We start from the raw sequence: 129,170 nt of genomic DNA on the forward strand, positions 1-129,170 counted from the left end.
CCCTGGTAAATGCACAGCCATTTGCATAAACAAATAGTTCTCTATCAAAAACATAACTATATAACCAATTATATGTATAATCACGAAAGCCATAATTCAATTCAGAAAGTAATATTTCATGATCAAGAGTGTATTCATTGTTCTTAAGGGTTACAAAAGAGACATACAGTATACAGTGGGGCAAAAAAGTATTTAGTCAGCCACCAATCGTGCAAGTTCTCCCACTTACAAAGATGAGAGAGGCCTGTATATTTTCATCATAGGTACACTTCAACTATGACGGACAAAATGAGAAAACAAATCCAGAAAATCACATTGTAGGATTTTTAATGCATTTATTTGCAAATTATGGTGTAAAATAAGTATTTGGTCACCAACAAATAAGCAAGATTTATGGCTCTCACAGACCTGTAACTTCTTCTTTAAGAGGCTCCTCTGTCCTCCACTCGTTACCTGTATTAATGACACCTGTTTGAACTTGTTATCAGTATAAAGGACACCTGTCCACAACCTCAAACAGTTACACTCCAAACAGAATACAGAATTGAAAGATGTGAGAAAAGTCTGGTTAGCAGACTCCACATCGACCTGATTAAAAAAATGTTCCCATAAATATCATATATCAACATCTTAAAGCGCTCACAATTACTTTTGTTAAATATTCTACGTGTAATGCTACTAATCAATCCCTCTGTTCATTTCCAGCTTTCAAAGAGAAGTGGAAAATTGGAAAAGGGTCAGAAATGTCAGTTTAAAGTATACCTGTATTAGCCACATTATTCAAATAATTTGTACAAATATTATCAATAAGGGTGACAGATGAACTGGTCACTCTTGTGGTCTTATAGATGAGGGGAAACAGATGGAGTATAAAGTATTCAAAAAGTCAGATATCAGTGAGTGGTTTTCACTTTTAAATACGTTTAAGTAGTAATCACCCAAATAGAAAACAATTGTTATCTTCATTATTCAGCCAATCCAAGGTTGATGCAATGATATCAATTAAACTTCCAATGTCAGAATCGGGTGGCCGAAAGATGCATCCAATTACCACTTTTTTTATCACCCAACACTGAACAGGAGGGAATTCCTATGAAAATAAGTTCAACAACAACGTTATCAGATGTAAGTGCGTGATCTTCCCTTACAAAGAATCAAAAATGTTTATGAACAAAAATCTATAAACCTCCTCTTCCAGCTCTTGATGTTCTACAGTGGTGAACAGGTTCAGAACTTTTGTGAAACATCACAGCCCAGTGGGAAAATATATATCAGCTCGAAATCAGAGATAAATGGGAGGGGTTGAGAATAGCTGAAGGCTGGGATTCAAACATGAAAAAGAAGAAAAAAAACAAAGCTAACGTAAAATGTAAAATATACTGTCCGTCAAATATTATTATTATTATTATTATTATTATGTATGTAGCATGTATTAGCTGGAAGTGGAAGCCTAAGTATTGTTGTCCAAACGTTTACTCCAATTAGTGGGTGGTACGGTTAGGGGAAAATAATAAAGACAGAAAACATTTTTTTTTTAAATGTATATATATTTAAAATAATATACAGTGAATTCGGAAAGTATTCAGACCCCTTGACTTTTTCCACATTTTGTTACGTTACAGCCTTATTCTAAAATGTATTAAACTGTTTTTTACCCTCATTAATCTACACACAATACCCCATAATGACAAAGCAAAAACTGTTTTTTAGACATTTTTGCAAATGTATATATTACATTTACATAAGTATTCAGACCCTTTAATCAGTACTTTGTTGAAGCACCTTTGGCAGTGATTATAGACTCGAGTCTTCTTGGGTATGACGCTACAAGCTTGACACCTGTATTTGGGGAGTTTCTCCCATTCTTCTCTGCAGATCCTCTCAAGCTTTGTCAAGTTGGATGGGGAGCGTTGCTGCGCAGCTATTTTGGTATTTGGTATTTTATTAGGATCCCCATTAGCTGTTGCAAAAGCAGCAGCTACTCTTACTGGGGTCCACACAAAACATGAAACATTACACGTGGTCCTTCTGTAGCTCAGTTGGTAGAGCATGGCGCTTGTAACGCCAGGGTAGTGGGTTCGATTCCCGGGACCACCCATTCGTAGAATGTATGCACACATGACTGTAAGTCGCTTTGGATAAAAGCGTCTGCTAAATGGCATATATATACAGAACTACATTTTTTAAGTGTACATGTAGCATACATCTTTTTTAAAGTGTACATATCAATGCATACACACAAACTATCTAGGTCAAATAGGGGAGAGGCGTTTTGAGAGAGGAGGTGTTGCTTTATCTTTTTTTTAAACCAGGTTTGCTATTTATTTGAGAAATATGCGATGGAAGGAATTTCCATGCATTATGGGCTCTATATAGTACTGTACTTTCTTGAATTTGTTCTGGATTTGGGGACTGTGAAAAGACCCCTGGTGGCATGCCTGGTGGGGTAAGTGTGTGTGTCAGAGCTGTGTGTAAGTTACTTATGCAAACAATTTGGGATTTCCAACATTAATGTTTCTTATAAAAAGAAGTGATTGATTCTCTCCTAAACTCAAGAGAGAATGGCATGCATATTATTTATATCAGCCCTCTGATTACAGTGAAGAGCAAAAAGTGTGGCTCTGTTCTGGGCCAGCTGCGTTGTTATCATTTCCTGCCTAAGTTTGCCCACTTTGCCAATGAAGTAATCATTGAAATAATTGGGCATGTCAAATGGTTTTGTGATGAATAAGCCATCTGATTCGATGAAAGGTGTAGTTAAATTTGTCTTTCTTCCCATCATTTCAAAGTTTAATGTTTTATATAATTGATCTTGGCTTCATAATACAGTTTCTTCTTCTTTTTGTTGAGTTTAGTCACATCATTTCTCAATTTGCAGTAAGTCAGCCAGTCAAATGTGACTTATTAGCCACTCCTTTACCACATCCATTTCAACCATACAGTCTTTCAATTCCTCATCAATCCATGGAGGCTTAACAGTTCTAACAGTCAGTTACTTAACAGGTGCATGTTTATTATTAATTGGAAAAAGCAATTTAACTTTAAGGTCTCTCCAGAGATGTTGGATCGGGTTCAAGTCCGGCCTATGGCTTGGCCACTCAATGACATTCCTAAACTTGTCCCGTAGCCAATCCTGCGTTGTCTTGGCTGTGGGCTTAGGGTCGTTGTCCTGTTGGAAGGTGAACCTTTGTCCCAGTCTGAGGTCCTTAGGGCTCTGGAGCAGGTTTTCACCAAGGATCTCTGTACTTTGCTCTGTTCATCTTTGCCTTGATCCTGACTAGTCTCCCAGTCCCTGCCATTGAAAAACATCCACACAGCATGATGCGGCCACAACCATGCTTCAAAGTAGGGATGGTGCCAGGTTTCCTTCAGACATGACGCTTGGCATTCAGGCCAAAGAGTTCAATGTTGGTTTCATCAGACCAGAGAATCTTGTTTCTCATGGTGTCATGACTGCCCTGTGAGGATTCAAATGGGTGAGATCAGCTTGGCAATGTATGACAATAAGCGAATACTGGAAAAATACTCCTAACAGAGAATGTGGGGAATGGTCAGAAATTAGCTAAATAATAATAATGTCATATGGGTTATTATTTTGTGATGTCATTAAAAGTGTTTTGTATGACAATAACCAGACACGAATTCAGAGATCCTCACTGAACTTCTGGAGAGAGTTTGCTGCACTGAAAGTAAAGGAGCTGAATAATTTTGCACGGCCAATTTTTCAGTTTTTGATTTGTTAAAAAAGTTTGAAATATCCAATAAATGTCGTTCCACTTCATGATTGTGTCCCACTTGTTGTTGATTCTTCACAAAAAAAATACAGTTTTATATCTTTATGTTTGAAGCCTGAAATGTGGCAAAAGGTCGCAAAGTTCAAGGGGGCCGAATACTTTCGCAAGGCACTGTATACTAAGTCTCCATCCTTACCATTTTATGTGAAATATGAAAAATCATGAGAGTAAATTTGTTAAGACAGGAATGTGGTTTTAGGAGTCATAAGAGAGAATCTGTGTCCTATAAATGTTGCACAATAAGTAGCCATGCCCCGAGTGAGGTCAGCCTGATGGAACCGTCCCTTTCGACCTGAGTGCATAAAAGGATTGGTAAAGAAATTAACATTCAGACCAGAACATTACCAGGTTGCAGCTGCGCGTGTAAAGTGGTTTGAATCCTGAATATCAACATGAGTTGTAGGCGAGAAGCTCACCTCCCAGACAGCTGTCCTAAGTCAAATATCTAGAAAAGCTCATTTAAGTTGAACCATTCTACTACTCTTCAAACCATCCTATCCTACCAGTCATTTCAAATCACAGTATTCCACCACCCTCATCACCCAATGGGAACCATTGACACGGCTGGCTAGCCTATCTTCAAATGAGCATTGTCCAGAGTGAACAACAGTTGAAGAGACAGGTCAAAACCCCTTTCCGTCAATCTGAGGCTTACAAGCGTGCCGCTGAAAGGCCCATCACCCTTCCTAAGGAGGGCTGGTTCCAACAGAGATCCACAGCAAACAAAGGCAAATAAATACATTCATGATTTGCTACTCCAAACGCGTGGTGGTTCGTGTGCAAAGTATATGATTACTGTGAGAATAGTTCATAAAGTGTATAAACGATAAGTGTCTCTTTTTCTCTCTCTCTCTCCTTCCCTCTCCATCATATTGTGTCAGTCTGCTAGGGACATTTTCTCATGTATTAAGTGTATGTTTAACCTGTATTATCATTTAGTGAGCTAGTAAATAAATAATTAAACCAATTTGGGTAGTACTGAATTATAAGTAGGGCTGGGGTCGTTGCATATGCAAGAGGTTACAACTGTTCGGAATGAAGATATGATACAAGGTCATGATTAATACATTGACTGTTTTATGGATGTGATGCAATGTCTTGCAAAAGTATTCATCCCCCTTGGCGTTTTTCCTATTTTGTTCAATTACAACCTGTAATTTGAACAGATTTCTATTTGGATTTCATATAATGGACATACACAAAAAGTCAAAATTGGTGAAGTGAAATTCAAAAAATAACTTCTTAAAAAATGTCTGAAAATTTTAAAAAAAATGGAAAAGCCCCTAAATAAGATCTGGTGCAACTAATTACCTTCAGAAGTCACAGCTAAATAATGTCTACCTGTGTGCAATCTAAGTGTCACATGATCTGTCACATGATCTCAGTATATATACACCTGCTCTGAAAGGCCCCAGAGTCTGCAACACCACTAAGCAAGGGGCTCCACCAAGCAAGCGGCACCATGAAGACCAAGGAGCTCTCCAAAACAGGTCATGGACAAAGTTGTGGAGAAGTAGAGATCAGGGTAGGGTTATAAAAAATATCTGAAACTTTGAACATCCCACGAAGCACCATTAAATTCATTATTAAAAAATAGAAAGAATATGGCACCACAACAAAGCTATCAAGAGAGCACCGCCCACCAAAACTCACAGACCAGGCAAGGAGGGCATTAATCAGGGAGGCAACAAAGAGACTAAAGATAACCCTGAAGGAGCTTCAAAGCTCCACAGCAGAGATTGGAGTATCTGTCCATAGGACCACTTAAAGCCGTACACTCCACAGAGCTGGGCTTTACTGAATAATTGCAAGAAACAAAACCATTGCTTAAAGAAAAAAATAAGCAAACACATTTGGTGTTCGCCAAAAGGCATGTGGGAGATTCCCCAAACATATGGAAGAAGGTACTCGGGTCAAATGACACTAAAATTGATATTTTGGGCCATAAAGAAAAATGCTATGTCTGGCACAAATCCAACACCTCCCATCACCCTGAGAACACCATCCCCACAGTAAAGCATGGTGGTGGCAGCATCATGCTGTGGGGATGTTTATCATTGGCAGGGACTGGGAACCTGGACAGAATTTAAGGAATGATGGATGGCGCTAAATACAGGGATATTCTTGAGGGAAACCTGTTTCAGTCATCCAGAGATTTGAGACTGGGACGGAGGTTCACCTTCCAGCAGGACAATGGCCCTAAGCATACTGCTGAAGCAACAATTTAGTGGTTTAAGGGGAAACATTTAAATGTCTTGAAATGGCCTAGTCAAAGCCCAGACCTCAATCCAATTGAGAATCTGTGGTATGACTTAAAGATTGCTGTACACCTGTGGAACCCATCCAAATTGAATGAGCTGGAGCAGTTTTTCCTTGAAGAATGGGCAAAAATCCCAGTGGCTAGATGTACCAATCTTATAGAGACATACCCCAAGAGACTTTCAGCTGTAATTGCTGCAAAAGGTGGCTCAACAAAGTATTAACGTTGGTTGGGTGAATAGTTATGCACACTCAAGTTCTGTTTTTTTTTACATTATTTCTTGTTTGTCTCACAATAGAAAATATTTTGCATCTTCAAAGTGGTAGGCATGTTGTGTAAATCAAATGATTTAATAATCAATAATTCCAGGTTGTAAGGCAACAAAATAGGAAAAATGCCAAGGGGGTGAATACTTTCGCAAGCCCCTGTAGGTAAAGACCTTAAGAGTTTAATTCGGGAGATGGTAACTCTTTAAACAACTGCTCTCGTGGTGCCCCAAATTCCTAATGAGTTAATTGTTACATGATTAATTTAACTGAGTAACAGTTAAACATAGTTAGTTGATTCAATAAATAACAGTCATCAAGTTAATGAAAGCAAAGTCACAACAATGGTCTGAGAGTCTTTAGGTGCCCTTTGGCAAACTCCAAGCAGGCTGTCATGTGCCTTTTACTGAGGAGTGGCTTCCTTCTGGCCACTCTACCATAAAGGCCTTGTTGGTGGAGTGCTGCAGAGATGGTTGTCCTTCTGCAAGGTTCTCCCATCTCTGCAGAGGAACTCTAGAGCTCTGCCAGAGTAACCATCGGGTGCTTGGTCACCTCCCTAAACAAGGCCCTTCTCCCCCAATTGCTCAGTTTGGCCAGTCGGCCAGCTCTAGGAAGAGTCTTGGTGGTTCCAAACTTCTTCCATTTAAGAATGATGGAGGCCACTGTGTTCTTGGGGACCTTCAATGCTGCAGAATGTTTTTGGTACCCTTCCCCAGATCTGTGCCTCGACACAATTCTGTCACGGAGCTCTAGGGACAATTCCTTCGATATCATGGCTTGGTTTTTGCTCTGACATGTGCTGTCAACTGTGGGACCTTATACAGACAGGTGTGCCTTTCCAAATCTTGTCCAATCAATTGAATTTACCACAGGTGGACTCCAATCAAGTTGTAGAAACATCTCAAGGATGATTAATGGGAACAGGATGTACCGGAGCTCAATTTTGAGTCTCGTAGCAAAGGGTCTGATTACTTATGTAAATACTTTTTTTGCAACCATTTCTAAAAACCTGTTTTCATTTTGTCATTATGGGGTATTGTGTGTAGATTGCTGAGGAAAATGTTTTATTTAATCAATTTTAGAATAAGGCTGTAACGTAACAAAATGTGAAAAAAGTCAAGGGGCCTGAATACTTTCTGAAGTTACTGTATATATTTACTAATAAAAAATATATGTGGGATTGGAAATGATGCAGATATTTACATTAATAGAAGCCACAATCTATGCAATATTAGAGCTGATCTATCCCCTAAAACAGAATAAAAAATTAAAAACGTAGAATGCTTGTCAAATTACACCCTATCTACTATTCATTATTTAGGTCTCTGGTCAAAATTAGTGCACTATATAAGGAATAGGGTGTCATATGGGACGTAGAGTGATCTCCTCTGGTGAACACATGTCACTGTCGTGACCAAATTACCACAGAGTCGTGCTGTGACTCAGGAGAGAACACTCATCATAGTCATGCAGTAGCTGACTGTATAAGGTTAGGACTGAAGCACCACAAAAAAAAAATTCTCTGGTCCACTGCACAGCTCTTTTCCTGCGTCACACGTCACACTCTAATTCCAGTGTCTCCTTCATGGTTTCTGTTGGCCAATGGCCAGGGGTGGGTGAGAGAGAGAGAGAGAGAGAGAGAGAGAGAGAGAGAGAGAGAGAGAGAGAGAGAGAGAGAGAGAGAGAGAGAGACAGAGAGACAGAGAGACAGAGAGAGGGTGAGAGGTAGAAAGACAGAGCCAAAGAGACAGAGCCATAGAAAAAGGAAGAGACAGACAGAGATAAAGAAAGAGAGAGCGAGAAAGAGAGAGCACTCCCCCATTCTCAGTAGCAGCAGAGTGAGTGACTGATAAAAGGCTTTTGTGGCTGTGAAGAGTGCAGGCCGCAGCATCAAACCCTGGCCTCCCAAAGGAATAGCATGTCGGCACAGAACCCTTCCTCTATGTCACATTACATTACACTCTAGACCTCAGCTCAACTCATCTTTTCAATGGAACCATTTTGCTGCCTCGCCTGTCCGAGGTTTTGGGGTCATACTCATTATTCCTTAAATTTTTGATGGAGTGTACTGTATAGTGAGGACATGCATGTTCTATGATTCTGAGAATATATAGTATGTAGTGTGAAACGTTTTCATTAATATGGCTTTATGATGTGATTGGAATATTATAGAGAACTTTGCACTTCCCAATACAAAGATCAGAATTATAAATACACTTTCATGTAGAGTAGAATGTATGCTTAATGAAATTCTCTGTGGATTGGCAGCTACCCGCAATATAAAAATGGTCAGGCACATATGGGCCATGCAGCTGCATCTAAATAAGTCTTACTCTTAAAGGGATACTTCAGAATTTTGGCAATGATGCCCTTTATCGACTTCCCCAGAGTCAGATAAACTGGTGGATACAATTTTTTTGTCTCTGTGTCCAGTATGAAGGAAGTTGGAGGTAGTTTCGCGAGCCAATGCTAACTAGCGTTAGCACAATGACTGGAAGTCTATTGGTATCTACTAGCATGCTTTAAATGTTGAAAACCAGTATGGGCCCTTGTGGTTTCCCGTTTATTAGAATACTGATTATAATGTAAGTAATGGCTTTCTGCCAGTTGTCTATTTTGGTGCTCTGAGCCATAGCACAATGCAGCCCGATGCTCCATGGCCTTTCTCAATGCCACAATGTCTAATGGATTGGCTTGATTAATCAATAACATTAGTGATCCATATACGTACATAAAGTAGGCTGGGACAGCACATGCAAGACCTTCCACTTTATAGGAGTATTCAACCTTTCCAGCTGTGTTGTCAGATATGTTTGGTTCAAGAGAAAACATTGGCTTGAAGAGCTGATAGTTCAGAGGAACATCAACTATAAGGATAAATATGACTAGACAGAGACGGCATATAGGAGCTGATAAACGTTACTTTTTTCTCTGCAAGCAAGCACCATCTTAAACATTTCTACGATGGAAAATCATTTATACACTCTTAGAAAAAAAGGTGCTATCTAAAACCTAAAAGGATTCTTCGACTGTCCCATAGGAAAACCCTCTGACGAACCATTTTTGGTTCCATGTAGAACCATTTTGGTTCCAGCTAGGACAATTTTGGGTTCCACAGAGGGTTCTACATGGAACCCAAAAGTGTTCTACCTGGACCCAAAAAGGGTTCTTCCTGGAACCAAGAAGGGTTCTCCTATGGGGACAGCTGAAGAACCCTTTTGGAACAGCTGAAGAACCCTTTTAGTGTAGGCACTTGTCAGGCATCACTAATTAGTAAATTAATCATCATCATACATTTTCCAAACTTAAAATACAGTAAGTGTTGTGCTCGGGTGTGGACAGCATTTGTGTACACAAGTTTGTGTCCCTGGGAAGTTGGGAGCTGTCACTCAACTTCCTATTGTAGTGGTGAAATAAGTGCACCCCTCCTCACCGACTGATTGTGATATTTGACTAAGCAACTATTTTCACAAAAACAGTCAATGTACAACAAAGCATGTCTTCCAAGGCCATCCAGTATGCCATTCAGTTAGCGTCTTATCCAACGTTCATTCATCTTCAGGGACGTGTGTCAACAAACACGTTCTCATCCTTCCGTCTCCTCTAAACATTTAGTATATGATAGAGACATAACCCTGACTGCAGCTCCAGCGTCCTCTGTCCTGTCAATCAGCCACATAGCATTATCCTTTTTCCCTCTTCCCTTGACTCCCCTGCACTTTAATCATTTATTAATTTCCCCCGTGGTCCATTGGAATAGGCATCATGGTCTGCATTTAAAGAGCAGAGATCAGAGGAGTGGAGTGACACTAGCTCATATGAGAAAATAATAGGGGAATGTGCTTTTTCTGGCATCTCCGTTGTAGCAATCAACTGAAAACTAACCCACACCAAAAACCATTAGTGTGTAGAAAGAAGTGTGTTAGTGTAAAGGTATTTACCATACAGTCATAGAAATAGAATCCATGGATTGTAATTCTATGCGTATAACCGTGGGAAGAAAGGTCAGTAGACATATTCAGGAAACACCAAAGAAGCTGACTCCTGAGCCAGCCTTTAAAACCCCTCTCCCACAGCATTACAGCTTTGCCCACTGTGCACTCCTATTATCAACATGACCCGTTGGGGTCTCCAGAAAATGCCATTTTCATTACAAGGGAAGTTGTCAATACATTAAGGATTAAGTGTTGACTGTTACCCTGTCTGACTCTCTCTTCAATTATCGGCTGCTGCATCTCACACATCAACAGCATAGGCAGGAGGCTGCATGTAACAGACCAACAGGCAGGAGGCTGAATATAACCCATCAACAGTAGGCGAAGGATGCACCGAGGGGATATGAGGTCAAATGACATGCACAAATATCCTTCAGGGAAGAGGAATTCTCATATACCTCCATGACCAGAGAAATGGCAGTGGAATTGCATCCTGACACATTAATCATCATTTTTGAGAATGTTTTATTCATGGTTTACTGTCCGTGCTTGAGAATATTAAGCGAAAAGCCTGTGTATGTGCTGTTTTACATGCCGTTTTACATGAGACTCTCAACAGCGCTATTTTTCTGTCTTTCATGGAAAATACTGAACTTTGTGTGGGAAATTCAAAGCAAATTGCCTCTCAGTAACGATTTGCAATACAGGCCAATAATGTGGATATTGTTTGTCTAATACAGTATATTAAATCAGAAAAGCTGAGGTGTATGATTTCAGGCATCTACAATATAACGATACTGTATATTCCACATATCCATTCATACAAAGATATAAAAATGGACTGATTGCAGTGTGCAGCTGTATAACACCTTGAAAATCTATTTGTTATGCTTGACTAACTGCTGCTGTGAACCTTTGTTAAGAATCTGAGTGAAATTTTTATGTAAAAAAATTCATTAAAATAATTGTTGATCTTGTGTATGGGAAATGGCCACTCATAGTGCTGGTGCTGGCCTCCAATTATCCCAATGTAACAGCGAAGTGTTCTAGAGAGGAAGTGAAGCAGAAAGGTTACAGTCTGATGGGCAGGAGAACACTGCCTCTATCTGCTACAAGAGCCCTTTACAACACTCAAAGACACAATTAGCCTCAATGAGCCAAAGAGCCTCATCCCCATCCTCTAATTCAATTTATAACCAGCAAATATGATTGCTATGCTGATTTCAGAGAGAAAGATTCCCTGTTTGATTGTTTTCCTGTTGAAATGGAATCACAGTTGACGACCTGTACTGTCCTCCCCCTAGGCTCTATGGCTATCAACTGAGGTTACTTACTGCCTCTAGCCTGGTTCCAGATCTGTTTGTACTGTGTAGCTAAACATTTTTGGGACCAGGCTATCCTGCCACTGGCTCTGAATGACAAACACATTTTACATTGTCAGGTAAATTTTATCAATTTTGATGGATGTCACATTTCATGAAGTGTTTTCAAATAGTATTTGAACCCAGGACTGGTAGCGAACACTTTCTGAAACAAGGGTTTGTGAGTACAATACCAGTTTGGAAAGAGGGCACAGGGCTGATCAGACAACCCAACTGCGCCCCAAATGACACCCTATTCCCTATGAGCCGTGTTCAAAAGAAGTTCACTATAAAGAGAATAGGGTGCCATTCGGGGCTCAGCCACTATCTCCTACTATCTCTCTCACTGCCCGTGCCTGTAGAAGAAACTCATCAGAATATTTAATCACACAGGAAATTTCCATTTATCGTTTTTTCCGTAAGAGCACATCATATGATCACTACTGTTGAAATATCTTCAGGAGGTGCAGTTAGTTCTTCTACTCCAGGCTTGCATTACTGAATGCTAAATACTGACTCCTACTAGTGATAGAGATGCATGTTCTGTACAGTACATAGAAGTATACAGAAGTGTATTGAAACAAATCAATCTATTGCCAGCTAAAACAAATGGTTAGTTTATAGTTAGAACACTGCTGATAGGATAGAAAGGGCTGGATGTTTCGTTTTGTCTACGTCCCATATGACACCCTAATTCCTAGTGCAATTTAAGGAATAGGGTGCCATTTGGGACTCGCATTTTTCCTGTATTAGGTTGGGGCGTGATTAATTAAGATAAACAGATGTTAGGTGAAGCTGACAGAGTAATGTGTTTATGTTCCATCGTTCTTAACACACAAACACACACACACAAAAACAATGTTGCCTTTCCATTTGTCACTGTGTGACTGCAAGAGTATTTAGATGATTTTAAAGGATGTGTTACGTCAACCTGAGTCTAGGATGGAAACTGTGCTCTGGTCCTGTTCCCACCCCTTGGTAAATTAACTTTTCATGTGGTCGACCGTTATTGATGACTCTAGCACTTCCTCCAGTCTGACTTCATTATAATATATGTGTCCCAAATGGCACCCTCTTCCCTATATAGTGCACTAATTTTGACTAGTGCCCATTGTAGTGCATGTAGGGAATAGGGTGCCATTTTGGGATGCAACAAGTACCTTTTTAAAGCTCATGCCTAGTACTGTATAAGCGTGTCAGGAAGGCCATTTTAGTCATGCAAAAGTAGTCTATTAAGGTTCTAGAGAGGACTGGATATGTTTCTCCTGCCAATGCATTGAATGATACCTGGGCCTGTCGTCAGTCAAAACTGCTAAACTGGTTTTGTATGGGGAAAAAATGGTTCATTAAATTCCTCTTGTGCCGTAAACTGGGCATGTTTAAAACATTATCCAGTTGGGTTTCTTTTTTTTTCTCACAAGGTTGTCATTGTTATATTACATAAAACCACACATACATTCTCAGAGCTCAAGAAAAACATTTTTGTCGTATACAAAAAAAATTGATGTCAGGATAGGCTATTCTTAGTCCGGGACCCATACTCTTGGGAAAAAAGGTGCTACCTAGAACCTAAAGGTGCTCTTCGGCTGTCCTCATAGGAGAACCGTTTGAAGAACCCTTTAGGGTTCCATGTAGAACCCTGTTACATGGAATCCAAAAGGTTTTAACCTGGAACCAAAAAGGGTTCTCCATGGAATCTAAAAAGGTTCTCCTATGGGGACAACCAAAGAACCCTTTTGGAACATTTTTCTAAGACTGCACCCAAGCTATCAAATACTAGCCCATCCTAAAATTCAGAATACAGCTCACACACATCTTGTTATTAAATGAATTATCATAGTCTATTCCTACCAACACCATGTTATTCAGAGTGGCATATCTTTCTAGTGTAATATTCTACAGAATGGTGTTTTCTTCTAAAGTATTATGCTGGTTCCATCCCAAATGGTAACCTATTCCTTGTAGCAACCCCTACTACTAGCCTTTCCAACCTCTCTTTCGTATCGTCTGAGATCCCCAAAGATTGGAAAGCTGCCGCGGTTATCCCCATCTTCAAAGGGGGAGACACTCTAGACCCAAACTGCTACAGACCTAAATCTATCCTACCCTGCCTTCCAAGTAAACAAACAGATCACAGACCATTTCGAATCCCACCGTACCTTCTCCGCTATGCAATCTGGTTTCAGAGCTGGACATGGGTACACCTCAGCCACGCTCAAGGTCCTAAACGATATCATAACTGCCATCGATAAGAGACAATACTGTGCAGCTGTGTTCATCGACCTGGCCAAGGCTTTCGACTGTCAATCACCACATTCTTATCGGCAGACTCAATAGCCTTGGTTTCTCAAATTACTGCCTTGCCTGGTTCACCAACTATTTCTCAGACCGGATTCAGTATGTCAAATCGGAGGGCCTGTTGTCCAGTCCTCTAGCAGTCTCTATGGGGGTGCCACAGGGTTCAATTCTCGGGCCGACTCTTTTCTCTGTGTACATCAATGATGTCGCTCTTGCTGCTGGTGATTCTCTGATCTACCTCTACACAGACGAAACCATTCTGTATACTTCTGGCCCTTTTTTGGAAACTGTGTTAACTAACCTCCAGACGAGCTTCAATTCCATACAACTCTCCTTCCGTGGCCTCCAACTGCTCTTAAATGCAAGTAAAACTAAATACATGCTCTTCAACCAATCGCTGCCCGCACCTGCATACCCATCCAGCATCACCACTCTGGACGGTTCTGACGTGGAATATGTGGACAACTACAAATACCTAGGTGTCTGGTTAGACTGTAAACTCTTCTTCCAGACTCACATTAAGCATCTCCAATCCAAAATTAAATCTAGAATCAGCATCTTATTTCGCAACAAAGCATCCTTCACTCATGCTGCCAAACGTACCCTCGTAAAACTGACTATCCTGCCGATCCTTGACTTCGTTGATGTCATTTACAAAATAGCCTCCAACACTCTACTCAGCAAATTGGATGCAGTCTATCACATTGCCATCCATTTTTGTCACCAAAGCCCCATATACCACCCAACACTGCGATCTGTATGCTCTCGTTGGCTGGCCCTCGCTTCATATTTGTTGCCAAACCCACTGGCTCCAGGTCATCTATAAGTCTTTGCTAGGTTAAGCCCTGCCTTATCTCAGCTCACTGGTCACCATAGCAGCAACCACCCGTAACACGCGTCAATTCTTATTGGCCGCCTTTCCTTCCAGTTCTCTGCTGCAATGACTGAAACTAATTGCAAAAATCACTGAAGCTGGAGACCCATATCTCCCTCACTAACTTTAAACACCAGCTGTCAGAGCAGCTCACAGATCACTGCACCTGTACATAGCCCATCTGTAAATAGCCCATCCAACTACCTCATCCCGATACTGTTATTTATTTGTTTGTCCTTTGCACCCCAGTATCTCTACATGCACATTCATCTTCTGCAAATCTATCACTCCAGTGTTTAATTGCTAAATTGTAATTATTCCACCACTATGGCCTATTTTTTGCCTTACCTCCCTTATCTTACCTCATTTGCACACACTGTATATATACTTTTTTTCTCCATTGTTTTATTTACTGAATGTTTGTTTATTCCATGTGTAACTCTGTGTTGTTGTTTGTGTCCTGACTAGAACCCAAAGAATTGAACATATTACACCAGTGCTAGCCTCCCTACACTGGCTTCCTGTCAAGGCAAGGGCTGATTTCAAGGTGTCACTGCTAACCTACAAAGCATTACATGGGCTTGCTCCTACCTATCTCTTTGATTTGGTCCTGCCGTACATACCTACACGTACGCTACGGTCACAAGACGCAGGCCTCCTAATTGTCCCTAGAATTTCTAAGCAAACAGCTGGAGGCAGGACTTTCTCCTATAGAGCTCAATTTTTATGGAATGGTCTGCCTACCCATGTGAGAGACGCAAACTCGGTCTCAACCTTTAAGTCTTTACTGAAGACTCATCTCTTCAGTGGGTCATATGATTGAGTGTAGTCTGGCCCAGGAGTGTGAAGGTGAACGGAAAGGCTCTGGAGCAACGAACCGCCCTTGCTGTCTCTGCCTGGCCGATTCCCCTCTTTCCACTGGGATTCTCTGCCTCTAACCCTATAACAGGAGCTGAGTCACTGGCTTACAGGGCTCTTTCATACCGTCCCTAGGAGGGGTGCGTCACTTGAGTGGGTTGAGTCAGTGAGGTGATCTTCCTGTCTGGGTTAACGCCCTCCCTTGGGTTGTGCCGTGGCAGAGATCTTTGTGGGCTATACTCGGCCTTGTCTCAGGATGGTAAGTTGGTGGTTGAAGATATCCCTCTAGTGGTGTGGGGGCTGTGCTTTGGCAAAGTGGGTGGGGTTATATCCTTCCTGTTTGGCCCTGTCCGGGGGTGTCATCGGATGGGGCCACAGTGTCTCCTGACCCCTCCTGTCTCAGCCTCCAGTATTTATGCTCCAGTAGTTTATGTGTCGGGGGGCTAGGGTCAGTTTGTTATATCTGGAGTACTTCTCCTGTTCTATCCGGTGTCCTGTGTGAATTTAAGTATGCTCTCTCTAATTCTCTCTTTCTCTCTTTCTTTCTCTCTCTCGGAGGACCTGAGCCCTAGGACCATGCCTCAGGACTACCTGACATGATGACTCCTTGCTGTCCCCAGTCCACCTGGCCGTGCTGCTGCTCCAGTTTCAACTGTTCTGCCTATGATTATTACTATTTCACCATGCTGGTCATTTATGAACATTTGAACATCTTGGCCATGTTCTGTTATAATCTTCACCCGGCACAGCCAGAAGAGGACTGGCCACCCCACATAGCCTGGTTCCTCTCTAGGTTTCTTCCTAGGTTTTGGCCTTTCTAGGGAGTTTTTCCTAGCCACTGTGCTTCTACACCTGCAATGCTTGCTCTTTGGGGTTTTAGGCTGGGTTTCTGTACAGCACTTTGAGATATCAGCTGATGTACAATGGGCTATATAAATACATTTGATTTGATTTGAGTAGGGTGCCATTTGGGATGTAGACTGTTCTCTGTAGGAGTCTACCAGTTTGTTTTTATTCATCCATCCCTTTAAAGACAGGGAACAAAAGGAAACTGCTGCAATGAAAGGTACCCATGAAAAACTGAAAACCAATAAGGGGGAGAAAATATAGCTAGTAGACTATAGAGATTGTATCTCCATTCTCCATTGTCTTTATCTTTATGTTGCTGGAACACTGCTCCCTCAGATGGTCATTATGACAGATACCTAAAACAAATGATCAAATGATAATAAGTACGAAGAAATAGGAGTGAGTATAAAATCAAATCAAATTTTATTGGTCACATACACAGATCTTAATGCAAGTGTAGCGAAATGCTTGTGCTTCTAGTTCCGACCATGCAGTAATATCTAACTGTCACGCCCTGACCTGAGTATTCTTTGTTTTCTTTATATATTTTGGTTAGGTCAGGGTGTGACATGGGTGATGTACTGTATGTGTTTTTGTACTGTCTAGGGGTTTTGTAGGTTTATGGAGTTGTGTACCATCTAGGTGTTTATGTATGTCTATGGTTGCCTAGATTGGTTCTCAATTAGAGGCAGCTGTTTATCGTTGTCTCTGATTGGGAACCATATTTAGGCAACCATCTTCTTTGCGTATTTCATGGGTTATTGTCTATGTGATGTTGCATGTTAGCACTCAGTTTCGATAGCGGTCATTTTGTTTGTTTAGTGTACTTTGTGTTTTTCCGTCATTAAGTATGTATTCACACAACGCTGCGCTTTGGTCTCCTCACTACGACGATCGTGACACTAACAAGTAATCTAACAATGTCACAACAACAAAGGAATTAATAAGAATATGTACATATAAATATATGGATGAGCGATGGCCGAACGGCATAGGCAAGATGCAGTAGATGGTGTAGAGTACAGTATGTACATATGAGATGAGTAATGTAGGGTATGTAAACATTATATAAAGTGGCATTGTTTAAAGTGACTAGTGATACATTTATTACATCCAATTTTTTATTATTAAAGTGACTAGAGATTTGAGTCAGTATGTTGGCAGGAGCCACTCAATGTTAGTCAATGTGTATAGGGGGGTGCTCCCTCTGCTGTTTCCTGAAGTCCATAATAATTTCCTTAATTTTGTTGACCTTGAGTGTGAGGTTATTTTCCGGACACCACACTCCGAGGACTCTCACCTCCTCCCTGTAGGCCGTCTGGTCGTTGTTGGTAATCAAGCCTACCACTGTAGTGTCGTCTGCAAACTTGACGATTGAGTTGGAGGCGTACATGGCCACACAGTCGTGGGTGAACAGGGAGTACAGGAGAGGGCTCAGAATGCACCCTTGTTGGTCCCCAGTGTTGAGGATCAGCATGTTGGAGATGTTGTTTCCTACCCTCACCACCTGGGGGTGGCCCGTCAGGAAGTCCAGGACCCAGTTGCACAAGACTGGGTCGAGACCCAGCTTAATGACGAGTTTGGAGGGTACTATGGTGTTAAATGCTGAGCTGTAGTCGATGAACAGCATTCTTACATAGGTATTCCTCTTGTCCAGATGGGTAAGGGCAGTGTGTATTGTGATTGCGTGGTCTGTGGATCTGTTGGGGCGGTAAGCAAATTGGAGTTGGCCTAGGGTGTCATGTAAGGTGGAGGTGATATGATCCTTGACTAGTCTCTCAAATCACTTCATGATGACGGAGTGAGTGCTACGGGGTGATAGTCATTTAGCTCAGTTACCTTAGCTTTCTTGGGAACAGAAATGGTGGCTATCTTGAAGCATGTGGGAACAGCAGACTGGGATAGGGATTGATTGAATATTTCCGTAAACACACCAGCCAGCTGGTCTTCGCATGCTCTGAGGACACGGCTAGGGATGCCGTCTGGGCCGGCAGCTTTGCGAGGGTTAATGCGTTTAAATGTTTTACTTACATTGGTGAAGGAGAACCCGCAGGTTTTGGTAGCGGGCCGTGTCGGTGGCACTGTATTGGCCTCAAAGCGAGCAAGGAAGATTGTGTGAAAAAGTTGCACTAAATCATAATGGGAAAACTGATTTTCTGTGTAGGAATGAATTACATTTTATTTTTGTGTCAAATCGTCAATTGGGAACCCATCCCTTCTGGGATTAATTGACACAAACCAACATTACAATAATTCACTGCGGTAATTCAATTATAATTCTTCTTCTGGTGTTCTCTGCATTACCCATCGCATAAAGAGTGAAAATTTAAGGTACTGTAAAAATCAGTAAAAAATAGTAAATTAGATTATCCAAACAATAATTATATCCCTAGAGCAGTAAAATAATATACATACTGTACATGATATAACACAACTTATACAGATAAATAAATAAATACATACAGAAAAAAAGAAACAAAGGCATTTGAACGCAATATGGCTCAAAACCAAAGGTATATCCCAAATGGCATCCTATTCCCTATATCATAAACTACTTTAGTAGGGTCAAAAGTAATGCACTATGTTGTGAACAGGGTGCCATTTGGAACACAGTGAAGAGACCAACCAAGCTTTTGAGAAAATTGCTCAACCCCCCTCCCCCTGCTTCCTTCCTGTAATTCAAGGTCAGAGGTGAGGTCTCCCTGGTCCGGCAGTTTGCTTTGTTGCAACAGAGTAATTTATTTCTGTAGTTACAACATACGTTTTTTTTAAACCAGTGAATTCCATTAATTCTTGGACCTCCTTAGTATTCCATTGCATGTGTAGAGGAAGGCATAGAGAACAACAGACATTATGAGGGATGAGGGTATGACACAGTAAGAAATATGGATGTAGATTGGACCAATAAATACTAGTCCAGAGACAGGGAGTGGACAGATGCATTAGTTGAATCCACTTTCAGAAAGGCTGGGAGGCTGGTTGGCTGTGCCAGTAGGCAGAGCCTTCTTTAGGATCCTCCTTGAAAAGAACAGAGGAATATAGAGCAGGATTTAAATGGGGGCTGGTTTATTGTAACAATTACAACTGTCTACAATATGCTACATATTGTCTACAATATGCCTAGGCCCGTATTCATAAAGCATCACAGAGGAGTGCTGACCTAGGATCAGTTGCCACCTATACAGAGAATCTTCAAAGACATTATGATCGAAAAGGCAAAACTGATCCTAGATCAGTACTCCAACTTTAAGACGCTATGGATGTGAATTCTAAATAAAATAGAACAGGAGCATAATGAGTGCAAACTGAGAGTAGCTAACATTCACACATCGTCTATATTCTACTATCTTCTATAATTCTGTGGAATAAGGCTATAGTGTACACTATAGGTGATATGTGATCACTGGCCTGAAAACAACCACTTGACAGAATGATTTAAAACACAAAGCAAGACACAGAATATGGGTTATTCAACACATTACTCACAAAGGTAGGAGAAAAGCAATCAACCATTTTCTTCTGTCAATCAATTTGAGTTTGTCTGTTGGAGAGCAGTTGTCAGAGAGAGAAAGGAAAAATGAAACGTCTTTGGTTCAACATTGAGATTGATGAGTCGGCCATGATAGAAAGTACATTTGTCTTCAGTCTGAGTACCCTGGTCATCTATAAATCTGTTGATGAGGGTTGGATGCATGCAGAGATGGGAGCAATAACATTTACCCATCCACAGAAAAGGCACTGCTACCCTTTCTTCTGATGCAGTGTGCATTGGCAATGCAAAAGGCATCCATCAAACTGGTCTATTCATGGGCATAAAACATTTGTCCTAGGCCAAAGCAATTGCTCTTGGTTTCTGAAGCGATGTTTTTTTTTTTTCATATGGTGAATATTTTTAGTTCACAAAAAACAAACCATTTGCTTGTATTCCTTTTGGAGGTTGCATTGTGTAAATCATATACTTGATCACTTGTTACTGGTATGTGTACTTTATCCTATGGATTTTATATGCCGCTACCTTTTTCCTTTCTATAGCACTGGAGGCTGGTGAGGGGAGTATGCTCATAATAATGTCGGGAATAGAGTGAATGGAATGGCATCTCATCACATGGAAACCATGTGTTTGATACCATTCCATTGATTACTTTCCTGTCATTACTATGAGCCCGTCTTCCCCAATTAAGGTGCAACCAGCCACCTGCGGGTGATAGTAATATTGTCTGCTGTGCTGATTCCCTGGGCAAGCACGTTGAGGGAACGTGACTATAGTGTGTATCAGGACTGGTATGCACAGATAAAGAAGCAGGTAAGAGGGGGTGGGGAGTTTTTTAAAGTTAGATTGGAGTAAAAATATGTTGAACAAATACAGGAGTGTTTTCTATATCAGTTACACCAATAGTAATTTGGCAGTTGTACTTGTGACAAGTTAGTTCGATAAGCCTGCTGATTACCTACCGAGAAGTACAACTTCTAATTACAATTTCCTTTACATTTTAAATGCCATTTAGATGGTACCAGATCCCAGAGGCCATTTTATGTGTGAACATGTGGTCTTTCAGTGTGCATTCCTCCGCTACATTTGGGCACTACTCACTGGGCACAGACATCAAATCAACGTCTATTCCACATTGGTTCAACGTCTATTCCATGTCAGTTCAACGTCTAGTTTTTAACTTTGGTTGAGTTGTCAGGTAATTGTGAATTCAACAACAACTGTCACCAGATTTAGGTTAATACAAGTTCCGTGAGGAAAATACAAAATACCTTTACCTTGATGACTTTTTGAAAATCCAGTTTTACACATTGATTCAACGTCATCACATAGATTTTCTGGTTTGAAATGACGTGGAAACAACATTGATTCAACCAGTGTGTGCCCAGTGGGTAATTGCTTCCCTAAACTTTAAAATGGCTGGATAAATCAAAGGAACAGCTAACAAGACTTGCTTGGCAGATGTGTTATGCAAATCTGTGCACAATCGAGCAGATTGAGGCTTTTTCAATGGCACAGATGGGAAGACATAGAGGGGGAAACAGGAAGCTATACAGTAGCAATGCCAATGCAGGAAACTCTGTCAGTACAAAATCACTGCTCGTTTTGCACAAACATTCTGTTTGAATTCTGCCCCCCCACCCCCGCATGGGCAAAAGTAGTCATTTTATTCAAGGATGGTAGGGATGTTCTCTAAAAAATAAAAAATTCAAAGCAGGAAGGATCACAATACAGGACAGTATGTTGTGATTTTCTATCTTCTCCTATCCCAGTGTCCTGTAATGTATAGCAGTATAGAGGTGCAATAGAGGTGCTCTTCATAAAAAGTTATGAGTAATGAGCAGAGCTACCTTTAGTAGCAACATAAAGAGAGATCAGGTGTATTCTATATGTTGGCATAATATAGTGGTTTTCTGATCATTACAGTTTTAATTACTGTAACACCCCACAATATTCTCCAACAGTCATTTTTTTGAGGTAGCAAGTGTAAGGTTACATTATGGTGAGCCTCCCAAATAGCACCCTATTCCCAATATAGTGCACTAGATTTGACCAGCCCCCCTATGGGCCCTGGAATGGAGTGTATAATGGCACCAGAAGGGATGGCTGCCGTTTTACGGGCTCCTAACCAACTGTGCTATTTGTTTTTTTTGCATTGTTTGTAACTAATTTTGTACATAATGTTGCTGCTACTATCTCTTATGACCGAAAAGAGCTTCTGGACATCAGAACAGCGATTACTTAACTCGAACTGGATGAAGATTTTTTTCTTTAATGATTCCGACACAAAGGATATACTGCTTCGTCAAGTCAAGGCCCAAATCCCCATCAGCGTGAAAAAAAGACGAAGGAAAGGGTGAGAAGGGTGGGATGCCTTCCCTCTCTATTATTGGCCAATGTGCATTCATTGGAAATGGGACATTAAAAAATGTAATATCTCATGTTTTACCAAGATGTGGCTGAACGACTAAACAGATAATATAGAGCTCGCTGGCTTCTCCGTCAACGAGCTCTATAAGGCCATAAGCAAACAAGAAAATGCTCATCCAGTATCAGCGCTCCTAGTGGCCGAGGACATTAATGCAGGCAAACTTAAATCCGTTTTACCTAACTTCTACGAGCATGTCACATGTGAGCCAGAGGTTAAAAAAAACTCTAGGCCACGTTTACTCCACACACAGAGATGCATACAAAGCTCTCCCTCGCCCTCCATTTGGCAAATCTGACCATAATTATATCTTCCTGATTCCTGCTTACAAGCAAAAACTAAAGCAGGAAGTACCAATGACTCGTTCAATACGGAAGTGGTCAGATGACGGGGATGCTAATCTACAGGACTGTTTAGCTAGCACAGACTGGAATATGTTCCGGGATTCATCCAATGAAGGATGAGGAGTTTACCACCTCAGTCATCGGCTTCATCAATAAGTGCATCGACGACGTCGTCCCCACAGTGATGGTACATATATTTCCCAACCCGAAGCCATGGATTACAGGCAACATCCACACCGAGCTAAAGGCTAGAACTACCGCTTTCAAGACGCTTATAAGAAATCCTGCTATGCCCTCAGACGAACCATCAATCAAGCAAAGTGTCAATACAGGACTTAGATTGAATCCTACTACAACGCCTCTGACGCTCGTCGAGCGTGGCAGGGCTTGAAAAATGTTACAGACTACAAAGGGAAACCCAGCCGCGAGCTGCCCAGTGACGTGAGCCTACAGACAAGCAAAATGCCTTTTATGCTCGCTTTGAGGAAAGCAACACTGAGGCATGCATAAGAGTACCAGCTGTTCTGGACGGCTGTGTGATCATGCTCTCGGTAGCCGATGTGAGCAAGACCTTTAAACAGGTCAACATTCACAAAGCCGCAGGGCCAAACGGATTACCAGAACGTGTACTCAAAGCATGCGTGGACCAACTGGCAAGTGTTTTCACTGACATTTTCACTGACATTTTCAACCTCTCCCTGACTGAGTCTGTAACACCTACAAACAACCATAGTCCCTGTGCCCAAGAAATCGAAGGTAACCTCTAAATGATTACCACCCCGTAGCACTCACGTTGGGAGCCATGAAGTGCTTTGAAAGGCTGGTCATGGCTCACCTCAACACCATCATGCCTGGATCCCTAGACACACTCCAATTCGCATACCGGCCCAACAGATCCACAGATGACGTCATCTTAATCGCACTCCACACTGCCCTTTCCCACCTGGAAAAAAGGAACACCCATGTGAGAATGCTGTTCATTGACTACAGCTCAACACCATAGTGCCAACAAAGCTCATCACTAAGCTAAGGACCATGGGACTAAACACCTCTCTCTGCAACTGGATCCTGGACATCCTGACGGGCCGCCCCCAGGTGGTAAGGGTAGGCAACAACACATCTGCCATGGCAATGTGAGCAAGACGAAGGAGCTGATCGTGGACTATAGGAAAAGGAGGGCCGAACAGGCCCCCATTAACATCGACAGGGCTGAAGTAGAGCGTGTCGAGAGTTTCAAGTTCCTTGGTGTCTACATCCCCAACACATTATCATGGTCCAAACACACCAAGACAGTTGTGAAGAGAGCATAACAACACCTTTTCCCCCTCAGGAGACAAATTACATCGCCTAACCTGTACCCCCCGCACACTGACTCGATACCGGTAACCATGTATATAGCCTCGTTATTGTTCTTGTGTTACGTTGAGATTTGTTTTATACATTTTTTGGCTCTAGTTTGTTTAGTAAATATTCTCTTAACTCTATTTCTTGAAGTGCATTGTTGGTTAAGAGCTTGTAAGTAAGCATTTCTGTAATTTACATGCTGGGAGTCAGGAAAAATGTTCAGGGAGTGCATTAATAACAAAATGAACATAGAACAAAACATGAAACACAGATAGCATATAGACATGAACACGAACAGAAATAATAACACCTATGGAAGAACCAAAGGGACTGACATATATAGGGAAGGTAATCAGGCAGGTGATGGGGTCCAGGTGAGTCTGATGAGGTGATGGTGCATGTAACGATGGTGACAGGTATGCGTAATAATGAGCAGCCTGGTGACCTCGAGCGCCGGAGATGGATTATACGTGAGAGTACCTGCTCCAGTCACAAGACGCAGAGCGGCGAGAAGGTCCTGGAGACCAGGAGCGGGCCGGTCACTTCTGCTGAGCCTGTCGAGCTAGTTGAAGCATCCTCGGTAGACTCGGCCACGGACACTTGACGTGCCAACCGGGTCTTGTAAATCTAATGTGCCGGCTGAGGCATGGAAGCCTGATGAGCCAGCTGAGGCCTTTCCGGTTGCTCCAGTAGCGACACCCGCACGTCACATACACTAAAAAAATATATTTAAAAAACACTTCCTGATGCCTCCCTTTGGTGAGGCGTTATTCTGTAACGTGTAGGCTGGGAGTCAGGAAGCAAGTACAAGGAGTGTATTAATAACGAAATGAACATAGAATAAAACCAGAAACACGGATATCATTTAGACATGAACACTGGAGCAGAAACAATAACGCCTAGGAAGGGACTGAAATATATAGGGAAGGTAATCAGGCAGGCGATGGAGTCCAGGTGAGTCTGATGAGGCGCTGGTGTGCGTAACGATTGTGACAGGTGTGCGTAATAATGAGAAGCCTGGTGACCTCGAGCGCCCTAAAGGGATTATTATACGTGACAATTTCACGGTTGTAATACCTGTTGTATTCGGCGAACATGACAAATACAATTTGATTTGATTTGAAAAGTAGTCTAATACGTAGGGAATAGTATGCCATCTTTTGCCCCTCTCCCATCCCTGGAATGATTTATCAGAAGCCCTGGTGTTTGTTGATAAGCCAGAATTGAGTGATATCAGAGCTGGGAAGAGGGAAAGAGGATTTGAATGGCATTTATACTCTTCTGATGGGCATTCCTTAGGGAGCATAGATATAAACTGTTGTTGATTTCAAGGCAACATTTAAAATGCATTTGAATCTGCAGTCGAATGCAGTTTACTCCGTAATTTATGGATGTGGTCCTACTTTAGAGAGTTGGACTAGACTTGCAAGGAGCACAGATTATATCCTTTTACAATCTTACGAGAGTTAGAAGTCAAGCATATCTAAATCACTTAGTTAGAAAGCTGTCCAGTTCCTTTGAAGTAGGCAACATCCCCATAATGTAAACTACTGGATGTACTGCACAAATAAAAATACAAATAAAATACAATTTTTTTTCCTGTGTTTGGTTTTTACACTTGTTTTTGAATAGTCCAAATTACAATTTTATTTGTCTTTGTTTGTTTCACTGGTTTCAAACTTATTAAGGATCGGACCCTTTTTTCAATTTTCGCCTACAATGACATACCCAAATCAAACTGCTTGTAGCTCAGGACCTGAAGCAAGGATATGCATATTCTTGATACCATTTGAAAGGAAATACTTTGACGTTTGTGAAAATGTGAAAGTAATGTAGAAGAATATGGCACATTAGATCTGATAAAAGATAATACAAATAATTATCTGTTCCATGATCTTCAAAATGCAATTGAAAGGTCAGAATGTATTATTGCAGTTTAGGAGCATAGCAGCAGTGTATGTGCAAAATTTTAGACTGATCCAATGACCCATTGCATTTCTGTCCAAAATGTAGTATCAAATCTAGTGTAGTAAATGTAGTATCAAGTCAATAGCATGGTATTATTTTACTGTATAGCTACTCTAAATTGGACAGTGCAGCTAACTTAAATTCTTGTTAATCTTTCTGCCAGATATGTATATGGGCGATCCCAAATATGGGTGATCCCATAGAGGTCCTGTTGCAGTTTGTTTCATTGTCAAGCATAGGTTGCCATGCATTTCCCTGTGACTTTATGAGACTTCATTGCACAAGGTTAGTGTACCTTTTCATATCCAAGGAAAAAAAGCGTGCAGAAAATTGTGACTGTTGAAAAAAAATAGTTCAATAGCTTTTGGTGGCAGGGCACAATTAACATTTATTCAATCTGTTGAATCAACCTTTTAAATCTAAGACAGGGCATTCTGCTCTCCTGTAAGCAGATGATAGTTCAGATGCAACTGCAAAGAATAACGCATAAGGAAAAACTGGTTAATATTCTAATGGTGACTAATCCAAAAACATCTGCCTTTTCTTCTATCATAAATCAACAAGCAAACGAGTGCCACCACACCTGTTGTGTATCTAGACTTGAGCTATGTGATTATGGCAAAAATAATTATGAAATCCGGCAATCTGGACATTTAAATATCAATATTTGCACAATGTTTAACTCTCCGTTGGTCTCAGTAAATGGCCCATGATGCTAACAGTATGCTGCAGATGATATTACCCAGAGGCTTGTATCAGTCCCCACTCTGTTGTTCATAAATCCCAGCTTTAGTGTGATTTATAAAACATCCCCATGGTGTTAGCGGTGCTTATCTCTACGGGAATACAGATGGTAATTAAGCAACAGTGTGCAGATGGCTGCAAATGGCCACAGCCATGGGGGAGACGGATCAGAATGACACTAAGCAAAACAGCTACACAAAATGTGCTTTTATGAGTGGGTGGGAGGATGTCTTAGGCTTGAGTCCCATTGCTGTCTCTAGTAACCCAAAGTCACAATCAACTGAGCATTGGATCTGGCCGTATAGATCTACCAAGTAAGCCAATCAAAATCTACAATGAATCTGTAGAGAAAGCCTCCTAACCTTCTCAGTGGTTTCTCTAGTTTACTGTATCTAGTAGTTGGCAATACACAAGTACGGCTTTCCACTTTGGTTCTTTTTATTTTGTGTCAAATCCGATATAGACTAAGTTGTTTATGAGATAGATATCTTGAACACTTAACTAAATTATTAAGTCACACATTTAGAGGACTATTTAGGGACACAAAAGCTGGGTTAAGTGAAAAAGAAATCTAACATTTCATTCTGAGATTAAAATATGTGTGATGAAAAGGCATGATTAATCATGGTTTATAAATTCTGTGTCAGAAAAAATTTATAACATAACTTTCCCTCAATTATGTTCTGGAACTTTCATCTTCTTCTTCAAAGCTGTTCCATGCCTTACAGCAAGTATTGTACTGTATTTCCCCATCCCTTTTTGCTTGTATTTTTCAACAACATAAAATAACTCGCCCTGAACTGACAACACTGGAGAAAATGAATATGTTTGAGGCCATGTCAGAATAGTCTTTCATAATTCTGACACTTAGGGGATAACAATTCGTTTTCTTTAACGGGTCCAGAGTGAATTTAAAGAGTTTAGCATAAATGGGAACAACCTTAAATTATTTAAATGAAAGGAGATAAATTCAAGGAGAGATTCAAAATTATGTTTTTATATGAATCCTTATCCATTCATTAGCCAAAGGGGGTTGTTGAATTATTTCCAATTGCTGACAGTTAAGTAGTTGATTTTTACGGTTGAGAAAGCATCTCTTTTCATGTTGCACTTCCAAATAAGAGGAGCCCTGGGCTTCGAAAGTCCAGTTCAGATAAAACAGCCTAGACGAGATGGTTTTATGCAGTTTTCGAAAAGAGTTTTCTTGATCTAAACGTTCCAATTCCCTCTCGGTACAACACATCACTATGGGAAGTCACACTCTTGAAACTTTAACTATAGAACTACAATCATGCCTGACAAGGCCAATGAAAATCATGCCTCGCTGGAAGTCCCGCCTTCCACAAGGAATAACATTGAGGCTCTGATTAATTCCTTAAATTTTTCTGCTCTTTTGTTTTCGTAGTTTCCTACCTACAAACCAATTAGTTATTCATCGGGTTGCTTAGCCTGGCTGTAGCAATGTGTAAAATGTCTAACATGACCAAAACAACGAAGGCTATCAATCTAACAAATGTGCTGTCTTGAATGTTTTGGCTTGGTGCATACTCAAGCTGCCCTTACTCAAACTAGTTTGCATGTCCTTTGTCAATGGCTTCTTGGCGTTTACAATAGTGACTATTTTCTCCCGAAGGACTATGTCTCCGCTGAGTCTGAGTTGCAGGACGCGGGATGGATTTGGTCAGATCAAATGTCTCATTTAACCTGGGCTTGGTGCATGCGGAAGCTGCCCTCACCCAACCCAGGTCCTGTGCGTATTGTCGCCGGTCGCGGGAGGCTATTCTCGGTAAAGTAAAGCGTTGCTTGCCTCTCTTCCCAGATGTGGTCAACGTAGGGTCCGGCCTGCCTCGGTGATCTGGTCCTACGAGAGTGTCAAGACCAGGCCAACTAAACACTGCAAAGTATGCTAACCAGGTTAGCTGACTCTCCAAGGTGGGCTAGCTACTGTTACTGGCAACCCCACCCATGTTTCCAACTCCTGGAGTTATAGGAAGTGGATGAAACAAGGCGTGTGTGTGCACCTCCAATAAGGAAACAGCCCCCGGCCATCTAGCTTGAGTAACCCCTGGAGTGAGTGGCTTGTGCCACGGGTCTAGCTCACTGAGTTGCTTGTGTTCCCCTCCACCAAAACATTAACATGACAACAGTGCTCTGTGTTGGTCATGGCCAAATGGAGTACTTCAGCCATTGCGTGAGCCCCCTGCACCCAAAAAGGGGCTGGTTTCAGGAAAGCACAACTTATGTTTGAAGCTTATCCAAGATATTAATGCCCCCTCTGTTCCCCTCTGTTTACAGGTTTCTAGTGGTATTTCTTCCGAGGGGGAATGATAAGACGAGCAATTCTGTCACTGTACACAAGGGGGCTCATTATGGGATTCATTGCTTATGCTGTCTCTGTGGTTCATAAGGAACCCCAAAATGAGCTGTCTGTTTCCAGAAAATGCATTTCATTCCTGGGAATAAGATTGCGTATCGCTAGTCTGTTTTTTGTCAAGGATTTCATAGCCAAGCCTGGCCTGTGGCATGCATGTGCACTAGTCCCTACTGGGTCTGATGATACAAGTTATGGTATTTTAAAGGCAATCGAATTTTGGTAGAAGAGTTAATCTAACTGCACTGTCCATTTTACAGTAGCTATTACAGTGAAAGAATATCATGCTATTGTTTGAGGAGTGCACAATTTTGAACATGAAAAGTTATTAATAAACAAATTAGGCACATTTGGGCAGTCTTGATACAACATTTTGAACAGAAATGTAATGGTTCATTGGATCAGTCTAAAACTTTGCAAATGCACTGCTGCCATCTAGTGGCCAAAATGTAAACTGCACCTGGGCTGGAATAATACATTTTGGCCTTTCTCTTGCATTTCAAATATGATGGTAAAGAAAAATACAAAATAACGGTTGGTTTCTTCTTTGTATTATCTTTTACCAGATCTATTGTGTTATATTCTCCTACATTCCTTTCACATTTCCATAAACTTCAAAGTGATTCCTTTCAAATGGGACCAATAATATGTATATCCTTGCTTCAGGGCATGAGCTAAAGGCAGTTAGATTTGGGTATGTCATTTTAGGCGAAAATTGAAAAAAAGGGGCAGATCCTTAAGCGGTTTTAACAGAACAAGCAGTGCTGAATGCAACCTTGCTGTTTTCCGCACACAGTCTCAGAGGTATGAATTTCCAGATGACACTGCTTCAGTGTCAATGCATTCCCTTCCAGTGGGGTGCGTTGTACGAGGGCGGTTCAGTAGCGGGGTGCGCAGTGCTCACTCCATATCTAATACATGGAACGACGGATGGTGTACTTGGAAATCAGACGACAAGGAGGGACTATTGGAGGGCAGGGCGCGCTCAATGGCCTTGTACTCTATTTTACTCTGACTCAGCCTGCACTGGGGAGGGTATGTCTGGAGAGTTTGTCTTTGTGTCTTGTGGCCCCCCGATGGCTCAAGAAAACGGGACTCACAGTTGCCATTCCCCTGTTGGGCTAAGATCTGTGGTCACTCCCTGGGCACAGGGACTTGTTGTCTCGAGCACAGGGAGTGTGGTAAATGGTGGTGGCAGATCAAGGAAGCAAGCAGTGTTGAACACATGCTGGTGTCCCACACACAGTTCCCTTAAGTTATCTAAACACATTTCATTTCTGGGTGGAATTGTATTCAATGATGAATCACACCTGTCTGTTAGCACAGAGGGTTTCCGTATTACAAAACTGTATGTACCTTTACCAGCTACGTTACAAAGTACATTTTCACCTGTTGTTTTCACACTATGTCTGTTGGGTATGATAATCTTCATGCTAAAAGTGTGCATTCCAGCACTGGTGGCTAGTCAGTCACCTGGACATGGCTTACCACCTAAACCAAATACTATCCCCTTCATGTCCATGACTCCATGGTGAGACTATTTGCTTTGGAGCAGGATGCTCCCAGGGGCCGGATTTATCCCGCGGTATGGGTAAGATGGGGGATGTGCACAGTGACGCAGAACACACTCCATATCTAATAACTGGAAACGCCTGAGGGTGTTTCTAACACACAAAAGACAAGGCTCTCCCTCCTATTGTGGCTCACTCCCTCTTGTTGTGGAGTACGAATCTTTTGGTTGGAGTACAGATCTTTTGGCTAGGGAGGGCCCTCTCCTTCAGGAGTAGTGTCTACATTGTTGTCTGTTCTTCTCAATGGGGGACTTGAGTGCTCCGTTGGGAACGGAGGTGCTGGCCTACAAGTGGCCGCAACATTTTCTTTACGCATTTCCTCCAGTGGGGCTGATTCAGCCCACTCTGGAGGGAGTGCATCTGGAGGGCTTGTCATTGACTCTTGTGGCTGCCTGATGGCTGAAGAAACCATGGTTTGCCATTTCTGTTGCTCAGGGATTTACTGTCTCAGGCAAAATAGTTATTCCTTTTCAAAGTTTTATTGTAAAGAATTCTGATGTTTCTACAGGAGCTTTTGAGCAGGGTCGTTCATTCTCCATTCTGAAAGTGGGCATGGCTGCTATATCTGCATGTCGTGTTGGTGTTGACTGAGTCACGCCGGGAACTCACACCCGGCTCTGGCGCTTCCTAAAGGGTGTCCTCTGGCTTAGATCGGTTTATGAGTTGTAGTTGGAGTTGGTGGATTCGTAAATCCTCTCCTATAAATCTTCCCTGCTCCTGGCTTTAGCTTTGGCTAAGCACGTGGGTGATCTCCGCGCATTATCTTTGCATCCTTCCTGTACTCAGTTGAGGCCTATTTCCTGCAAATCTTTAGCTTTCGAGCTATTCCCCTTTTCGCCTCCTCTGTTTGCATCTAAGGAGCAACGGCGGTTACGTGCCTTGTGTCCAGTACGAGCTTTATGCATGAACATTGAGCGGACCCAAGATTGGGTAACTACGTTTTTGTCTGTTTTGCTAATCTGGCTCAAGGTAGGCTACCTCCCTGGCATGTAGCAGCAAAGGGGCAGGGGTTACCTAATGGTGTACACAGCCACTCCACCAGGGGTCTGGTGGTGTCTTGGGCAATATTTAAAGGGGAGTAGGGGAGTTGGTTGTCACCACACATGTTTGTGAGGTTTTAATGCTTGGATGTCACTGCTCCAAGTGTGGCCCACAGTGTGCTTACAGCTGGGACAGGAGAGGGTCATTAGGCAGTGTGCAGTTTGTACGATACCCAGACTACAAGTTTTTGAGGGCTGGAGGTCTGGGTGGTCTGCCATGGGCCATTTCAATTGGTATCTGTTGGGGGTGGCTTAGGGCTGTATTGCAGTTCCCATAGTGATGTGTTGTACTGAGCGTACAGACTGAATGGGAACGTAAAGTTATGACTATAACTACTGTTCCCTGACAGAGGGAAATGAGGGACAACACCTGTTTGGCCCCACTCCACCAGGTTCTGGGCTCGGTGAAGAGCGTTACTGAATTGAAGGAATGAATCCGAGCGTTAGCATTATCACCTGTGAAATGCAAGGCCTCCGGTGAGGCACGATTTTAATTGGCCTTGTCAGGCGTGATTGTAGTTCTTCAGTTAATGTGGTAAGAATGCAACTCCCCATAGTGATGTGTTGTACCTGGTTTTCCTCCTTCAGGGAGCAGTAGTTATAGTCATAATGTTACGTCACTCTGATAAACACCACTTTTCCCAGCGTATGCTTAAGCATTTTCAACACCTCAAATGGGTCTCCCAGATATTCATCCTTATGGGCTATACTCGGCCTTGTCCCAGGATAGTAAGTTGGTGGTTGAAGATATCCCTCTAGTGGTGTGGGGGCTGTGCTTTGGCAAAGTGGTTGGGGTTATATCCTTCCTGTTTGGCCCTGTCCGGGTATCATCGGATGGGGCCACAGTGTCTCCTGACCCCTCCTGTCTCAGCCTCCAGGATTTTTGCTGCAGTAGTTTATGTGTCGGGGGGGTTGAGGTCAGTTTGTTATATCTGGAGTACTTCTCCTGTTTTATCCGGTGTCCTGTGTGAATTTAAGTATGCTCTCTCTAATTCTCTCTTTCTCTCTTTCGTTCTCTCTCTCGGAGGACCTGAGCCGTAGGACCATACCTCAGGACTACCTGGCATGATGACTCCTTGCTGTCCCCAGTCCACCTGGCCGTGCTGCTGCTCCAGTTTCAACTGTTCTGCCTGCGGCTATGGAATCCTGACCTGTCCCAACCTATTATTTGACCATGCTGGTCATTTATGAACATTTTAACATCTTGGCCATATTCTGTTATAATCTCCACCCGGCACAGCCAGAAGAGGACTGGCCACCCCTCATAGCCTGGTTCCTCTCTAGGTTTCAGCCTTTCTAGGGAGTTTTTCCTAGCCAACGCGCTTCAACACCTGCATTGCTTGCTATTTGGGGTTTTAGGCTGGGTTTCTGTACAGCACTTTGAGATATCAGCTGATGTACGAAGGGCTATATAAATACATTTGATTTGATTTGATTCGACATAAAAACAAATCGTTATATGACATACACGCATCCTCCACTCCATTTTTAGACAATTTCATTTTTGTTCCATTCTTTGACAATACTGTTGTCCATTCATCTCCACCAATTTTGCTTGACGCGCTGCTCGATTAAAATTCGGCATCCACTTCCGCCATCTCTTGCTGATTGGCTAGTTTTATTTGGAGAGGTAATTTAGCATCACATTGACATATATATTTACTGTTGCTTAAAACAAAGGTGCAGCTCATATTCTGCTTTCCTGATGACCGGAACAGCCTAACCCATTCATTTTCGCTATGCTTCTTACAGTACTGGGAGTCACTGGTCATTTATTTTGCTGTAACGGCTTTCTTCATGGGAAGGAGAGGACCAAAGCGCAGCGTGGTGAGTGTTAAATACAGAGAACACTACAAATATACAAAACAATAAATGTGAAAACCGAAACAGTCCTATGTGATGAAACAAACACAGACACGGAAATAACCACCCACAAACCCCAACACAAAACAAGCTACCTAAATATGGTTCCCAATCAGAGACAATGACTAACACCTGCCTCTGATTGAGAACCATATCAGGCCAAAAACACAAACAGACAAACTAGACACACAACATAGAATGCCCACCCAGCTCACGTCCTGACCAACACTAAAACAAGGAAAACACACAAGAACTATGGTCAGAACGTGACATTTGTCTCAGACCTCCTTTGTATTATCGCCGCTGATTCCAGTTATGATGTGATGACTTGAGTCTGTGAGGAATCCTTTCACACATTGGAACTGTGTTAAATCTCCCTCTTCATTATGGATGAAAATTACCTTCTTATTGCCAGTGAATAGGAGAGCCACAGAGTTATAACCCTACTCGGCACTACTACGCTATCATGGTTTGACATGGGGAAAACGTATCACCCATCATCCTATTGCTTTTAATATTTTGACACATAATTATTGAGATTGAGTGAACCATGATTAATTATTTTTTACATGTTGCACTCGGTCGGGAATGCAAAACTCAATAACAATGCACATCTCAACATCACAATATATTGAATTTAAACATGTAAAGACAATGTTGATTATAATGTCATTATCAAACAGTACAGCTGTGCTGCATATGAATTTACATGAATTGGTGAGAAGGCAGAGCAATAAATGGAATATTGGCTGAAAGGAACTAGTTGTGTTGTTTGACGAAGATGTAAGTGAAGAATGCTAAATTAAAGCAAATGTTGAGATGTTGACCATACATATTTGTCAGGGATTTCTAATGTGAGTAGAAATGGATCAACATCACATCATTTCTTTATGGAGAAATTGCCCACGCCATGTAGCTTTTGCTCTTTGCTAAACTGTACAAATCTGCATCCCAACTGTCACTCTATTCCCTACATAGTGCACTACTTTTGACATTAATTAGGCATTCATTCTGAGGGGTTACGTTAAGGGTTAAGGTTTGAGAAAGGCTTGGGGTTTGAAAACGTGACCCCTGGAGCCGGACTCGTTGGCTTAAACAAGATCCCGGAAATGTTCTATTTGCACAAAAAGCTTATTTCTCTCTGTTTACATCCCTGTTAGTGAGCATTTCTCCTTTGCCAAGATGATCCATCCACCAGACAGTTGTGGCATATCAAGAAGCTGATTTAAACCTCTTTGGGATCCCTTAACGCTCCAATCCCATTAGCTGGATAGATTTGACAACTTCCGGTAAAATTGCAGAGCGCCAAATTCAAACTACAGAAATATACCATTTCCTAGCTCGGAGTCTCTAATTTTATCCAATGTAAAAAACACAAATTCAAATTTTGCTACACATTCGGTCACATTGAATCTCATAACCTATTACAAGGTAGGACATAGAAACCCAATAATCTATTAACTATAATCTATAAACTATTGTTTGTCACCATAAAAAGCAAATGGGGGCGTTTTCCAGTGGAGAATTAATGCTTGTTCATGCGCACAGATTTACGACAGGTGGGATTTATAACGGAAACATGCGTATGTACTGTGTGACGTGTGCCAAGGTTATAAATCTCTATATTTTAGTACCCTGAGCAGACTTTTCAGAAATGGCGCTTTAAGAAATGTATACAATGATAATAAATGAGGCCCCTGCTGGGCTATAACTTTTCACATTTCAACACTATGAATTATTAATATATCATCCCAGGCCATTCCATCAGTCTTCTGGTTGTATACAAATGATTACATCTGCCTTCCTGCCAGTAAGTTGAACGTTTGAGACTGACAAAAGTTGCCCTGTTGGACATAGTCAAGTTATTTGCTTTCAACCATGCAAGAACTGTTGACACCTCTGACTAATTTCAACAATCACTGTAGAGTAAATCATACTGTACATTCTGGTCAGGTCTGGTCCTACCCAAAAAGCAACACAAGCGAACCAAAACCTGCTAAGAGCCCCCAAAAGGACAGGGCTAACCCTGATTCTGAATGTATATATAAAATGTCAAATACAAAATAGAAATGTGTAACTTGCAGTTGTGAAAAACAAATGTTCCAGGGTTATGGATATGTTTCTAAAACCTTGAATTTGATGTTAAAAACTCTATAGAAAGAGAAAGTTGGCAGTGGATGTCAGTTCTCTGAATCCCAATGACTAGTTGATCAATGGCTAAATTAGCAGTAGGGTGAAAAAAGGCCAAAATTGTGCTAAAACTGAGGTTAAAACTTCTTAGTGATCCCTTCGCGTGGCAATCCCGTTCACGGGATTGATTTGACAACACCCAGTGAAATAGCATCGTGCCAAATTCAGAAATACTAATAATAATAATTCATAAATCATAGAAGTGTTATACTTCGGTTTAAAGATGAACTTCTTGTTAATCCAGCCACAGTGTCAGATTTTAAAAAGGCTTTACGGCGAAAGCAAACCATGCTATTATCTGAGGATAGCACCCCATCAAACAAACACATGAAAATCATATTTCAAACCGCCAGGCACAACACAAAAGTCAGAAAAAACTATATAATTCATGCCTTACCATTGAATATCTTCTTCTGTTGGCACTCCAATATGTCCATTAAACATCACAAATGGTCCTTTTGTTCGACAAATTCTGTCGTTATATCCCCAAAATGTCAATTTATTTGGCGCGTTTGATTCAGAAAATACACCGGTTCCAACTCGTGCAACATGATTACAAAGTATCTAATAAGTTAGCAAAAACATCAACCAATTTCGAAAGAAATTCTAATGACATCTAGTGGGAGCGATAGGAACTGCAATCAAGTACCTCTACATCCACATAGAAATGTCATTGAAAAGAGAGTGACCTCAAAAAAAACCTGGATGGTTTGTCCTCTGGGTTTCACCTGCCAAATAAGTTCTGTTATACTCACAGACATAATTTAAACAGTTTTAGAAACTTAGAGTGTGTTCTATCCAAATATATATGCATCATCTATATTATATGCATATCCAAGCTTCTGGGCCTGAGTAGCAGGCAGTCTTTGGGCACACTTTTCTTCCGGACGTGAAAATAGTGCCCCCTAGCCTTAAGAAGTTAATTAAGGCTGCCACTTAATAGGCTGAAGGCCCCTGGCCCCACAAAAAAAACTAATTATTTTGGTAAACAGGCTGACTTTGCATGTCTAATACCAGTGCATGCCTTAGCTTATTTTCCTGGAGGATAGCAGCCACTCCAGGGCATCAGCAAACCTCTGCATATTGTTATGATTGCACTCAGAAGTAAAGTCCATCTCCATCCAACACTAGGGCTACGTCCCAAATGGCACCCAATTACCTACATCCCCTATACTCAACTGGCGGGCCGCAGTCCGGATCCGGACCCAAAACCGGGTCAATACGGACCACGGACCTCTGGTATCATATAAACACACATAAGACATGATTTCATTTATTTTTTTTGTAAGAAATCAGCTTTAAAACTGTAAAATAATTCTCTGCCCCATACGAAATATGTACAATTGCGGGAAAAGAGCTTTAAAAATGCCACATAAACAAAATGCCAACAAGGGGTGTGAAAATGCAAAGGCTATCGAACTGCCGTTGATGAAGGTAGTCTTAGCTGAGAGATTTGGCACGCAAGGTTTAAGCTATGCATGAATGAATAAATAAAGTGTTATTTTTACATTTGCTAGATATACGGCAACTACTGTAACAGAGGCCCTCACTACTCTCTTCTGGTGCCAACCTGTCATTCCAAAGTGGCTACCATTAGCATAATATTGCGTAATTCACCCTTGCTAGGGAAAATTTCAATTACAGAGGATAATACACTGCTCAAAAAAATAAAGGGAACACTAAAATAACACATCCTAGATCTGAATGAATGAAATATTCTTATTAAATACTCTTTTCTTTACATAGTTGAATGTGCTCACAACCAAATCGCACACAAAAATTATCAATGGAAATAAAATGTATCAACCCATGGAGGTCTGGATTTGGAGTCACACTCAAATTTAAAGTGGAAAACCACACTATAAGCTGATCCAACTTTGATGTAATGTCCTTAAAACAAGTAAAAATGAGGCTGAGTGGTGTGTGGCCTCCACGTGCCTGTATGACCTCCCTACAATGCCTGGGCATGCTCCTGATAAGGTGGCGGATGGTCTCCTGAGGGATCTCCTCCCAGAACTGGACTAAAGCAGCTAGACATGCTGTCCCAGATGTGCTCAATTGGATTCAGGTCAGGGGTACGGGCGGGCCAGTCCATAGCATCAATGCCTTCCTCTTGCAGGAACTGCTGACACACTCCAGCCACATGAGGTCTAGCATTGTCTTGCATTAGGAGGAACCCAGGGCCAACCACACCAGCATATGGTCTCACAAGGGGTCCGAGGATCTCATCTCGATACCTAATGGCAGTCAGGCTACCTCTGGCGAGCATATGGAGGGCTGTGCGGCCACCAAAGAAATGTCACCCCACACCATGACTGACCCACCGCCAAACCGGTCATGCTGGAGGATGTTGCAGGCAGCAGAACGTTCTCCACGGCGTCTCCAGACTCTGTCACGTCTGTCACATGTGCTCAGTGTGAACCTGCTTTCATCTGTGAAGAGCACATGGCGCCAGTGGCGAATTTGCCAATCTTGGTGTTCTCTGGCAAATGCCAAACGGTGTTGGGCTGTAAGCACAACCCCCACCTGTGGACGTCGGGCCCTCATACCACCCTCATGGAGTCTGTTTCTGACCGTTTGAGCAGACACATTCACATTTGTGGCCTGCTGGAGGTCATTTTGCAGGGCTCTGGCAGTGCACCTCCTGCTCCTCCTTGCACAAAGGCGGAGGTAGTGGTCCTGCTGCTGGGTTGTTGCCCTCCTACGGCCTTCTCCACGTCTCCTGATGTACTGGCCTGTCTCCTGGTAGCGTCTCCATGCTCTGGACACTACGCTGACAGACACAGCAAACCTTCTTGCCACAGCTCGCATTGATGTTCCATTCTGGATGAGCTGCACTACCTGAGCCACTTGTGTGGGTTGTAGACTCCGTCTCATGCTACCACTAGAGTGAAAGCACCGCCAGCATTCAAAAGTGACCAAAACATCTGCCAGGAAGCATAGGAACTGAGAAGTGGTCTGTGGTCACCACCTGCAGAACCACTCCTTTATTGGGGGTGTCTTGCTAAATGCCTATAATTTCCACCTGTTGTCTCTTCCATTTGCACAACAGCATGTGAAATGTATTGTCAATCAGTGTTGCTTCTTAAGTGGACAGTTTGATTTCACAGAAGTGTGATTGACTTGGAGTTACATTGTGTTGTTTAAGTGTTCCCCTTATTTTTTTGAGCAGTTTATATCAGCCTGGAGCATCCCAGCCCTTGACTTCCCAGTTGTGCAGGAAGTTGTGCCAAAAGCTTTTCTGTGGATAAACAGGAGGAATTATTTAACATTTTAGAGTGTGATAAAGCTTTGAAAACCCTCTACAGATCTTTTTCTTTCCTTTGCTTGATCCCTCCCTCTCATTCGCTCTCTCGCTCTCTCTTTCTAATGTCTGATGTCAGGGTAAGGTCTGGAAGTACATTATAATCAGTATAATGTTGCCTTCTTCTTGATTTTCTAGAGCTAGTGTTTCAGCTCTAAAATTGGTACTATGACTGACGTGACTATGACTTGCCTTGCTGTATCCATAGAATATTGCAGCTAATCTGAGGATTACCACGGTTCCTTGCTATTTGCTACTTATTAATACATTGTATTTTAAGCCATAGGGCTTCCATCCACAAGCCCTGCAGTGACAGTATAAGAGAACCTGCTTTTTGATCAAGCCTAAAAGCTAATGACAAACTGAGCCACTGCGTAACTTTGTAGACTTGTTTTGGGTTCTGTATTTATTCATGGTACTGTATTATTATGCAGTACAGCTTTCGCAGTGAGATTCCTATTTGTTGGTTTGGTTCAAGCTGTGAAGCTGAATAGGCACTGTGCTGAATTGCAGCGAGCGACAGAGGCAGAATGGCAGTTGAGTGGAATAAAAAGGATTGTTTTTCCTACATTGCTGATTCTCAAAGACACCGCCTAGAGTTCAACAGCCCCCATGGCTTCCAATTCTCATCACTTCATCATCCAGGGGATAGAGGGGGAGATGGAGGGATGAAAGGCCTCAGGAGAGAGAGAGGTTTGGTTTGATTTGGTTTTCCTTTGTATAAACAGTCCCTGAAGGCGATCTCTCTATCCTCTCTCTCGCTCACTCTCTCTCTTTGTCAGAGTGCAGCGTGGGGAGGCCATGTGCACCACTAACTAACACACTGTAATTGATTATCAGCCAAACCAGGAACAACCAGATGTTCAGCATCCAGTCCACATCATTAGCCTAATATCAAGCATTAGCATGAAGAATGATAACCTGCCACTTACAAACAGAATAACATTAATTACTATTGCTGAGTGATTCTGCTAAACAGATTTTTGATTTTGACAAAGTTTGGTCATTTTCATTTTGACGTAATATATTCCAAGAAAGATTAAACTACACTGGCAATTCCCATCTTAAATTCAGAGTAATGACGATGTACAGTTGTAGATTTCAATTCAGTTTGATAGCAGAGTATGGGTTGTTAAATTAACCTACAGGTTATCTTTTTAACCTTAAGTTATCCTAAAGGGTTCCTTTCGCAACTCTAAATGATCCTGATGGATCTTCAAGGACCATTTATTTTTGGAGTGTGTTGTATGCTAAATGCAAATACAGACTTTCATTAGTGGCTCTAGAAAAAAAATTGTAAAATTGGACCAGTGTCATTAAATGGGGCAGCACAAACGAGAGAAGGGGTATGTAGGGGCTAATGTATTGATTAATAACGTTTTTAATCACATGGAAGTCCAGCCTTCCTGCCAGGGAATCATGTAAACCATTTTGGTTCAATAGACCTAAATAGGATTTACCTGCAGCTGCAGTGACACAATTACACCTTTCTCACTTACACTTTCATAGGAACTCTTTAAGAGTAACTAATATACATTTTTGGACGTTATTTCATTCCATATTTTCATTTTATCCCATTCGCCATTCTGGCATTAATGACAGTGGAAAGAGAAGTCCACTATGTGTCACGCCACAATAATCATTCATTCATATTATACTACCGGTCTGACTGCAGCATCCCCATCGTTACCACAGTAGCATCGTTACAACAGTGACCATCTTCGTGCTGTCTGATATTTTGTCTATGTCCCAAATAGCACCCTATTCCCTATATAGTGACCCATTTTTTTTATACCAGCTCTAGTCACAAATAGTGCACTATATAGAGCATAGGGTGCCTGCCATTTGGGACCTTTCCTCAGTGACATGTTTTAATGAGGTCGTCAGGTCCACCACAGTTTGCTAAACACCATTTCCCTTCAATCCTCCTGCTCACCCATTAATTCCAGTACCAAATCAAATCCGCACTCAGAGCCACATAGATGAACCCCCAGCAAACCCATTAGGGAGCTAGGAGGAGGGATGGAGACGATGGACAGGAGGAGGGAGGGAGGGAGGGGGAGATGGGGGAAGGTGGAAAGGGAGGGGTGGAAATGGAGGGGGCAGAGAGAGACAGAGTTAATGGGGGTCGATGATTACCATGATCATCGACATCCTGATGTATTATGGGAGCCTATGGTTAGATTTGGAATTTTAAATTGTTGACTTCTGACAGACAGCAACACATTGAGGCTTAATCTGTGTCTCAAAAGGCACCCTATTCCCTATATACTGTAGCCACACGATTCCTTATATATTCCCTATAAGGCTCTGACCAAAATTTGTGCACTAAATAGGGAATAATGTGCCATTTGGGATGTAGGCTAAAGCTTAGGATGCATACCCATAAACGGAACTAGTTCTTCCCCTGAATGTTCCCTCGGGGTAGTATGCACAGTGGTGAGAGACAGGCAGAGATATTTTGAATAACACAAAACATGCTTTAAGAAAACAGCTGATTTTGTGACAAATGTCTTGCAATCAAGCACCAGCATCATCTACTTTTCATGGATTTATTGGAGTTATTTGCATGGCCCTTGTCGTAGCTCTCATTAAAGTGAATGGGAGCACAGTAATTGCATTGATTTAACCCACAGCAAGCAGAAACCATGCAGCTGATAGGAAGTTGAAGCCACCATTTCTATTCATTTTGCAAATGTAACAGAAGTTGTTTTGGACCACGCTCATCTGATGAGTAACCATGCCTGAGAGCTGAACAATCGTGTTGCCTCCCCAAGTTAATGACTAATCTAACAGTCTAATGACGTGGGATCTAACCCCAGTCGGACACACAATCCATTTTTATTCAATGATAACCCCACCATTGAAATCCATCATTATGCTATGCAACACTTCCTTGTTTATAACCATAATGACGGGAGCTTTATTTCCCTCTAACCCCCCTCATTATATCCAGTTAGCTTGTTGTGGAAACATCAGGAGCTTGCTGGAGCCTGCTATATTGAAGGCAGGCTATATTGAAGGCTATATCCCTATTCTCAGGGGATGGCATGGTTACATAGAATACATTACACCCATATCCGACACCCTTTGACCCTGCAGGTGGTGATAATCAATCTGATTGGCCCCTGGCAGCCTGTGCAGAGCAGTAGCACAAAGCACACTCTCCCCTCCCACGTGTTGCGATGCTGTTTAAGCTGAGCCTTTGGAGATCTTCTTTCATTCTTTCCTTCTCTTTCTCTTCGCTTCTTTCTCCCTGCTTTCTGCCTTATCAATCAGCTAAAGACGTGAAGCAAATGTCTATGGCGAATCAATCCAAGTCTATCAGATAAGTCGATATCAGATGTTTGAGTCTATACAGTATTGTATTTGCACGACACCAGGATGAGTTCTTTATTATGTACGACAAGGATCAGGTCCCTCCTGTCAATGTAATCTTATTCATTATCATCTAAAAGGCAAAACTAGATCAGTAGTCCTAGATCAACAGTCCTAGATCAGCAGTCCTGCTCTGGGACTTTTTGAATACAGGCTCAGGCCTTTTCTGCAACTTCACCTCTACTGCGGTATTAAAAACAGAGGCTTCATTAAAATCAATGAACGGTGACATGAACTCAACAGCCTTTCTCTGTCTCCTAGCAGCAGTGTGTGGGGTGCTGAATCAGTCTTTGAAGACAGAGCAGCAGACCTGGGTTCAAATACTATTTGAAATCTTTTAGTGTTTGCTTTAACCTAACTGGAGTTTCAGATGGGCGTGGTTTGCACTCCTACAACTATTATATTGGTTCCATTATGGCAGGCAAGCTCAATCAAGTATTAGAAATTATTTCAAGCAGTACCGGTATTTAAACACAGGCCTGATGGAGCACTGCATCAGTCTTCAGAGACCGAGCAGAGCAAAAGGAATACCAGCTCTGCAAAAAGGAGGGATTACAGGGAATAAACAGAACAGAACAGAGGACTACCACAGCTCTTTGGGATAGGAGGCAGAAGGAATAAGAGCTCTTAGCCTAACTCAGTGGAAAATGCCATCACCCACAGGGGAACCGCTACACATAGTCTAGTCGGACTAATAGGTATCAGCGAGAGAGAGACTCTGATCCACTACAGCTGAACACACCCGCACACATACAGATGCACGCATGCACACGCACACACACACACTCTCTGATCCACTACAGCTGAGCTGATACCAGAACATGGATTTCTCCCCAGTCTCTCATTTCTACATTGATGCTGAGTCATCCCAAATCATGTTTACTCTCTGACTGTGTCTGAATTGGCACCATATTCTCTATATGGGGCCTGCTCAAAAGCAGTGCACTATGTAGCAAATAAGTTGGGAAGCAGCCATGCCATGCTGCTTCCCCTCATGCTAGAGAGGAGCTCTTTAAATTCCTGAATCAGTCTCCCATGTAATATGTTAGTAGGGCCATAGGGAAATGGAGAGGGGGAGAGGGGATGAGAGGAGTCAATGTAGCAGGCTATGGGAGACAGGGGCAATGTTGAATTATACAACAGGTGGGTCTAATCCTGAATGCTGATTGGTTAAACCCACATTCCAGCCGGTGTCTATTCCACACTAAATCTATGACATGAAAATGCCTGTTTACTCTATTCCATCTGACTGCTCAATCCAATGTCTCATCAGCCCAGCCAGACAATTTATAAACTTGATCTCCACTATAAAAAGCATCTAGACATTATCTCACATTTCTTTTAGACTAACATTTCATTTTGAAGAGCAGAGATTTGTATAAACCTTGCTGTCTGTTTCTTCAACATTTGCGACATTGTTTCAATATTGAAATTTGATCTCCAGCTGTCCCATAGTAATGATTGTGTCGGGAGTCAGAACGAGACAAACAGGCAGGGATCTTTTCTCAGCAGGTCGAAATCATGAATCAGCTGACGTCATTTTTATGGATATATACAAAGAAATGTCAATAGACAACGGTCAAACTAAAGGAAGTGCAGCTAGTTTGCTGTATTTCCAGCTTCAGTTTGAAGTGATTGTGTTAGCTGTGTTGTTGGCTAGCTCTTCTGAACAACAGTGTATTGATGAGAGAGTACATTATCTATGCCAGGCGAAGTTGTGCCTCATTAGCTCATTGTCATGGATGCATCCAAATAAATGTAATAAGAAAACAGCTTAAACAAATGCAGCTAAATGTTGTTATTCTGGCTGCACTGTTTGACGTGACTGTAAGTTAGCTGTAGTTGGCTAGCTAGCAAGCAAAGGATAAGAAGGTTGCTAGCCAGTATGCCAATGGAACATTTAGAATGAACGACAGGGTCGCGTCCATAGATACAGAGCAAAAAGACTGAACGACTGGGTAGCGTCTCTGGCAACCAAACCGATAGAACAAATGACCAGCCCGGGTAGCAACCCTAGATTTGAGTCGGACTATATATTGTGGAAGGATGAAATAGTATGAATAAATTCATCAAAATAATGTTTTTTTATGAAAATATGTAAATCATTATTTGAATATGTTGGTAACCCGTTGTATAAAAGTGATAACGCCCTCGAAGCCGGTGTTTGGAGGATATATTGGCACAGTTTCCCGGCTATCGACTTCGTCTCAGGCCTAACAACATCCATGCCAATATATCCTCCAAACACTGGCTTCTTGGGCATTATCACTTAACTAATACACTCATTCACAAACATGACTACTGTTAAATCATATTTGAGACGTTTATTAAAATGTAACATATTAACATATTTTATACGTGATCATTAATATCCAGGTCTATGTGTAACGGATGTGAAACGCTAGCCTAGTTAGCGGTGGTGCGCGCTAAATAGTGTTTCAATCGGTGATGCCACTTGCCCTGAGACCTTAAAGTAGTAGTTCCCCTTGCTCTGCAAAAGTTATACTGTTACATATGCTTGCGGTTATATTGAAATGAAAGAAACTGATCACAAAATACACTTGTTATTCACTGAATACAGTATTAATAATATCCATAATAAATGTCCAGGTCTATACACTTTCCGTAATATTGAGATGAAAGACACTGATCACAAAGTACACTTGTCGTTCATTGAATACAATAATGATAATATCCATTTCATTACTATGCAGTATAAAGACATGATAAGATATTGTATGCTCAAGCATTGAATGGTTGAATATACAATATCTAATTGTTGTTCCGCTATTCTTAACAGCGAGGGGATTCCAGCAGCTCTGCCAAGGATTAGATTTGTCACAGTGAAATTATGCTAGGATTAATTTAGGGACAGGGGAAGAATATGACATCGTCAAGAATGACAACCTAGTGGATGGCAAGAATATGACAGAGTCTACTGTACTGGAAAGGAAGAATATAACAGCAAGAAATCTATGTCCCAAATAACACCCTATTCCCTATGTAGTAAAATACTTTTGACCAGGGCCCCTAAGAAATAGGGTCCCATTTTGGACACAACCAGTGTCTACTGGGATGATCATGTCAGCAAGAAGAACAGTCTATTCTACTGGAACTCTACTCTCATGTGAAACTCCCTCCTACAGTACACATCTTTGCAAGAAATACATACTTACAGCCCTGTGACTGTCATGCAAGAGAACAGCTTTTTTCAGTGACTGACATAATAGATACCTCAAGGCTATAGAGCCAGGCCTCACCTAGGTCTTCTGTTGCCACTCTTACTCTGGCATTCAGTTTATTAAGCCAGCGTGAACAACCGTGACTGAATATAAAACTGAGAAAACCTGCTAGCAGTCTATAAATGTAACCCTAATGGCTAAACCATTCTAACATTGTTACAGGCCCTGCCTGGCTGCAGTGTGTGAATGCAGTGCTGGGGAAAAGGAGGAGGAGGAAGCATGCTGCTTCTTCCATTAGCTAATTGAATTGGAATCGTTCCTATTCTGTAGCCTGTGATTTTCTTCCCTTTCGCTTTTTACAGTACGCCAAGCAAGTGCACATATAGGAGCTGCAAATAATTACACTTGTTTTGAAGTAGCTAGAGAAAGAAAAGTTGAGAAATTGGAAAATAAATAAATGTCCACCCAGCAAATGCTAACCTGTGAGATGGAGCTATTTACATGACCTATTTTACTTCTTTCTGCTCGTGTGTACACAACAGTATTTATTATCCGTTGCATGTTTTCCACAAGCCATAGTGAAGGGCTAATAGACCAGTCTTGTTGTAGTGGCGGCAAGTTGTCAAAGGCAACACCCTATATAGCCTACCTTACAATCCAATATGGACCAGTGTGCAGTAGTGTCACTACATCTATAATCCAGTATTCTGGCTTGATGCCCTAATGTCTTCCCAGTTTTCAGACATCTGGAGTCCTGCCTTAAAGGTGGAATCTGGGATCTGGGAATCTCTTTATTGGTCATTTAAAAGGGAAAGTAGCGGGACTACAATTGTACTGAAAAGAAATCCCAGATTGTAGCCTTGAAAACATGGAGAAGGTGAAGAGCAATACAAAACATCAGTGTTTCTAGGTTTCATACAATCATACAACCAGGTCACAGAGAAGTGTATAAGGTTAGAGATGAGAGAGAAGGTAGATGTTGTGATCCAGAACTAAGATGGCACAGCCTGTGACTGTGGCTGTACGCCTGGCGCCATGCCCCGTTGTCATGAAGAGCGGGATCTCATTCAGAACCCACACCAGCCTGTTGGGTCTTGTTAACATCTATAGAGGCTAACACAGAGGGCGATCATGACTCGAAGAGGCAGGAGGAAGGAGGAAGGATTTTGAGGGTGTCTCCTACGCCACATTCCCTGAGAAATACAAGACCAGAGGGAGAAGAAGATCTCATCTTGTCACGCCAATTGGTAACTGCCACATTTAGGGCTTGGTTTCCCAGAAGACTACCCAGCAAACCAAAATTGGCTCTGTGAAAGTTCCCAGAACATTCGTTAGGTCGTGGCAAATGTCTTCATAACACAAAAACTGTCCAGTCATGGTGATATCATTTTTGTTTAAAACATTTGCCTGATGTTGCAATGATGTTCCTCAAACACATTTAGTCTGTTTCTTTAAAAGGTTCCGAGAATGTTTCATTAGCTTGTGGGAACAGTCTGGTGAGAACGCTGTGGGGACAAAAGATATGTTTGCAAAATAACTTCCTGTTGAATGCGGAACGAGGCAGCTCTCGGTTTGTTGTTTTGGAAAATTATCCTGGACTCGAACCAGGATCTCTAGTGGCACAGCTAGCAATGTGATGCAGTGCCATCGACCACTGCGCCACTCCGGAGGCCCCTAGCTACCTACCTTTTGTTTGGATCCTGCGATGTTATTGCCATCAGTTCCTGCGACTGCTGCTATCTGTCCAGGGATCCTGCTGACCAATGAGCTGCTAGCTGGCTATCAAGCTAGCATGGTATCCTTGAGGGATTGAACACACCCGTGACACGGTTAGCCCCTGTGGCTGGGACCGCAAATTGGCCCAGGCTTGTGGCTGTCTGGATCCTTGCTGTTTGTATCTTCCCTGCTACCTGCCCTGTCTGGAACTGTGAGGAGTTACAGCATAGCCTACGTTGCTACCATGACAAAGACCAAAGCTGGTGGGAGTACCATTGAGGACAATGGTGTCTATCACAGGTGAAGGATCTTTTAAACAAATAAAATAGTTATACAAGCAGTTGTTACAATGACAAGGAAATTGCTTCAAGTGTTGTGTCCAAATACCAGTGGAGTTACCTAATAAAAGAATGGACAACCTTGCCAAAGAGGTTCATGAATTGAACAGTTTGCAGTTCTCCCAGGGTCATTGAGAGATGACATCAGTTCTGTATGTTAATCCATGATAACAATGACAGAGAAATCCGATTATGTCAAGGGACAATCAAGGTGGAGCAACGTTATTACGGACGGAATTTCCGAATCTCCACAAAACCTGGACGGAGTCAGAGTGAGGGAAATGATCACAGAGATACTCAAGATGGACCACGGGAAGATTGAGGTGGAGCGTGCCCACAGGACTGGAAAACCCAACATCTGCACAGGACGATAGTGGTCAAATTCCTGAGTTTCAAAGACAAGGTTCAGTTGAAGTTTACATACACCTTAGCCAAATACATGTTTTAACCTTTATTTAACTACGCAAGTCAGTTAAGAACAAATTCTTATTTTTAATGACATCCTAGGAACAGTGGGTTAACTGCCTGTTCAGGTGCAGAATGACAGATTTGTAACTTGTCAGCTCAGGGATTTGAACTTGCAACCTTCCGGTTACTAGTCCAACGCTCTAACCACTAGGCTACCCTACCGTAAACTCTGTTTCACAGTAAAAATTCACTGTCTTGGGTCAGTTAGGATCACCACTTTACGTTAAGAAGGTGAAATGTCAGAATAATAGTAGAGAGAATGATTCATTTCAGCTTTTATTTCTTTCATCACATTCCCAGTGGGTCAGATGTTTACATACACTCAATTAGTATTTGGTAGCATTGCATTTAAATAGTTAATCTTGGGTCAAATGGTTTGGGTAGCCTCCCACAAGCTTCCCACAATACGTTAGGTGAATTTTGGCCCATCCCTCCTGACAGAGCTGGTGTAACTGAGTCAGGTTTGTTGGCCTTCTTGCTCGCACATGCTTTTTCAGTTCTGCCCAAAAATTATGGAATTGAGGTCAGTGCTTTTTGATGGCCACTCCAATACCTTGAGTTTGTTGTCCTTAAGCCATTTTGCCACATCTTTGGAAGTATGATTGGGGTCATTGTCCACTTGGAAGACCCATTTGCGACTAAGCTTTAACTTCCTGACTGATGCCTCGAGATGTTGCTTCAATATATCCACATAATTTTCCTACCTCATGATGCCATCTATTTTGTGCACCAGTCCCTCCTGCAGCAAAGCACCCCCACAACATGATGCTGCCACCTCCGTGCTTCACATTTAAGATTGTGTTCTTCAGCTTGCAAGCCTCCCCCTCACTCGTTTTACTGTCGATATAGATACTTTTGTACTTCCTCCAGCATCTTCACAAGGTCCTTTACTGTTCTGGGATTGATTTGTACTTTTCACACCGAGGTACGTTCATCTGTAGGAGACAGAACGCGTCTCCTTCCTGAGTGGTATGACGGCTGCGTGGTCCCATGGGGTTTATACTTGCGTACTATTGTTTGCAAAGATGAATGTGGTTCCTTCAGGCGTTTGGAAATTGCTCAAGGATGAACCACACTTGTGGAGATCTACAATTTCTTTCTGATATTCTGGCTGATTTATTTTGATTTTCCCATGATGTCAAGCAAAGTCGCACTGAGTTTGAAGGTAGGCCTTGAAATACATCCACAGGTACACCTCCAATTGACTCAAATTATGTCAATTAGCCTATCAGAAGCTTCTAAAGCCATGACATAATTTTCTGTAATTTTCCAAGCTGTTTAAAGGCACAGTCAACTTAGTGTATGTAAACTTCTGACCCACTGGAATTGTGATAAAGTGAATTAAAATTGAAATGAACTATTTCTGTAAACTATTGTTGGAAAAATTACTTGTGTCATGCACAAAGTAGATGTCCTAACTGACTTGACAAAACTATAGTTTGTGGTTGAAAAATGAGTTTTAATGACTCCAACCTCAGTGTTTGTAAACTTCCGACTTCAACTGTAGCTGTTCTGGAAAGAGTCAAGAACTTGAGAGGAACGTACATCTTCCTCAACGAGGACTATCTTGAAGCTGTGTGCCAGAGGAGGAAATAACTTATCCCAGCCATGAAAGCTTCCAAAGTGCATGGGGACATTGATTACATCCAATATGACAGGCTCATTGTCCACCCTCCCTCCCAAAAGCCTTGAAGGGATGAGAGAGCCAAGCCTACGGGATCGTAGCTTCAATCCCGCAGCAGGTGTACTGCTAGATTTCAGTGCAGGCTTTGATATTATTGAGCATAGCCTGCTGTTGTGAAAACGCACACTACCATTCAAAAGTTTGGGGTCACTTAGATATGTCCTTGTTTTTTGCTTAAATCTGATTGTCATAAGGTTCCATGACTTTGTCCATCCATAGTATCTGAACACACTATTTATTTATTTAACTTTTGCACACCTGTGGTGTTCCCGGTCAAAAATGACCGGTCATTAGAAATGAATTGGTGAGACTACAATTAGTGTATCAAATTGAGTTCAGGAACATGCCCATTCATCAGATGGACACACTTCCTCTCCCAGACCCCCACATGCATGTGTTTGAGCACACACACACATACACCTCACTCCCCTTCTTGGCTTCCATGGCATCCCCCACGGGAATCTTTCCCCAATATAATCTTTCCCCCATGGTGAGAATACCTGTTGGTATACCTGTTGGTATTCTCACAAACATTCGCAACATTGTTTCAGAAATGTATAGAAGTTTTCTCGCAGCTTTGGTATATTTGGTATTTTTTGAGGCCTTGCTAACAATAAATTCTGTGGCAGCACAATGACCAAACAATATACTGTATGTGAGGCTCTTGATCATATCTTTGATCATGACACTGGTGAGGAGGAGAGAGTCCTTGTTAAACTTTGACACACAGTAGTCTGAGTATTTGTTATAGTCAAAATAATCTATACATTATGCTTTTTTTTTTTTACTGTGAAACAAACAAGAAATAAGACAAAAAACAGAACTTGAGCGTGCATAACTATTCACCCTCCCCCCCCAAAAGTGAATACTTTGTAGAGCCACCTTTTGCAACAATTACAGCTGCAAGTCTCTTGGAGACTTGTCTCTATAAGCTTGAATCATCTATCCACTGGTATTTTTACCCATTCTTCAAGGCAAAACTGCTCCATCTCCTTCAAGTTGTATGGGTTCCACTGGTGTGAAGCAATCTTTAAGTCATACCACAGATTCTCAATTGGATTGATGTCTGGACTTTGACTAGGCCATTCCAAGACATTTAAATGTTTCCCCCTAAACCACTCATGTGTTGCTTTAGCAGTATGCTTAGGGTCATTGTCCTGTTGGAAGGTGAACCTCAGTCCCAGTCTCAAATCTCTGGAAGACTGAAACAGGTTTCCCTCAAGAGTTTCCCTGTATTAAGCGCCATCCATCATTCCTTCAATTCGGACCAGTTTCAAAGTCCCTACCGATGAAAAACATCCCCACAACATGATGCTGCCACCACCATGCTTCACTGTGGGGATGGTGTTCTCGGGGTGATGAGAGGTGTTGGGTTTGAGACAGACATAGCGTTTTCCTTGATGGCCAAAATATCAATTTTAGTGTCATCTGACTAGAGTACCTTCTTCCATATGTTTGGGGAGTCTCCCACGTGCCTTTTGGCGAACACCAAATGTGTTTGCTAATTTTTGCTTTAAGCAATGGCTTTTTTCTGGACACTCTTCCGTAAAGCCCAGCTCTGTGGAGTGTACGGCTAAAATTCGTCCTATGGACAGATACTCCAATCTCCGCTGTGGAGTTTTGCAGCTCCTTCAGGGTTATCTTTGGTATCTTTCTTGCCTCTCTGAATAATGCCCTCCTTGCCTGGTCTGTGAGTTTTGGTAGGTTTATTGCGTTGCCATATTCTTTCCATTTTTTAAATAATGGATTTAATGGTCTTCCCTGGGATGTTCAAAGTTTCTGATATTTTTTTATAATCCAACCCTGATCTGTACTTCTCCACAACTTTGTCCCTGACCTGTTTGGAGAGCTCCTTGGTCTTCATGGTGTCGCTTACTTGGTGGTCGCCCCTTGCTTAGTAGTGCAGACTCTGGGGCTTTGTCACGGATCCCCCCAGTACAGCTGCTCATTCGGTTCACCAGTTACGGAGGTCAACATCACCGGCCTTCTAGGCTGTACTGAACTGTGTCATTATGCACACCTGGCTCCAATTCCTCACTTATTGTAATTGTTTAAATGTGCCCTTTGCTTCCCCATTGGGCTGTTGATTATTGTTCCCAAGTACGTTGGTCGTGTGAGTACTTATGCGTTGTCTCAGCCTGTGCTGCGTATTTTGTGCTTTGTGTATTACGGGTCTCGTCCCGTGTCGTTCTTTTGTTTGGGTACATCCCAGTGTTTTGTATACATCTCTAAGTGACCCCAAACTTTTGAACGGTAGTGTATGTGCAGTGTCTTTTCAACCTCTCCCATATTGTGGATTCAGAGCTCTCTATCTAATGGAACTCAGAGGGTTTTGTTTAACCTCTTTGGGCTAGGGGGCAATATTTTGACATCCGGATGAAAAGCGTGCCCAAAGTAAACTGCCTGTTACTCAGGCCCAGAAGCTAGGATATGCATATAATTGGTAGATTTGGATAGAGAACCCCTCTAAAGTTTCTAAAACTGTTCAAATAATGTCTGTGAGTATAACAGAACTGATATGGCAGGCGAAACCCAGAGGACAAAGTTTTCTGGACCGAGGGGTTGTTACGCAGTTGAGCCTGGACACTGTTTTGCTCGATTCACCTCTGGATGCCAACACTCTCAATGGAAAGCTAATCTTCCGTGTTTTGGGGAGAACTGTTCCTGTCATCCTGTATCTCTCTGGTAAGCACCAGGAAAAGATCCGTTTCCACATAATCGACTGTTCCCACTCACCTCTGGTTCTGGGCCATCCATGGTTAAAGCTACACAACCCACAGATTGACTGGTCTACCGGAAGGGTCACTACTTGGAGTACATCTTGTCATTCTGATTGTCTACATTCTGCCCTGCCTCCTGCCTTGTCTGCACCCCAGTCCATTACAGAACCCCCAGACCTGTCTTCTGTTCCTCCAGAATATCACGGTCTAGCTCCTGTATTCAGTAAACACTACACCCCATCTCTGCCACCTCATCGGCCATACGACTGTTCTATCGAGCTTCAGCCTGGAGCTCCTCTCCCTAGTAACAGGTTGTATAACCTCTCTCACCACGAGCAAGAAGCCATAGAAGAATACATCCAGGACTCCCTGGCTGTTGGAGATATCAGGCTTTCTTCCTCTCCGGTGGGAACTGGAGTTTTCTTTGTCAAGAAGAAAGAGAGGTCACTGAGGCCATGCATAGACTTCTTTGGGTTGAATAGTGTCACTGTCAGGAACAAGTATCCCTTGCCACTTATCAGTTCTGCTTTAGCCCCCCTCCATGGTGCCACAGTTTTCACTAAACTGGACCTCCGCTATGCTTACCACCTTGTCCGCATCAGAGATTAGGACGAGTGGAAAACGGCGTTCAACACACCACTTGGACATTTCGAGTACCTTGTTATGCTTTTTGGCCTCACTAACGCCCCGGCTGTTTGTCAGAGCCTGGTTAATGATGTCCTGAGGGATGTCACTGGGTGTTTTGTTTTTGTTTATGTGGATGACTTTCTTATTTTTTCGAAGGACCTTGAGGCTCACAAGCAACACGTCTACCAAGTTCTCCAAAAGGCTATTGGAGAATAAGCTATTTGTCAAGGCTGAGAATGTGAGTTTCATGTTTCCTCTGTGTCCTTCTTGGGTTACATTATTGCTTGAGGATAGCTAAGAATGGACCCTGCCAAGGTTAGGGCAGTCACAGAGTGGCCTGTGCACGCAAATCTGAAGCAGTTACCTGGGGTTTGCCAATTTCTATAGACAATTAATCTATGACTACAGTCGTTTGGCAGCTCCTCTCACCTCCTTTGAAGCAGAGGCAGCGTTCCAGGAACTCAAGCACCGCTCCACTTCTGCTCCTATCCTTACCCAGCCAGACCCACCACTCCAGTTCGTCCTCGAGGTGGACGCTTCCGATACCGGGGTAGGTGTAGTCCGGCTCAACGTTCTCCCTCGGAACAGAAGCTCCATCCTTGTGCCTTCTTGTCCCGCAAGCTCTCACCTGCAGAGAGAAATTGACGCAGGCAACTGGGAATGCTTGGCTGTTAAGCTGGCTCTTGAGGAGTGGCGTCACTGGTTAGAGGGTTCAGTCCTTCCCTTTGTTGTGTGGCAGGATCACAAAAATCTAGCCTACATCCAGAACGCCAAATGTCTCAACTCTCGGCAGGCCAGGGGGGCATTGTTTTTTGGAAGACTCAACTTCACGCTCACCTATCACCCCGGATCTAAGAATACCAAGCCTGATGCCCTCTCTCGCCAGTTCACCGTAGACAACACAAGTAGCAAAGCCTGAGACCATTATGCCATCCTCCTGCATCGTTGCTGCTGTCTCCTGGGAGATGGAGTCCTGTGTTCATCACGCTCAGCTGAACCACCTCATCTTAGAAACGGTCCTTGTAAGGCTTTGTTTGTGCCAGATTCAGTTCGTTCTTATGTTCTTCAATGGGCCCATTGCATGAACCGGACAATCGCCTTCCTACATCATCACCCGTCGGGGCCGCGGTTGGCAGTATCTGGTGGACTCAAAGGGATACAGGCCTGAGGAGCGCTGCTGGGTGCCCCGTCGTCACATTCTGGATCCCTCCCTCGTACAGGATTTTTATACCTCACAACCAGACAAACTGGGTTGTGTGCCAGGTGGCGTCCGTAGAGGGAGGGGGTACTGTCACATCTGCTCCTGATATGCCCTCTGGTGGTCATCCAGTGTCCTCTTGACCTGCAGTTCTCTCCCTGTACTCTCTCTCTCTCCCTCTACCTCTCTTTGTGATTGTGTGGTTGGAGACAGGTGTGCTGGAGTCAGAGCAGATCCCTACAAGCTGCAACTCGTCCCATAAATTAAGATCTCTACAAATACTCATTCCTGCCACTACCACTCTGCCAGATCATAATCTCTGTTCAGTCAGTCATTATCCTAGCCTTTTGTTAGTTCTCGAGATCCAGTTGCTCCGCTGTGCTTGTTTCCCTGCCTTACACCGTTTGTCCTCTCTTGCAGTCACCGCTCTGTCTCTGGCTCATGTCTCCTGTTCCACATCTCACCACCTTGCCCTGGATATCACTCACCACCACTACCTTCTCCTCGGGACCTGTTTCCCTGTTCATCTTAGCCAACTCCAACCTCAATCTACACTACTGTAACTCATCTGACCAACCGTGGTTTTGCACTCGATATTTCTCTGTGTACAATAAACATTTTGGATAATTCATCCCGGATTCCTCTTCTGAGTCCGCTCTTGGATTCCCCCGTTTCACTCCGCGTAACATGCTTTGCTTCTTTGACACCACATTCCATAAAAGGTCCTGCCATCTCTAGTTTTATCTTATCTTGATTATTGTCTAGTCATAATTATGGTCAAGTGATGCAAAGAAGGACCAAGGTAGCCCTTTCCTGCATTCAAATTATCTAGCGGCCTCATGGGTGGAATGTTTTGAATATTTTTCTGAATTTCATAATTAATCAACTTTTACTTTTATGCCGGATATCCAGTGTTTCAAATAATGTTTTTCATATTTGAGATTCTTCAAAGTAGCCACCCTTTGCCTTGATTAGAGCTGTGCACACGTTTGGCATTCTCTCAGCCAGCTTCATGAGGTAGTCACCTGGAATGTATTTCAATTAACAGGTGTGCCATAGGTTTTGTGGAATTTATTTCCTTCCTAATGCGTTTGAGCCAATAAGTTGTGTTGTGACAAGTTAGGGGTAGTATACAGAAGATAGCCCTATTTGGTAAAAGACTAACCCTACATTATGGCAAGAACAGCTCAAATAAGCAAAGAGAAATGACAGTCCATCATTAATTTAAGACATGAAGGTCAGTCAATATGGAGCATTTCAAGAACTTTGAAAGTTTCTTTAAGTGCAGTCGCAAAAACCAACAAACAGAAAAGGAAGACCCAGAGTTACCTCTGCTGCAGAGGACAAGTTCATTAGAGTTAACTGCACATCCGATTGCAGCCCAAATTAATGCTTCACAGAGTTCAGGTAACAGACACATCTCAACATCAACTGTTCAGAGGAGACTATGGGAATCAGTGCTTCATGGTCGAATTGCCAAGAAACACACGCTATGGACATTAGACCAGTGGAAATCTGTCCTTTGGTCTGATGAGTCCAAATTTGAGATTTTTGGTTCCAACTGCCATGTCTATGTGAGATGCGGAGTAGGTGAACGGATGATCTCTGCATGTGTGGTTCCCATCGTGAAGTATGGAGGAGTAAGTATGATGGTGTGGGGTTTGCTTTGCCGGTGAAACTGTCAGTGATTTATTTACAATTCAAGGCACACTAACCAGCATGGCTACCACAGCATTCTGCAGCAATATGCCATCCCATCTGATTTGCGCTTAGTGGGACTGTAATTTGTTTTTCAACAGGACAATGACCAAAAACACACCTCCAGGCTGTGTAAGGGCTATTTGACCAAGAAGGAGAGTGATGGAGTGCTGCATCAGATGACCTGGCCTCCACAATCACCCGACTTCAACCCAATTGAGATGGTTTAGGATGAGTTGGACGTCAGAGTGAAGGAAAAGGAGTCAACAGCATATGTGGGAACTCCTTCAAGGCTGTTGAAAAAGCATTCCAGGTGACTACCTCTTGAAGTTGTTTGAGAGAACGCCAAGAGTGTGCAAAGCTGTCATTAAGGCAAAGGGTGGCTACTTTGAAGAATCTAAAATGTAAAATATATTTTGATTTGATTAACACTTTTTCAGTTACTACAATATTCTATGTGGTGCAGCGGTCTAAGGCAGTGCATCTCAGTGCTATAAGCATCACTACAGACACCCTGGTTCAAGTCCAGGCTGTATCACAACTGGCTGGTATTATGAGTCCCATAGGGCAGTGCACAATTGGCCCAGCATTGTCCCGGTTTGGCTGGTGTAGGCCATCTTTGTAAATAACAATGTGTTCTTAACTGACTTGCCTTGCCTTGTTTTGGGAACATATATTTTGTGATCTCCACACAATGTTCACATTAGACTGTTCCCACAACTTAAAGAAACATTCTGGGAACCTTTAAAGAACAGACTAAATGTTTTCTGAGAACGTTTTTGCAACATCAGGCAAATGTTTTCTACAAACATTGTATAATCATCAGCACACTGGACAGTTTTTGTGTTATGAGAACAATTCTGGCTCAGTTGGTAGAGCGTGGCGCTTTGAAAGGCAGGAGTGTGGGTTTGATTCCCGGGACCACTCATATGAAAACATTTATGCATGCATGACAGTAAGTCACTTTCGATAAAAGCCTCTGCTAAATGGCATATATTACCTGGAATCCTAATGACAACTTTTGGGGAATCTTCTGTGGTGGTTGTTACAGATGTTTTGGGTATGTTATTATCCTAATGTTAGATAAAAACCCTAACTTGAACGTAATGGGAATCTTAGCTAATGTTCTGGGAACGTTTCCTGTTTGCTGGCTCAAAAGCAATTTCAGCAGAGATTATCCATTGAGCATGCTTTTTTACCCAGGACTCGGCTTAGTAAACTGTGTCCGGGACCATCGGCTTTGAGGGTGTAGAATAATATTAAAAGATGAGGGATAATGTCAATATACATAACAAAAAATATATATAAATATATTGCCAGTTATCAATGACTGATATCAATGTCTTTTAAACCCTGTTTTTACATGCCGCTAAAATGCGTCCTTCGTCCTGATCTTGTCTGTTTACACTTATATGATCTGCTCAAAATCGGATCACAATGTGTCTTTTAGTCGCCTACACCTGTCTAAAAATGTGGCCAAAATCAGGACAAAGCAGGCATGTTAGAACCAGGTATAAACAGAGCTTCTATGAGAGACAGGGTCAGCACTGGTTCACCATGACAAGGCGCCATCTTGCCAAGGCATCAATGTACTGTACATCTACAGAAAAGGTAAACAAATGCACAATTTATATGGTACATTCAGAAGAAAAACGTTTTATTTTCATCAGTGCAAGTGCAACCTTGTACTTACTTGTTAACATTTCAGCTGACACTTTAATTTGTGCCATATAGATGTGTCACATCATGCACAAAGACGTTGAAAGCACACTTAACTAAGCACCTACTACTTACCATGTTGTGATTGCAAGCCGTGTCTGCATCCGCATCTCACTTATCTGCCACCTAGAGAAATTACCCATCTAGCATTTTAGCAGCAGCGACAGTGCCTCAACTTGGAGTGTGTGTGTACTTGTGTGTGCGTGTGTCTGAGGCTGATTGGCTTAAAGAACATACTGTGCCGATGCTGTTCCTGAAATGAAAAGGGTGACCCATATTTCTATCCAGCCCTATAGTGAAATCCTTCAAAGTGTGTGTGTGCGTTTGCATGCATGCCTGTGTGTGCGTGTGTGAGTTTGTGCCTGCATACAGTACGTGTGTGTGCATATTTGTGTGTGTGACGGGTGAGGGGGTGGGTCAGGAGCCAATTAGAGTGTACATTGCTTTGGGGAGCTAACAGGGAGGGAGCTTACACGTTGCTATTAAAAAAGTGAGAAAACATGCCTGAATTACAGAAGAGCAGGGATATGACATCAACCCAGGGCTCTGTCACGACTGATCCAGATGAGCCCTGATAGGGGTTGGGAGAGCCTGTGTTGTCGTTTATACTCCATTTAAAGGAGCATAGAACTGACACTGACAGAGAGGACATAAGCAAGGCTAGACACTCACAGAGACAATATACACACATGCAGGCAAGCACTCACACGCACACACACACACACACACACACACACACACACACACACACACACACACACACACAGATGCACATACTCATGTCCTAGAGAGCTGAGCTGTGTATTTTCTATTCTCTCTTTTTTTCTCTCCCCACCACTTGAAACCACTTGAAACCATGCAGCACCTCTTTAGGTGTTCAAAACCTTGAATCCCTGATATCTAATATTAATATCAGAATCTTGTATGGTGCAGACATGTCTATTATTGTTTGACCGACAAGTTTTTTCATGGTCGTGTACAGTATGGCACCTTATTCCATATGGGCCCTGGTCAAAAGTAGTGCAATATATGGATAATAGGGTGCGATTTGGGATGCACATCATACTGTATTGATATTTAAAAACATGTATTCTGGTTATAATGTATTGTCCATTCAATTGGGTTACATGTGGTTGGTTCTACTGTACTATTGATCTGGTCAATGAATGACTCTTTGTTTTTGTTTTAACTGGCATATTTATATCTCAAAAGCTATGGACTTTCTACTCATGCAGAAAATTGGGCTATTAAATAGTCTCAAAGTTATTTCTGGAACACAAGTCTTAAGAGAAGCATTGTGGTAACTGGCTTTTAAATGGGTTTCTGCAGGGACCTGGATGAAGTGGGATCAGGTAACCTAGCTACATTGGTCAAATTGATCATGACATCAGCTAGGTTATATTGATGATATAACCTAAGGTGTTCGAGAATACATCTTGACTTCATGGTTTCGTTTTAAAATGTGTTGAATACTCTACGACTCAACAGGGTCTAAAACGTTAAATGATTTCAGCGCGTTCAATGTCAGACTCAGACAGCATAAGGTGAATTTGCGTTACACCGCGACATATGCACAAGATGCATGCAAGACCCACAGCCTTAACTATCTCGTTCCCCATCGTATGTCTAATAATAGCCAAGCCCCGGTAGGCTACAGCATACTCTGCTCCGTTAGTCAAATGCGGGTCAGTGGGGTTCTTTGGATGGATCGCATCTGTTTAATTTAATTCCAGAATATCTATAATGTATTATCTTTGGTTCTGCCTCAATCATCTTTATTTTGACTTTGAATGCAGACTGGCAGTGGCCCCTACGGGCAATCATACCGAGAGCAGATATTATGTGGAATTGTGCAGATCTTAAATACTGTGAAATTACTGTGTAGTCTATTCTGAAAAAAAAACAGAATGTCACATTATGCAACATCCGTTCTCTACAAGTTATACAATTGTGAAGTCTATATTTCGGTTATTTGCTGTAAGAATGGCAATGTGTGTGTGATCACCCAGCTAACATAGAGATCACAGGCTACAGTAGCAGAAATAACCTCTGCACATGGAGAAACTGTGCTCTCTGGTTTTAATGAAATCCGCTCCATGTGATATTTGAGAGTGCAAACCCCATCCAGCTATTTCGTTTGATTCGGTTTTATTGGGAGCATATCGGTAGAATAAAATGCCACTTCAAGTTCCCTGATGAGTTCTCATTTTGCCTTTTCCTTCCTGGTCTGGGGAGCAACGCAAGATGGGAAAACTCTCGAATCTCTGCGTGCTCAGTGGGACCCTCGACTGAACAGCGACAGTGCTGAAGACACCGCTGTCTGCCGCTGCTCCGCTCTGCTGCTGTCCGTGGTCCTGAAGTAGAGTGCGTCGTCTTGCTCACAAGGGTCATGAGAAGCGCCGCTGTTCCTGCATGCTCCTCTAAACTACATTGGCCGTATAGTCGGAGGACTTGAGTCGGTGCTTTTTCGCCTCAACTTATTCAACTAACGAGCATCAAGCTGTGATTGTTACTATGTTCTCAACTTCTTCCCGGTGAGTGCGCACGGAAAAGTGTCGAAGATAAAACGTATATTTTGGCTAACATTTAACTTTCCCTCACGAAAGGAGATGTTAGGTGTAAATGTCGTATCTTTTAGATATTTGTTCTCCTCTTAAAGTTGTATATTCCGGATCTCTGGTCTATTATCTTTCCCATTGCCATGCACGCGCTGCTGGATGTATGCAACAAGACCGAATGGTGTTTTTGATCTGCAGCAATTGGACGTTGATTGAAATGAACCTCACTGCCGTGGACGTCTAGGATCAGCCTATTGACAACAATAGAGGGAATTATAATTTTTCGAGTCTTATTTTTCACACGTGAACTGCCTATTATAGTGTTGTTATCTTAATCTCTGGGAAATAAGGGATAATCATGTATCAGACCGATGTGTGTGTGCATATCACATCGCTCGCGCTGCTCCAAAGGCATCGGTACCGACAATGGTCTAGTATCTAACTGCTTTTACGCACAACAATAGCAACTGAAGGGGGATTATCTTTTTATCTGAAGCCTGGTGGTTTTATCGAATTGTTCATCTGGAAGTTGTTGTGTCCTGTGTTTAATCCGTTCTACCGGTTTGGATCTCTGTTGATCCGGACTCCTACCAGTGGAACCAGGCATTTCAACGCGGTGAGTCAGTCTGTAATGGCCAGTTTATCCACCTTCCCATTTATTGTCAAATCCATTGTAAAACCTCGTCTCCTTTTTCCATTGTCAACACATCTTATTTCTGTTGGAGCTTTCTCTTACTTAAAATACTGACATTCTGCAGTTTATATCATAAATGTAATGATAGGAAATAGGCCTACTTTAGATTGGTATTTGAGGACAACAATATTGTCAAGAAATTTTTCTGTCAATTAAGATTCAGTGAGTCTCTCCCTTGGCAGGAAGGAATATAATGAACAGAGCTCAGTTTCGTCTCGAGGCAAATATAGAATTCCGTTCTTCTAGCTACCATCGCGAGGGGCGAAGCGTTTGGACTAAAGCCTATTGCGCATTAAGCACTGGCTGGGGAAATATGTCATTCTTTTGGTAAAGGCTGTTGAAGTCAAATAAAAACAAGTAAAATCAACACTAAGCATGGGGGTGATCAAATCCCCACTGACAAGGGTGTTCAAATGATTAACATGGAGAAACCTGTTGGTCATGTAATTCACATTGAAGATCCAAATCTGTTTTTATTTTTATAAAAGCAAAGCACATGAGACCTATAAGGTTAGGTTATATTTTCACTCTGAAATGCACTGGGTTCAAGGTGCCATACATAGCCTTTAGTCTATAAGAAAACACAGGTGTTTGCAATGTAGCCTACGAGCCTGTACCAATACTTTACCTGGTAGGTTTCCGCTACCGATGCAATGGGCGACCTCCTTTTTGAGAATCCAACATTAGCCTAAGACATTTTTTCTACTAATTGCTGTTTATTGGTCTTATTTATTCTAATACACATATTGTCCCTCTTAATTTCTTTATTTCTCTCTCTCGCTCTCTCTCTGTCTGTATGTCTGTCTCTCACGCACACACACACAAACGACGTGTAAACCTTTACTGTGATTGTGTCCGTGGTTGTGAATAAGTCTAATTGAAAATATCCCACACCATTTGTATGATATCATCATGATGTTTATTTGGCACCTGTCCCAAACAGCCTTGTCTTGCTTCATGCAAGAACAGACAGTGAATGGAAAGTTAAGGGTAAAGTAAATACAACTTCGACCCTCTCCTTGAATGCAATAGGAATACCGCGGCGAAGGATGGGCCCTCTCTTTCCGATGACCTGCGTTGTCCTCCTCGCCCTCCACGCCACTGTGTCACCAGCCTCCTTCAGTCCCGAGGATTACGCCGCGGACGAGGCGGAGTTAACTGCCAACAGCGACACCATAATTTTCGACGACTACCGGGGGAAAGTTTGCGTGGACGACAGTGGCTTCGTTTACAAACTGGGGGAACGTTTCTTCCCGGGACACTCGAACTGCCCGTGCGTTTGCACGGAGGACGGGCCGGTGTGCGACCAGCCAGAGTGCCCCAAGATACACCCGAAGTGCACAAAAGTGGAGCACAATGGATGTTGTCCAGAATGCAAGGAGGTTAAAAACTTTTGTGAATACCGGGGGAAAACTTACAAGATCCTGGAGGAATTTAAGGTAGGGATGTTTTGTGTTTATTGTCTAATTTGCATGGTCTATTGATCAATCGTTTGTAAAAATGTAAAATGTTAATTTCAAAATTTGGATGCAATTACATTTGTACCACAATACACATCATAATCAGGCATATAATTCGTTTTGCTTAATTAGGTAATGACCTGAGAGAGAACAATTGAATGTGATCAAAACAATGCAGCAGTGTTGACTGCATAATTGTTGCAACCCCAACAACCATTCCACTCAAAACATGATTGTAATGTTTGCCCTCTCATAATATAGTAAGTGTAAAGATTTGCATGGCCATGCCAGATGGAGAGGGTCAACTATAACTGTTATTTTGTTTTCCCTCAATGGTCTCTGCTGGTAGTAGAATCCATGTAATCTATTCTGTTTGTAGAGTCACGGTGCAACATGAACTCATTAACTCACTGTATTATTTGACGTCTGTCCTATTTAACGGATATGGCTGATTCGCAATGGCACTATGTGCTGCACAATAACTACAGGAACCTCACACTGTGTCAATTGGCTTGGAGATTTCCCAAGCAAGCAAATTCATCAATGGCAAACTGGAGATGCTTTGAGCCATGGTTTGAGTATTATTGTATCATGTCTGAAGTAGGCTTGTCTACCATACTGAATGAAACCCATACCCAGGTTGGAGTGGGACGCAACATGGTGGAAGAGGCTGTAGCACAGCGTAGGAGGGGTATGCGTCAGTCGGGTGAGAGCAGGAGAAGAGGCCAGAGTCTTTTAGTGTTGGCGTGGACAGTCCTAGTCTATACTGACCAATGATGAACACCATTAGCATGGCTTATTACTGGCTTATAAACAGGGCCTATACTATAGTGCTGCTCATTTCATTCTGCTGTGAGTGAGTCAGTTGACCCTACATATTTAAAAAAGTAAGGACCAGGAATAAGTAAATTTTCAGACAAATTTTTCAGTCATATACTGTTGCCTATACCCAACAGTGTTTACTACAACTATGCTGGATAATGCAGCATTCGTTCTAAACATGAGAAGGAATTGTGCCAACTTTTCCCTCAGAAGATGCATTTCTTAGACCCGTCACAGTGACAGGAGGAACCACCTGGTGAATACAGATGAGCTGAATACTGTAACAGCAGCACTGACATGACAAACATAAACAAAACCAGAGATATGCCCTGAATAGTAATGTGTAGTTGTTAGTTGTTCTGCAATGTGAAATGTTTACAGATGTGAAATACGAGATTTGCTAGTAACTAGCTGCAAGATCAGGGTAATCGCATGATACCTCCCTAATCCTCTTCATACCAAATAAACTTGATGAAATGACTCGACTGAATGTCAGTTGTTTCAGTGAAATTAAACAATCTAAGGACATTTTATAGAAGAGAGCAAAGATGATCTCATTCGAAATCTTTTGTTTGACTTACATTATTAACAGGAAATGTGTTGTAATATAAAGACCAACCTAAAGTACTTCTGCTAAAACCCTGTAACACAATTGCACATGATTGAGCTCTACTGGTGGTTGTATTTTATTGTATAGTTTGAGTAGTTTCCATGATGATTTAGCATTTTAGTGCATGAGGTGACCAATGACATTGTTTACATTTACGCTTTTGTGAAATCATACTGTGTTCCCAATCATCCACTTGTGTGATGGTTAGCATTACATCAAATTTCGCTAATGTTCCATTTCCATTCCCCAGAAAATCCTGGTCCCTAAAGTATTGTTGTGAAGTTTGGTATACAAGTTTGTCTAGGTTGGTGGTAAATGCAACACAGAGACCAAGGGTATTCAACTGTTACCCTACGAGGTCCAGAGCCTGCTGGTCTTCTGTTCTACCTGACAATGAATTGCACCCACCTGGTGTCCCAGGACTAAATCAGTTCATGATTAGAGAGTAACAATGAAAAAAAAGCAGTGGAACTGGCTTCAAGGTCCAGAGTTGAGTTTGAGGGGCATAGACCATAGTTGTCTTGTTTCTGTTACGTTATTATTTGTCATTTTGTTTCCAAGAAATCAAATCCCTCAAAAAGGCCAGGTAGTTTATTTGATTAGCCTAATGTCCTTGATCATATTCTCCAATTCAATTCAATCAAACTGTGACTGCTCATCCCAAGTAATACACCTGCCACTAATTCTAGACAGCTCCATATCACTTACAATGCTCTTACATCTCTAGCAAGAGGCCTGGCATTAGCTAATTAGTATGGGGGACTTCAGTGAAGCAGTGTGTTGCTTATAAGGTTGTGAGAGATCAGGCATTTACACCTGTGTACTTAATCCATTGTGATCGGTAACTGGGTCTGAGTCCCAAATGGCACCGTATTCCCTTTCTAGTGCACTAGTTTTGATCAGGGCCCATGGGACTCTGGTCAAAAGTAGGGCACTGTAAAGGAAATAGGGTGTCATTTGGGACTTAGCCTGGGTGGATCGGTGTTGAGCGGACGAGTGGCACGTCAATGAAGCCTCTTAGCCCTGTATTGGGATGCACAGCCATGCTCCCCTCAGGGAGAGAGAGAGAGGCCTGTGAGCGTGTCTAAAGCCTGCTGGTTTGATGTGAGATCAAGTCCATCAATAGTGCATCTCAACCTCCAATCCCCACTAACCTTGAGTGGCAGGGCCCAGCGAGAGGGAAGGACATTTCCCGCGTCTTGAAAAACCATTAATTTGTTCCTATCGATTTTCTCAACAGAGAAATTACACATGGAGGCAGAACAGAGAGGGGAAACTGTGACTGGAACAATAAAAATGGCCACTCTTCAGTTAGTTTAGATAAATAATTGATATAGGCAAGGATGGCCATTGACCACAGCTTCGAAGCTTCGATCAGATCACTGTTGTGGGACTGTTGATTCGTGACAGGAATCTGATGACTTGAGGAAGCTAAAGTCATAAAACCATGGTTGTGTCCAGCATGAAAGTGCCTGTTTATGAAAGCATGAAAGACATATGAAATTATTATATCTCTTTGAATTACTGTATAAAACGAGGACTGCATGGTGTCTAGCGGAGTTAACAGAAATCAAAGGGAGCCAGTCATTTCTAAAGAAAGACCCAATTAAGAGGATACCAACAGGACTGGTTTGCATTTCCTTTGCCCTCTTCCTGGCGCTTTATGCAGAGCTTTATGTTTACTGAACACAGCAGGCGAGGAAGGAGTCCAACAGATATCAGCATCTTTAAGACCCACAAGGCAGATTAGATCTTTATAAGGTTGGAAATCTCTCTAATATCTCTTCTAAACAAGCAGGCATGCAGCCATAGGGAGTATGATAGAAACACTGGGTTTATGACCAGTATGTCTAACACCCAAAAGGCAGGATTTAATTTCATAGACTAGACTATATAACCACCTTGTCCAACATCTTATGTTTCTCTTAGATACTAATTCACTGATGGAAGAGGGAATGTCAATAATTTGTGCATTACCCATAGCAAGTGTCTCCGAGTTACATTCTATAGATGCCATGTCAGTAATAAAACCCATTGATAAAGAATGACTTGATTGACCATTGATTGATCATGGATGGTGCCCTGTAATCTGTTAAGAAATGTGCTTCAGCCTTAAAGACCTCATTCGTCAGAAAGGGAATCTTTCCATCCGCAGAATGCTGAGTCAGTCTCTGTTGGGCAGTAGTCCATTATTCATGTAGATGTAATGTAGTTGGAGGGAAGCTACTTTATTAGGTCTGGTGGACAGTTGGTGACAGGGAGCTGCTGTGCTGTATACTATATCCCACTCTCAGTAGAGATGTGCCACTCACCACTGATGGTAAATATACTTTCATTTTAGATGTATGTTTTGTAGTATATAAGATAGATATAAGATAGAAAGAGTATAAGTATATCAAAAATAGAGTACATTAGAGTATATGAGAGAGTTATGCCACTCACCCTCGGTAGGTGTTTCACCTACAGGGTTCCCCGTCCGACGAGGAAGGGACCAGTCCGCCCATCGTGGCTCCCGCCTTCGCACCTGTACTACCCCCGGCCCTTCCCCCAGCCTCAGCCTCAGCCCCAGACTCTGCAGCGCAGCTCCAATCAAGAACCAGGAGATATAGGGTGAGTTCAGATCCCAGGCCATAGAGATAAAACAACTGTTCTATATCTATGTCCCAGGCTGGCAGGACGTGACAGCACAGGACAGAACAGAACAGGACAGAACAGGCTATAGGGCTGGGATGTGAACTCAGATCAATCCCCATCCCATCTGTGCTCCTGACTGAGTTCCTTAGGGGAGAGGGTTACAGAGAGGGGGTTGTGAAGGACCTCAAGGACATTTGTTGTTGAGTCCCCATTGATTAAAAAATAGACACAAAAAGCAACCTAAGTCTGACAAGCCACACTGATTTGATTTGTTGGTGCATAATGTTGAGGTTATTGAATATAGTTTCTTACTTCTATTGCAAATACTGTGTGGAAATTATGTAGCTATCTGCTCTTAGGCATTACTACACATATTGTTATGACAGATATGGATTAGACACAGTCTACTGACATGGGAACCCAAGAGAGACAGATTAGACACAGTCTAATGACAACAGAACCCAAGAGAGACTGATTAGAGACAGTCTAATGACATGGGAGCCCAAGAGAGACAGATTAGAGACAGTCCAATTACAATTTAACCCAAGAGAGACAGATTAGAGACAGTCTAATGACAACGGAACCCAAGAAAGATGTATTAGACACAGTCTAATGACATGGGAAGACAAGAGAGACAGATCAGACAATGTCTAATGACATGAGAACCCAAGAGACACAGATTAGACACAGTCTAATGACATGAGAACCCAAGAGACACAGATTATACACAATCTACTGACATGGAAAACAAAGAAAGACAGATAAGAGATAGTCTAATGACATGGGAACCCAAGAGAGATAGATAAGACTCAATCTATTGACAAGGGAACCAAAAAAAGATGGATTAGAGACAGTCTAATGACATGGGGACCAAAAAAATACGGATTAGAGACAGTCTAATGACATGGGAACCGAATAGAGAAGAATTAGAGACAGTCTAATGACATGGGAACCGAATAGAGACAGATTAGACTATGTCTAATGACATGGGAACCCAAGAGAGACAGATTAGAGACAGTCTACTGACATGGGAACCCAAGAGAGACAGATTAGACACTGTCTAATGACGTGGGAACCCAGGAGAGACAGATTAGAGACAGTCTACTGACATGAGAACCCAAGAGAGAAAGATTCGAGACAGTCTACTGACGTGGGAACCAAAAGGAGACAGATTTTAGACAGTCTACTGACATTGGAACCAAAACGAGACAGATTAGAGACAGTCCAATGACAACAGAACCCAATAGAGACTTATTAGAGACAGTCTAATGACATGGGAACCCAAGAGAGACAGATTAGACAATGTCTGATGACATGAGAACCCAAGAGAGACAGATTAGAGACAGTCTACTGACATGGGAACCCAAATGAGACAGAATAGAGACAGTCTACTGACATGGTAACCAAATCGAGACAGATTAGAGACAGTCTACTGACATGGGAACCCAAACGAGACAGATTAGATAGGGTCTAACGATATGGAAACCCAACCGAGACAGATTAGAGACAGTCTACTGACATGGAAACCCAAACGAGACAGATTATCGACAGTCTACTGACATGGGAGCCCAAGAGAGACAGATTAGACCATGTCTAATGACATGAGATCCCAAGAGAGACAGATTAGACACAGTCTACTGACATGGGAACCCAAGAGAGACAGATTAGAGACAGTCTACTGACATAGGAACCCAAGAGAGACAGATTAGAGACAGTCTACTGACATGGGAACCCAAGAGAGATAGTTTATAGATAGTTTACTGACATGGAAACCCAAACGAGACAGATTAGAGACAGTCTACTGACATGGGAACCCAAGAGAGACAGATTAGACCATGTCTAATGACATGAGATTCCAAGAGAGACAGATTAGACACAGTCTACTGACATGGGAACCCAAGAGAGACAGATTAGAGACAGTCTACTGACATGGGAACCCAAGAGAGATAGTTTATAGACAGTCTACTGACATGGAAACCCAAACGAGACAGATTATCGACAGTCTACTGACATGGGAACCAAAACTAGACAGATTAGAGACAGTCCAATGACAACAGAACCCAAGAGAGACTGATTAGAGACAGTCTACTGACATGGGAACCCAAGAGAGAAAGATTAGAGACAGTCTACTGACATGGGAACCCAAACGAGACAGATTAGAGACAGTCTAATGACATGGGAACCCAAGAGAGACAGATTAGACAATGTCTGATGACATGAGAACCCAAGAGAGACAGATTAGAGACAGTCTACTGACATGGGAACCCAAGAGAGATAGTTTATAGACAGTCTACTGACATGGAAACCCAAATGAGACAGATTAGAGACAGTCTACTGACATGGGAACCAAAACTAGACAGATTAGAGACAGTCCAATGACAACAGAACCCAAGAGAGACTGATTAGAGACAGTCTACTGACATGGGAACCCAAGAGAGAAAGATTAGAGACAGTCTACTGACATGGGAACCCAAACGAGACAGATTAGAGACAGTCTAATGACATGAGAACCCAAGAGAGACAGATTAGACAATGTCTGATGACATGAGAACCCAAGAGAGACAGACTAGAGACAGTCTACTGACATGGGAACCCAAACGAGACAGAATAGAGAAAGTGTACTGACATGGTAACAAAATCGAGACAGATTAGAGACAGTCTACTGACGTGGAAACCCAAACGAGACCGATTATCGACAGTCTACTGACATGGAAACCCAAACGAGACAGATTATCGACAGTCTACTGACATGGAAACCCAAACGAGACAGATTAGAGACAGTCTACTGACATGGAAACCCAAACGAGACAGATTAGATATGGTCTACTGACATGGAAACCCAAGAGAGACAGATTAGAGACAGTCTACTGACATGGGAACCCAAGAGAGACAGATTAGACACTGTCTAATGACATGGGAACCCAGGAGAGACAGATTAGAGACAGTCTACTGACATGGGAACCCAAGAGAGAAAGATTAGAGACAGTCTACTGACATGGGAACCCAAACGAGACAGATTAGAGACAGTCTACTGATGTGGGAACCAAAAGGAGACAGATTTTAGACAGTCTACTGACATGAGAACCAAAACAAGACAGATTAGAGACAGTCTAATGACATGGGAACCCAAGAGAGACAGATTAGAGACAGTCCAATGACAACAGAACCCAAACGAGACAGATTAGAGACAGTCTACTGACGTGGGAACCAAAAGGAGACAGATTTTAGACAGTCTACTGACATGAGAACCAAAACAAGACAGATTAGAGACAGTCTACTGGGAACCCCAGAGAGACAGATTAGACAATGTTTAATGACATGAGAACCCAAGAGACACAGATTAGACTAAATCTAAAATATGAGAACCCAAGAAAGAAGGATTAGACACAGTCTCCTGACATGAGAACCCAAGAGAGACAGATTAGACACAGTCTACTGACATGGGAACCCAAGAGAGACAGATTAGAGACAGTCTACTGACATGGTAACCCAAGAGAGATAGCTTAGAGACAGTCTACTGACATGGGAACCCAAGAGATATAGTTTAGAGACAGTCTACTGACATGGAAACCCAAACGAGACAGATTAGATAGGGTCTACTGACATGGAAACCCAAATGAGACAGATTAGAGACAGTCTACTGACATGGGAACCCAAGAGAGACAGATTAGAGACAGTCTACTGACATGGGAACCCAAGAGAGACAGATTAGAGACAGTCTACTGACATGGGAACCCAAGAGAGACAGATTAGATAGGGTCTACTGACATGGAAACCCAAATGAGACAGATTAGAGACAGTCTACTGACATGGGAAACCAAGAGAGAAAGATTAGAGACAGTCTACTGACATGGGAACCCAAACGAGACAGATTAGAGACAGTCTAATGACATGGGAACCCAAGAGAGACAGATTAGACAATGTCTGATGACATGAGAACCCAAGAGAGACAGACTAGAGACAGTCTACTGACATGGGAACCCAAACGAGACAGCATAGAGACAGTGTACTGACATGGTAACAAAATCGAGACAGATTAGAGACAGTCTACTGACGTGGAAACCCAAACGAGACAGATTATCGACGGTCTACTGACATGGAAACCCAAATGAGACAGATTATCGACAGTCTACTGACATGGAAACCCAAACGAGACAGATTAGAGACAGTCTACTGACATGGAAACCCAAACGAGACAGATTAGATATGGTCTACTGACATGGAAACCCAAGAGAGACAGATTAGAGACAGTCTACTGACATGGGAACCCAAGAGAGACAGATTAGACACTGTCTAATGACATGGGAACCCAGGAGAGACAGATTAGAGACAGTCTACTGACATGGGAACCCAAGAGAGAAAGATTAGAGACAGTCTACTGACATGGGAACCCAAACGAGACAGATTAGAGACAGTCTACTGATGTGGGAACCAAAAGGAGACAGATTTTAGACAGTCTACTGACATTGGAACCAAAACGAGACAGATTAGAGACAGTCCAATGACAACAGAACCCAAGAGAGACTTATTAGAGACAGTCTAATGACATGGGAACCCAAGAGAGACAGATTAGACAATGTCTGATGACATGAGAACCCAAGAGAGACAGATTAGAGACAGTCTACTGACATGGGAACCCAAATGAGACAGAATAGAGACAGTCTACTGACATGGTAACCAAATCGAGACAGATTAGAGACAGTCTACTGACATGGGAACCCAAACGAGACAGATTAGATAGGGTCTAACGATATGGAAACCCAACCGAGACAGATTAGAGACAGTCTACTGACATGGAAACCCAAACGAGACAGATTATCGACAGTCTACTGACATGGGAGCCCAAGAGAGACAGATTAGACCATGTCTAATGACATGAGATCCCAAGAGAGACAGATTAGACACAGTCTACTGACATGGGAACCCAAGAGAGACAGATTAGAGACAGTCTACTGACATAGGAACCCAAGAGAGACAGATTAGAGACAGTCTACTGACATGGGAACCCAAGAGAGATAGTTTATAGATAGTTTACTGACATGGAAACCCAAACGAGACAGATTAGAGACAGTCTACTGACATGGGAACCCAAGAGAGACAGATTAGACCATGTCTAATGACATGAGATTCCAAGAGAGACAGATTAGACACAGTCTACTGACATGGGAACCCAAGAGAGACAGATTAGAGACAGTCTACTGACATGGGAACCCAAGAGAGATAGTTTATAGACAGTCTACTGACATGGAAACCCAAACGAGACAGATTATCGACAGTCTACTGACATGGGAACCAAAACTAGACAGATTAGAGACAGTCCAATGACAACAGAACCCAAGAGAGACTGATTAGAGACAGTCTACTGACATGGGAACCCAAGAGAGAAAGATTAGAGACAGTCTACTGACATGGGAACCCAAACGAGACAGATTAGAGACAGTCTAATGACATGGGAACCCAAGAGAGACAGATTAGACAATGTCTGATGACATGAGAACCCAAGAGAGACAGATTAGAGACAGTCTACTGACATGGGAACCCAAGAGAGATAGTTTATAGACAGTCTACTGACATGGAAACCCAAATGAGACAGATTAGAGACAGTCTACTGACATGGGAACCAAAACTAGACAGATTAGAGACAGTCCAATGACAACAGAACCCAAGAGAGACTGATTAGAGACAGTCTACTGACATGGGAACCCAAGAGAGAAAGATTAGAGACAGTCTACTGACATGGGAACCCAAACGAGACAGATTAGAGACAGTCTAATGACATGAGAACCCAAGAGAGACAGATTAGACAATGTCTGATGACATGAGAACCCAAGAGAGACAGACTAGAGACAGTCTACTGACATGGGAACCCAAACGAGACAGAATAGAGAAAGTGTACTGACATGGTAACAAAATCGAGACAGATTAGAGACAGTCTACTGACGTGGAAACCCAAACGAGACCGATTATCGACAGTCTACTGACATGGAAACCCAAACGAGACAGATTATCGACAGTCTACTGACATGGAAACCCAAACGAGACAGATTAGAGACAGTCTACTGACATGGAAACCCAAACGAGACAGATTAGATATGGTCTACTGACATGGGAACCCAAGAGAGACAGATTAGAGACAGTCTACTGACATGGGAACCCAAGAGAGACAGATTAGACACTGTCTAATGACATGGGAACCCAGGAGAGACAGATTAGAGACAGTCTACTGACATGGGAACCCAAGAGAGAAAGATTAGAGACAGTCTACTGACATGGGAACCCAAACGAGACAGATTAGAGACAGTCTACTGATGTGGGAACCAAAAGGAGACAGATTTTAGACAGTCTACTGACATGAGAACCAAAACAAGACAGATTAGAGACAGTCTAATGACATGGGAACCCAAGAGAGACAGATTAGAGACAGTCCAATGACAACAGAACCCAAACGAGACAGATTAGAGACAGTCTACTGACGTGGGAACCAAAAGGAGACAGATTTTAGACAGTCTACTGACATGAGAACCAAAACAAGACAGATTAGAGACAGTCTACTGACATGGGAACCCCAGAGAGACAGATTAGACAATGTTTAATGACATGAGAACCCAAGAGACACAGATTAGACTAAATCTAAAATATGAGAACCCAAGAAAGAAGGATTAGACACAGTCTCCTGACATGAGAACCCAAGAGAGACAGATTAGACACAGTCTACTGACATGGGAACCCAAGAGAGACAGATTAGAGACAGTCTACTGACATGGTAACCCAAGAGAGATAGTTTAGAGACAGTCTACTGACATGGGAACCCAAGAGATATAGTTTAGAGACAGTCTACTGACATGGAAACCCAAACGAGACAGATTAGATAGGGTCTACTGACATGGAAACCCAAATGAGACAGATTAGAGACAGTCTACTGACATGGGAACCCAAGAGAGACAGATTAGAGACAGTCTACTGACATGGGAACCCAAGAGAGACAGATTAGAGACAGTCTACTGACATGGGAACCCAAGAGAGACAGATTAGAGACAGTCTACTGACATGGGAACCCAAGAGATATAGCTTAGAGACAGTCTACTGACATGGAAACCCAAATGAGACAGATTAGATAGGGTCTACTGACATGGAAACCCAAATGAGACAGATTAGAGACAGTCTACTGACATGGGAACCCAAGAGAGACAGATTAGAGACAGTCTACTGACATGGGAACCCAAGAGAGACAGATTAGAGACAGTCTACTGACATGGGAACCCAAGAGAGACAGATTAGATAGGGTCTACTGACATGGAAACCCAAATGAGACAGATTAGAGACAGTCTACTGACATGGGAACCCAAACGAGACAGATTAGAGACAGTCTACTGACATGGAAACCCAAACGAGACAGATTAGAGACAGTCTACTGACATGGAAACCCAAATGAGACAGATTAGAGACAGTCTAATGACATGGGAAACCAAGAGAGACAGATTAGATAGGGTCTACTGACATGGAAACCCAAATGAGACAGATTATCGACAGTCTACTGACATGGAAACCCAAACGAGACAGATTAGAGACAGTCTACTGACATGGAAACCCAAACGAGACAGATTAGATATGGTCTACTGACATGGAAACCCAAACGAGACAGATTATCGACAGTCTACTGACATGGAAACCCAAACGAGACAGATTAGAGACAGTCTACTGACATGGAAACCCAAACGAGACAGATTAGATATGGTCTACTGACATGGAAACCCAAGAGAGACAGATTAGAGACAGTCCAATGACAACAGAACCCAAACGAGACAGATTAGAGACAGTCTACTGACGTGGGAACCAAAAGGAGACAGATTTTAGACAGTCTACTGACATGAGAACCAAAACAAGACAGATTAGAGACAGTCTACTGACATGGGAACCCAAGAGAGACAGATTAGACAATGTTTAATGACATGAGAACCCAAGAGACACAGATTAGACTAAATCTAAAATATGAGAACCCAAGAAAGAAGGATTAGACACAGTCTCCTGACATGAGAACCCAAGAGAGACAGATTAGACACAGTCTACTGACATGGGAACCCAAGAGAGACAGATTAGAGACAGTCTACTGACATGGTAACCCAAGAGAGATAGCTTAGAGACAGTCTACTGACATGGGAACCCAAGAGATATAGCTTAGAGACAGTCTACTGACATGGAAACCCAAATGAGACAGATTAGATAGGGTCTACTGACATGGAAACCCAAATGAGACAGATTAGAGACAGTCTACTGACATGGGAACCCAAGAGAGACAGATTAGAGACAGTCTACTGACATGGGAACCCAAGAGAGACAGATTAGAGACAGTCTACTGACATGGGAACCCAAGAGAGACAGATTAGATAGGGTCTACTGACATGGAAACCCAAATGAGACAGATTAGAGACAGTCTACTGACATGGGAACCCAAACGAGACAGATTAGAGACAGTCTACTGACATGGAAACCCAAACGAGACAGATTAGAGACAGTCTACTGACATGGAAACCCAAATGAGACAGATTAGAGACAGTCTAATGACATGGGAAACCAAGAGAGACAGATTAGAGACAGTCTACTGACATGGGAACCCAAGAGAGACAGATTAGAGACAGTCTACTGACATGAGAACCCAAGAGAGATAGTTTAGAGATAGTCTACTGACATGGAAACCCAAACGAGACAGATTAGATAGGGTCTACTGACATGGGAACCCAAGAGAGACAGATTAGAGACAGTCTACTGACATGGGAACCCAAGAGAGACAGATTAGACAATGTCTGATGACATGAGAACCCAAGAGAGACAGACTAGAGACAGTCTACTGACATGGGAACCCAAACGAGACAGAATAGAGAAAGTGTACTGACATGGTAACAAAATCGAGACAGATTAGAGACAGTCTACTGACGTGGAAACCCAAACGAGACCGATTATCGACAGTCTACTGACATGGAAACCCAAACGAGACAGATTATCGACAGTCTACTGACATGGAAACCCAAACGAGACAGATTAGAGACAGTCTACTGACATGGAAACCCAAACGAGACAGATTAGATATGGTCTACTGACATGGGAACCCAAGAGAGACAGATTAGAGACAGTCTACTGACATGGGAACCCAAGAGAGACAGATTAGACACTGTCTAATGACATGGGAACCCAGGAGAGACAGATTAGAGACAGTCTACTGACATGGGAACCCAAGAGAGAAAGATTAGAGACAGTCTACTGACATGGGAACCCAAACGAGACAGATTAGAGACAGTCTACTGATGTGGGAACCAAAAGGAGACAGATTTTAGACAGTCTACTGACATGAGAACCAAAACAAGACAGATTAGAGACAGTCTAATGACATGGGAACCCAAGAGAGACAGATTAGAGACAGTCCAATGACAACAGAACCCAAACGAGACAGATTAGAGACAGTCTACTGACGTGGGAACCAAAAGGAGACAGATTTTAGACAGTCTACTGACATGAGAACCAAAACAAGACAGATTAGAGACAGTCTACTGACATGGGAACCCCAGAGAGACAGATTAGACAATGTTTAATGACATGAGAACCCAAGAGACACAGATTAGACTAAATCTAAAATATGAGAACCCAAGAAAGAAGGATTAGACACAGTCTCCTGACATGAGAACCCAAGAGAGACAGATTAGACACAGTCTACTGACATGGGAACCCAAGAGAGACAGATTAGAGACAGTCTACTGACATGGTAACCCAAGAGAGATAGTTTAGAGACAGTCTACTGACATGGGAACCCAAGAGATATAGTTTAGAGACAGTCTACTGACATGGAAACCCAAACGAGACAGATTAGATAGGGTCTACTGACATGGAAACCCAAATGAGACAGATTAGAGACAGTCTACTGACATGGGAACCCAAGAGAGACAGATTAGAGACAGTCTACTGACATGGGAACCCAAGAGAGACAGATTAGAGACAGTCTACTGACATGGGAACCCAAGAGAGACAGATTAGAGACAGTCTACTGACATGGGAACCCAAGAGATATAGCTTAGAGACAGTCTACTGACATGGAAACCCAAATGAGACAGATTAGATAGGGTCTACTGACATGGAAACCCAAATGAGACAGATTAGAGACAGTCTACTGACATGGGAACCCAAGAGAGACAGATTAGAGACAGTCTACTGACATGGGAACCCAAGAGAGACAGATTAGAGACAGTCTACTGACATGGGAACCCAAGAGAGACAGATTAGATAGGGTCTACTGACATGGAAACCCAAATGAGACAGATTAGAGACAGTCTACTGACATGGGAACCCAAACGAGACAGATTAGAGACAGTCTACTGACATGGAAACCCAAACGAGACAGATTAGAGACAGTCTACTGACATGGAAACCCAAATGAGACAGATTAGAGACAGTCTAATGACATGGGAAACCAAGAGAGACAGATTAGATAGGGTCTACTGACATGGAAACCCAAATGAGACAGATTATCGACAGTCTACTGACATGGAAACCCAAACGAGACAGATTAGAGACAGTCTACTGACATGGAAACCCAAACGAGACAGATTAGATATGGTCTACTGACATGGAAACCCAAACGAGACAGATTATCGACAGTCTACTGACATGGAAACCCAAACGAGACAGATTAGAGACAGTCTACTGACATGGAAACCCAAACGAGACAGATTAGATATGGTCTACTGACATGGAAACCCAAGAGAGACAGATTAGAGACAGTCCAATGACAACAGAACCCAAACGAGACAGATTAGAGACAGTCTACTGACGTGGGAACCAAAAGGAGACAGATTTTAGACAGTCTACTGACATGAGAACCAAAACAAGACAGATTAGAGACAGTCTACTGACATGGGAACCCAAGAGAGACAGATTAGACAATGTTTAATGACATGAGAACCCAAGAGACACAGATTAGACTAAATCTAAAATATGAGAACCCAAGAAAGAAGGATTAGACACAGTCTCCTGACATGAGAACCCAAGAGAGACAGATTAGACACAGTCTACTGACATGGGAACCCAAGAGAGACAGATTAGAGACAGTCTACTGACATGGTAACCCAAGAGAGATAGCTTAGAGACAGTCTACTGACATGGGAACCCAAGAGATATAGCTTAGAGACAGTCTACTGACATGGAAACCCAAATGAGACAGATTAGATAGGGTCTACTGACATGGAAACCCAAATGAGACAGATTAGAGACAGTCTACTGACATGGGAACCCAAGAGAGACAGATTAGAGACAGTCTACTGACATGGGAACCCAAGAGAGACAGATTAGAGACAGTCTACTGACATGGGAACCCAAGAGAGACAGATTAGATAGGGTCTACTGACATGGAAACCCAAATGAGACAGATTAGAGACAGTCTACTGACATGGGAACCCAAACGAGACAGATTAGAGACAGTCTACTGACATGGAAACCCAAACGAGACAGATTAGAGACAGTCTACTGACATGGAAACCCAAATGAGACAGATTAGAGACAGTCTAATGACATGGGAAACCAAGAGAGACAGATTAGAGACAGTCTACTGACATGGGAACCCAAGAGAGACAGATTAGAGACAGTCTACTGACATGAGAACCCAAGAGAGATAGTTTAGAGATAGTCTACTGACATGGAAACCCAAACGAGACAGATTAGATAGGGTCTACTGACATGGGAACCCAAGAGAGACAGATTAGAGACAGTCTACTGACATGGGAACCCAAGAGAGACAGATTAGAGACAGTCTACTGACATGGGAAACCAAGAGAGACAGATTAGAGACAGTCTACTGACATGGGAACCCAAGAGAGACAGATTAGAGACAGTCTACTGACATGGGAACCCAAGAGAGACAGATTAGAGACAGTCTACTGACATGGAAACCCAAACGAGACAGATTAGATAGGGTCTACTGACATGGGAACCCAAATGAGACAGATTAGAGACAGTCTACTACCATGGGAACCCAAATGAGACAGATTAGAGACAGTCTACTGACATGGGAACCCAAGAGAGACAGATTAGAGACAGTCTACAGACATGGGAACCCAAGATATACATATTAGACACAGTCTAAAATAATGACCATACATCAGCATCTGAAAATTGCTTGTTTTACAAAGTACTGAACTAATATATCACCCTTTGCACATAAAAAAAAGATAGAATAGGGGAAAGAACATCCACCCACACACGTGCGTGCAGGCGCACACACACACACAAACCCCCTCCATCGCCCACACAGTGTACATCCTACAGGAATTAGCAACTCTGCTGTTCAGCACTGACACCTATGAGAGGAAACTTGTTTTAAAACGCATCTAAAAGGAGTTGCTCAAATAGATTTTTCTTTCCAATTTGCCTGAGGAAAAAAAACATTGTTTTAATTTGAAATGCTGATGAAGCCACAAACGAGACACAAACGTAGGCCAAAGAGAACTGGAGCTTTGAACTAGTTTGAGCAACTTCCTTTCATAACTAACTTTATAAATGAGTTATTGACTAAGGTGGCCCAGCACGATTCCAACACCATCATTACATTTTCTGACGACACAACAGTGGTAGGCCTGATCACCGGCAACGATGAGATAGCCTATAGGGAGGAGGCCAGAGACCTGGCAGTGTGGTGCCAGGACAACAACATCTCCCTCAACGTGAGCAAGACAAAGGAGATGATCGTGAACTACAGAAGAAGGGGGGCCGAACACGCCCCCATTCACATCGACGGGGCTGTAGTGGAGCGGGTCGATAGTTTCAAGTTCCTTGGTGTCCACATCACCAACAAACTATCATGGTCCAAACACACCAAGGCAGTCGTGAAGAGGGAACGACAACAACGTTTCCCCCTCAGGAGAATGAAAGGATTTGGCATGGGTCCTCAGATCCTCAAAAAGGTCTACAGCTGCACCATTGAGAGCATCCTGACCGGTTGCATCACTGCCTGGTATGGCGACTGCTGGGCATCTGACCGTAAGGCGCTGCAGAGGGTAGTGCGTACAGCCCAGTAATTCACTGGGGCCAAGCTTCCTGCCATCCAGGACCTACAGTACCATTCAAAAGTTTGGACACTCCTACTCATTCCAGGGTTTTTCGTTATTTTTACTATTTCTACATTGTAGAATAATAGTGAAGACATCAAAACTATGAAATAACACATATGGAATCATGTGGTAACCAAACAATTGTTAAACAAATCAAAATATATTTTATATTTGAGATTCTTCAAAGTAGCCACCCTTAGCCTTGATGACAGCTTTGCACACTCTTGACATTCTCTCAACCAGCTTCGTGAGGTAGTCACCTGGAATACATTTGTGGAATTTCTTTCTTTCTTAATGTGTTTGAGCCTATCAGGAAGGGTGGTGTACCTCTCCTCTCTCAACCCTTCATCCCCCACTCCACTCCACCTCTTCTCTCTCATCTCTTCATCTCCCATCTCCACTTCTCCTCTCTCATCCCTTCATTCCTTCATCTCCCATCTCCCATCTCCACTACACCTCTCCTCTCTCATCCCTTAATCTCCACTGCATCTCTCATCCCTTCATCTTCCATCTCCACTCCACCTCTCTCATCCCTTCATCTCCACCATTTCTCCTCTCTTATCCCTTCATCTCCCATCTCCACTCCACCTCTCCATTCTCATCCCTTCATCTCCCATCTCCACTCCACCTCTCCTCTCTCATCCCTTCATCTCCCATCTCCACCTCTCCTCTCTCATCCCTTCATCTCCCACCTCCACCTCTCCTCATCTCCCATCTCCACTCCACCTCTCCTCTCTCATCCCTTCATCTCCCATCTCCACCTCTCCTCTCTCCTCCCTTCATCTCCCATCTCCACCACCTCATCTCCCATCTATACTCCACCTCTCCTCTCTCATCCCTTCATCTCCCATCTCCATCTCTCCTCTCTCATCCCTTCCTCTCCCATCTCCACTACACCTCTCCTCACTCATCTCTTCATCTCCCATCTCCACTCCACCTCTCCTCTTTCATCCCTTCATCTCCCATCTCCACCTCTCCTCTCTCATCCCGTCATCTCCCATCTCCACCTCACTCCTCCCTTCATCTCCCATCTCCACTCCACCTCTCCGCTCTCCTCATCTCCCATCTCCACTCCACTCCACCTCTCCTCTCTCATCCCTTCATCTCCCATCTCAACCTCTCCTCTCTCATCCCTTCATCTCCCATCTCCACTACACCTCTCCTCACTCATCCCTTCATCTCCCATCTTCACTCCACCTCTCCTCTCTCCTCATCTCCCATCTCTACTCCACCTCTCCTCTCTCATCCCTTCATCTCCAATCTCCACCTCTCCTCTCTCATCCCTTCATCTTCCAGCTCCACTACACCTCTCCTCTCTCATCCCATCATCTCCCATCTCCACCTCTCTCCTCCCTTCATCTCCCATCTCCACTCCACCTCTCCTCCCTTCCTTTCCCATCTCCCATCTCCACTCCACCTCTCCTCTCTCATCCCTTCCTCTCCCATCTCCACTCCACCTCTCCTCTATCATCCCTTCCTCTCCCATCTCCACCACCTCTCCTCTCCTCTCTCATCCCTTCATCTCCCATCTCCACCTCTCCTCTCTCCTCCCTTCAGCTCCCATCTCCACTCCACCTCTCCTCTCTCCTCCCTTCATCTCCCATCTCCACCTCTCCTCTCTCCTCCCTTCATCTCCCATCTCCACTCCACCTCTCCTCTCTCCTCCCTTCATCTCCCATCTCCACTCCACCTCTCCTCTCCCCTCCCTTCATCTCCCATCTCCACCTCTCCTCTCTCCTCCCTTCATCTCCCATCTCCACTCCACCTCTCCTCTCTCCTCCCTTCATCTCTCATCTCCACTCCACCTCTCCTCTCTCCTCCCTTCATCTCCCATCTCCACTCCACCTCTCCTCTCTCCTCCCTTCATCTCCCATCTCCACTCCACCTCTCCTCTCTCATCCCTTCATCTCCCATCTCCACTCCACTTCTCCTCTCTCCTCCCTTCATCTCCCATCTCCACTCCACCTCTCCTCTCTCATCCCTTCATCTCTCATCTCCACTCCACCTCTCCTCTCTCCTCCCTTCATCTCCCATCTCCACTCCACCTCTCCTCTCTCCTCCCTTCATCTCCCATCTCCACTACACCTCTCCTCTCTCATCCCTTAATCTCCACTCCATCTCTCATCCCTTCATCTTCCATCTCCACTCCACCTCTCTCATCCCTTCATCTCCACCATTTCTCCTCTCTTATCCCTTCATCTCCCATCTCCACTCCACCTCTCCACTCTCATCCCTTCATCTTCCATCTCCACTACACCTCTCCTCTCTAATCCCGTCATCTCCCATCTCCACTACACCTCTCCTCTCTCATCCCTTCATCTTCCATCTCCACTACACCTCTCCTCTCTAATCCCGTCATCTCCCATCTCCACTACACCTCTCCTCTCTCATCCCTTCATCTTCCATCTCCACCTCTCTCCTCCCTTCATCTCCCATCTCCACTCCACCTCTCCTCCATTCCTTTCCCATCTCCAATCTCCACTCCACCTCTCCTCTCTCATCCCTTCCTCTCCCATCTCCACTCCACCTCTCCTCTCTCCTCCCTTCATCTCCCATCTCCACTCCACCTCTCCTCTCTCCTCCCTTCATCGCCCATCTCTACTCCACCTCTCCTCTCTCCTCCCTTCATCTTCCATCTCCACCTCTCCTCTCTCCTCCCTTCATCTCCCATCTCCACTCCACCTCTCCTCTCTCCTCCCTTCATCTCCCATTTCCACTCCACCTCTCCTCTCTCCTCCCTTCATCTCCCATCTCCACTACACCTCTCCTCTCTCATCCCTTAATCTCCACTCCATCTCTCATCCCTTCATCTCCACCATTTCTCCTCTCTTATCCCTTCATCTCCCATCTCCACTCCACCTCTCCTCTCTCATCCCTTCATCTCCCATCTCCACCTCTCCTCTCTCATCCCTTCATCTCCCACCTCCACCTCTCCTCATCTCCCATCTCCACTCCACCTCTCCTCTCTCATCCCTTCATCTCCCAGCTCCATCTCTCCTCTCTCATCCCTTCATCTCCCATCTCCACTCCACCTCTCCTCTCTCATCCCTTCATCTCCCATCTCCACCTCTCCTCCCTTCATCTCCCATCTCCACCACCTCATCTCCCATCTATACTCCACCTCTCCTCTCTCATCCCTTCATCTCCCACCTCCACCTCTCCTCATCTCCCATCTATACTCCACCTCTCCTCTCTCATCCCTTCATCTCCCACCTCCACCTCTCCTCATCTCCATCTCCACTCCACCTCTCCTCTCTCATCCCTTCATCTCCCATCTCCATCTCTCCTCTCTCATCCCTTCATCTCCCATCTCCACTACACCTCTCCTCACTCATCCCTTCATCTCCACTCCACCTCTCCTCTTTCATCCCTTCATCTCCCATCTCCACCTCTCCTCTCTCATCCCTTCATCTCACATCTCCACTACACCTCTCCTCACTCATCCCTTCATCTCCCATCTTCACTCCACCTCTCCGCTCTCCTCATCTCCCATCTCCACTCCACTCCACCTCTCCTCTCTCACCCCTTCATCTCCCATCTCAACCTCTCCTCTCTCATCCCTTCATCTCCCATCTCCCCTACACCTCTCCTCACTCATCCCTTCATCTCCCATCTTCACGCCACCTCTCCTCTCTCCTCATCTCCCATCTCCACTCCACCTCTCCTCCATTCCTTTCCCATCTCCCATCTCCACTCCACCTCTCCTCTCTCATCCCTTCCTCTCCCATCTCCACTCCACCTCTCCTCTATCATCCCTTCCTCTCCCATCTCCACCACCTCTCCTCTCCTCTCCTCTCTCATCCCTTCATCTCCCATCTCCAACTCTCCTCTCTCCTCCCTTCATCTCTCATCTCCACTCCACCTCTCCTCTCTCCTCCCTTCATCTCCCATCTCCACCTCTCCTCTCTCCTCCCTTCATCTCCCATCTCCACTCCACCTATCCTCTCTCCTCCCTTCATCTCCCATCTCCACTCCATCTCTCCTCTCTCCTCCCTTCATCTCCCATCTCCACTCCACCTCTCCTCTCTCCTCCCTTCATCTCCCATCTCCACTCCACCTCTCCTCTCTCCTCCCTTCATCTCTCATCTCCACTCCACCTCTCCTCTCTCCTCCCTTCATCTCCCATCTCCACCTCTCCTCTCTCCTCCCTTCATCTCCCATCTCCACTCCACCTCTCCTCTCTCCTCCCTTCATCTCCCATTTCCACTCCACCTCTCCTCTCTCCTCCCTTCATCTCTCATTTCCACTCCACCTCTCCTCTCTCCTCCCTTCATCTCCCATCTCCCATCTCCACTACACCTCTCCTCTCTCATCCCTTAATCTCCACTCCATCTCTCATCCCTTCATCTCCACCTCTCCTCTCTCCTCCCTTCATCTCTCATCTCCACTCCACCTCTCCTCTCTCCTCCCTTCATCTCCCATCTCCACCTCTCCTCTCTCCTCCCTTCATCTCCCATCTCCACTCCACCTATCCTCTCTTATCCCTTCATCTCCCATCTCCACTCCACCTCTCCACTCTCATCCCTTCATCTCCCATCTCCACCTCTCCTCTCTCATCCTTTCATCTCCCATCTCCACTCCACCTCTCCTCTCTCATCCCTTCATCTCCCATCTCCACCTCTCCTCTCTCATCCCTTCATCTCCCACCTACACCTCTCCTCATCTCCCATCTCCACTCCACCTCTCCTCTCTCATCCCTTCATCTCCCATCTCCATCTCTCCTCTCTCATCCCTTCATCTCGCATCTCCACTCCACCTCTCCTCTCTCATCCCTTCATCTCCCATCTCCACCACCTCATCTCCCATCTATACTCCACCTCTCCTCTCTCATCCCTTCATCTCCCACCTCCACCTCTCCTCATCTCCCATCTCCACTCCACCTCTCCTCTCTCATCCCTTCATCTCCCACCTCCACCTCTCCTCATCTCCATCTCCACTACACCTCTCCTCACTCATCCCTTCATCTCCCATCTCCACTCCACCTCTCCTCTTTCATCCCTTCATCTCCCATCTCCACCTCTCCTTTCTCATCCCGTCATCTCCCATCTCCACCTCACTCCTCCCTTCATCTCCCATCTCCACTCCACCTCTCCGCTCTCCTCATCTCCCATCTCCACTCCACTCCACCTCTCCTCTCTCATCCCTTCATCTCCCATCTCAACCTCTCCTCTCTCATCCCTTCATCTCCCATCTCCACTACACCTCTCCTCACTCATCCCTTCATCTCCCATCTTCACTCCACCTCTCCTCTCTCCTCTCTCCTCATCTCCCATCTCTACTCCACCTCTCCTCTCTCATCCCTTCATCTCCAATCTCCACCTCTCCTCTCTCATCCCTTCATCTTCCAGCTCCACTACACCTCTCCTCTCTTATCCCGTCATCTCCCATCTCCACCTCTCTCCTCCATTCATCTCTCCTATCTACGCCCCAGGGAGTTTGTCTGTGTCTTCCTCATTTCCCTCCTCCAAACAGTCTCAGGGTTCAACTACTACAGTCTTGATTGCTGTGTTGATGGTCAGCTCACTTTAATATGAATGTGGATTGGCTCACAAATCACCATATAGTTTGATTCAGAAACATACTAACACACCCCTCGGCACGGCTAAATATAGTCTTGGTGTTCTACTTCATTTTGTGAGTTACTGTAGTACTTACAGACCAGGGCATGAATTCACTTCACAGTACAATAAATCTCACACAGGTTTTCATTGAAAGCACTCTATCCCTGTTACAGTAAATTCATTGATGGACGTGTGCACTTGCCTGCAATGTATTATTGAGATAAAATAAGTACGGAAAGGGTCATTCCCATTAAGGCTAAATATACTGTCATTTCAGATGTATCTAATGTGTGACAATGCAACCAGTCAACAAATTGTATTTATTGTGTTTGTCTTGTCATGATTATAGATAAATATGAAATTGTTCTGGTTGATTCCGTTGAATAAATTAATCTTACAGTCTTCGTAAGAGACCCCCTGACAGCACATGAACAAATACAGTGGGGAAGAAACACAATTTAGAAAAATAAAATAAATAATAGATACAGTTGAATTCAACCATCCATATCTAATGTGTCCCTCCAGGAGTAGTGTGCAATTTCACATCTTCTATCTGTGCCATAAAGATGATTTTTAAATGTTGAGTATATGATGCTAAATAGAGTTCAGTGAAGGCTTGTTGTCGGTGTTTTAACCTTTAGCATGTTTCGGATTCATAGCCTCCCCCATAAATGTGGCACCAGATCAAGCAAATTCACCCAAAGGACAGTCAGCTATATAAATCCATACATTTACATACAGAACACTTAAGGCATTTTACTGTGCGTCTAGTGCTGAGAGACATGTTTTCACAGTATTTTTCAAACAGACAAAGTCATAGGTATGTGAAAAAATCAATTGCGTGAAAATGTTTATTATTCAAATGTCAATCATAGGTATCACAGGTTGAAGAGGCTGGTAGTGTTTGAAAATTGGACGAAACCTGTGAATATGGCAGGTTTCATTAAAGTCTGTATCATGAAATGACGTTTTACTAGTTACAAGCAGAGGATGCTTGAGTTGTCTGACAGCTCACGTCCTCCAAAGGTTCTGTAAGATCATCATTTCAATGCTACAGTTATATAACAATTTCATAGCCCTTTAAATGTCTCTCATGTGTCGGAAATGTTGCAATCAGACTGGTCTGCGGATAAAGATTGCACCCAGTCAATAAAGTAGTCAGTTCAATCCCAGGGATGCTACTGTTATTCTAGTTGTTTGTTCAACTTTGAACAGATTCTTTCTGAATTGTGTCTTTGATTTGTATTAAAGTAAACGTGTTTGCCTGTCAGGTGACGCAATAGGCCAGCACACTCAAAACCAATATTTAATCTCACCAAAGATTAGGTTCAATAGGAATATGGTTAGCACTTTACACTACAGCGCAGGAGAAAGTGGTAATTGCATGGATATAGTATGGTATTACAAACAGTGAGGTTTTTCTCAGTAAAAGTCATTCAGTTTCAGTTGACAATTAGAGACTGCCATTTCACCCCCAGACACAAACTTGTTTGTTTGTTCTTGTTTAACATTGAGCTCAGCACAATTAGGGAGCATGTCCATGGATAAGTTCACAAGCCCTTGGCTCTGAGGCCAAACAGTGTTATTAATTCAATTTGAAGGAATAGACAGGGGATCATTAGTGTGTGGAACAGTCTCAGTTTGGCAATTACACTATGTACAAAGTTTAAACACCCTGGCTACTGAGAGGGCTCAGGGCTCGCCTCTCTCTCATCACTCTACCCTATTGACCCTGACTCACACATGCACCAGACAGCCAGCCAGCCAGGCACATCTCTCTGTTTGCATCTCAAATGGCTCCCTACTCCCTTTATAGTGCACCACTTTTGATCGGGGCCCATAGACATCTGGTCAAAAGTAGTACACTATATAGGGAATAGGGAGCCATTTGAGATGCAGGCAGAGAGATGTTGACTCATACATATGGAAGTGTGTTTAATTGGCACACTTTGGGCGTTGGGCCAGAGAAAAGGCCATTGGGGCCGCAGAGACTTTAAATATTGCTAAAAGGAAACCATTTGGTGTGGGTGAATGTGCAAATGAAAGATAGTTTTGTCATTCTCTAGAGCCAGTGAATTGCTTTCACTGTACCTTACAACATTACAGCATACATTCTACACAACAAATGGCCTGTAGCACAAACTATGATTGAAATGTGGTCAGTGGGTAAACTAACTGTTTTCAGCTTATGTAGACAACTGTTGGAGTTCATTCTGTTTCATGTGGGCTAAGTTTTCTCTTAGTCCAACGTAGATACGGTTGATGTAGCTTGCTTGATATGTTCCAATTCAATATCTGTTTTTAGAATGCCCCCCAAGGTTGACTAGACAAAGCATTGTGGCTTAAGCACGGTGATTGGTCATATAATATTTTTCAAGAGGAGTTCAAATGGTTTTACAAATGAGTTTTAATGAGTAACCTTACAGACATCTATCTCACTGTGTCCCCTGGGTTGACCTTTTTAATGTTCAGTTGAATAAATCTTGTATCTTTTCAAGGCTTTTTATTGTCAGGGAAACCAACTTGATATTAATAGTAATCTTGCCAACATGTTGTTACAATGGTAAGATGATTGGTTTTCAAATGCAATTCAAATATATATTTTTCTCTTTTCGCTCCATTTTCTCCCTCCCCCTCTCTCCCTCCAGCCTTCGCCTTGTGAGTGGTGTCGCTGTGAACCAAATAACGAGGTGCACTGCGTGGTCTCTGACTGTGCCGTCCCAGAGTGTGTCAACCCAGTCTACGAGCCAGAACAGTGCTGTCCCATCTGTAAAAACGGTAAGGGCTCTTCCAGTTGTGTCTTTCGGACACACACACACACACACACGCACACGCACACGCACACACACACACACACACACACACACACACACACACACACACACACACACACACACACACACACACACACAAACACACACTGGTTTCACTCACAAACTTTCTGTACATGAACCTTACGATTGCATTGCTGATTGTTGTGTATATGTAGCCTGGTAAACCAGACTGACGCTGTGCTCACCATTGTTTCACAAAACAGAATGATGAACGAGGCTAGTGTATCTGTATATTTCTTGCTGATCTTATAGTTTTTTTTGTGAGAGTAACATTTCCATTGTATTCATTACACATTCATTACGCAAATAAACGTGAAACCTGTAACTGTTTCAAACTCAACCCATATACACACACACACACGCACACACACACACACAATACAAAATTATTAAACTTTTATGACATCGAAACCAATGAAAAGATGATCTATTTCTCTATGTCTGTCTTTTGATGATCAGTCTTCAGTCTCTTTCAGTGTTTTATGTTTTATATAAATCGTTACCTTGGGGGGCTGCCTGACTGCTAATGAGGACAATACTAACTGCTTTAATTAAATACGACACACTAAGCAGAAAAAACACAGGCTCAGATTGGCCCATTGATTACGGGGCATCCAGAGAGAGCATAACTGTGTGTGTGTGTGTGTGTGTGTGTGTGTGTGTGTGTGTGTGTGTGTGTGTGTGTGTGTGTGTGTGTGTGTGTGTGTGTGTGTGTGTGTGTGTGTGTGTGTGTGTGTGTGTGTGTGTGTGTGTGTGTGTGTGTGTGTGTTGCTCATAATGGGCCCCTGGAGGGCCCTTTATCTCCATGTTGCCCTGATGCCCTTGTCAGTCGCAACCAATCCCCAAATTATAATTATAGAATTCCGATGGCTCATTGGCTAGTTATAGGAGTCAGGGCAGGAGATATGGCTGAGCCAGCCCAATCCAAGAGATTGAGAGAGGGAGAGAGAGCGAGAGAGAGAGAGAGAGAGAGGGAGTAACTGGCTGGTCTGGTCTGGTTGTGGCTCATTTGGTTTCATTAGCCTCAGGGGCTGGATTGATCAATAGACAACTGGGACAATCAAGGATCATGAACGTTATATGCTGGAATGGCATAATTATTTAATTATCATCTGATTATGTATATTTTGTTACCTGAGCCAAATACCCACTATGAGGATATAGTCTTGCTGGTCAGAATTCATGATGATAATTTTGCCCTAGTATAGGCTAACTCTATCAAAGGAAAAGCCAATCGAGGGACTGAACTGATGGTTGATCAAGGAAATCCACATTAGAGTATCCACTCAGGATATTGCTCATTGAAGAATATATAGATAGATGAATAAATACATTTCCCAATTTAGACTTCAGAGGAAATCAAAATATTATCTACCTTAAAATGACTGCGTATTTTCCTTTGTCGCGTAGTTTGACCTATATAGGCTAAGCTCTCTGACAGAGGGTAACGAAGGTGTACAAAGAAAATGCCTGTACACACACACACACACCCACAAGCGTGCGCGCTACACACACACACTGGGCCTGCAGCTGGAGGAAGCACTAATCCACACAGACAGGATACGGTGACGCCCTTGTGGCGGTGGCATTTAAGCGAGCCTGCCATCTCCACCCCCCTAAGAAACCACTGCCAGCTCGGGCAAGATTATTCTCTTCAGCCTGGAGTGTGTGTGTGTGTGTGTGTGTGTGTGTGTGTGTGTGTGTGTGTGTGTGTGTGTGTGTGTGTGTGTGTGTGTGTGTGTGTGTGTGTGTGTGTGTGTGTGTGTGTGTGTGTGTGTGTGTGTGTGTTTCGTGTAATGCTCATTCCTGGTGTACTGTGGGAGGATAGAGGAGAGATCCATTCTTGTAGCCTATTCCAGTTGGACGTCTTTAGGAGCTTGCAGGAGACAGAGAGACATGCCTTCTCACTTCGCCTGCTCTTGAGATGATGGCTCGCTTCAAGACTACAAAGCCTCCCTCAGATTGGATAGATAGTATGCATATCAAATGGCATCCTATTTCCTATATTTACCTTAACATTTTAGCCGTTTAGCACACGTCCTTATCCAGAGCAACTTACATTTAGGATACACAAGTCTCTGAAGTCCATGCGGACGTGACCACACGCACACACACTTTCTGATCCCACTGTGTTGCATGCTCACAGAGCTATGATAAAGTCTGGAAAACCAAACAAAACATTTCCATATGACCCCTTAGATATGGCGACCAGGCGTCCCTGATTTCCAGGGGCAGTACCCTATTTTAGTGGCTTGTACCTGGCTAGATCTGTCCCCGAAAATGTTCCCGATTAGCCGTCAGAAAGTAAAAAGCAACTCTGATGTTAAATTGTCACTGATATTTCAATAATCAAACGGTGTATACAATCACATTTGCTGTTAATGATCGTTTTACCAAGTGATACATTATAACTACCGCATGAACAACCATGCCCATGGCCAGAGAGTGAATCCAACAACATAGGCTAAACCGAATTTGTGTGAATAAAAAATGACTAGATTAAGAAAATTGTGGAGGGGTAATCTCTTTCATCATAATTTCTGTGTTATAATTAATACAATTCATTGAAAGGACTATAGAGAAAATGTATTCTTAAACGTAGTTCCATGCCAATGTTTTTTATCGCGCTGCTACCGTCCCCCCAAAAAAACATTTTCCAAAATCTGGTCACCTTACCCTCAGAGGACTGCACCTGACACAAAGTAGTGCACTATATAGAGGGTAGCGTGCTGTTTGGGATGCAGACATAACCATGGAGAATGAACTGTTCCATGCATCAGCAGACACATGTTGACTAAAGTACCCTAACATGTAGAGGGCTTCATCAGGCTTTCTTCAAGGTTTCCTCTTAGGCAACTGAGGAGCTGAGGAAACCCTCAGCATTATGCAACTGTCTGTTAGGTTTTGCATTGAACAACCTAGCTATATCATAAAGGGATAGAATATGAATTTACATGCAGAATAATGTAAATGTAGCCTACATAAAGTTGTTTTTCACTTTTACAGGGGAAATACACATGGAAATGAGCTAGTCTTATAAGCTTTTGTCTTTTACTGTTCATCTGAACCGTCTGTCAATGTAACTTCCAGGTGGACAGTCATGTGACAACACACAGAGACAGCTGTGGACAGGTAACATGCATCCCTGTTGACAGCCCTGACAGACAAGCATTGGCTTTGAATGGAGCAACGTCCCAAAGTCCCAGAGCCTTGTCTTGTCAATCTTCTGCAGTGATAGGCAGTGGAGACTGTGTCCTTGCTTGTGGATATGTCCCAAATGCCACCATATTCTCTTTATAGTGCACTACTTCTGAACAGGGCTCTGGTCAAAAGTAGTGCACTATAAAGGGAATACGGTGTCATTTGGGAAGTATCTTGTGCCTTCCTCCTGCTGTGACTCTCCAGTCGTAAACAACCACACTTGGCAGGGCTGCTTGATGCTCACTTCTCTCATCAACCTCTGCCCTGTTTGTCTGTAAACCATGCCAGCTATACTAAGGGCGGATGGTGGATCAATGGGAGTTAGGGCTTGGGAATAGTTCACTCATGATGTGTCCATTGAGGTACAGGTCAATCGATGGGCTTTTATCATGTCTGAGTAGAACAGGAGAGTGTTCCTGGGCATAGATGTGGGTGAGGTGGGTAAGGAGTTGGAAGCAGGTGGTGGTAGAATATGATTGTTGAATTGTTGTAATGTGCGTAATGTTTTTATGCAGACATCATTTCAGGAGAGGAGACTCGTTCTGTACATAGATGAGGGTGAGTGGGTAAGGTGTTGGAAGCAGGTAGTAGACTAGAGGGTTTTTGGTGTGTTATATATTGGATCATGCCATTAGGTTTGTTTAGTCCAGCAGATACAGTTGTCACAAAACTTTTAAAAAGTACTTTTCAGTTTATTGAAGAGTCATTGAAAATAAATGTCATTTTTTCGATTATCAAATTGACTGCCTTCGAATTGAGCCCAACCCAGGCCTAGAGACAAGATATTTGAATGCAATAAATATTAGACCTTCGAGAAACACTGAAGTTTTGTCATTGCATATTTATAATTCTGCTGGTTCATGTCCCTCATGTGGGGCCCTGTATCCTATTATAATGTGTAGAAGTCTATTATTATTATTTTTACATATGATCACTCCTAATATTATCCTATGTGGTTTGAACAGACAGTTAAGCGTGCATTTGAAACGGGACCCATTCCTTAAATAGTGCACTACTTTTGACCTGATCGTTTTGGACAAAGACAATGTCATTGTGAACTTGCTGGTCACACAAATCAATCAGTAAAGCCATTTCCCTGAGAGTAGGTGGAAGTGTTCTGCTGCTAGAAACGATCCTCGGAATAGGTTTAGACTGAAAGGCCCGCCCTTCAGAGAATCTAGAAGGTTTTATAGATCTCTGTTGGACTGTTTAAAAGAGTGGCTCCAAAGTCACCGTCACACCAATTGAGCCACTGATTGCTTCGTTTCAATGATTAAAACTGGAGACAGAAAATTCCTGCCACCACCTGCATGCTCTCCTGTAGCAGGATAATAAAAAGGTGCTGTTTCCTGAAGATTGTGAGCACAAAACCTGAATACTAAAATCTATCACTGTGGTTGTTGTGTAGAATAGCTATTTATGAGATTGCAAAAGGAGTGGAAAACTATGAAACCTCGGCTACGTCCCGGTTTATATATCTCCATGCTCCCAAAGTGCACGTGTTCTCCTTCCGCCCAAAGTGTGCACTTGTTCACTTCCCTGCACTGATTTGAAGGGAAATTACTTGTATTCGAAATATGGTGGAAACTCCCACTAACCCATGCCTCCACCCATCCAATGCCTATAGATTTTTGGAAAGTCGTGAATGAGTGCACACTTCAGAAGAAATTAGATATTATTGGAACGCACCCATAGAAGGCAGCAGGGTAAGTCATTCACAAGCCATCTGATGATCAAAAACACAATCTGGAGATAATTAGCTTTTCCATAGATATTAAATAAATCTTGGGATAAAAGGAACACAAATCTTATCTGAAGAAAAAGGGAACCGCAAAACTAATGTAATCTCAAGAAAAAAACAGATTCCTCCTTAATCATTCATCAGGATTATTTGCTGGTGTAATAAGATGTTGGTGTGGTGTATGGTAGGCTATGGTGTGCTGGGAAGTTCTGTTCCAGGAAGACTTTCTAGAGAGGCTGCAAGGCTTTCCTAATCTCAGCACCCAGAACCAAATCTCATGTGCGCACTGAAAAACATGAATTGTTAAGTCTGTCACAAGTAGGATTGCAAAGCTACTGGTAATTACCAACAGTTGAAGTCGGAAGTTTACATACTTGGAGGTTGGAGTCATTAAAACTAGTTTTTCAACCATTCCAAAAATGTCTTGTTAACAAACTATAGTTTTGGCAAGTCGGTTAGGACATCTACTGCATGACACAATACCTTTTTCCAACAATTGTTTACAGACAGATTATTTCACTTATAATTCACTGTATCACAATTCCAGTGGGTCAGAAGTTTACATACACTAAATTGACTGTGCCTTTAAACAGCTTGGAAAATTCCAGAAAATTATGTCATGGCTTTAGAAGCTTCTGATAGGCTAATTGACATGTATTTCAAGGCCTACCATCAAACTCAGTGCCTTTTTGCTTGACATCATAGGAAAATCTAAAGAAACCAGCCAAGACCTCGGAAAAAAATTGCAGACCTCCACAAGTCTTGTTCATCCTTGGGAGCAATTTCCAAACACCTGAAGATACCGCGTTCATCTGTACAAACAGTAGTACGCAAGAATAAACTGCATGGGACCACGCAGCCGTCATACCGCTCAGATAGGAAACGCGTTCTGTCTCATAGAGATGAACGTACTTTGGTGCAAATCAATTCCAGAACAACAGCAAAGCACATGGGGACAAAGAGCATACTTTTTGGAGAAATGTCCTCTGGTCTGATGAAACAAAAATAAAACTGTTTGGCCATAATGACCATCGTTATGGATGGAGGAAAAAGGGGGAGGCTGCAAGCTGAAGAACACCATCCCAACCGTGAAGCACGGGGGTGGCAGCATCATGTTGTGGGGGTGCTTTGCTGCAGGAGGAACTGGTGCACTTAACAAAATAGATGACATCATGAGGTAGGGAAATTATGTGGATATATTGAAGCAACATCTCAAGACATCAGTCAGGAAGTTAAAGCGTGTTCACAAATGGGTCTTCCAAATGGACAATGACCCCAAACATACTTCCAAAGTTGTGGCAAAATGGCTTAAGGACAACAAAGTCAAGCTATTGGAGTGGCCATCACAAAGCCCTGACCTTAGTTCTATAGAAAACTTGTGGGCAGAACTGAAAAAACGTGTGCGAGTAAGGAGGCCTACAAACCTGACTCAGTTACACCAACTCTGTTAGGAGAAATGGGCCAAAATGCACCCAACTGCTTGTGGGAAGCCTGTAGAAGGCTACCCGAAATGTTTGACCCAAGTTAAAAAATTGAAAGGCAATGCTACCAAATACTAATTGAGTGTATGTAAACTTCTGCCCCACTCGGAATGTGAATGTGATAAATGTGATGAATGTGAAGAAATAATGTGAATGTGAAGAAATAAAAGCTGAAATAAATCATTCTCTCTCCTACTATTCTGACATTTCACATTCTTAAAATAAAGTGGTGATCCTAATTGACCTAAAACAGGGAATTTTTACTAGGATTAAATGTTAGGAATTGTGAAAAATTGTCGATTAGCTTCTAGTATATGGTTCAACAAAACTAGCCTAATTAAAGTAAAAAGCATCTAATCAACAATGGCATTTTTAGTTTATTATTTCAGTTAACTCCTCCAACTATTGACTTTTCTTCACAACTGCCACCAGTTTGACACCAAAACATTGGCAACAAATATATTTTGACATAATAAAATAAATAAAAGTGTGTAAAAAATATATATATATTTCATGCCGACACCAATGGTATTCACTGAGTTGATGGTTTATATTTAGGATCATGTTTTACAGCTGTGTCATAAAAAAAATGTAATCATCTTATCACGTGTAAAATCTTTGAAAATTAGATAAGTCCACACAGAGGGTCAGAGATAATTACAGAAGCCTGTGACACCACCAGATGTCTTGTGATGGATTGCATAAAATCCTTGAAAGATACCAAAATTCTGGTAGGTGACTGGTAAACTTCTTAAGTTTCCAATAATATACCCTCCCTTTGCAACTCTAGTTAAAAGATACCAGTAAGAATATGATGTAGGGGAGCTTTGTGTTTGAAGAAGTCTTTGTAGACTGAGGAGGTCTTTCCATGCAAACTATAGCTCTGTGTTAGCTTTGTATTTGAGAAAGGATAGCGGAGGCCATAAAATGCAGACTGTAGCTCTGTGTTCAAGAGGGACTTTCCACAGAGGCTGAGACGGCCTTTCCATGCAGACTAGGAGTGATTAATCTCCCTCCTGCCCCTCAAAGCAGCTTTCTCTGTGTGTGTGTGTGTGTGTGTGTGTGTGTGTGTGTGTGTGTGTGTGTGTGTGTGTGTGTGTGTGTGTGTGTGTGTGTGTGTGTGTGTGTGTGTGTGTGTGTGTGTGTATATAGGTTGAGTTTGTGCTGCCAAGCCGCTGCCTGCCCTATCTGCCAGCCTCCTCTGCTCGCGGTGCATTAGGATGCAACGCATTCTACGTCAAGGGAGAGCCAGGCTAACAAAAGCGCTTTAGTGTTGCAAAAACAAGCCCATCGGTGCATGCCCGTGAAAGGATCTGTGCATCGGTTCTGACTTCAAAACTCCCCAGGCAGGGTGCTCCACATCACTCTGCCATCCTCTTCTAACAGAACCCCCCCGAGAGAACCACCACCACACTCATTTCTCCTTTTCTCTACCCTCCCTCTTTGTCTTTCTTCCATCTCTCTCCCTCCCTCTCTTCTCGCTCTCGTCCTTTCCTCCCATGAGGCAGGTCCAAATTGCTTTGCCGGAACGACGATCATCCCAGCCGGTATTGAAGTGAAGGTGGACGACTGCACCATCTGCCGCTGTCACAATGGGGACTGGTGGAAGCCAGCACAGTGCCTGCGCCGGGAGTGCCTCAACGGCCAGACGTTGTCATAGAAACCCCTCCCGGGACAGTGTCGGTGATGTGCGGTCAGGGAGCGCTCCTGCCTGCTGCCGTGGCAAACCAACAATGCCCTCATCTTGTGTTATTGATATGATATGATGGACAGGACAGGAGCCCAATTCCTTGGCAACTTTGGCTAGGAGACTGCATAACTAGCTGAAATGAAAAGCTCTTGTACACAGTACCTACACACCACCACAACTTTAAACACAAAGGAGAGGAGAGAGCAGGAACTTTTATTGAGACTGTTTTTTCCCTGTTTTGACTGTCTGACTATATATATTTTCTGATAATTACTTCTTGCTTGTGCTGCTTATAAACACAATATATTTCATGAACTAATTTCCTCCTAACCGTTGGCACTGTTAAAATGCTCAGTTGTTTTCTGTACGTCTGTAAGCTTGTTGTAGCTCTCACTCACTCACTTACAGGTGTTTTGAAAATGAGATCTAGGAGGGTTGAACAGGACACAATGACCGGACAACCAGTAAGCACACAATTCATGGCGCTTTTAGAACAAATGGGTCTGGTGTTTAAATTGAATAAGTGAGATGTCTTCATCATCCCGCTCCAGTGTGATTTACAATGGTCACCCAAGGATATCACTCACAGCTCTTGGCTTCTCACTTCTTGTATGATCTCTGTTTGAGTCAATAACAAAAGTTCACTCTTGGGGATGGGGTCACTGAAATGAATGACATACAATGTCAGCATCCCGATGTGTCATCTGGGCTGGCAAAAGCTGCATAACCACAAACAGATCCCCTCAGTTACAGTATTTACAACACAGAATATTATTGATGAGACTGTCTTTGAGGTGCTCTTCTCTGCATGGGGAGAATGGAGGCCAGTTTTATCCAATTTATCCAACCATTACATTAGTAAGTGATAAATCACTGGAAAAAGTAGAAAAGGGAACCAACAAAACTTACTACAGGAGTTGAAATAAGGTCTATAGTTAGAAGCCATGCAACCCATAACAGAGGGGGTAAAAACTGCTCCAGCATCAATAAACTACCGGGGCCATTCCTCTTGGCTTAATTGCCTTTATTGTTTTCCCTGACGGCCCAAACCAACAAAAAATATTCCTCCGAGCGAACAGCTTGAACTTGTTATCTAAGCAATTAGCGAGCCAAGCAGTGGCCTGCTTTAATTTCCCTTAATCAAGGAGTATTCAGGCCGGGCCTCTCTGCTCTCAGCAGTACGTCGCCCGCCTTTCGTCTGTAGGCAGAAGCCAAGCACCAAGCACACTCGGCAACAACTCTGGGAGAGACAAAGGGGAAATCTGCATATGTCTTCTTGATGCTTCAAAGCAAAGGAGCACTCAGACACTCACACATATGCACACACACACACATACTTGTACGCAAACCCTCTCGTCCTCCAGAGGCCCATACACACAGCTTGCACAGTACTGGTAATTCCTTTTCACCTTAAATCATGTTGATACATTGTACCCCAAGAAGAAGCACTGAAGCCAATAAGGCTCTCGCTGAGATAAAAAAGAAAAAAGCTCCTATCCTCCCGTTTTTAGATTACACAATAGATTGTTTGAGCTAATGCATTACTTTGCCTATAAATTCCTATTGGTTTCAGCATCACACTCCAACCAACTCCACCCAACCTGTGTAGCGTGCACAACACACGCTCTCTTTCTTTTTAAAATGATGAATACTAGTCATTAATTCGAAGGCGAATTTCCCACTAAGCACGTGCAATTCATCACTGATACTTTTTGTATGTGTTTCAGTGAGAATCCATTCCTGTTAACCTTTTAGAAGCTATTCCTCCTGTTTGATGGATGAACTACTTAATAACGCCTTCCAGCTCCTGGTAATGAGACAGAAATGAACACAGGAGACCCCTGACTAGAGGTGTCGGAATAGAATATCACATAGTCTACATCCCAAATGGCATCCAATTTCCTTTGGGCCCTGGTCAAAAGTAGTGCACTATAGAGGGAATAGGGTCCCATTTTGGGACACAAACAACATATACCTTACCTAACGAGCCGACCCTCCCAAACATATCTCTGTCTGCACTGCAGCCACAGTATTGTAGACTACATTCTGTTCTACTCAGCTGCCTGCAGTCTTATTATTATTGAATGATGGGGAATTCAAAAGATGAACGAATGAGGGAAGGGGACTTAAATTTAGATTGCATCATTATGGTTAGAGTTGCTCAAGTCATTTTTATCATGACCTTGTCTTGTGATGAATGAGTCAGTCATAATGAGAAGAGAGACTCCATTTCTCAAGCCAGAATACCTACACAAGCAATACACATCACTCTACAGGTACACTCTACTCTACATTGTATGAGACTCCATGACACCTTTATCAGTCATCTCTTTTAATTAGGTCTATCGTAGGCCTGATATCTGGGTCATTCATTTTTATGACCGGATATAGATTGTTTCGTCCTCCTGTATTATTTTGTGTATCTTGTGTAGAACGAGGCTGCTAGCTATCTTTTAATTTCTCACCGCTTGTTTAGCCCTTTTGTCTTTTAATGGTTGCTCTCAATGTAAAGAGCTTCATGATTTAGTAGTAGTGTGGGTTGTAGGGTCAGCTAACCTGTGATCCCTTAGTACCTCCCTCAAGCTCATGCAGAGCAGACCCTCCGGTCTTAGATCATGTTGAAATTACCCCTCTCACATCGATAACAACTCATTATGATACTTTCTCTCTATTAGCGTTGGCATTGTTGTTTGTCTCGTGAACATTTATGCAATGATGGAAGGAATGTCTTATTAGAGTAATGCAGAAGGACACATTCAAGAATGAAGGTCAATAAGGCAGTAGTCTCGTACTTGTTTTTAACACCAGTTACATCACACAACACATCTTCTTAAACGGGTTACAACAGGGAGCTTTCAGAATGGTCCAGCTGTACAGTGACCTTCCAGTTTGGTAGGAAAACATTCTGAAGTGTGCAGTAGATTTTGAATCCATCTCTGAGACCCCAGCTGGAGTGAAGAATTAGCCTTATTGAGCAATGGTTAAACAAATGTATCAAAAGATAGTCTGAGGGAGCAGTCAATATCCCTGTTCATTTTCTGTTCATAAAAGAGTCTGGTCTTTTGTGAGTGTCTGGCCTTGAAAGTCTAGCCTACTGCTCATGCACTCACTAGCCTGACAACCCACTCCAAACACTGCTCATTCACCGCCTGTCACCATGCTGTAAAGGTGTACCATACCATTGCTCTTTTCATGAGACACCGACTTATTGTAGCTGGACGCTATGAAAGATTGTTCTATTGCTTTTTTTCAAACTTTTTTTTTACAGAAACTCTTACATAAAGTGTGCCTGAAAACCAACAAGAGTACAATCTAATATGGATAGAAAAACACTTAAACAATCAAACTGTATTATTACATGGGCACTGTGGGTTAGTCCATAAGAATTATACAAATATTAACTCCTACTGTTATAATTTAATGTTATATTGAATTAGAGCCAGAAATGATAATAATAAAATAAAGACAGGATTTGTTTGGAAGTACCAAGACACACAAACACCTCTACACCATAGCTTAGAAGACATAGTGGGTACATCTAATCAAACACCTCTACACCATAGCTTAGAAGACATAGTGGGTACATCTAATCAAACACCTCTACACCATAGCTTAGAAGACATAGTGGGTACATCTAATCAAACACCTCTACACCATAGCTTAGAAGACATAGTGGGTACATCTAATCAAACACCTCTACACCATAGCTTAGAAGACATAGTGGGTACATCTAATCAAACAGTCCAGATGTTATTCAAAATTAAATTAAACAACCCTTGGTGCCCTTCATGGTGTATAATAACTTGTAAATACCTTCAAAATGTATAATGTGTGTTCTGGAAATCAGAGTTGGAGAAAAGAAAATGTGTATTATTTATGAAGACAAAAACTATTTTGTTAAAGACTGAAAAATAAGTGTTATTATACAGCAACGGTGTGTGTGTCGATTATTTCCTTCTTTTATTCTTCCTTCGCACTTCTATCGCCCAGGCGGAAACACACTCCTACTCAGGCTCAGGTTGAGAGTGCACAGATTGCAGATACTGAACAAGTGCAATTCTTCGCCACTTTATTGTAGGAAAGGTAACATCTTGTTCAAAATATGACCTCTGAATGAAACGTAGGGTCTGTAATTCCCTGCACCACAACTGAGACAAACATAGTGGGGGGTTAACATTTTACTTCCAATTCTTCACCTCTGACATGGACAATATTTCATATGACTTACAACTGAAGCATCATGCCCTTTCACATTCCCTTGTTTTTGGAAGCAAGAGAACAGGATGTATTTCGCTAGCTCTCCACAACCTACTAACACCAGTCATACAGTCCATGCAGAGGTCAGAAAATAACTCTTTGGAGGATAGGGCCTGGCTCATAGCCTAAACCAGGAAAAAGAGGATACTGGTTTGGGTGTAGGTCAATTTTATTGATGTATGGATAGAGGACATCATTTCAGAGAAATCACATTTCTGAGGTCTACTAAAGGAAGTGAGTCAGGGTTTTCCTCTGTTTTTGTCCCAAATGGCACCCTCTTCCCTAAACAGTATAGTGCCCTTTCCCCTACTTTTGACCAGGGCCAATAGGGTTCTAGTCAAAAGTAGTGGACTATGTAGGAAATAGGGATGTCATTTTGGATACACACTTTATATCTGCTTAAACTCTCTGGTTCTATGTCGCTTTCCTATTCATTACCAGGCTGAGCTGAGGTTCTGTCTGTCCGCACCACTAATTTCCCCCTTCCACCTCCCGCATGCACAGGAAGGGGGAAGCAATTTAATGCGACACACAGCAATCAATAGCAATTAGGCCTATCCCTGACTAATCCTATTGAGAAGGAGAGGGGCATCCTGGGAGATAGCCATCCTCACTTGGCTATGTCCCAAATAGCAACATATTCCCTATATAGTCCACTACTTTTAGACCAGATCCCTATGTGAATGGGCTCTGGTGAAAAGTAGTGCACTATATAGAGAATAGGGTGCCATTTGGCACATACCCAGGACCTCGGGGCTCAGAGACAGAAAGCTGCAGCAGCACACCTGGGTACAAATACTATTTGAAATCTTTCAACAACTTTTGCATCTAAAGCTTTAGCCTGCCTGGAGTGCCAGATACGCAGGGTTTGCCGTTTCGTCACTGTTTTATTGCTTCCATTATGCCAGTCAAGCTCCATCAAACACAGATGAAGTATTCAACACAGATGAAGTAAATGCTTTCAAATACTATTTAAACCCAGGTGTGTAAAGCAGTTGACTGTGCTCTGTCTGGTGGGTAACACTGGTTGGTGGTTTTTTCTCTCATCTTCTTGCTGCCAGAGACAAAAGGAAAATAAAACTTGTTTGTTTTCAGTTTCCACAGGAAGTGCCAACTTGGTGACTAGACGATTAATTGCTCTCCTGTTTTCTGCTCTACTCTTCGTCTCGCTTTAGAATCGATTTTTTGAGACACCCCATCCCCCCCCACCTCTTAGTTTTAAAGGGCTGACACTCCCAATTAGATGTGAATGAGACCATTCCTACCAGGGATAGGAGAGTTTGTATTGGATATATATAATTAAGATGAATTACAGTCGGGACAAATAATGCATTCCCTTGCAACTATGTCATTTTGTTACTGCAACAATGGTGTTTATTTTGAAGCATACCATTCATTCTTACCAGTCCAGAGGGAAGAGGTGACTTTAGTGTTGAAAATGTCTGCTTTCAAAGACAGTTTGATTATTTATCTTTAAAGAAAATTGCAAGTCATAGAAAGCAGAATACGCAGTCACAAACACAATTCAATCTAAAATACATTCAAAGAAAATATTCTTCTCAAAAGCACTGACGTTATGAAAAGATCCCCAGGAGAAGAAAATTGACAGATTTCCTAATCCTTCATTCAAAACACTGAAAAGTGCTGAAATGTTTAATCTTTGATCATCATCGAGCAGGGAGGTATAAAAACATCAACACAAAGAAAAACGTAATTAACTTATGTTAGAGCTACAGACCAAAACATTCCAAACAACAAGTCATGGCTTGTGGTGGTGGGTGGCTATATTTGAGGCCACAAGCATGGTGGCATGACGGCACCAGAGATTTCCCAACCAGTCAGTGAATCCCCTTACTTCTAGGTTACAGTTGAAATAGAATCACAACTGTCTGTTTTAGTCTGAATAGACCCTGATGTCAGGTTGCAAGCAGACAGAACCAGTCCAGTGTAATGTTCATTAGGCCACAGAATAGAAAAAAGTTAAAAAATGTCAAACAAAAACGTTAGCAAATTGATATTTCTTATTGGACCATTTAAGACCCTCCCCATTTCAGTACATTCTTCTCAGTTTGGTGTTTACCTGGTATGTCTATGGCTCAGGCACTGACAGTAGCTGGAAGTCCGATATACATTTACAACCCATGTAGACAGAGTTGACCACACCTTTCCTAACTTCACCCAGGGGGGCCTGTAGGGGCTCTGGGGATCATAGATCATGTACTGGGTACACAGGGCCTAGTCCAAGCCCATCAGGGTGTGGTAGGCTGCAGTAGACCGGGTCTGGGTCACATCACTGTCTGGTTTAGGCTGTCAGGCCAGGCCCCCTGCCTCTCTCACCACCTGGAGGAGCTCGTCCCTGGGGGCTTCCTGAAGGAGCCCATGAGGTAGAAGAAAAATCCATTGAACAGTGGGGGTAGCTGGGGTAGAGAAGAGGAGACTGGAGTATAGTAGAATAGAATGAAATAGTTAAAAAGAGCAGAGAACAGTCAAATAGAATGGAGTAGTAGAATCAAATACAGTAGAGTAGAATAGGAAGATGGGGGAGAAACGAGAAAAGGCTTTATAACGTCAAAAGTAAAATAAAACATGGGTTAAGTAAAACAAAAAGGCATTTCTGTGGACTAAGGAAAATTAAACTAAATAGTCTTTTAACAAGGAGAAGTGAGGCGGTTTCATTTGTTTCATCACCCTTGTAAATTACGGTAGGCAAGCCCTTACAAATTCATCAAAGCCCTGCGCATACAGAGGGAGAATAAAGAGAATAGAGATCTGTATCTTCTTCCTGGATCCTAAATGATACGAACCATTCTAGTGCCTCGGGATTAAATCAGTCCCACTAAGAATAGCCTAGTGTCTGAACAAAGTGTCTGGACAACAGAGAGAATTTCTTCTTGTTCTGTAATGATTTTAAATGACGCTGAATCACTGCAAAAATCAGAGCCAGAACCTTTCAATTCTTACATAACCACAACAATGGGGCAGCTTTCATTCTATTCTACTCTATTATACCACAGAATTGTTGCATACTCACTTCTGATTGGCTAGAACGGCATTCTAGAGTGGACATTAAAACCAGATATCGGGACAGTTGGAAAAGATATAACCATGCAGTCATGATGCAAGCATGATGCAATATGTGCCTACACATACAGACCGTACTACAGCTAAACCAACAACCACACAAACTGAAATTGGATACATTTTTAAACGCAGGTCCAACGAGGGAAAAAAAACATAGCTATCATTAATTTGTTTTAACGGAAAAAAAAAATCTTGGAACATCTGTCATGGTGAGTGATGAACATGAACTTCTCTGCTCCCCTCCACTGCTAAAGCTGACAAATCCTCCCACGTTTTTAGTTCGACCAGCTGTTTTCAGCGACTGATATTTTTTAACTCTGTTGTCATATTGGCAGGTTTGCTAACAAACCATCTTGCGGTAAATGTGTGCTTTCATATTGTTTTATTTGGCAACTGTGGTATAAGCGGCATACACGCTGACATTCTGTACATCATCATCTTGGAAAAAAGGACTCCGCTGCGTCGTCCATTATATCCAAGTTAATGTACAGAATGTCGGCATTTATCCTTTACTTATATTCTACTACATTCAATTCAATTCTATTATATTCAATTCTACAATATTCAATTCTACTCTATTATATTCAATTCTACTATATTGTGGCAACATTGTAATGACAATGCTTTTCAAGCCAAGAGCCATCACTGCAGCTTTTTTACCATCTCGTCAGTTTAGTGGCGGTGTATTCAGATGCCAGAAGGACCCTCTACGGAGTGCACCAATCCACTCAATTGTTTTCTGCTGGAAATTGGTACTCTCCAGAGTTTTAGATTTAGCAGGTTCATTGCCTCCATTTTGTTTTGTTCCTTGCTTGCAGGGGTGTGGGTATGTGCACATTTGTGTGTGTTACCTACCAGGCTGCTTCATGGTTACTCTTGGCCATCCAGCCATCTGTCTAAAAGGCACACCTCTACCACTTTGAGAGGAGAGAGAGACAGGGGAACAGCAGTAGCTTAGAGGAGTGCAGAGTACTTAAACTCATCTCATAGCTACTTAGCAGAAGCTTTTATCCAAAGCAATTTACAGTACAGTGAAGGTATAAGCCTAGATTTTTTGTTTGTGTATAAGATCCCTGAAGTGAAATGAACCCACGGCCTTGGCTACCACAAACTTCTACAGATCAGGTGTAACTATGGTCAAGTCCTACATACAGTTGAAGTTACAAGTTTACATACACCTGAGCCAAATACATTTAAACTCAGTTTCACAATTCCTAACATTTAATCCTAGTAAAAAAATCCCTCTCTTAGGTCAGTTAGGATCACCACTTTATTTTAAGAATGTGAAATGTCAGAATAATAGAGAATTATTTATTACAGCTTTAATTTCTTTCATCACATCCCCAGTGGGTCAGAAGTTTACATACACTCAATTCGTATTTGGTAGCATTGCCTTCAAATTGTTTAACTTGGGTCAAACGTTTCAGGTAGCCTTTTACAAGCTTCCCACAATAAATTGGGTGCATTTTGGCCCATCCCTCCTGACAGAGCTGGTGTAACTGAGTCAGGTTTGTATGCCTCCTTGCTCGCACATGCTTTTTCAGTTCTGCCCACACATTTTCTATAGGATTGAGGTCAGGGCTTTGTGATGGCCACTCCAATAGCTTGACTGTTGTCCATAAGCCATTTTACCACAACTTTGGAAGTATGCTTGGGGTCATTGTCCATTTGGAAGACCCATTTGCGACCAAGATTGAACTTCCTGACTGATGTCTTGAGATGTTGCTTCAATATATCCACATTATTTGCAGTCTTCATGATGCAAAGCACCCCCACAACATCATGCTGTCACCCCCGTGCTTCACGGTTGGAATGGTGTTCTTCGGCTTGCAAGCCTCCCCCTTTTTCCTCCAAACATAACGATGGTCATTATGGCCAAATAGTTCAAAACAAGACCAGAGGACATTTCTCCAAAAAGTATGATATTTGTCCCCATCTTCTGTTGCAAACCGTAGTCTGGCTTTTTTTAATGACGGTTTTGGAGCAGTGGCTTCTTCCTTGCTGAGCGGCCATTCAGGTTATGTCGATATTGGACTCGTTTTACTGTGGACATAGATACTTTTGTACCTGTTTCCTCCAGCATCTTCACAAGGTCCTTTGCTGTTGTTCTGGGATTGATATCCACTTTTCGCACCAAATTACGTTCACTTCTAGGAGACAGAACGCGTCTCCTTCCTGAGAGGTATGACGGCTGCGTGGTCCCATGGGGTTTATACTTGCATACTATTGTTTGTACAGATGAACGTGGTACCTTCAGGCGTTTGGAAATTGCTCCCAAGGATGAACAAGACTTGGAGGTCTACAATTTTATTTTCAGAGGTCTTGGCTGATTTCTTTTGATTTTCCCATGATGTCAAGCAAAGAGGCACTGAGTTTGAAGGTAGGCCTTGAAATACATCCACAAGTACACCTCCAATTGACTCAAATGATGTAAATTAGTCTATCAGAAGCTTCTAAAGCCATTACATAATTTTCTGGAATTTTCCAAGCTGTTTAAAGGCACAGCCAACTTAGTGAATGTAAACTTCTGACACACTAGAATTGTGATACAGTGAAATAATCTGTCTGTAAACAATTGCTGGAAAAATGACTTGTGTCATGCACAAATATGATGTCCTAACCGACTTGCCAAAACTATAGTTTGTTAACAAGAAATGTATGGAGTGGTTGAAAAACGAGTTTTAATGACTCCAACCTGTGTATGTAAACTTCCGACTTCAACTGTATCTGAAGAAACCATTTGAGAAATTAAAGAACTGTGTGATGACTAAAAGTAGAATGCGCGCAACACACTTATGGCCGTTGGCTAATGACGCAACACAGATTAAAATAAAGCAAGCTTTAGTGTAGTATCTCTCCACTCTTCAAAGTCCCAATTGAAAGAGAAGAACTGACAGGAGTGGTTCACACATAAGAGCAAGGAGGCACTTTTTAAAACCTGGAGCATCGTTTCTAGCGTTCCACTCTACAGGTCCCAAGTGTATGAAATGAATATTGTACAAAAGCAGTGTTTTTCCCACAAAAACTAATTTAGTACCAGGACCTGGTCTAGTGATAGTGCTTTCTAACCACTGACTAGGCTATATATGACCCCCAGTGGCATGGTTTTGATCCCACATCTGCCTTATTCCTCTTTACTTCACTAATCGATCTCTCTCTTCCAATTCTTACTGTAATGTCACAATTAAAACATAACAAGTCTGGAGGGGGAGATTACGTTTTTCCAAAACGGGACTGAGCAGAAGTTGCATACAGGGAGATACTGAAAAGGCTATAGATGCATCCCAAACAACTCTTCCTCCACTAAAATAAGAAGCATTAAGGGGATGGAGGGTTGCTTTAATTGCTCATGCAAATAACACGCCCTAAAGCTTAACGACGAGCCAGGTAACCATGCGTTTCTGAACACCTCCACAATCTCTTAGATTCATAGCAACATCAATTTCAACTTTAACGACTCATGATGCTGTTGTGCCTGGCATGATGATATGGAGACATTAACATATTACAATGTGTGCAAACTCCCAGTCAACACACAACAGTGTTATCTTGATCACTGCCCAACCGCAGCAGAGGCAGCTACAATGTCTTTCCTCATGAGGACAGTTCCCATATGAACACACACAGTCACACACACTACACACACTCTCACAGATACATGCAGTGTCTGACACACAAACACTCGCTCTATAGCAGTCATCAGGCGTAATTACATTTACTCGTGCCCCTTAATTACAGCTTTCATTTGGAGGGACCCTGCGAGGCCTCAGCGGGGGGAAGAGATACCGGGGTTAATCCCGGCTCTGCTCCACTACAGACTATTGGGCCAGCTAGTTAGCCCTGCCACCACCGGTAGCAGAGGGGCCATTAGCATATCAGCTAATTAGATTCACGGAGATGGAGGGCAGGGGGGGCTCTAAAGCCCCGGCTCAGACAGAGGAACTTTAGCCTGCCTGGCTTGACTGGCAGGATCCTGGGCACTGAAGCATGGGACACTGAAGGTGTACACTATATACAGGGCACAGAGAGCAGAGGGACAGACAAAGTTGTGGAATGGGGAGAGGGGCAACTGGGGTACATGGAAAAAGGGACAGAGAGGGGTGGGGTGCCGCAAAGGTGTTGGGAAAAACAAAATGTGCTCAATCTTGACAAGACACGCACAGACAGGTATGTCCACAGTTAGCACAGGCACACGCACAGACAGACACACAGTCAAATAACACCAAGGTGCCAGACACCTTGATGACAGTCGTTCACTTTATTCCCCTTTGAGGTAGACTAGACTGTGAATATCTGGTGTTTTTTATTGTTGCTGTTAGGAATAGACTGCTAAAACAACTGCATGGATATTGTAATCAAGCAGAAATCAAGCACAAGAGGAGAGTTTTAGTCTTTGATTTCTACCCATTTTGACATCGGGTCCTCTGACAATTTACAACTCTGCCTTTTTCAATCCACTATTTGCTTGTGGATGTTTGCCTGTACACTTACATTTCTACATTTTTCAACGTCATATTCATCATTTTTCAACGTCATATTCATCATTTTTCAACGTCATATTCATCATTTTTCAACGTCATATTCATAATTTTTCAACGTCATATTCATCATTTTTCAACGTCATATTCATCATCTCCAGCACCACTCCAACATCAACATATGCGAAAATGGACCATTTCTATGTTTTGTGTAAAAAAATATTGAGCAAGATAAGCATTTCCAAAGACATCATTGGTGTGCATCATTCCGTATTACTGGAAAATAAACTCAAAACAAGATCATTATTTACAAGTCATTGGCGAGCTAATTACAGAAAATGTCTTATAGTTGTGAGTGTAAAAGCAGGGCAGTCTGGCCTAATGTTATATCCTAATTTGACTTTGGTGCAGGTCATCTTGTTCTTCACATTACAATCTCTGGTAAACACACACTATATCAAATAAAATCAGAGTTTGTCATGTTTTTAACTAGATTGCTAAACAATGAACCCTAAATAATACCAACTCATAATGTTACTACCCTGCATGAATCTACAGGAGGCAGTTAAACACTAACCAACTAGGTTCAATATTAGCTAGTTAACATTAAGCTATAACTAGTAATGTAAATTATCTGAGATATGAATAATATTACTAGACAGATCATACACGTAATGTTAGCTAGCAGTACGCTTTAACTTGCAATGAGAACGACTGACAAAAATAGACAATCATAATATATAGTTAGCTATACTCTTTTCTCCATCTCCATAGCTATCATACTCTGCTTCAACCGGGCATTCCACTGATTTCAAAACTCGGTCCCACAGAAAGTGTTGAGCCATCTTTAAAAAAATCTGCGTTAGAAAGGATAACCTACACATACGAAGTAGCTCATTATAGACAGAACCGTGCTACATGACACACCAATCCGAAATCATCTCTTGGCATGTCCAACCCATCCATCATCTCAGCCAATCATGGCTAGAGGGAAGGTTCCTGCCTTTTTCCATGGCTAAAACAACTAGGCTCATAATTTAATAATTGTATTCACATTTACAGATGGCATACAAGTTTTTTATAAAAGGCACATGAATGTTCACGTTCTAGAAGGCATTTCTGCCCAAAAACGCATTTTGATTTAGTTTTTTTTTCTTCAAATGCCTCTCCTGTGAAGTAGTGACATGCGACATATGCCTAGTTTCATTAAATGAGTCACATGTTGATGTTGGGGTGGTGTGGAGATGATGAATATGAAGCTCAAAAATCGCTAAATGTTCCTTAATATTCACAATATCCTATTGCACAAACCCTTTTATGCCTCAGGACACTGTACATTTCATAGAATAAAGAAAATAAAGTACAAACTCAAAAACATTTCTTCCAAAACCAAGGAACAAAGCTCTCCAGAGTAACACAGAGATAATGCAAGGGTAGATGAATAAAGTCGGCATATTTCTCCATCTAGAGGGTTAGAGTATGAATCATTACTGCTTTAAAGCTCAGGTGAAACAGAGGGTAGAGGATAATTCTGAATACCTGATATCATCAATCACAGTTTTGCTATTTGATTTTGAATTTTAAGACCCCTTGAATTATCAAAGATAGAAAATAATTATTTGATTAATAAAGGTAAAAAAAAAAGAAAATTACATGTTTTACCTGCTATTAGCCCACATATTCACTACATGGAACAGATAGTCCCCCCCAAAAAAATCTAAAGGAAGTTTGTTCCAAAGTGTATCAGAGATATAAGAAAGACCAAGAATTGTATTTTTTACATGCCCTTTATTTGTGGCACTAAACAGTCATTAATTTTTTTCAACTGGTACCAGGGACCTGGTACCAGGGACCTTCAGATTTTAATTAAGAACAAATTCTTATTTACAATGACGGCTTAGGAACAGTGGGGCAACTGCCTTGTTCAGGGGCAGAAAGACAGATTTTTACCCTGTAAGCTCAGGGATTCGATCTAGCAACCTTTCAGTTACTGGCCCAACGCTCTAACCACGAGGCTACCGGTCCGCCCCACAAGACGAGTCTTGTGAGGCCTGTGGGCATCCTAAAGCAAAACAACTGACATGTACGTGTTCCTGAGAGTCTCAACTTTACACAGTTCAAAGCCACAGACAAAAGTTGGCAGATTGGCTGTACCGACTTCAGACAATTCCCAATACATTTGTATGCATGTGTCTGTGCCTATGTTTGTGTTGCCTCACAGTCCCCATTATACCATTGTGAGAATTCTTGGATGTCTCTCGGTCTGACAAACACCGCTCTGTGTGTTACATAGGCAGATGCACTGGTGCACCCAATGCAAAAAAAACTGTTCTCTATCTTAAACAGATGGATTTTTATGGGGATATTTTTATTATGCCAATTAGATTTCCACAGGGCGTAGACATCAACCTTAGGGGGTTAAGAGTTTGGAATGATATACTATGCATGCCAAATGTATCCATGTATGTAACACAGTATAATCAAATCAGATGGTTTTACAGTATAACAATAGTATTACAATATTTTTCATTAGAATACATGAACACACATTTGAAAAACCACCGCAGAACAAATGTTAAAGATCACAGCTAATATATTAGCCATGGGAGAAGTCGATTACTGTGGGCTACTCACAGCTGAAGTTCTGGAAGGGTAAGCCACAGTAGGAGGCAGGGAAAAGGATGCCATTTGGGACGCAGACCTGTATAAGATCAATAAGATGCTTAAAAACATTAAATAAGTATCTTAAGGCCAAAGTCATGGTTAGAAGCAGAGGTGTAGTGAAGGCTACTGTAGGAGGTAGAGGTGCAAGTTACTAGGCCCCTATTTATTTATAATAATGCCATATTCTGTTCTTTTTTTGTTTGGTTTTTCCAGGTTTCCATTTTTCAGGTTTTTTGCTTTCCGATTTTTTTTCTTGAAAAAACAAATAACAAAATTGGATGTCCACAACAATGCTTAAACCATACCAGGAGACCACTTTTAAGGTCAGGGAAAAAAATGACACATTTACATTTTTTGGTGTAGTCACCTTTTAATGAAAATGTGCACCAGTAAGAGACTGTTGTCACGTTCTTTCCATCGTACGTATGTGTTTTCCTTGTTTTAGTGTTGGTCAGGACGTTAGCTGGGTGGGCATTCTATGTTGTGTGTCTGGTTTGTCCTGATATGGTTCTCAATCAGAGGCAGGTGTTAGTCATTGTCTCTGATTGGGAACCATATTTAGGTAGCCTGTTTTGTGTTGGGTTTTGTGAGTGATTGTTCCTGTCTCTGTGTTTTGCACCAGATAGGGCTGTTTTTGGTTTTCCACGTTCATTGTTTTGTAGTGTTCCTGTTTATCCGTTTTTGATTAAACATGAGTCAATATAACCACGCTGCGTTTTGGTCCTCCTCTACTTCACCACAGGAAAACCCTTACAGAATCCCCCACCACAACAGGACCAAGCGGCGTGGTAATGGGCAAAGGCAGCAGCAGCAGGAACAACAACAGCGAGGTCAGGATTTCGGGACATGGGAGCAGAATCTGGACTACACAACTTGGGAGGAGATACAGATGGGCAGTCGACCCAGGGAGAGTGCCGGAGCCCGCCTGGGATTCGATGGAGCAGTGTGCGGAAGGTTACAGGAGAATGAGGTTGGCGAAGCAAGCACGGCGGCGCGGACGGAAGCCCGAGAGTCAGCCCCAGAAATTTCTTGGGGGGGGGTGGCACAGGGAGTGTGGCAGAGTCAGGAGTCAGACCTGAGCCAACTCCCCCTGTTTACCGTAAGGAGCCATGGATGGAATTGGAGCTGTCGGCAAAGCTGAGTGCTGAGTCTGAGAGTGTTGAGGATGTATTGGACAGAGTAGAGAGAAAGCTGTTGGTTTGGCATAGTATGCACGGCATTCGCCCTGAGGAGCGTGTTAGCTGTCCGATGTCACCCGTGTCAGTTCCTTGTACTCAGCCTGAAATGTGTGTTGGAGTACACCTTCACAACCCGGTGTGTCCTGTTCCTTGCACTCACCCGGAGGTGCGTGGCCCGGTACCACCAGTGCCGGCTCCCCGCACCAGGCTGTTTCTCCGTCCCATCAACACAGGTGCTCCCGCCTGTCCGGCGCTGCCAGAGCTCCCGCTCCTCAGTCCAGAGGCACCAGCGCTCCTCAGTCCAGAGGCGCCAGAGCTTCTCTGTCCAGCGTGGCCAGAGCCTTCCTCCGCTCCAGCGCAGCCGGAGTCTCCCGTCTGTCCGGCGCTGCCAGAGCTCCCGCCCCTCATTCCAGAGGCGCCAGAGTTCCTCAGTCCAGCACTGCCAGAGCCTTCCTCTCCAGTGCCGCCAGTGCCGCCAGTCTGCCCAGCGCCGCCAGTGCCGCCAGTCTGCCCAGCGGCGCCAGTCTGCCCAGCGCCGCCAGTGCCGCCAGTCTGCCCAGCGCCGCCAGTGCCGCAAGTCTGCCCAGCGCCGCCAGTGCCCCCAGTGCCGCCAGTCTGCCCAGCGCCGCCAGTCTGCCCAGCGCCGCCAGTGCCCCCAGTCTGCCCAGTGCCGCCAGTCTGCCCAGCGCCGCCAGTCTGCCCAGCGCCGCCAGTCAGCCAGGATCCGCCAGTCAGCCAGGATCCGCCAGTCTGCCAGGATCAGTTAGATCCGCCAGTGTGCCAGGATCCGCCAGTGTGCCAGGATCCGCCAGTGTGCCAGGATCCGCCAGTCGGCCAGGATCTGCCAGTCGGCCAGGATCTGCCAGGAGCAGTTAGATCCGCCATTCAGCCAGGATCTACCCGAACTGCCAGTCGGCCAGGATCAGTTAGATCCGCCAGTGTGCCAGGATCTGCCAGTGTGCCAGGATCTGCCAGTGTGCCAGGATCTGCCAGTGTGCCAGGATCTGCCAGTCGGCCAGGATCTGCCAGTCGGCCAGGATCTGCCAGGATCAGTTAGATGCGCCATTCAGCCAGGATCTACCCAAACTGCCAGTCGGCCAGGATCCGCCAGTCGGCCAGGATCCGCCAGTCGGCCAGGATCCGCCAGTCGGCCAGGATCCGCCAGTCGGCCAGGATCAGTTAGATCCGCCATTCAGCCAAGATCCGCCAGTGTGCCAGGATCCGCCAGTGTGCCAGGATCCGCCAGTGTGCCAGGGTCCGCCAGTCGGCCAGGATCCGCCAGTCGGCCAGGATCCGCCAGTCGGCCAGGATCAGTTAGATCCGCCATTCAGCCAGGATCCGCCAGTCGGCCAGGATCCACCAGTCAGCCAGGATCCGCCAGAACCGCCAGCCAGCCAGGATCTGGTAGATCCATCAACCTGCCAGAGCTTCCCCTCGGCCCCGAGCTTCCCCTCGGCCCCGAGCTTCCCCTCGGCCCCGAGCTTCCCCTCGGCCCCGAGCTTCCCCTCGGCCCCGAGCTTCCCCTCGGCCCCGAGCTTCCCCTCGGCCCCGAGCTACCTCAGTCCAGTGGGGCCCATTGTTAGGTTTCCTAGGCCAAGGTTAGCGGCGAGGGTCGCCACTCAAGGGACACTGAGGTGGAATAAGAAAATTATGGAGTGGGGTCCACGTCCAGCGCCAGAGCCGCCACCGCGGAGAGAAGCCCACCCAGACCCTCCCCTATAGGTTCAGGTTGTGCGTTCGGAGTCCGCACCTTGGGGGGGTTCTGTCACGTTCTGTCCATCGTTCGTATGTGTTTTCCTTGTTTTAGTGTTGGTCAGGACGTGAGCTGGGTGGGCATTCTGTTGTGTGTCTGGTTTGTCTATTTCTATGTTTGGCCTGATATGGTTCTCAATCAGAGTCATTATGATTATTATAGTCATTCTCCGCAGAGCAGATTTTATTGTGCCTTAGTTACTTACAGCTGAAGTTGAGGACCCAGCAGCCAATCAGGAGACCCAGGAGAGAGAACAGGGTGGGCATCGGCCCATCTGGTACCACCACATAGGTGACTGGAGGAATGGGAGAAAACTGGATTTCATTGAAGAGCTACCATTCACAATGTGTTCCAATTAATAGAAATAGACAGTTGAATAAAAGTTTAATAGAATACTCCATAACATTATTTAAATAAAAAGCTTGGTAGTGTCGTGCAATATCTTTGTTGTGAGTGATTGCAAAACAGACGTGGGTATAATCGGCCCCATTCACAACAGGCTTAGATAATGCGACTTTCTTCTAATAAAAAATGTAAGACATTTTTATTGCATCTTCAGTCAACAAGGCTCTGTGGCTGACAATCTGCAAAATGACCTTAATTGTATCTCTGGGCTAAACTTTATGGTTTACATGCTGTGGAGCTTTGCTCTGCCTTCACTTTAAATAATAGGAGACACTCAGACACTAAAGTCTTTACTACCCAAAGCCCTAAAGACAGACTTTGAGACACAGAGAGAGACAAACACTTCCATTTTCCGTTCATTTGAATACTGTAGTCTAGTGTTCATCACAACAGAAGTCACAAACAGCTTATGAGAAATGACTTCAATTACTTTACAGGCATTCAGCCATGTTCCCGGTTCTAACTGCCATTACCAGAGAGCTGACAAACTGCCTTCTCTGTTGCTCTCTACTACTAGGATTTGCAAAACTCCAAGAAACATATAAGGTACATCTGTATCATCATGTACCTGTATGAGAAACGATTTTGCAACTATTCCTTTCACACTACTAAAACTGTCTTTGATTTCCGGTAGTATCTAAGCACTATGGTTAGACTATCTTGGGTTGTGATGAGATCATCCCAGATACAGTTAAGGTAACAAATGTGCTCTAGCAGGTTGAAGTGGACAGGTAAGTTACCTGAGCAAGAGAAGGCATCAGCCCTCTTTCCTCCCAGGGGGATTCCCAGTTTGGCCAGCTGGTTATGTTGGGACAGTTTACTGCCCAATACTACCACCTGTTCACCCCATCAATGGCCTGAAACACAATAGACTGTAGACAGACCAACTCAAATATTACATAGATTTTTTGGGGGGGGGACCTTAATTTATACAGGCCCATTGAGAATTTTTTTTTTTTCAGAGACCAGTTAAAACACTACCCACAATACCACAACTCCTTTAAACTCCTTTGTTCATAGTTGTATTGTACATTGGGGAATAGTACATTCAGGAAATTGTTAATGTAACATTGATTTTATCTGAGAACAGTGTTGGGATGATGACCATACCTTACTGAGGTTGGGTGGAGGACAGAGAGGGGAGTTGGGGTCCTTCAGAGGCTGACTGACGGATTGGCTGAGTTCACAGCATAGTCCACATGACAAAGACCAAACATATTCCTGTTTGACAAACTGTCTATCTCTGTCTAACTTAAACCAGACAAACCATACAAAATACTATATCCTGACACTAATAAATGGTTATACTTGTCTCTTGTGACATACCCTTTGCCATCTAGTAGCTGTCCTGCATGAAATACAGATTTTCTTCTGGATGTGGAGATTAGGGTTACACAGGCTTGGTAACATGAAATCGCTCATTGGTGACAATATGATACAAGAACACACGGGCTATGCGAATCCAGTGTGCAGCAACGCAGCATAGAGACACTGAAGACAATGTGAAACAGCACGTTCCTGAAGGAGGAGGGGAAGAAGGAGGGATGAGAAAAAGGAGGAGAAGAGGGGAGAAGCAGAACGGGTTGGTGCCTAAAGATTAGGCGTCAGCAAAGATAACACCTGGGGGACAATTAATAGGTCCACTGGTCCATAAAATATTTCATTTGGATTCAAAACCCCCCATACACACTGATAGATACACACAAACATATATATATACAGATAGGCACACACCTACAAACACACACATACAAACGCCTGCACACACACACACTGAAAGGAAGTGCATCGTTTTGGTTTATGGAACAGCACACCAACGAAGTAGCTAAATAAAAGTTAAAGGCATGGAAAATATTTTGGGCAGCTGTTGTGTGTCTCCAAGGCCTCGATCAGACCGACATTCACCTTTTGCTACTATTTCTGTCAAGGTTACTCATACAATTGAATTAAATCCAACCTACGCACCACACAGAACACATTGCAAACGCAGCGTTCCATTGGAAATGAATGTACTTCTGGTGTACCAAAATGCAATAACGCTGTTGGTCTGATCGAGGTGTTAGGGGTGTGGGTAACCACTGAAACCAAGCCTTGCATAAATGTATGAATCGATCAATTCAGAGTTGCACACATACTGTACACAGTGCAAAGAGTTCTGTCCTAAAATTTGCTCAAACTTCCCCCATTTACATATGACAAATCCTGCTATAAATGAACAGGCCAAATGTTTAATATTGAAGTAGATACCCCATTGAAATCCAATGTTATTGATCCTGATGCATACATAATGTGTAAGGATCCAAGCCAAGCCATTGACAGACAGAAGAGGCACCAGAAACACCAGATGCATGAATGTGTCCAGCTCTATGTGCAGCTGGGGAAGCAAGGCGAACAGCTGTGAACACTCCAAAACACCTTGTCTGGGAGTGCCGGGAGGGGAGCATGTCATCTGTAGCTTCAGATATCATCTGTCTATAATCATCATTTGGTGGGTGCTTTTATTTGTCCTATTTCACACATGTAGAAGTGTGTATTAATGTGTGAATTTGATGTAATATTTTTTGGCATATCCAAACTATTTCCGAGTCTAGAGAGACTATGTCATCTGTATTGACAGAGAAGACATGTGCCTCCACCCGTGACAAACACACACTTTCCAAGTAATCTAAATCCACAAACAAAGAAGACGGTCTGTCCTGTGTTGCAGATGCAGAGCTGGGTTGAGGCAGGCACTATCAAGATGGACGATCTCAAAGTGGACATGGCCACAGAGAAATATTCGTCCCCTCACTGTGCAGCTCTGTGTGGCAATCAATCCAGTGATGGCACTGGTTCTCTGTCTCCAACCCAGCCTTTAGGGAAATAACTTCTGACTTAGAGAGCCAGGGGGTATGTGTGTGTGTGTGTTATCGCGCAGCAGCATGTGTGCATCCCTGTGTTTGTGTGGAGGCTAGATTAATTGATAGTGTGTGACGGGCAAGGGTTGCATTTGTCTTGTGGCATCATGACAGATTGTCTGGGAACCGGTCTCTTTTGCCTTGCAGACAACTAGCAGGCAGGTAGGATAAACCTGAGTAAATCTGCTGTTGCTAACCTCCGTCGCCAAGGCCCCGGGCGCCACCCACTACTGCACATCAATGTGATGAGTTGGGAAAAGAAAAGGAAGGAGAGAGAAAGGAAATATGGGGGGAGATAGAGGTGGAAAATATATTGTAGAAGGGATAGAAGGAGGAGAGAGTAGAGAGGGGGGAATGGTAAAATCAAGGAAGGAAGGAAGAACAGACTGGAAAAAGAGAAGCAGGAAGGAAGGAGGAGAGAGAACAGACTGGAAAAAGAGAAGCAGGATGGGAAAAGACAGGACTAAAAGAAAGCAATTGCTGCTCCAGCTCTCCATTAATGACTGTCCTCTCACAACACACACACCAGAACGCATCAGCCCTGCTCCATTGGTCTGTACATTATGAGGTCACAACACTTCACCATCCATCAGCCAATGAGTGTCACCTACTGTGTGATTGTAGTTATCCATCTAGTGCACATCATGCTACAAGAAAAATTATTACTACCTCAGTCTCTTTTCATGCTGACTTCAGGTGAATGATTTTAGATTAAGTCAGCATGAAAAGAGACAGATATTTTCTCTTGGGGTTGCAGGTAGCCTAGCAGTTAGAGCAATAACCGAAAGGTTGCTGGTTTGAATCCCCGAGCCGACTAGGTAAAACATATGTTGATGTGCCCTTGAGCAAGGCACATTACCCTTTTTCTGTGCAAAAGAATGTAGAAATAAACATCTCTATTCTATCCATACTCACGAAACGCTCTGTGAAGCTCAGTGTTGACAGCGTCAAGTAGAGGAGAGTCGTTCTCATTGCCTGGTGTGTTCAACAGCACCCCTCTAGTAACCAATGCCTCCACTACACACTGGTGGCCCAGGTTATACACTTTGTGCTGAAACACAGGAGTGTTATTACATACCATATACAGTCCCAGTCAAAAGCTTGGAGACACCTACTCATTCAAGGGTTTTTCTTTATTTGTACTATTTTCTACATTGTTAAATAACAGTGAAGACATCAAAACCATTTTTATTTTTTATTTCACCTTTATTTAACCAGGTAGGCTAGTTGAGAACAAGTTCTCATTTACAACTGCGACCTGGCCAAGATAAAGCATAGCAGTGTGAACAGACAACACAGAGTTACACATGGAGTAAACAATTGACAAGTCCTTCTGTGGCTCAGTTGGTAGAGCATGGCGCTTGTAACGCCAGAGTAGTGGGTTCGATTCCCGGGACCACCCATACGTAGAATGTATGCACACATGACTGTAAGTCGCTTTGGATAAAAGCGTCAGCTAAATGGCATATATTATTATATTATAAGTCAATAGCACAGTAGAAAAAAAAAGAGAGTCTATATACATTGTGTGCAAAAGGCATGAGGTAGGTGAATAATTACAATTAAATAACACATATGAAATCATGTAGTAACCAAAAAAGTGTTAAAATCAAAATATATTTTATATTTGCGATTCTTCAAGTAGCCAGCTTTTGCCTTGATGACAGCTTTGCACACTCTTGGCAACCAGCTTCATGAGGTAGTCACCTGGAATGCATTTCAATTAACAGGTGTGCCTTGTTAAGTTCATTTGTAGGGAATTTCTTTCATCTTAATGAGTTTGAGCCAATCAGTTGTGTTGTGACAAGGTATGAGGGCTATACAGAAGATAACCCTATTTTTTTAAAGATCAAATTCATAGTATGGCAAAAACAGCTCAAATAAGTAAAGAGAAACAGTTCATCATTACTTTAAGACATTCAGGTTAGTCAATCCGGAAAATTAAGAACTTTTAAAGTTTTTCCAAGTGCAGTCAGAAAAACCATCAAGTGCTATGGTGAAACTGGCTCTCATGAGGACCGCCACAGGAAAGGAAGTCTCAGAGTTACCTCTGCAGTGGGTAAGTTCATTACACGGAACACAAACTGGCTGCGCGCGTGCGCTATCGTGCATACATTTATTTTGCCCCCCCACACCAAACGCGAACAGGACACGCAGGTTAAAATATCAAAACAAACTGACCCAATGACATTAATTTGGGGACTGGTCGAAAAGCATTAAACATGTATGGCGAATTTAGCTAGTTAGCTTGCACTTGCTAGCTAACGTTAATTTGTCATTTAGCTGGCTTGCTGTTGCGAGCCAATTTGTCCTGGGATATAAACATTGAGTTGTTATTTTACCTGAAATGCACAAGGACCTCTACTCCGACAATTAATTCACATATAAAAACGGCCAACCGAATCGTTTCTAGTCATCGCTCCTCATTCCAGGCTTTTTCATTGTTTAAATTATATGGTGATTGCATCTAAACTTTCATTGTATTAACACGACTACCGGCAAAACAGTTAGTCTTTCAATCACGTCTTTCAATCACCTGCTTCTATAAACCAATGAGGAGATGGGAGAGGCAGGACTTGCAGCGCGATCTGCGTCAGATATAGGAATGAGTTCTATTTTAGCCCTTGGCATCGCAGACACTAGTTGGCGCGCGAGCAGTCTGGGTGCAATAATTGAATAACATGGATTTCTAAATGTATTTTGCAACGCACGCGACGTGTCCGGTCTGGTCAGCATGTTAGAGTTAGCAGTCTCAGAAATTGCAGCACAAATAAATGCTTCAGAGTTCAAGTAACAGACACATCTCAACAACTTGGGACAAGAAACACAAGCAATGGATATTAGACTGGTGGCAATCACGTGCCTTTGTGAGAAGCAGTGTATGTGAACAGATGATCTCTGCATGTGTGGTTCCCACCGTGAAGCATGGAGGTGATGTGGGGGGGTGCTATGCTGGTGACACGGTCTGATTTATTTAGAATTCAAGGCACACTTAACCAGTATGGCTACCACAGCATTCTGCAGCAGTATTGCCATCCCATTTGGGTTGTGCTTAGTGGGACAAGTAATTTGTTTTTCAACAGGACAATGATGATGGAGTGCTGCATCAGATGACCTGGACTCCGCAATCACCCGACTTCAATCCAATTGAGATGGTTTGGGATGAGTTGAACCACAGAGTGAAGGAAAAGTAGCCAACAATTGCTCAGCATGTGGGAACTCCTTCAAGACTGTTGGAAAATCATTCCAGGTGAAGCTGGTTGAGAGAATGCCAAGAGTGTGCAAAGCTGTCAAGGCAAAGGGTGGCTACTTTGAAGAATCTAAAATATTTTGATTTGTTTAACACTTTGTTATTACATGATTCCATATATGCTATTTCATAGATTTGATGTCTTCACTATTATTTGACAATGTAGAAAATAGCTAAAAATAAAGGAAAAACCCTTGAATGAGTTGGTGTGTCCAAACTTTTGACCGGTACTGGACATTTAAGCAATAAGGCCTGAGGGGGTGTTGTATAGGACCTATATACCGCGGCTATGGGTCGTTTTATTTCGCACGAGTACCTGGATACAGCCCTTGACAGTGGTATATAGGCCATATACCACTAACCCCCTGAGGTGTCTTATTGCTTTTATAAACCGGTTGCCAACACAGCAAGGCAAGGAACGACACATCTAAATTGAACATTTAGCTTTTAATAAATAAATTCATAAATACATTCCGGCAGAAAAAGTAGTCCGGACAAAAGTTGTTGCTAGACTGGCTGCTGTGAAACATAACCACAGGCTAGATAGCAAACGTACATTACATTCATGTAAAAACTGTGTCTGTACATATTTTAAATCAGTCAGTTTTAAGAAAATGTTCTCCCTCCTTCCCCTTCGCCCAAAATTAAGTTGAACATCAAACCACACTTTGTTCACCAAACCCTCAGATGTTTCAGTGTCCAGAGCCTTGGATTGTTTGATGAGCTGCATGTCGTGTTCAAACTTCAGTTATGGCTGCATGATGGGCAGTTTTGTCGCGCCCCTCTTTCCTCAACGTTTTAATTACGCCTACAAACACATGTACTGTAGATGGTTGGTTGTCTTTTGCTGTCTAGACAGGAAGACTGAGGGAGATGAGGCTTCACTCACCAGTGGGGTCCATCCAGCGTCGTCTTTCAGGTTGGGGTCAGCCCCCTGGCCTAGGAGCTCCTTCACGGTCTCCACATCTCCCTGTGGGGTGGACAGATCGGTGAGACAAGCCACAAGTTTAGGGTCAAAGACCCGTGTGCACATGCTATCCAAACACATCGGCTGATCCAAACTTATCTTACACAGGCATCATAGGCCCTGCAGCTGTTATCAAATCAGGTTCTCAGGTACAGAGTCAGTAATTAGAGACATGAGAACATGCCCTTCACACAACCGGCATCATTGTATGACCCTATATAGGGTGAAATTTGGGACATGGTCAGAAATGAGATCAGAGACATATTCCCCCAGGTTTTATGTTTGTCACACCCCGATCTGTTTCATCTGTCTTGTGCTCGTCTCCACCCCCCACCAGGTGTCTCCCATTTGTCCCCATTATCTCATGTGTATTTAAACCAGCGTTTTCTGTTTGTCTGTTCGTCTTGTCCTACCAGCGTGTTTCCTGTGCTCTGACCTTTCTGCCTGCCGTCCTGTACCTTCCTGACTGATTGATTTGGATCACAACTCTTTGCCTGCCTTTACTTACCTTTTGCCTGCCCCTTGTACTGTAATAACCTCTGAGACTCATACGCTATAATTGGTACTATTACAGCTCAGGCTAAGACCCATATGCTGACACAGGAGGCGGATAGTACAAGTCTCAGAGTTTATTATAGTACAAGGGGCAGGCAAAAGGTAACTCATTGTAGACAAAGTCGTAATCCAAATCAGAGTCAGGCATGTACAGGACGGCAGGCAGGGTCAGAACTAGAGCACAGGGAACACGCTGGTAGGAAATGACGGGACAAGATGAACTGGCAACAGACAAACAGAAAACGTAGGTATAAATACACAGGAGATAATGAAGACAAATGGGAGACACCTGGTGGGGGGTGGAGACGAGCACATGACAGATGAAACAGATCAGGGTGTGACAATATTACTCTTGTATTTTATTGTAGTCTTAAGATTGCCTTTTGAAGTGCCTTTTGAATCTGGCTTAAATCTGACTTTCTAAATCTCTCCTGGTTGTACTGTGGTTCTCTCATTGCCCATAGTACTACTCTTAGCTGATCAGACAAGCATTCCCTTCCTTTCTCAGCCCTGGGAGAATAGTTGGAGCTTAACATAAGCCCTGTAAACACAGCTGTAATCCCTGCCTGGATCCTCCACAAGGTAATCAATGTTCCAACGCTGTGAATGGTTGATAATAGCACCAGGTCAGGGATCAGCTGCTGCTGTGTAGATCACATGTTGACATGTCTCTAGTAACTGACTCTTGGCCTGTAACCCCGATTGATAATAGCAGCAGGTCTGGGATCAGCTGCTGTGTTTGGAGGGCACCTGTCTCTAACTGAACCTGGGAATGATTGATAAAAGCAGCATGTCTGGGATCAGCCTGAGATCAACTGCTGTGTTTGGAGGGTATTTTGCCATCTCTCTTAAGAACTGACCCAGACCCTGTGAAACATGTCCTGTTAATCTCACCATTATAGCAGCCAGGTGCAGGGGTGTCTATCCCTTGCGGTATCTTTTCACAACAGCTGGGCTGCTCTCTGAGACTCTCCATGGAGATGTCTTCCCCAGGGGGGCCGGGAAACAAGGGCTGCTGGTGCTCTCCTCCTCTGGATCTCCTGGTGCTGGTGATGGTCCTTCTGTCTGGGCCTGTCAACATGGTAGAAAGGGCTGGGAGTGGAGCCCTCTCCAGTCTGACATCTACTCTGGCAGGGAGATGCCTTGTTTTTTGGGGGTGTACTCTGTGAAAGGTTTTTCTCTTCTGCACAGGATCATTTGGGAGTGTGCTTGGGATGAGAGAATAGAATTGGCTTTGTAGTAGATTTCTCATTTTGTTTGAGGTGTTTAGCAGAGAATTTATCTAGCCGAGAGGGGCTGGTGTATGACCTGCTCTCCTTCCTCTCTGACATCTCCTTCTCCCCCACTGCCAGTTGATCGCCTCCAACCTCTGCATCTTGATCTTCTGCTTGGTTTCTTTACGTGTCGTTGGTTTCTGCCAACCCCAAGCTGCAGGCTTCCTGACACCACCATTTCTTGTCTTAGTTTTTGTGCTTTAACACAGTTCTCTGACTGTGCTTGTAGTTCAATGGGAAGGGCATCTGAAATGACTGAAGAAAACAAAAGGACTGAAAAACACACCAAAACTACTCTCACCTAAGCTAACATTGCAAGTCAAAGTACATTAGACTATTGCATTTCCAATAATCTCATCCCCAGCCTATCGCGCACAGCACATATAAACCTGGGATTTCAACAATTCAAAGTTTGCCTTAATGGGAGTGAACATAGATTACTATTAGATTGAACAACTGAGTAAATTATTTATCATTTCATTTTGGTAAATTATACGACTGTGAGCTGCACAAGACATATACAGGGGAGGGTGAGGGGGGAGATGATTGGTAAATTAAGACCATTAAGACAATGCATATGCACCAGGAGTTTCTCCAAGTTTGACTCATTGGTCCACCAGACTCTCTGCGTATTTGGGTGGAAACGTCTGGGAATGACATTACATTTCCAAAAACGAATCCAATACAGGGGCTATAATGGCATTGGTGAAAGCAAGCAGTAAGGTAGCACTATAATTTCCTCTTTCCTTGTCACTGCACAATTTATATTCAACTAGAATCACCTGTGGTTGTGTTCGGTTGTCTGCTCTGCATTCATTCACAGAGACTGCCTTGCTTGTCACACACCCAGCCTGTTCTGCCTAGCAAGCAAGCTAGCATCTAATTTGGTGACCCAGGGGGGCATGTAGCTGCCAGTCAGTGTAGTCCTCTACCACTTCTACAACATGAACATCACCCCTGTTTGTCAGAGCAGAGGTCTACAAGCTAAACACCACCATACATAATAGCAATGTATTATTACTGTCATTAACAGGGTGCTGATGGGAGATAAGGAAAAATCCCAGAGGGAATACATGGTAATACTGCCATTCAGGGCTTAGGGATATAGGCCTACCTATGTTAAAGAATACTATCATTTATATCCTACAGGTTGTACGTACCTACAGGGGAAACAATGGGAAAGCTTAGTCCTTTGTCTAGCTTATTATCATATTTAGTGACACAGTCTTAACCTGTCCTCAGGGGGAATCAACAGTGAGTCTAGGTTGTGGAAAAGTTCAGTGCTGTCTGTAAAATATTTGTCTATTCATCCTGTTCAGTGATGGTTGTTATACTAAGGTTATAATACTTTTGTAAAGTACCTGAATCTTTGGGGCCTGAGGGATTAAGCAGTGAGTCAAAGTTATGGAAGAGTTCTGTGATATTGATAAACTGTCTGTTTATTTTGTATTTATTTAACCTGTATTTAACTAGGCAAGTCAGTTAAGAACAAATTCTTGGGCCTGTGGTCAAATTCTTGGCGCACTGGTCTAAGGCATCGCAGTGCTAGCTGTGCCACTAGAGATTCTGTGTTCGAGTCCAGGCTCTGTCGCGGACGGCCGCGACCGGGAGAGCCATGGGGCGGCGCACAATTGGCTCAGCGTCGTCCGGATTAGGGGAAGTTTGACCACCCGGGATGTCCATGTCCCATCGCGCACTAGCAACTCCTGTGGCGGGCCAGGTGCAGTGCATGCTGACATGGTCGCCAGGTGAACGGTGTTTCTTCTGACACATTGGTGTAGCTGGCTTCCGGGTTAAGTGGGCATTGTGTCAAGAAGCAGTGCGGCTTGGTTGGGTTGTATTTCGGAGGACGCACGGCTCTCGACCTTCGCCTCTCCTGAGTCCGTACAGCAGTTGCAGCGATGAGACAAGACTGTAACAAATTCTTATTCACGATGACGGCCTACCTGGCCAAATGCTCCATTTCAAAACAAGAAAATCAAGTCACCATTTTGAGCATAGCAGAAGTTCTTTGAAAATGCGTCACAGCTCCCTTAGTTTTTGGATAGGAGTTCTGCCAGAAAGGAAGCGGTGAAGAGAGAGGAATAACTGGGTTTAAAATCTGTTTTGTTCCAGCAGGTGCCGTTATTTTCAGTTTGGTTTGGAGGTCAATGAGTGTGGAATTTGGTTAACAAAAAATGTATGGTTTATTTTCTACATGTGGCTTATTTGATTGAATATAAATTTAGCAATGGTTAGGTTGTTATGAGTGTACTTTGTAACTTTGAGAAAAAATACTTTTTCCCGAGTAGTGCCTGTTGTTCACACATGCATCTGCCCACTCATTGGATAGAATGGTCCACTCTGATCTTGCCTCCTCCCGACTGCCTTCCATTTTTGAAGACATTTATTTACAGTATCTGGTCTATAGACCCCTTTCTGTGTTTGTATACATTGCCGCACGAAGGAGAGCGCGTAAGTAGGTGGCAGAACATGTGGAATTTCTTATAGAATGACAGCAAAATAAATGTTGCTTATGAGAGACATTCACAATACTTTTGGATTATAATCAGATTTTAAGGCTTGTTATTAATGAATGTCCTACTTAATATAATGTCTGTGTCATAATCGCATATCAACTGCATTATCCTTAAAAAAACACTTAAACTTCAACCAGTAAATGTCTCTTTGGCTAGCTTTTTCTACAGCCTATATCAATTAGCATTTGTATTCTAGCTAACAAATGCTGCAGTCAAAAAAGTTATTGTGCAAAGATCACAACCAAATATAATATTAGTAATTGTTCATGCTAGAATCAAAACACCATGGGAACCCAAAACAGTTATTTTGTAAAAATGGCGATAGCTTTCTAACTGCCGCCAAGAGTTGAGCACATCTGTGGGTGACGTCAGTGTGTCGCGTACTGGAAAGGGGTCTATATGATGGATAATCTGTGGTTGTTTTTCACTATATTGGATCACTCTGCGGGGGATGGATACATCTGAGGTGAGGATTTAGAGATTTACTCCCGTGTACACCTGTGTCACGGCTGGGGTCCGCCCCTATATATAGACCCCATGGCCGCGACACACGTTCTATTTCATTGTCTCAGCGGACGTCTGTATGGTTTGAGGAACACATTTTCTGAAGTTCGCTTGGTAAGTCACTGGTAAGTGTAATATCTTGCATGGAAGTATACTCACTCGCTGTTTGCTGTCTGGAGCAGCTGGGCACATGGCCAGCCCCTCCTCTTGAGTGCTCCACTCACTGGAGCACTCAGTTGATCTGTATCTTCCGCCCATGGTTTATCATACTTGTGTTTCGTTAGTGTTACACTACGACTCCGTGTGCATCCACTACTAGTATGTTGGTTCTTGCTGCCACACATTTTTATTTACCTTACACAACTTGCCGACTGGCTTGTTCTATGTGTGTGTTGTGAATTGCTTTAACATGCTGCTCCCGGCGTTGGGTTCTGCTAATTACCCTGCGGGTTTTTGTCTTGTTCTTTCCCCTGCAGAGTGTAAGAGTATCAAGGTGGGCTTTCCACTATATTGAGGCATTAACTTTGGAGTTCCTGAACAGAGTTACTCCATCAAATGGTGCTGTTTTTACTGCTTGGATATTCAACCAGGTAATATTGCAGTTTGCATAAAACATCAAAACAAATCAATCAAATCCATTACCTGGTTGTCGTTTTTTGTCTGCCTGTTGTCCCACACGGGTCTTCGACATTTTTTACAGAGGTACTGAGTAGTTATCCCTCACCGGGTTCCTATTCCTTCAAGCGAGTCATGACATAAACTCTCCCAGGGCGTCAGACCCCTGCTCCGTGGTCTTGTAGGCTGGGCTGAGCTTATGGCTTCCCTTTGTGACAGGTGTGATGTTGGCATCCCCCCAGGGGATCCGGATACCTTGTGTATGCACTGCCTGGGTTTGAGCCATGTGGAGAGGGCGGTGGAGCACCCTACTGGATGCCTGTTTTGTGTGGTGGTCTCAGAACGCCTTTGCCTGGCGCAAATGGGGGCCATGCGCGATTGGGTCGGCCAGGCTCGGCCTCAGGCATCAGCGAGCTGTTAGTCGCACTACTGGGCCCAGTACCCCGTCGCAACCTACCTGCACCCGAACGACAGTGGGGTCCTTCTCCTGCCATCGCCTCATGCTATGGGACGACAGTGGGGAGGGGCACAGCGTGCGGTGGAGCAACAACCTGTCAACCGTCACAGGGATGTGCCTGGAGGACCCAGGCGCTCGGGGCACCAGAGGAGTGGTGGGCCCCGGCAGGACCCCTGACACACCCTTCCCTGGCCTCGGCCGGTTCTCCCGGTCTCAAAGGGTGAAGTGAGAGGAGGGTATGGAGTCCACCTGGGTGTTGTCCACAATGCTCGAGGGGTACCAACTTCAATTACGGTGTCTGCGCCCGTCCTTCAGGGGCCTTTGTGTCACCACGGTGGACCACCCCCTGAAGAAAACCCTGTGGCTGGAGATCTTCTAACTCCTGGACAAGGGTGCCATCCACAGGATCGAGACATCAGAACGACTAGGTGGGTTCTACTCCCCTTATTTTGTGGTCCCCAAAAGAGACGGAGGGTTTCGACCAATTCTGGACCTCCGCAACCTCAATGGGTACTTGAAGGTACTGAGGTTCCACATGCTGTCCCCAGCCCCCGTGTTGCAGGCCATTCCAGTGACCAGTGGTTTGTTATGATGGACCTGAGGGATGCGTACTTCCATGTTCCTGTTCACCCAGCTCATTGGCAGTACCTCTGATTCACTTTCGAAGGGACGGCTTACGAATTCATGGTTCTTCTCATAGAACTCTCCTTGGCACCCCGCACTTTCACAAAGTGCATGGACCCTGTCCTGGCACCTCTCACATCCCAAGAATTGTTGATCCTCAATTACCTGGACGATTGGCTGATTTGTGCCCCGACCAGGACCCAGGACCTGTCAGACAGAGAGATGCTCCTGACCCACACCGGTGGGCTGTGCATTACTGTAAACAACAAGAAGAGTCGTCTGATCCCCACCCAGAGGGTGGCCTTTCATTGGCATGGAACTGGACTCAGTCCCCACGAGAGCACGCCTGCCCACCAGAAGGCTTCAGGCGATCTTATCTTGCCTCGACCACTTTCGTCAGGGGTGGTATCCACCTGTTGGGCTTGCTGACGGCGGCCTCATTGATGATTTCCCTGGGCCTGCTCCATCTCCGGCCTCTTCAATGGTGGTTCAACTCCCACCGGCTGCACCCGAAGCACCACTGCCGCATAGTGCCTCGGGCTATTGTTGAGGTGGCGCTGTTGCTCCTTTCTCTCAGGTGGGGTGGAAATGCTGAGGATGTGTCAGCACAGACGCCTCCCAGATCGGGGGGGTGTTACCAAGGGCAGGTCGGCCAGCGGCTGTTGGGGCTGCCCCCTTGGAGCAGCAGGCACATCAATACACTAGAGCTCCGAGCTCTACTCAGCCTTTTCTTCCACATCTGAAGGGAAGACATGTCCTGGTGAGAACGGACAACACCACAGTTGGTGGCTTACATCAATCATCATGGTGGACTGAGGTCACACCGCCTCCATCTTATGGCAAGGGAGCTCCTTCTTTGCGCTCAGGGTTGTCTAGTGCCTCTACGCGTGGCGCACATACCTGGCATACCTGGCATCCTGAATGTGGTAGCGGATATGGTCTCGGGGGAGGGCCTGCCACCTTGGGATTGGAGCCTACATCCCCAGGTGGTGTAGCACCTGTGGAACAAGTTGAGGAGGGCACAGATGGACCCGTTTGCCTCCCTGGACAATGGACACTGCCCCCTGTGGTACTCCATGATGGAGCCACCAAGACCTCTGGCTCATGATTGGCCAGGGCTGGAGCTTTACGCATGCCCCCCTTTTCCCCTGATCCAGGCTGTGCTGGACAGGACCAGGATGGTGGAGCATCATCTGCTGTTGGTGGCCCCATACTGGCCCAGACGACCCTGGTTCAGCCTTCTCCTGTCACTGTTGTCTGGGACACCTTGAACAGCACCAATGGTCCATGTTAGGACTACAGGAGGGTGTAATGTACACCATACAGAGCGCAAGGGCACCGGCTACAACCGCGGAATACCAGTTGCGCTGGCGGTTGTTCTGCTCTTGGTGCACTGGTATTGAGGTTGTGCCCGAGTAATGCGGGGTGTGGTATGCCC

General features: G+C 43.3%; 1 protein-coding gene and 1 long non-coding RNA gene across 3 annotated transcripts; both read left to right on the forward strand.

Moving 5' to 3' along the window:
- Positions 1-60,087: 60,087 nt before the first annotated feature.
- LOC118366888 (von Willebrand factor C domain-containing protein 2-like) lies at positions 60,088-100,177 on the forward strand. Of its 2 annotated transcripts, XM_052493565.1 has the most exons (5): positions 60,088-61,054; positions 62,165-62,571; positions 66,491-66,634; positions 87,956-88,085; positions 96,073-100,177. In XM_052493565.1, exons 2-5 carry the CDS (start codon positions 62,182-62,184, stop codon positions 96,222-96,224), a joined length of 816 nt encoding a protein of 271 aa, XP_052349525.1. In that variant the 5' UTR covers positions 60,088-61,054; positions 62,165-62,181; the 3' UTR covers positions 96,225-100,177. The 2 variants fall into 2 exon arrangements, with proteins under 2 accessions (XP_052349525.1, XP_052349526.1); XM_052493566.1 differs by lacking the exon at positions 66,491-66,634.
- Positions 100,178-118,483: 18,306 nt separating this feature from the next.
- Positions 118,484-120,416, forward strand: LOC127915087 (uncharacterized). Its single transcript, XR_008090167.1, has 2 exons — positions 118,484-119,026; positions 120,051-120,416. It is a non-coding gene; the product is annotated as an uncharacterized LOC127915087 (long non-coding RNA).
- The last annotated feature ends 8,754 nt before the right edge of the window (positions 120,417-129,170 follow it).

This window comes from Oncorhynchus keta, chromosome 34 (genome assembly GCF_023373465.1).
Source record: "Oncorhynchus keta strain PuntledgeMale-10-30-2019 chromosome 34, Oket_V2, whole genome shotgun sequence".
In the NCBI taxonomy this organism is placed as follows: Eukaryota; Metazoa; Chordata; class Actinopteri; order Salmoniformes; family Salmonidae; genus Oncorhynchus; species Oncorhynchus keta.

Bases quoted from the DNA above. Each gene is read 5' to 3' on its own strand.
- LOC118366888 (XM_052493565.1), top strand. From the start codon at position 62,182: ATGGGCCCTCTCTTTCCGATGACCTGCGTTGTCCTCCTCGCCCTCCAC. The intron at 62,572-66,490 runs GTAGGGATGTTT...TTTCACCTACAG, and splicing joins AGATCCTGGAGGAATTTAAG to GGTTCCCCGTCCGACGAGGA. The intron at 66,635-87,955 runs GTGAGTTCAGAT...CTCTCCCTCCAG, and splicing joins CAAGAACCAGGAGATATAGG to CCTTCGCCTTGTGAGTGGTG.